This window comes from Bos indicus, chromosome 7 (assembly GCF_029378745.1).
Source record: "Bos indicus isolate NIAB-ARS_2022 breed Sahiwal x Tharparkar chromosome 7, NIAB-ARS_B.indTharparkar_mat_pri_1.0, whole genome shotgun sequence".
In the NCBI taxonomy this organism is placed as follows: domain Eukaryota; kingdom Metazoa; phylum Chordata; class Mammalia; order Artiodactyla; family Bovidae; genus Bos; species Bos indicus.
In genome coordinates this window covers 95,453,129-95,597,307 of record NC_091766.1, presented here as the reverse complement: position 1 = coordinate 95,597,307, position 144,179 = coordinate 95,453,129, and the positions used below count along the sequence as shown (strand labels likewise).

The 144,179-nt window shown below is 41.0% G+C and overlaps 1 protein-coding gene across 1 annotated transcript; it reads left to right on the top strand.

Moving 5' to 3' along the window:
- Nucleotides 1–50,043: 50,043 nt before the first annotated feature.
- Nucleotides 50,044–96,161, top strand: PCSK1 (proprotein convertase subtilisin/kexin type 1). The gene is made up of 14 exons (XM_019965438.2): nt 50,044–50,463; nt 53,596–53,700; nt 57,133–57,243; nt 59,363–59,509; nt 61,520–61,596; nt 67,735–67,823; nt 70,742–70,914; nt 71,937–72,149; nt 74,626–74,726; nt 84,008–84,241; nt 87,295–87,452; nt 88,784–88,917; nt 90,686–90,847; nt 93,158–96,161. The coding sequence occupies exons 1-14, from the start codon at nt 50,284–50,286 to the stop codon at nt 93,533–93,535; spliced, it is 2,262 nt and encodes a 753-aa protein (XP_019820997.2). The 5' UTR covers nt 50,044–50,283; the 3' UTR covers nt 93,536–96,161.
- Nucleotides 96,162–144,179: the final 48,018 nt, after the last annotated feature.

Below are 144,179 nucleotides of genomic sequence, written 5' to 3'. Positions count from 1 at the left end.
GCTCGCAGAGTCGGTCATGACTTGGCGGCTGAACAACAGTTGCCACAACACAAGAAGCTCAGCTTTAATTCCTACCATATCTGCTCCTGTGCTTTCTTGCAGAAAATTCTCATGCATTTCTTTCCTCTCAAAGAAATGCTCCCTATTCCTGACTGCCACCATGGAGACACGTGCTACTGATCAAAGAAGTTTGAGGATTTCTGGAAATTATCAGTGATCAAGAGACAACCCTCCCTTTTGATATAAAAAGCAACCCATCCCTTCTACTTGGAGAGCTGGCATTTTTTGCCCCCACCTTCTTCCTTATGCACAAGCTCTTTTAATAAAAAAGCTTTGCTTGCTAAGAGTCTTGTGGCAGCTGTATTCATTTCTATAATATTGTTATTCAAGAATCTGGAAAGGTCCTGGTAACAGATCAAGGTGAGGTATGGCTTGACCTTTCTGGTAAATATTCTGGCAAGCATTCTATTCTCGGTCAGCTGATATCTGTGGAATATGACTCTGGGAGTTACTGATTCAGTGTTCAGAATTACGGAACTGCACAAACTTGACCTGTCTTCAATCTGGCTTGTGACCTCAGTCAAGTCACTTATAACTTCTGTAACCCTCAGGTCCTAACACAATTACAAAGACCACCACATCTGTCTAATCTGGCTGCAGAGTTATTGGGAGGAATGTCCTCTCCCCATAGCCTCAAAGCCTTTTCAATTTTGTAATGTGTTTTTGTGCTAAGAGGCCCTGAGGTCAGCTTCACCAGTGACAACGGAGCACTGAATTTCATTAAGCTCTTAACAGTGTGAAAATCTCAGGCCAAATGACATGTGACATCTGCATACACTAATTTCTGGGTGCTTTAAAAAATATGTACTTTCCTTTTGGCCACATAACCAATGAGTCTTAAAATAAGCTCCAAGGCTGTAAGTGAATTACTAGCATCAAACACACATTCCTTCTCAGTTCTCACGTGCAAGGGATACACAAAACCATAGACTTTTATTTTCACATAGGACTTAAGGCTGTTGATGGCTAAATTAATGGGTGAGCTATTAGAGTTATTTAAATTTTATATTTGCAAGATAAATTAGCACATTAACTGGGCATATCGAGGACGTAAATTCAGTATTCTACTCTGAAGACCATGCTGTTATCAAATGTGGCAGAGTTTGAATATTTCATGCATATACATAATTTAATTCTAGTATTGCTGCAGCGCCAGTGTTGGCTTAAAATAGATGCCATTTCAAGATGCTGTTCTTTTTTGCCTTTCCATTCTAATTTATCATTATTTTAGCTCCGCGATTATGTTTATTTACTGTGGTAGCTTGGTTAATGCTACAGTGCATGGTGACACATATACGCATAAACTGTATTTTTGGCCTATGGCCCATGATTTCTATAATGACTAGATTTTATGCATCTGTGTTCTGTGGTTCTGGTACAAATCATCCGTTCTACCATTTCTAAAATCAGAATGCCTTCTCTTTCTCTGTTTTTCTCTCCCAGTATGTGTTTGCTTATATAGTGAGACTTCCTTCTCTTCACCTCATTCTTTCTCCCTTTGCGAAGTGGGCCATGGGTGGGGTGGTTGGGTTGGCAAGGGATCTTGGGTCCTGCCAAAGAAGGCCACATTGTAACAGATGGGTGCGATGTAACAGAACAAGGTAGAGATAACAGATTTATGAAAAGCTGATACTCAAGCTTTACATTTGTATTCACATCATCTTTTTAACAATTTTAACGTTTTCAGAAACTTTCTACAAACACAAAATACACATCTATTTGCCCCTTTCTCCCCTTCTATTTGTGAGGGATGCTTCTTTACAGAGATACAATTTTTTCAAAAGACTGCAAATCATCATCAAACTAGAAGACAGTGTCTGATATAAATCATATGGATACATGTATATACATAGTGTATATTATTTGTATAGGACCTTGACGGTTATTTCCAATGCATTCTATTGTCTCCATTAGAATGAGACAAAAGGTGGTTTGATCTCAACTTGTATTTGATTCCTCAAAGTCACCTAGCTGAGGAATCACCCAATTGGAATAAAATGACCAAGTTTTCTAAATATGCAAAGTTGGTTTCTAATCTTTGGAAATTCCTAAATAAAAGAAAAAAAATTAACCTTGGCAGCTGAATTTTTTTTGGAAGGAGGTCACTTCAGATTTTACTCTTTAGTCCAGAGCCTGACCGGCATACACCATCTCTCCACAGAAAACATAATCATGTTCAACGTATTGTGACGGGTGTTTTTGAACATCTAGACTCTCAGGTTAGAGTCTACAGGCTACATGACGATACTAAGAACACTTGCCCCTGTGGGAGTGCATTTAATCACGCTGATGTACTTTACCACCTATTCAGAAATTTGAAATCACTCGGTGGTTGAGCTGCCACAAAAATTACTTTTAGACACAATACTCGTGAATGAATCATAGCTGAGGTCTCCCTTTCACCTCCTGCCTGGCTCAGTAGTGGAGTAAGAGACATAGAGACATAATTCTTTTGTAAGGGGTTCTGAAGAGTAAGTGTGCTTTTAGCATCAATCTATTAATCAAAGTCAAAAGCAGGGGAGACATGTTCTGGCATAAAATTTAAATTTGTGTATAAGTCAAGCACATATTATTTTTAGTTTAAGTGAAGTGAAAGTCGCTCAGTCGTGCCTGACTCTCTATGACCCCGTGGACTATACAGTCCATGGAATTCTCCTGGCCAGAATACTGGAGTGGGTAGCCTTCCCCTTTCCCAGGGGATCTTCCCAACCCAGGGATTGATCCCAGGTCTCCTGCACTGGAGGCGGATTTTTAGCTTAACTGGAATTAAAAATAAAAAATCTGTTCTAGGCAAGATCCCCTTTATCGTCTGCTTTGTCTAGTTAGTTTTGGAATGCCAAAGAACAATGCATTTTCTGTCTTTCTCTTCCATTTGATGTATTCTCCTCCATTTGACATATTTGACATATTTCCTCCATTCGATACATTTTGGTGTAGGCAATGTACTAATGTACCCAAAAGTTACTAAACACACAAACAACAGCTCCCTTTACACCCTCATTCCTAATGTTCTTTGTAATCTGTCTCAAAAATTACCTGTTTCAAATAAACTCTAATTGCACTTTCATCGCAATGGCACTTCAATTTTAATTGCATTTTAGCTTTTAAATCTTTAGTATTTTATCACGTATTGGTCTGTAACTGATGTAAAATAGTTTTATGAATATAGTAATTTATGATCCTAGCTGGTTTGTTTTTGCATATTTGTAGTCATTACCATGGGATGGATGAGATAGGCATTCCCCTTAGGCTCATGCTTCTTGGGGTTTGGCTTCAAAATAACACATGGGTCTGAGTACAATGCAGGTTCCTGAATCACACCAGACCCACTCAGCTAGAATATCTGAAGGACGGGGCCAGGGAATCTGCCTTGTAGCCAGCATGCCAGGAGAGGTTCATGAACACTAGTATTTGAGAAACACTGCTCTAGACAGTGCTTCATCTAGATACACTGAGCTGACAGACAGTAGCTATTTAATAAGAAGGAAATTAGCACTTATTAGGAAAAGGCAATGGCACCCCACTCAGTACTTTTGCCTAGAAAATCCCATGGACGGAGGAGCCTGGTGGGCTGCAGTCCATGGGGTCGCTAGAGTTGGACACGACTGAGCGACTTCACTTTCACTTTTCACTTTCACGCATTGGAGAAGGCAGTGGCAACCCACTCCAGTGTTCTTGCCTGGAGAATCCCAGTGATGGGGAAGTCTGGTGGGCTGCCGTCTACGGGGTCGCACAGAGTCGGACACGACTGAAGCGACTTAGCAGCAGCAGCAGCAGCACTTATTAAGTGGCCAGTGTAGTGTATAGGTTACATCATTTAAGCTTCATACCAGTATTTTGAGACAGAGATTATCAACAATTTACTCAAGAGAACACAGAGTCTCAGATATTAATGCTCTTTTCTGTCCTAGGATCCAATCCAGGGTACCACATTGCTTTTAGAAAGATAGGCTTCTAAATAAATAGTGCTGAAAAAACTGAGTAGCCATTTGGAAAAATATAAAACTAGGTCCACACACAAGAATGAACTTCAAGAAGATTAGGGACAAATACTAAAAATAGTATTATACATACAGACAAAAATAAAACGATATAAATATTAGAAGAAAAACATGAGTGAATTTCTCTTTAATCTCACTGTAGGAAAAGTTTTTCTAACTACACTTTAAAATACAGATGGAATAAAAGAAATGACTAATAATTCTGATGACAACAATAAGCACTTGTACACGGCAAAACACACACACCATAATCAAAGGAGAACTGATAATTACAGGAGAACTGAACTCACAGAAAATATTTTCAACCTATATCACAGACCAAGGACTAACATCCCTAATGTAAAAAGAATTCTTAAAATTTAAGGAACAAAAATGAAAAGCAAATAGGAAAATGGGAGAAAGACACGAAAGACAGTTAACAGAAAAAATAATATAAAATAGCCCTTCAGCATCTGAAAAGATGCTCAAAATTACTAATAATTAGATAAATAAAAATTAAAACATTAAGATAACATTTTTCATTTATACAATCAATAGTTATTAAAATGTATGGCAATGCACTCTTTTGGCAAGGCTATAAGGAACACTGCTGAAGCAAACTTTAACTGGCACAACCATTCTAGAATGTGGCAATTTCTAATAAATCTATGTATGCATTTACCTGTTGACCAAGTGACTTTTAGGAACTTACATTCCCAACAATACAAAAATATATGCATATGAGGTTATATTGTTGTACTGTTTGTACTGCAAAATATTGGAGGTACTGTAAACTTCTTATAGAGTAGCTGAATAAATTATGGAGTACTATGCAGCAGTAATGGAGAAGGCAATGGCACCCCACTCCAGTACTCTTGCCTGGAAAATCCCATGGACAGAGGAGCCTGGTAGGCTGCAGTCCATGGGGTCTCGAAGAGTCAGACACGACTGAATGACTTCACTTTCATTTTTCACTTTCATGCATTGGAGAAGGAAATGGCAACCCACTCCAGTGTTCTTGCCTGGAGAATCCCAGGGACAGGGGAGCCTGGTGGGCTACTGTCTGTGGGGTCACACAGAGTCGGACACAACTGAAGTGACTTAGCAGCATGCAGCAGTAATCACAAAGATGATGAAGAGATTTATGAACTAATATGGGATGATTTCCAGGATAAATATAAAAAAGCAAAATTTGAGTACCTATGGTAAGATTTCTTGTAAGGGAAACTGGATGTGAGATTAAATGTACTTATTTGCTCATTTGTGCAAACAAATACAGAAAGGACAAAAGATAAAATAATGAGATAGGTTATCTACAAAGGGTGAGTGGGAATGGGTTGGAAAGAATGGGAGAATAAAACAGAAAAGAGGAATGATCTGAGCGACACTGCTCTGAATGTACCCTTTCATACAGTTCTGGCTTTTAGAACCATGGTAATATTTCACATTCTTGCCTGGAGAATCCCATGGAGAATCCCATGGATGGAGGAGCCTGGTCCATGGGGTCACAAAGAGTCGGACGCGACTGAGTGAGCAACTTAACTTGGGTTTCCCTGGTGGCTCAGAGATTAAAGCGTCTGCCTGCAATGTGGGAGACCTGGGTTCGAGCCCTGGGTCGGGAAAATCCCCTGGAGAAGGAAATGGCAACCCACTCCAGTATTCTTGCCTGGAGAATCCCATGGATGGAGGAGCCTGGTGGGCTACAGTCCGCAGGGTCGCAAAGAGTTGGACACGACTGAGCGAGCGACTTAACTTAATGTTTCACAACCATTAATTTAATCTTAGTTTGTGTCAAAAATTTTAAATTAAGTGACGCATGAAAGCAACTCCAAACAGAATGAAAAGAGTAACCAAAGGCACCTAACTATAAAACAAGTAAACAACAACAATAAAATCACATTGAAGAGGGTAGGGGAAAAAGAAGAGGAATCTAAGCAATTCTTTAAACAGTATTTTCACAGTAATTCCAAGGCTAAGGACAAAAGGAACTATACACAAATATAGTACTCTAATCAGTACATTTGTTTTTGCTTTTTTTTTTTTTTTAAAGAGTTGTGGGTTAGAAAATCTAAAATTACTTTATGTTCTAGGTTTGAAAAAATAAGTATATTCTGGGTAATGAGATCCAGGTTTTTCCTGAAGGAAAAATTACAAATAAGGCAAGGAGAAAGGCTAGAATGAACCATGTGTACAGATTGGAATTGGATTTATCGATTATGAACTCAAAGGTACACAAGCACACACATACACACTCCTTCTCACACACACACACACACACTCTCTCACACACACAGATGGATATATATATGTATATATATTCATATATACATGTGAGTGTATTTACCCATACCTGTATTTCCCAGCTCTTTTCACTAAAATGGTCTAGAAGCAATGAGACTCCAGTTAACAGTGAACACCTTCACACCTAGATCTTAAGAAAATTCAGTATCCATCATGATTTAAATATCAAATCCCATATCAAGTGAAGGGTAAAAAAACCAAAATTCCTTATTGGACAAAGATTATCTATAAACACCTATCACATACATTATGTTTAATGATAAGAATACTGTAAGTCTCTCTCTCAAGATAAGAATAACGCTTGCATTTCATATGGTACTGGAAGTCCTAGTTGGTATTGTAAGGTAAGAAAACAAAATGTATAAGGATTAAAAATGAAGAGCAAAAATTATTATTTATAGATGAATGGTTTTATACATTAAAAATCTAAAGGAATCTATAGCTGTGCAAGCAGCAGGATAAAAAAATCAAATACACAAAAATCTATTTTCTTTCTAAATGACAAAATATAAAAGAGAGAGATAAATAGAGATGGTATTTACAGTATTATAAAATATCAAATGTCTAGGGGAAAATTTTATCACTGTCCAAGATTTCTGTACATAAAATTATAAAATTTTGACATAATTTTTGTAAGATCAAATACTTTGAAATAAATCTTCCAAAACATATGCCAGACTTCTATAGAGATCATTGTAAAATTACAGGAAAAAGACTTAAATAAATAATAAATATACTCTGTTCTCCATATCAATCTATAAATCCAATGCAGTTCTAATGAAAGCTCCAGCAGGATTTTTGTTAGAACTTGAAAAGCTATTTCTAAAATGTAAATAGAACAACAAATTATGAAGAAGGAAGCCACCCCAGAAGGACAAGATGGGGGGACTTGCTCTGTTATATGTTATCTTAGTCCATTTGGGCAGCTGTTTAACAAAATACGTCAGGAGAGCTTATAAAAAAGAGAATGACTTTCCTCCGTTCTGGAAGCTGGAAGTCTGAGATCAGGGTTCCAGCATGGCCAGGTGAGGGTCCCCTTGCATGGCAGAAGGGGAGGACCGTTAATCCATTCACGAGGGCTCCACTCTCATGATCTAATGGCCCTCCCAAAGCCCCTCCGACGAACACCATCATCTTTGGGGCTAGAGTATGAATCTGGGAGGGAGACACAAACATTCAGACCAGAGCAGATGTCCAGATTCCTGTAAAGCTAGAGTTGGCAATGTTCTACTTCTTGACCTGTGTCATGCATGACCATACAAGTATTTACAATATACATTAAAGTATATATTTAGGTTTACTCACTTTATTATGGAATAGATTTCTATTGTGCTATGTTTCATAATAAAAGGGTTGACAAAGAAATATGTTTTTTTTTAAGGTTTTTTCTCTTTCTGTCATTACAATCAACATTAATTAGTGGGTATTAAGTATTTGGACTGCAAATGGCTCAAAGCAATATAATATGTGACTTGCTCAATGCTATTTTGATTATATGCTCTTTGACCTACATGGAATCAGCTATGGAAATCTCAAGTATACTGACATTAATATGTAATAAATGACTATGTAAAACCTAGGACTTTTATCAAAAGACACACACACAAGGTATGGGACCTGATGTCTGACTCTTTGCGACTCTATGGACTGTAGTCTGCCAAGTTCCTCTGTCCTTGGGATTCTCCAGGCAAGAATACTGGAGTGGGTCTTCATTTCCTCCTCCAGGGGATCTTCCCAACGCAGGGATTGAACCTGTGTCTCTTATGTCTCCTGCATTGGCAAGTGGGTTCTGGGAAGCCTGGTACTTGAATTCAATTACATAACGACTCCTTACATGAAACCCTACAAATACATCAGAGACAGTATGTATGCACTCATACGTACTGTACGAAAATGTACTCATTTTCGGCTGAGCAAAAAGAGTTCCCAAGGAACAAGGGGAGAGAAATAACCCAGGAAAATACTTTGCTTACAGTTGTCTATTTCAAAGAGGAAGTGAGCTTATTAAAAAGTCAGATAGCATGTTTCTGCAGTTCTTTTGCAATGTTGGGAAAAGTGTGCTGTGTCTAGCCTGGGTACTTTTTCTTTAAACACTCTAGTCTTGCCTTCCCAGAAAATGTATCACATTTTTATATGATAGCACATTATCAAATGTTTCTCTAAGTACTGAGTAGCTTGTCCTTTCACTTGATGCTCCCCAAGCACAGTTATCTTTGCTTCTAGATCCTCCTCCAGATTCTTCTTCTCATTCTACTTTTTCCTCCCTTTTCTCACTATCATTTTCTGAGTCCTCATGTTAAAATAGAATGGTTAAAGGGTCAAAAGGTTTGAAAAGAATAAGAGACAGAGGTGAAACAAAGTCAAGTGATCGTAGAAGGTTAAATAAAGAAAAATAAAAGAGAAGTAGATGGGAAGTTCAGATTTGGACAAGGGAGGTGAAAGAGGAAGGAGAAACCCAAACACTCCGGGAGTGAAATCTGCCTGTGAGGCTCAACTGAGGCACTATTATCTATGTTCCACTAATGTGTTTATGACTGATGAAGCCATATGGATGCCCCTTTAACATAAATCAGTATCAGTATGAATGAACAGAATCAGAGTAACAGCTTTTCTCTAAGTGGAGGTTTGTTATTTTCCAGAAAATACTTCCAGAAGAACAGGAATTAATACTGGATTTCTCTCTTGGGTAAGATCAGGGACTCACAGAAAGGACTGGCATTCGTCCTACCCCCAAGGAGCAATGTGTTCTGAAAGTCACTTTGGGACTTTGATAAAATCAATGATAATAACCTTTCCTAAATCAAAAAGCGACCAACCCACAGGATTTTGATTTCACCAAAAAGGACACTTGACATTTTCTTAAACTTTTCTCAGCTCATTCAAGTATTTCACTGTGTATCATTAACATACAAGAGGAAAATAAAGCTGAGTTTCAAATCACAAATGAATTTAGAGAAAAGTATCAGTTGTCAAATGGAATTTTGTCTCCATGAATGAAACTGGGTGCTTTCACTGTTATCAAGCTCTTACATACATGTTCAACCATGCCATCCTCCCCAGAAATGAAATATTCAGAATCACAATGGGTAGCGGTTATCATGTTAACAAACATACTATCAGAATATTGGCACTGGGAAGCATGTTCTGGAGATGCTCGTTCAGACTTCTTAAATTTTTATTAAGAAATTGATATCTCAGAGAGAGGGTAGTTTCTCAAAGAGTTAAACATACAGTTACATGATCAAATAATTCCACTTCTATATACCCAAGATAACTGAAAATGTATATCCACACAAAAGCTTGCACAAGGATGTCAAAAGTAGTACTATTCATAATAGCCAAAAAAATGGAAACAATCCATACATCAATCAACTGATGAACAGAGAAATAAAATATGAGATATTCATTGCTAGAATATTATTTAGGCCCAAAGTAATGGCTTATGCTACAACATGGAGGAATCTTGAAAACATCATAATGGGTCAAAGAAGCTAGACACAAAAGGTTACATATTGTATGATTCCATCTCTATGAAATATCTACAACAGGCAAATCCACAGAGACAGAAATCAGGTTAGTGGCTGAAGAGGTTGGGGGCAGAAATGGAGAGTGACTCCTACTGGCATGGGATCTGGGGGGATGAGGGATGAAATGTTCTAAAATTAGGTAGTGGTGAGAGTTGTACAGCTCTGAGAATATATGAAAAAGCCCCACTGAACCGTATACTTTCAAAGGATAAATTTTACAGTATGAATTATACCTCTATAAAACTTTTATCTCAGAAATTATGTCTAACAACATACAGTTTCTACAAAAGTCCTGAAAATAGCTTATATTTTTATATATTTCTGCCCACAAAAGAAAGTATAAAATTGAGGAAAATGTGAGATAATTCAAGCCTAAAAATACTTTTTACCATGAATATGCAGCTACTTTTTGCAAGCATGACTTTTTCCATCCCATTGCCTTTTTTCTCCACTTCATTTCCATTCATTGGCATAAACAAGGCAACTGGACACCACTTTTCATTCTGCTCTGGCTCTTTGGACCTGAGTTTTATTTCTCCTCTGATCATGTCCTTCTTGCAGTTCTACCATCTCTGTGTTCTCCATGTCCTCAAGCAACTCTTCCCCTTCTTCTGTGACTCTCAGAACATCCTTCTTCTGAGCTAGGTCATGAGAATGCTTGTCAGAGTGTAGCTAAAGTGCACGATATTGAAACTCCAAACACTTGAAACATGTCCTCCCACTGGATCAGAGAGCCTCTTCCACTTGTCTAATATCCGGGCCATTGTCAGCACTTTCAATGTTTAACCGTTGTTGTGTATTTTCCACCTCTTTTGCTTGGATAGGTCTGGAATTGTTAACCAAACAAAAGGAGGCTGGTTGCTAAGTCTGGAGAGACCAAAGCAGTTCACGGACAGCTTCCTGTTTGCTCTGCATGATGTGGGCAGAGGGTAGCACACGGCCTCCTTATGCTTACGTTGTGTGTACAGAAGATGAGGAAAGCTTTTTGTGCCTTGCTTACTCAGATACACTCACTCAGAGCTGCTTCCAGGACTCCTCTGTGGTCAAATCTGAAAATGTGCTATGCACAATTACACAAGCAAACATAATGTCCCAAGACAAATATGCCCTATTAGTAAGCGGGCCAGAATGGAAGTAAAAACAGGTGTTTCTTATATTGGGTCTGATTGCCTACATGTGTGGCCACTCTGAAATTATTTCTTAATTACGTCGAAGGGTTAGCTCCAGCAGAGAGGGAGAGAGAAAGCTCCGCGGGAGTCTGAGGGCTCTTTGGTCCTCTGCCGAATTAAAGCTTAAGCAGCTGAATCCTGTAATTAGCTCATTTTTTTTTTTTTTAAAGAGCCATAATGGCCCATTTTTCCCTAGCCAGCAATTATATATTTCAACTACTGTATTAATTTTCCTCTCAATAATCATTGGCTTTATTAACTCAGTTACCCATTTTGATAGGAACCTCAATTTGTGCCATCAATATGGGTCGATATGCAATGTCCCTTAACTTGTGATCTATATTATAGCATCTGATCATTCAGTTTCAGTTCAGTCACTCAGTCATGTCCAACTTTTTGCAACCCCATGGACTGCAGCATGCCAGGCCTCCCTGTCCATTACCAACTCCCGGAACTTCCTCAAACTCACGTCCATCAAGTTGGTGATGCCACCCAACCAACTCATCCTGTCGTCCCCTCCTCCTCCTGCCTTCAATCTTTCCCAGCATCGGGGTCTTTTCAAAGGAGTCAGTTCTTCACATCAGGTGGCCAAAGTATTAGAGCTTCAGCATCAGTCCTTCCAATGAATATTCAGGATTGATTTCCTTTAGGATGGACTGGTTGGATCTCCTTGCAGTCCAAGGGACTCTCAAGAGTCTTCTCCAACACCACAGTTCAAAAGCATCAATTCTTTGGAGCTCAGCTTTCTTTATTGTCCAGTTCTCACATTCATACATGGCTACTGAAAAAACCATAGCTTTGACTATATGGACCTTTGTCAGAAAAGTAATGTATCTGCTTTTTAATATGCTATCTAGGTTGGTCATAGCTTTTCCTCCAAGGAGCAAGTGTCTTGTAATTTCTTGGCTACAGTCACCATCTGCAGTGATTTTGGAGCCCAAGAAAATAAAGTCTGTCACTGTTTCTGTTGTTTCCCAATATATATGCTGTGAAGTGATGGCACTGGATGCCACAATCTTAGTTTTTTGAATGTTGAGTTTTAAGCCAGCTTTTTTACTCTCCTTTTTCACTTTCATCAAGAGGCTCTTTAGTTCTCTTCTCTTTCTGCCATAAATGTAGTGCCATCTGCATATCTGAGGTTATTCATAATTCTCCCTGCAATCTTGATTCCAGCTTGTTCCTCATCCAGTCTGGCATTTTGTATGATGTACTCTGTATATAAGTTAAATACGCAGGGTGACGATATACAGCCTTGACGAATCCTGTCCCAATTTGGAACCTGTCCGTTGTTCCATGTTCCATGTCCAGTTCAAACTGTAGCTTCTTGACCTGCATACAGATTTCTCAGGAGGCAGGTTAGGTGGTCTGATATTTCCATCTCTTTAAGAATCTTCCACAGTTTGTTGTGATCCACACAGGCAAAGGCTTTGGCATAGTCAATAAAGTGAAAGTACATGTTTTTCTGGACTTCTCCTCCTTTTTCGATGATCCAATAGAGGTTGGCAATTTGATCTCTGGTTTCACTGCCTTTTCTAAATCCAGCTTGAACATCTGGAACTGCTCAGTTATCTGACCATAGGAGAAATGAATTACATAAAAAGAAATAAAAGGAGGTATTCTGCCATGTTTGTGTTGCCAACACTGGATCATGCTGAGCAGCCCTGGAGAGCAGTCATTTATTTCTAGCAAGTAGAAAAGACTTATGATTGCACTTGTTTCTCAACCTCAGTATTCTCTTTGGATAATGCAGAAGAGACGTTGAGAGCCAGGAGTCTGCTGCATCAAGGGGACTAACTGTACATGGTATAGGAGCACTAACTGTATTTTTGGTATCATATTAGGCACCAAAATGGTGCAAAAGTGACAAATTGTGGTCTCCGCCTTTGAGGATATTAAGACTAATTTGGTACTGGAATGTACAAATACAGGCGATGAAAAATAAATCCCAAAACACGGGATATATCCCCATGCTATGGGCATGCTCAGTATGGTGAGGATGTGAGCTGGGTGAAAACAACATGATGACCTAGAAACCTTTCATTTTATTGAGATAACACTAAAAAGATTAAGTCTTGAAATTTTTATGACATCCTTTAAATTAAGGAAATTAAAGATTAAAAGGGCTAAGTAATGAGACCTATTTTCCACAGATATAGGAAACTGGACCTTGGACTCAAAGGAAACTGGACCTTGGACTCAAGCCAGTTAGGTTTAATTCTAATGCCCCATGCTCTGAAATGCACAATATTATCTTTATTCTATGAGTATGTTCATTCTCATTTCTTCATGCTATAATACACTTTCTTTTGTTAGGTTCTGGTGATGAAAGCAACATTTGCTTGTCTTCACTTGGTAAGAAACTAAATGTTGGCAAGCCCTGCGCTTGTTTCCTCTCCCCTCCTATTCTTTAATTTTACTGACCCAGGAAATCCCAAAGTCTAGTAATTATTTCTCTAGATTTAAACATCTGCAAATAGTAGATATTTTAGGTTTTGTAGGCCATATGGTATCTTTGCAATTCAGTTCAGTTGCTCAGTCGTGTCCGACTCTTTGTGACCCCATGGGCTGCAGCACGCCAGGCCTCCCTGTCCATCACCAACTCCCGGAGTTGGCTCAAACTCACATCCATTGAGTCGGTGATGCCATCCAACCAGCTTATCCTCTGTTGCCCCCTTCTCCTTCCTCCTTCAATCTTTCCCAGCATCAGGGTCTTTTCAAATGAGTCAGTTCGTCACATCAGGTGGCCAAAGTATTGGAGTTTCAGCTTCAGCATCAGTCCTTCCAATGAATATTCAGGACTGATTTCCTTTAGGATGGACTGGTTGGATTTCCTTGCAGTCTTTTGCAATTACTCAACTCTGTTACTATAGTGTAAAGGCAGTCCCAGACAATGCCTAATCAAGTAAGTGTAGCTGCTTGTTAATGAACACAAATATGAATTTCATAAACTTTTCATGTGCCACAAAGTACTATTATTCTTTTGATGTTTCAACTATTTAAAAATGCAATGACCATCCTTAGCTGTCAGACTGTATACGAATAGGTGACTGGGCAGATTTGGCCCTTGGTCCGTAATTCTGTGATAGGAGACTGGACAAGCTGTTAGTTCATGAAAACAGGGAACGTGACTTATCTTGACAATCTCCTTTCATGTAAACATATATATATATGATTTAAAATCTATTTTCCAGAGCAAAGTCAGCAATATAAGAAAGAGGAAGAGCATAAAGTTTTAAAGCCCACCTGAAAGCTGCACGAAGGAGATATAAACCCAGCCACAGAAGCCTGGCTTCCTGCCGAGGCAGCCTTCGTCAGGTGCACATCCCGGCAGAAGACCTTGCTGGGCGGGGGGGCTTCCAGATGGAGGACAGTAACTGATCCACCCTGAGTTCCGGGGGACGAGGAAGCTTCTGGTCCCATAAAGGAAACGTGAAAGATAGGAGAGTCAGGAATTCTAAGGGACTCACTTGTACAAAGTTGTGCAGGTAGGAACACATGTTGAGTTCGAAAGACAATGCATAAGTCATAGGCTGGGATTTGGGCTCAGGAAGAATTAAATATACATTTGCAAGCATGGCTAGAGGAGAGCTTAAGGAGGGCTAGAAATATGTATGTTACTATGGAGAGCAGAGGTTAAAAGGAATTGTCAGGAGCTATACCTAATATATGGATGTTTTATTTAGTCTCTATAGCATTTTATCAATTCGAGGCAATCTTTCAAAGTCCAGTTTCTCTTGAAAAATTAAAAGATCTGCCAATACTAGCCCAACATTCCTATGATCTTATAAGAATATGAATAACCCAGACTCCCACAGTTCCAATTCCTACTGACTCATTTCTGTCTCATTTCATTCATTTTTCAATACAACCCTATAGTAACTTCTCTCAGATCTTTGAAGCTATCATGAAGCTATCATGCTCTCATTTTACACACACACACACACACACACACACACTCATCATCCCTCTACAGCCCAACATCTCTTAGTTGTCCTTCAGAGCTAACATTAAATATGGCCTCTTCCAAGAAGCTTTCCATGATGTGCCAAGTCCGGGTGAGATATTTCTAGAGCATTCTGTATCTTTCTGTATCTTCATCCATTCACATTTACTGAGACCCTGCAGTGTCAAATACTGTTCTGGGTAAGGGCAATATAAAAGTTTACAAAATTAACTCTCAGTTCTCTTGGAGTTTAAATTCTAGTAAAGGAGACAGGTACTAAGCTAATAAACAAGTACATAAGTAGGAAGATAGTGACAAATGTTATGGGAAAAAATAATGTAGGATAAGGGGCCTGAGTACTCCTCCTGTGAAGTGTTCAGGGCAGGCCTCACTGACAAAGTGACATCTGAGCAAAAACCAGAAGAAAGATGAGGGAACAACTCATGTGGACGTCCGGGAGAAGACTGTGCCAGGTGGACAGGATACGATCAAAAGCCCTGAGGCCCACATGGCAAGTAATAGGTCCATAATCATCATCACAACTTGCTTTCAAGGAGGGATATGGAATGTTTTTGTGTTAAACTATACTCACTAGTTGGAGAAGGCGATGGCACCCCACTCCAGCACTCTTGCCTGGAAAACCCCATGGACAGAGGAGCCTGGTGGGCTGCAGTCCATGGGGTCGCTAAGAATCTGACACGACTGAGCGGCTTCACTTTCACTTTCATGCATTGGAGGAGGAAATGGCAACCCACTCCAGTCATCTCGCCTAGAGAATCCCAGGGACGGCGGAGCCTGGTGGGCTGCCGTCTATGGGGTCGCACAGAGTCGGACACGACTGAAGTGACTTAGCAACAGCAGCAGCATACTCACTAGTGGGAGTTAATGTTACCTTTCTTGGTGGAGGTGGATTTATATTTTAATAGTAAACAAAACCTTTAATTGATAGAATAAATGATCTGTGGCACACTGAAATGAATCAGCAGAGCTCATGAAGACTGGAACGTGAAGACCTCATTACTTCTGAAAGGATGTACTTGGGTAAAACAGATTCGACCTTGGACAATCTGTCTGCAATGCAGGAGACTTGGGTTTGATCCCTGGGTCAGGAAGATCTTTGTAGAAGGGCATGGCAACCCACTCCAGTATTCTTGCCTGGAGAATCCCATGGACAGTGTAGCCTGATGGGCTACAGTCCACGGTGTGACAAAGAGTTGGACACGACTGAGCGCCTAACACTTTCACTTTTCACCTTGGGAAATCACTTGGGACAGGCTTAAATTCAAGCTGTAAAAAAATGAATGAGCTTCAAAATATGATTAGGCTGTACTTATTAATGTTTATACCAGCACCTTACTTATTCAGCAGTTATTTATCTGGAAACTCCAACTAGACTGATCACAATAGGGAAAGAAGAAAAGAAAATGGTTCTCAGCAGCTAAAACAAATGTCACAAAGCCCACACATTAAGTTCATGCCACACTTTACTAATCATGTCATGAAAAAGCTTCCCCTTGCTTCTCCAGAGCACTGCAGTCCAACCAGAAGAAATATGTATGTATGTATGTGTGCATATGTGTGTGCTCATATACATATTGTTGTTGTTCAGTCACTAAGTTATGTCTGACTCTCTGTGACCCCGTGGATTGCAGCACACTAGGCTTCCCTGCCTTCACCATCTTCCGGAGCTTGCTCAAACTCATGTCCACTGAGTCAGTGATGCCAAACAACCATCTCATCCTCTGTCGTCCCCTTCTCCTCCCACCTTCAATCTTTCCCAGCATCAGGGTCTTTTCAAATGAGTCAGTTCTTCTCATTAGGTGGCTGAAGTACTGGAGTTTCAGCTTTAGCATTAGTCCTTCCAATGAATATTCAGGACTGATTTCCTTTAGGATGGACTGGTTGGATCTCCTTGCAGTCCAAGGGACCCTCAAGAGTCTTCTCCAACACAAAAGTTCAAAAGTCTTAGGTGCTTAGCCTTTTCATGGTCCAACTCTCACATCAGTACAAGACTACTGGAAAAACCATAGTTTTGACTATATGGACCTTTCTTGGCCAAAGGATTTCTCTGCTTTTTAATATGCTGTCTAGGTTTGTTATGGGCTTCCCTCATAGCTCAGTTGGTAAAGAATCCGCCTGCAATGAGGGAGACCTGGGTTTGATCCCTGGATTGGGAGGATGCCCTGGAGAAGGGAAAGGCTACCCACTCCAGTATTCTGGTCTGGAGAATTCCATGGACTATACAGTCCATGGGGTCGCAAAGAGTTGGACACGACTGAGCAACTTTCACTTTCACTTTAAGGTTTGTTACAGCTTTCTTTCCAAGGAGCAAGTGTCTTTTTTAATTTCATGGCTGTGGTCATTGTTTTATTTATTTATATTGAATAATTACATATCCCAGATTTCTAACAAGCTTAGTTATCTAGAAGCAGCCATTCTAGAAGTTTTAAAGAAGGCTGCTGAAGTCAGGTACTTCGGCAGTGAAAAATAATGATACCTATCAGTCTTATAATAATGATAGAGAAAGAAAAATATTAATAGGCTGTGGCAAGAGTCTGGAGGGTTTATCAACATTGGCTGTTTGGTGAGGGAACCAGCTCCATGAGGCTCCCAGCACCGGAGGAGGCCAGTGTGTGTGTTGCTAGGCCTTACTTATTCAGTTCTCCTAGTGACAACCCTGACACATGGACGTGACATCATGTCCCGCTATGGAGAGTCTACTTTAGAGATTGGGGAAGAGTGCAAAACATTTTAGGACAATTTCTTCCTGGAATGACTGTAGAAAATCAGGAGCTTTAGTGGCAGGCTGCATTGATTCAATCAGCACATATTCAGGAGCGTTTACCACATGTTCTAGTGGCAAAGAGACGGCGTCTCACCCTGATGGAGCTCACACAGGAGCAGCAGCACGGAGAAGGTGTTCAAAGCCAGATGACGGGATCAGATCACCAAGTGCGGATCTAGGATGTTTGCTTTACATGGCGTGTACGTTCTCAGCTAATGCTGGGTAGGAGGGCCATCGTTAACTTCCCCATATTTGCATCCTCAGGAGAGACTTTGTACAGGAAGCAAGACGCTCTTTAGTTGTGACACATGCTCAGTTGCTTAGTTGTGTGCGTGCTCAATTGCTCAGTCGTGTCTGACTCTTTGCAACCCCGTGAACAGTAGCCCGCCAGACTCCTCTGTCCGTGGAATTTTCCAGGCAAGAATACTGGAGTGGATAGCTATTTCCTGCTCCAGGGGATCTTCCCAACTTAAGGATCAAACCTGTGTCTCCTGCACTGGCAGGCTGCCTCTCATGACAACATGTATTACCTTCATATTCTGGTTTCATCCCTTCAGATGAAGCTCTTAATTAGTAGAACTTTGAAGTCAAGGTTCATTATCTGTTATCTTTTTATAAACAACTTCATCTCATTTCCAGAGGTTATTTATAGTTTACCTAGAACAAAAGTCACCGATTGGTCACTCTATTTATGACAGCACCTAATTATTGCGAGCAAGGCTTACATGATTTTTTTTTAATGCACAATTTCTCTCCTGTAATAAAGAACTTCCTACTTGTTTATCTTTGTAGAAGAAGTTGAGGACATCTTCTCCCTGCAACTGAGCTGGAGCAGAGTCTAATTCAGGACCTGCTGCAGGATGGACTGTCTGAGACCCTGCCTATTCTCTTCATGTTGTATTTTAGTCACTCAGGTTCTGGGTTGGCTATTTTGCCATATAACTGTACTATTTTTTAACATGTATTATCGCCATGTGTCTGTATGATTATTTTGTGAAATATCATTACTTCAGTTGACTCACTTTTTAGTCTAAATTCATTTAGAAAGGACAATTTATATCACTGTCACAGCATCAACTGTCATAAATGGAAGCTACTAATAAAATAAATGCTCTGTTGCTTGCCAAAGCCTCTGAATCAAATGCCTGCTTTCACTTTATTGGCAAAAGAGATTAGCAGGAGTTTTAAAAAGCACACTACCATCAAGCTGAGCCATTCTTCTTCATGGTCCCTGGAAAGATAGAAAAGGGAATACATCTCTCTTTGAGATTCAATATTGTTTAATTCAGCAGTCAGTGGCCCAGCTAAAATCATTTCACCTGTCACTGGTGAAATGCTTGGGAAACGAGGGAATTTTTCCAAGAAACAATGTCTGTTTAGCTTACCAAGGAAGAGGGCTGGGCGTTTCAGTGTTCTGTCTGTCCCACCAGGCTCAACACACAGGGAGTGGGTCATAAACCCCATAACTGCCAACTTGACCACCACAGCTGTATCCCTGCCTCTGCCAGATATCCACAACATTGCATCTTTTGGTTGTAAAAATTTGGACACAGTAAAATGGCTGATCTCCTGGATAATAAAATCACAGTGCTGCGTCTGTTGACAGTGAACCAATAACCAACACCTCTTTTGTATTATAATGACATGAATGTAGCAGTATAGCATTTCAAAGGGGATTAACTCTGGGCCCACGTTCCAATATTTACTTAGCAACTCACTCGTTTCATGACCTTGACCAGGTTATTTAATCTCTCTGGCTTGGCTTTCCTTGTCTGTAATATGGGTCTGATAAAATCTTTCTCTTAGAGATGTTATCAGGACTAATGAGGTATACATATATGATGGTTGTCACATAGTAGGGTTGCAACAATATGGAGCTATTTTTAGGATACCAGATGGATAGGCTTCAAAGGCTCCAAGGCCCTTTATAATAGCTGAGCAAGAAAAAAATTATATCTGAAGAATTAGACAAAGTCAAAAAAGCATTTCTATGGATACAAATTAGAGATAAATCTTGAAGAAATTATGTAGGCATTTCAGATAAGAAATCCCGCTCAGCAGAACCTAAGGCAAGCCAGTTTGCATTTTTTTGTTTGTTTTTTACCGTCTTGCTTCGCCTTGCTGACTTCCTGAGTTGTCCCTTGGGCAGCAGGGACACAGTTCTGGTGTGGATCACCAGATGCAGTGCTCTGCCCATTTGTGTTTCAGGGATGTTTTTGCATACTTAAGAATTATTTTTATATTTAAGGCTTTTACTTGCTGACAAAGTCTTTCTTCTGATTAAATCAATATACCACTTTTGATTGTGTCTAGTTAGCTGAAAGGTCAATGAATCACACTCCGTGTACATTCTGGAAACAATTACACATTCAGACCTCAGCTCACACTGTCATAAAGTGAAGTTGATCAGTCGTGTCGGACTCTTTGCAACCCCATGGACTGTAGCCTACCAGGCTCCTCCATCCATGGGATTTTCCAGGCAAGGGTACTGGAGTGGGGTGCCATTGCCTTCTCCAGGGGATCTTCCCGACCCAGGGATAGAACCCAGGTCTCCTGTATCGCAGGCAGACGCTTTACTCTCTGAACCACTAGGGAAGCCTGTCAAAGTCAGCAGAAAACTCACACTTGGATCTCCCTCAACAGTGCTTTATGGTGATGCCCAAAATACCTCCTGTAGCCACACTGACACAGCACTGTGATAGAGCCAGGAGAGGTGTTTCCCTTCTCACACTGTTCCATCCTTGATTTCATAAAGCAATTCTATTCCCTCAAATAAAATTAAAATTCGCAGTTTACTTACAGTCCTCTCTAGAGGAGCTCTGTTAAGGTTTACCACACATAGGTAACGGCAAAATAAAGTGACTCTGGAAAATCATTTTGTAGACTAATTATAAACCTTACTGTTTATATATTCTCCTCAAATATAATCAATATCTCTGCCTGAATCAATGCCAAATAGGATTAAAATTGGATTTATGTATACACATGGTGGGGAAAAATAACATAATAATCAACTGGCATTTAACATTGTTTTAATTGAAATATAGTTGATTTACAGTGTGATATTAGTTTCAGGTGTATAGCACAGTGATTCAAAATTTTTACAGATTATATTCCATTTACAGTTATTATAAAACAATAACTATACTTCCCTATGCTGCATAATATAATCTGTTGCTTATTTATTTTATATATGGTAGTTATTTATTTTATATATAGCAATTGTATCTCTTAATTCCATACCCTTATCTTGACCCTCATGCCTTCCCTCTCCTCTCTGGTAACCAGTGGTTTGTTCTCTATATCTGTGACTCTGTTTATATTTTATCATATATATTCATTTGTGCTATTTTTTTTTAGATCTGACATAAGTGATAACCTAGAGTATTTGTCCTTATCTGCCTAAACTTATTTCACTAGGCATATTTCACATGGACCTCCAGGTCCATCCGTGTTGTTATAAATTACAGAATTTCATTCTCTTTTATGGTTGAATGGCACCCCACTCCAGTACTTTTGCCTAGAAAATCCCATGGACGGAGGAGCCTGGTAGGCTGCGGTCCATGGGGTCGCTAGAGTCAGACACAACTGAGTGACTTCACTTTCACTTTTCACTTTCATGCATTGGAGAAGGAAATGGCAACCCACTCCAGTGTTCTTGCCTGGGGAATCCCAGGGATGGGAAGCCTGGTGGACTGCCGTCTATGGGGTCGCACAGAGTCGGACACGACTGAAGCAACGCAGCAGCAGCAGCAGCAGCAGCAGTATTCCATTGTGTATATATACCACATCTTCTTTATCCATGCATCTGTTGATGGATACTTGGGTTGCTTTCATATCTTGACATGCTGCTTTGAATATTGGGGTACCTATGTCTTTTCAAATTAAATGATTTTAGTTTTTATTTTTTTGTCTGTAAACCCAGAAGTTGGATTATTGAATCATATGGTAGTTCTATGTTGTTTTTTCGAGGAATCCCTATAATGCTTTCCATTGTGGCTGTACCAATTTACATTCCCACCAACAATGTACAAAGGTTCCCTTTTCTCCACATTCTTTCCAACATTTGTTATTTGTAGACTTCCTGATGTTTGGCAGATGTGAGGTGATATCTCATTGTGGTTTTGATTTGTGTTTCTCTAATAAGGAAGAGGAACTAAAAAGCCTGTTGATGAAAGTGAAAGAGGAGAGTGAAAAAGTTGGCTTAAAGCTCAACATTCAGAAAACTAAGATCATGGCATCCGGTCCATCACTTCATGGCAAATAGATGGGGAAACAGTGGAACCAGGGCTGACTTTATTTTTGTGGGCTCCAAAATCACTGCAGATGGTGATTGCAGCCATGAAATTAAAAGACGCTTACTCCTTGGAAGGAAAGTTATGACCAACCTAGATAGCATATTAAAAAGCAGAGACATTACTTTGCAAACAAAGGTCCGTCGAGTCAAGGCTATGGTTTTTCCAGTGGTCATGTATGTATGTGAGAGTTGGACTGTGAAGAAGGCTGAGCGCTGAAGAATTGATGCTTTTGAACTGTGGTGTTGGAGAAGACTCTTGAGAGTCCCTTGGACTGCAAGGAGATCCAACCGGTCCATCCTAAAGGAGATGGAACACCCAGTCCTGGGTGTTCATTGGAAGGACTGATGCTGAGGCTGAAACTCCAATACTTTGGCCACCTCATGCAAAGAGTTGACTCATTGGAAAAGACCCTGATGCTCAGAGGGATTGGAGGCAGGAGGAGAAGGGGACGACAGAGGAAGAGATGGCTGGATGGCATCACCGATTCGATGCACATGAGTTTGGGTAAACTCCGGGAGTTGGTGATAGACAGGGAGGCCTGGCGTGCTGCAATTCATGGGGTTGCAAAGAGTCGGACACAACTGAGCAACTGAACTGAACTGAACTGAACTGAATGATCAACAATACTGAGCATCCTTTCACGTGCCTGTTAGCCATTTGAATGCCCTCATTGGAAAAATATCTGTTTGGGTCCTCTGCTCATTTTTCATTTGAGTTTTTTTTTTTTAAATATTGAGTTGTATAAACATATATATATATATATTGGATATTAATCCCTTAGTGGTCATATCATTTGCAAATATTTTCTTTCATTCAGTAACTTGTCCTTCCAAACTGCTTTAATTACTGTGGCTTTGTTGCTGCTGCTGCTAAGTCTCTTCAGTCAAGTCTGACTCTGTGCGACCCCATAGATGGCAGCCCACCAGGCTCCCCCATCCCTGGGATTCTCCAGGCAAGAATACTGGAGTGGGTTGCCATTTCCTCCTCCAAGGCATGAAAGTGAAAAGTGAAAATGAAGTCGCTCAGTCACGTCCGACTCCTAGCGACCCCATGGACTGCAGCCCACCAGGCTCCTCTGTCCATGGGATTTTCCAGGCAAGAGTACTGGAGTGGGGTGCCATTGCCTTCTCCAACTGTGGCTTTGTAGTTTAGTCTAAAGTCAGGGAGCAGGTTACCTCCAGCTACGTTCCTTTTCCTCAAGACTGCTTCAGCTATTCAGGGTTTTCTGTGATTCTATGTAAATTTTAGGATTATTTATTCTAGTTCTGTGAAAAATGTAATGGGTATTTTGATAGAGATGGAATTTAATCTATAGATTGTTTTGGGTAGTATGGATATTTTAACAATAGTTATTCTTCCAATCCAGGATCATGAGATATCTTTTCACTTATTTGTATCATCTTCAATTTTCTTCATCAGTGTTTTATAGTTTTCACAGTACAGGTCTTTCACCTTCTCAGTTAAGTGTTCAACTGGCTTTTTAAAATAGCTGTTTCTGCTGTGTTTTGAGACTCAGAAACAATAACTTTGAGGCCTTATCCTTCATCATATTTAACAGGCCTATTTTTCTTCATTCTTTCTCGACTGAAATTAAAGTTTTTTTTTTTAACCTATAGTTGTTGGGGGTCATGGTTGTTCACTGGCTGAAGTTATTCCTTAGCTACCTGGAATTTCTGTGACCTGATTTATAAAAATACATCATTTCCTCACTTTCTTTCATTTATGTATTCATTCAACAGACATTTATTAAGAACTAGGCAGTGGTAAGCACTGAGTCAATTTTTTGAGGCAATGTGTGGGCAGTAAGTGGTACACAAAGATATATGACTAGGTCCCTGCCTTTCAAGAGTTTGCAATCTAAGCTTATATAGATTTCATATAAGCACTAAAATATATACCACATAAGTAAATAATAGATGTATTGAAGTATTGTGGGGAAAGAGTAGAAGAATCAGAAGAGAGGACACAGCTCAGATTTTAGAGGAAAGGCAGAATGTCAGAATGTAAAAAATATTATACAGAAGTATAGAAGGAGGGCATCCCAGCAGGAGAGAATTTTCTTAATATGAACTCCTTCAGTTTTGTCTGACTGAACCGTCATTTGCAGAGCAACTGCTAAGGATAAGATACTTGGGACTCTGAGAGATAAAAACATGAATGAAAAATAATACCAGAGCATAAAAATGACCAATCCAGGAGATCTAGCATCCAAATAATAGATAGATAGAAGTCCTATAAAGAGAGAACCAGGAATATTGATGGGAAGGAAATGAGTTTCCAGATTGTCCTTCAGATTTCCTGATGGACATGAGTTTTCAGATTGAAAGATATATGTAATGCCCAGTATAATGGACACCAAGGTTCTTCACTGTGAAATTTCAGAATACTGGGGATAATTTTCTAAAGAAAATGTAATACCTCCAGAAAGAAAAAAGAGCAAACAACAGGAATCATAAATAACTTTGAACTTCTGGACAAAACTTTTGCCAGTAATATGACGTTAGAGAAATGTTTACAGTTTTCCAAGGAAAATTATTTTTTCCAATGTGAAATTATATATCCAATTAAATTCTTACTGAAATGTGAGGGTAGATCTGAGGTATTTTTAGATATATGCCCCTTTTCAGGACTACATTTTAAACAGTATTCTATAAACAAAAGGGAAAATAACAAGAAGAGAGAAGAGATAGAATCCAGGAAATTGGCTCCAACTTAAAAGGATGGTGAAGAGAACTTCTGATGATGAAGAAGGTATCCCAGATGCATCAGGTACAAAGAAAGTCTTGTCCCAACAGGACAGACCAGGAGGGCTCTGGAAGAACATCCCTAGGAAGATGAGACAGACAGATACATTGATACATTTGAACATAAGAAGAGGGGAGGAGATTTAGATAAATCAGGGAGAATTTTGAGATGAACTGGTGAGAAACACATAGAAAACTAAGGAAAGAACTCACAGGACAGAGTGCAGAAGAAGGGGAAATCAATCATAGTAGAGAATATGCCTCAGAGGCGAAAAGACTTTTCATAATCTAATCATGTAAACCCTGAATAGGTGTTTAAGTAGGGTTGTCATATAACCTGTATAAAGAGACAGAAATTACTGTGCATGGCTGGAGTGCAATGATGGTTGAAGAAAATTAGATGCTTTTAGGCTAGATAATGCATAAAATGAAAAATCAACAAAAAATGGAAAATAAGGTAATTTAAAGATATGGAAATAAAATGAAGCTGAAATACTGAAAGATAAGAAGGTGGAGAAGCTGGAGATGGGAGAGACTCCTCATTTCATAATGAGCCCAGCAGAAAACAGGCAATCTAACTATGTGTATAACTTGATACAAATAAAGTGCCAGATATTTTTAAAGGTACTATTTTTCATCACAATTTACTCAGGAATCTAGGTCTAGAGCATGGCTGCATTTTTAAATGGCATTTGATCCAATGAATCAGCAAAGAGAAATGCTTTTGAGGGTCTCTGCTGGCCTACCTGTTTTGATCAGTGATATAATCCTTGTGTCCCTGTGTCTTTAGACCAGAATCCTTCTTTATGTGAACATGACAACCTGGACAAGCTCTAGATATTCTGAGTTTCTGGGTTTCTCTTTCCAAAAGGCACTAACTGCACTAAGAGCTTCAAGAATTTAAACACTGTTAGAAGCACATCTGCTTTTTGCCTTTTCATACTGTGCACGGGGTTCTTGCAGCAAGGATTCTGGTACGGTTTGCCATTCCCTCCTCCAGTGGACCACGTTTTGTCAGAACTCTCCACTATGACCCATCATTCTTGGGTGGCCCTGCAAAGCATGGCTCATAGCTTCACTGATTTACACAAGCCTCTTCGCATGCATCGCTGATTCAGTGGACATGAATTTAAGCAAACTCCGGGAGACAGAGGAGGACAGAGAAGCCTGGCATGTTGCAGCCCATGGGATCACACAGAGTCGGACATGACTTAGCAACCGAACAACAGAAACATATCCAAACATTCCCAGCTTGTTCTGATCTTGAAAAGGCAAAAGCATTTATAGTCCCAAGGATTCGTGTAAGGATGTCATGGTCAAGAGGGAGCAGGGAAACTGTTTCTAAGCACTATGCCTGGTACTTGGTGAAAGCATAATAAACATATGTTGCATGAGTGAATGAGTACACCAATACATGAATGAGTGAAATATAGCAAGCTCTTCTGAGAGAGCAGACAGGATGGTCTACATATGCCAGGGTAAAACTTTCACTTCTCCTTTAAATCCAGCAAGGGAAGGACTCAAGTGAAATTTTAAGCCCAAGGGACATAACTAGAAACATTCTCTGCACAAATTTTGCATTCCATTTGGAATTAAACCTAGGCCTTGAAGATTGATAGCACCCCCACCCATTAATACACTCTCTGTAACATATCCAGCGGCACAAATAGAGCAATGGTTTTCAAAATGGTGTTCTTTACAGAGGCACCTTTATTCCATGAAAATACTCCAGACAGATGCCCCCAAGCTGCTTCCTGGTCCCTCCTCTCTGCTTAGTCAGGGTGACCCGGCTTTTACCATTTTTTACATATGAGAGTTCCATCCCACAGGACATCTCTACCACTTCCAATGTCTGAAACCACCGATGCAGAAATGTGCTGCTCTAGCAGAGCGGCGTCCTACTTCTTGTGCATTTTCTAGAGAGGCTGGGACAGAAATGCAGTGTCACCACACAGTGGACAGCATGGGAGCAGATTTAATTAGAACCTCAAAGAGATGTCGGCCCTTCAGCTGACACCTGGGTTTTATAAATAAGTGCATAAGTACCAGCGCACATGCACACCTGATTAGGTACCCAGTGGGTAAAGTGCTTCCTTATTTATCAGTGAATAAATGTAATGTTTATCACAAATCCACATTGCTGTCTAAATGCACAAAACCTGATCAAATACAAGTACTTTGTACTTGTTCCCAAGAACATAGTAAAACTATTGCTCAGCTATTTTAAGTCCAAACTTGGGCAATGATAAGACTCTGCCTTACTCTATTTTCTCCCCTGAATGACACGGAAATTCCAAAGAGGGCTTGACAGGGTGTGCATGTGTCTGGTCAATAGGCATTCTCTATTCTCTGCTGGCATCAGCTATTTAAATTGTCTTTCCTACCCTTTAGAAATTGGATGTTATGCCCACGACTTCTGCTACTGCCTGAGATCCTAACATGGGTTCAAGCTTCTTAGAGTTCATCGGTGCTCTCAGCCACTTCCAAGCCCCCTTGGGGCTGCATACTTTCAGCTGTCACCACGTGACTGGAAGCCTGAGAGAAACTCAAAGAGGTATCTAATGCCTTCTCATGTTCAGCTCATTTATTTCACTTTTCTCTTGCCACTGTATGGTGAAACACATATACAAGTCTTCTGCCACCGTGAATTCTAAAATGGAAATCTGGCATCACTGCATTCTGTCCAAGTCTGTTATTTAGCCACCACACACCAGAATGATCAGTTGCTCTGATTGGCTGTCTTTTCTAATTGGCCAATCTTTGTGCTATTCTGGTTGTTAAAAACCCAGAATGATGACTTTACTCTCAAATCTCTGAAATGACAGAAAGCTCCGTCACCTCTTTTCTCTCCTAGATGTTGGGACTGGAGCTGAAGTCTCATGTCCATATTCTGCTGTTGCTTTTTCTTCAAGGTAACTATTTCCCCTAGCCTCAGTTCAGTGCAGTTGCTCAGTCATGTCCGACTCTTTGCGACCCCATGGACTGCAGCACGCCAGGCCTCCCTGTCCATCACCAACTCCCAGAGTTTACTCAAACTCATGTCCATTGAGTGGGTGATGCCATCCAACCATCTCATCTTTTGTCATCCCCTTCTCCTCCCATCTTCAATCTTTCCCAGCATCAGGGTCTTTTCAAATGAGTCAGCTCTTCACATCAGGTGGCCAAAGTATTGGATTTTCAGCTTCAGTATCAGTCCTTCCAATGAATACCCAGGACTGATCCCTGAGCCTAGATAACCTTTATCTAGTCCCTAGGATAGGGCACTGTAACTCGTCCCCAATTTCTTTCCATTCTATTGTTTACAGCACAAACTTTATGTCCAAACTCCTTTGGGGCTTGGCCTTTTGCAGCTCAAAGGAAACTTGAATATTAATATCCTTGTCTTTACAGATTACTCTCTTTGCAGTGAGGTTGAGGTTTTATTTTTAGAGATTCAAAACTAAGCATTGACTGCTTACTCTCTTTTTATGTTCTTGGTATAAAACCCCACATCTTCTCTGAAGCAATGCTTGCTGCTGACTGGACAGGACAGGAAGTGACCAGTAGTAGTTAGCTGCTCAGCTGTGTCTGACTCTTTGTGACCCCATGGACTGTAGCCCTCCAGTCTCCTCTGTCCATGGAATTCTCCAGACAAGAATACTAGAGTGGGTAGTCATTCCCTTCTCCAGGGGATTTCCCCAACTCAAGGCTCGAATCTAGGTCTCCTGCACTGCAGGCAGATTCTTTACTGTCTGAGCCACCAGGGAAGCCCCAGTGAGGAGGTTGGACCCTGGCTAATATCTCAAAATTTGATCCTGCCACACCAGTAAAAGTGATGGGCCTATCCAGTCCTTTCTTTTTTCAAATACAGAAGAAGGCCAAGAAATCAGAGAGAAGCAACTGGCCATGGTACCCTTCGAAGTAATGTTAACAGTAGAGAAGTTTATAATGTAACTCAGGGTCATGAGTAAATGGTTCCCGCACCATAGTAAAGAGTCAAGTTAACAACAGAAGGATGGCTTTCTTATACAGACTCAATGAGGGTTCTGGCAGGGAGGGAATCGGATGCTTTTTCAGCACAAAATTATTTTGCAATTCCAAATGGAATCCCAGCCCCCTGACATTGTACCCTGATACCACACACAATAATGAGACCTGGGTTCAGTTTTTCTCAGAACCTAGCATGTTTCTTTTCACTTTATGGAAACTGACTCATATACTACACATTCTGCTTATTAATTTATAAAACAGGCTGTGACTAGACCTAGCTATGGAGAACCACGAAATACAATGTAGGTGGAAGACTCACCCAGTGAAGGTATAGAATCGAGAAGATCACAAAAGTGTGCCATTAGAGGCATCTCTGGACCTAGAACCTGGACATAGCCAGGTGGTAAGATTGCTAAACATTACCTTACACAGTAGAAGAGGCAGTGAAATGACCTGGAAGCATAAAAGGAAGCAAGCCTGACCACTCTTTGCCCTGGGCCTCTCAGACGTGTCAGATTTCTCACCTGCTCAAGCTGCTGACTACTGCCTTGTCCCTGGGGGAAGAAGAGGCACACTTCTTGGTCAGAGGGATCCTAGTCAACACTGTCCTCATACCCTTTTGATGCTGGATACAGTTGTAAATAGAACTCATTGTTGCCTCTGACTTCTCTGTCATTTTTGTTAAAAAAAAAAAACAAAACAAAAAACAAGGTGTATAATTGCTTTGCAATGTTGTGTTAGTTTCTGTGGTACAACAGTGTGAGTTGGCTCTATGTATAACATATGTCCCCTCCCTCTAGGTCTCCCTTCCACCCTCTGCATGGAGCTGAGCTCCTTGTGCTATATAGCAGCTTCCCACTAGCGATCTAGTGGGGCTTCCCTCATAGTTCAGTCGGTAAAGAATCCGCCTGAATGCAAGAGACCCGGGTTGAAATCCTGCGTCCAGAAGATCCCCGGGAGAAGGAAATGGCAACCCACTCCAGTATTCTTGCCTGGAGAATCCCATGGACAGAGGGGCCTGGCGGGCTACAGCCCATGGGGTCGCAAAGAGTCAGACACAACTGAGCAACTAAACCACCACCACCAATGTATATACATGAATGCTTCTCTCAGTGTGGCCCACCCTCTCCTTTTCCTACTGTGTCTGGGTGTATTTCTGTCATTTTTGAAGCCAGTCACAGTCATCCCAAATCTGGGACAAAGACCCTGTGATTTTTGGCGGATTGCTTCATTTCTCCAAGCCTCTATTTCATCTATAAAATGGATAATAAAGATAACTTCCCTATAAATTTTGGGAACTTAGCAAAGGGTGAGGCCAGAGAAAGTTCTTTGTTAGGTACTATTATTAATACTATTAACCTGTCATTTCCCACATGGAATTTTGTAGGTTACTATGTCCATAACTATTCATTGGCATAATCCTTTAATGATTATGAATAGCCTTCCATTTTATGAGAGTTCCCCTTGGACAGAGGGGCCTGGTGGGCTACAGTTCATCAGGTTGCAAAGAGGCGACCACAACTAAAGTGACTGAGCATGCACATGTGCATGGTTTATTTAACTAGTCAAATATTAGGGGTCAGTTAGACTGTGTTCATTTGTCTATTATCCTTTTAGGTAAAGTTAGCTGATTAAATATATATATCTATATGCACTCCCTCCCCAAACCTCTCAAAAACTACAGGGAAGGGATTTTTTTAAAGGCATAAACTCATTGGAATGAGAACAGGCGTGGAAGCACTAGCAATAGAATTATGGAAGCAGAAAAACAAATAATTTAGCACACCCAAGAAAATGGAGTCTTCAGTCAGCAGAAGGGAAAGCTAAGAACTAAGCCTTTCTACATTTCAGAATTCCCCTACGGCTTGGGAATTGGTGGCACCAAATAGCTCTGGAAGCTGAGATGAAAAGACACGCAAAAATAAAATGGATTACTCGAAAGTCTGTTTCAGAAGCAACCATACTCCCAGATCCCTTCATCACTCTCAGAAAACCACTTATTTGCTACCTCTTGCTACCTCGGCCAAAGACTAGAGGATTCTTCCCTAGAGAGAGTAAAACAGGGATTCACCAGGACACAGGCACAACTAAAGGTGGGGTTTTCATATGGAACTGAGCGAGGCAAATGGATGCTAAGGTTCCCAGGATTCTTTTCCCTCTGCAGCCAGCCCCGCTCCCTCCAGACTGAAGGTTGGAGGTTAGAATCTTCTCTGCGGCACCTGAACAACCCAAGAGGAGAGACTTAAAGACCCGGAATCAGAGCTTTCTCACCTCAACTATCTGCTAGGCCATCCGACAGCAAAGGTCATGGTCGCCAGTTCCCTCCACAAGGACCACAGCTTCCAACCACCCTTTCCTTGACTCACACTTAAACAAGGTCTGGCAATCAAGGATTGCCAGAGATCTGAAGAATGCCTTTGCTCTGACAGAGCAGAAACAGAAAACAACAACTTGGTGGGCTGCACGGGGGAAGGAAACATCTTGAAAGCAAAAAACTGGCATGAATATTCTCAAAGGCATGAGGACATTTTGCAGTGATGAGAGAACAAGGACAAATAAAAAGGAACATTCATAAAACAAAGAGGATCTCTTGGAAATTAACAACATGATGGCAAAAACGAAAATGAAGAACTCAGTGGAAGAGCTAGAATATAAGAAAAATTTCCAGAACTAGCAGCAAAAAAAAAAGATTGTAAATGAGACAGGATTTTTTTTTTTAATTTATTACAGAAAATTGTTTGGTGGAAATATTTGAAAGAAAGATTTTAAACTATATAAGCCAACAGATTTTGTAGTATTGGATAAAATCAGAAAAGAATTCAATTCCTAAAAGATTTTGAACCTTTAAAACACAGAAAACAGGAAAAGTTTATTCTCAAGTGCCAGAACATCTAGGTAGATAGCAAGTACTGGAACTCAATTAGCAATCTTTCTAAATTAAGTAAATTTAATGCCTAACACCTGCAAAGTTAAAAATCTTTTACATGAGGCACATTGGCAAATCATGATTTAAATGCACCTATTTTCAATGAGAGCTTAAAAGGCCTAAGCCAAAAATGAAGGCAAGGGCAAAGAACAGCCTCTTTATGTAAATCTTTCCAGCTAATCTTCACAAGCTCCAGAAAGGGTGAGGTGAGGAATAAATGAACTCTCAACTCCTGTGGCTGCTTCTAGGACTACTCAGATTCAGCCATGAGAAATTATTGACCAGCAGATGTAACTTGCCTTTTACCTTTATTCTTTGTATTGCTAAGATTCACATGGAATGTCCTTGCGGTTCCACATACTGTTAGGTGCTCAGAGTATGTTGACAAGATCAAGTATACCCTAGCAAAATGAAACAGAAAATTGTGGCAATTAAGAAGAAATCCTAGACCAAGTATTTCACTTTCCCTAAAATATACAGGAATTGAGGGTAAAATGTTCTTAAAATTCTCTGCTTTAGTTTATTTCTAATCTTAATCTGTGCCTCAGCCTTGCAGAAGGAGGCAGAAAGCTGCAATGGTCAAGTAAATCTGACACAGGTATATTAATAACTACCCCTTGGTGCTCAGGAGAATTCCCAGTGAAATTGCTAGGTGGTATTTGGGGGCATTCCAAGGAACTCTGGTTTTTTTGGTTATATTTCAGTGCAGAAAGAATTCAGCAAGAGGCAAAGTGATAGATAAGAAGTGATTTACTAGATAGAATAGGATCCTTGTGGGGTTTACAAGCAGACATATGAGAAGGTCCCTTGCCCTGAGAACTTAGGGGGCTACAGTTTTATAATCAAAGGAAAAATGCGGAGGGAAAAGGCCATGTTCTTCCTCATTTTTGAGTAGACATCATGCTTCCATCATCAGTTCCTCTTCCACGTTGGACAGGGGGGTCTTCTTGTCTTACATGGTCAAGTCGGGACTGTCATGGCACAATGGAAATGAGCCAAAAAGCCATAACACATGCTATAAATGGTAAATCATCTCAGGTTTTGGTATACTGTCACCTTTTGCTTATATTTTTGTTTTTAGTGCACACAGAGGAGCATGTCCTAGGAATCATTAATTTACCGAGCTCACCGGATAGGATGTGGGTCTCACACCAGCATTGTTCCATTGTTCAGGGATATTTCTTGTTTCCATTAAACCGTTTTGTAGCTAAGTAAGCCTGCTTGGTTTTGCAGTTAGGCAAACCTGCTTTTTTTTTTGAGTAATCATTAACTTACAGGGGTTTCCTATATATATATATATTTATTTATTTTTACTGACAATCCCCTAGTGAGATTAACTATTTAGCCACTTACTTTGTCCCTTTACTCTGTCCCTATCACTGGCTTCCCCTTCACAGACCACAGCCTTGTCATGGCAAAGAGGCTTGCATAATTCAATGAAGCTATGAGCCATGCCATGCTCATAGGATCATGGCATCCAGTCCCATCACTTCATGGCAAATCAAAGGGGAAAAAGTGGAAGCAATGACAGATTTTATTTTCTTGGGCTCCAACATCACTGCAGACAGTGACTATAGCCATGAAATTCAAAGACACTTGCTCCTTGGAAGGAAAGCTATGACAAACCTAGACAGCATATTATAAAGCAGAGACATCACTGTGTCAGCAAAGATCCATATAGTCAAAGGTATGGTTTTTCCAATAGTCATGTATGAATGTAAGAGCTGGACTATAAAGAAGGCTGAGCACCAAAGAACTGGTGTTTTCAAATTGTAGTGCTGGAGAACACTCTTCAGAGTCCCTTGGACTGCAAGGAGATCAAACCAGGCAATCCTAAAGGAAATCAACTGTGAAAATTCACTGAAAGGACTGATGCTGAAGCTGAAAGTCCAATACTCTGCCACCTGATTCGAAGAGCTGGCTCATTGGAAAAGACTCTGATGCTGGGGAAGATTGAAGGCAAAAGGAGAAGGGGGCAGCAGAGGATGAGATGGTTAGATGATAGTATCACGGAGTCAATGAACATGAATTTGAGCAAACTCTGGGAGATAGCAGAGGACAGAGGAGCCTGGTAGGCTTCAGTCCATGAGGTCTCAGAGAGTTAGACACGACTTAGCAACTGAACACCAGCAGCATCAGTAGCATGCTCTGTGACACACTAATTCAATCACAATCTCTAGGTGTAAGGCCACGGCATTGATATTGTCTAAAAGCTACTTAAATGACCCTAATGGACAGAAAGAACGGAAAACCACTGATAATCACATCTATAATTTGGGCTAAAAACACTTTGAAACTCATGCTTTGGATCAGCTATTTATATTTCTTTCAAAGCTGGTAATTGCTAAATATCTACTTACTCTGAAGTTATCTAGATATAGTGTCCAAATAGGTGACCATACTTTGTTAAAGTGGTTTCATAGCTAGCACCTGGCTCTATTCTCTAGTTTCTCAGCAATAAGGTACAATAAGCTGAGGGTTGGAATGAGGAGACAGGAACCCAGAATATCTTTTTGGGGATGCCTGAATGATTTGAAGCAAAATAGCAATATAAGTAAGATTTCTATTGGATTGTCTAGATAACAATCCTATACCTGTGTGGGTGTGCTTAGTCGCATCTTAATGGGAAAGACTTTAAAATTTACTCTCAGGGCATTAAATTGGGCTCTAACATTGATAAGCTCAGGAAACAAACATGGGCTATTTTACTCTTTGTGAGAGGGCCAGAGTCTTACAATGATGTGAGGGCAAAATGATCACTTCGACTTAATGACTGTCTTCCTAATTGGATCCAGGGAAGTTATATATATATATTTTTTCCTTTGAGTAATTACTCTGTATTTTTCCCCCAGGTTCAGTGGCATTTTCTCTAGAGAGATAATAATAGAGTTAGTGTAACAGTGGAAAATAACCTCAGGCAGTCTATTTGAAAGGGTGGGGGGAGAAGAAGCAAGCAATGAGAAGAGAGAGAAGATAAGGTGATGAAGAGGACAATGGTCATGATGGCAAAAACAAAAAAGAGGAACAGAAGGAAAAGGAGTAGGAGAAGCAACAGCAGGATAGGAGCCAACACTAGCTGAGGGTCTTTCCAAGTTTCCTATGTCCTCCAAGGGTATTGGTTAAAGATTGCAGATTCCTAGGCCCCATGTTATACAAGAATCAGAATGGGAAGAGGGACACCTAGCAATTTGCATTTTAGACAAGCACCCGAGATGAGCTTTACGCAAAATAAACTTTGAAAATTACTGGCCTCAAGATATGCCTAGTACCAACGGTCAGGGATGCTGTTCAATTTAATCAATTTATTTTTTGAGCTCCCAGTCTTTCCAGAGCAACAAAGGGTAATCATTTTTTCAGGTAATATAAACTCAGGAACATGGTGTTTCTAGGATTAATCTCAAACCATGGGCAGTTCTCTTTGCTGCAACACCAAGAAAATGACCAGAGAAGACAAAGAGGGAATCATAACAGTTAGCCTTTACTGAGCACTTAGCATGTGGCAAGCCCTGTTCTAAAAGATTTACATGACTGAGTCACCTCCAGTTCTTATGAAGAGTCGCCAGTTTTATTTCCCCTAGTGCACAGATAAGGAAGCTGAAGTTTCAGGTTAAAACAACAGTGCTAGTAAGGGGCAGAGGGGACTCATACCCTCAACTGCTCAAACTACTAAACGTCAAAATAGTCCATGCGAATGAAGATAGAAGTACTGCAAGCCTGAGTTCTCCTTTTAGCTCTGTCAGATCAATTAGGCAAACTCTGGCGGACTCAGCCTATGACTGAGGTTACGTGTCTGTAAAATGAAATTGGTGGTACCAGTGTAGTGAGAAGCTAGTAAATGTTAAGTCCTTATGAAGAGCATACAGTACTGTATAAGTGCCAGTTATCATTATATTCCTATAATCATGGGGCACATGGGCCAGATCTAAACCTTCCAGATGAAGTAAAGAAATAGAAATGAAGTGACTGTGTTACTGTTCAATCACACAGATAGAATCATAGGCAGGTTCTAACAGCAGGAGGGCAAAATGGAGGGGTGAAGTCAAGTTTTCTAAAAGATGCTCCTTTGATGGCTATCTATGTGTGCCTCAAGGTCTGACTGCCACTCTTGATACTGACTGCAGGATCCACTGGGCTCGAGCTTTCACAATACATTTCCATCATATTTCACACATCAACTCAATATAGTACCTAATTTTTTTAAAGTGCCATTTTTAGAGACTGTGTTTGGAGGAGCAACTTTCTAGTCTTTCTAGTTCTTCCCATTAGCCTAAACTCAATGACTATTTTCCACCATGAAATCAAATGCCAAGAGTTCAAAGAGGAAGGAGCTGGTACCCTGGTCACACCAGCTGCATGAGCCACAGGTGACTCACTTCACTCTTCTGCATTTCAGTGCACTGGAGTCCATCAAATCTGTCTTGCTTCTCTCAGCAGGATTACAGCAAAAATCTACTCAGAATATGCAAGACTATGATCGAAAGAAATAAAAGAGGAAGGGGAGCATACTGGAGTAGAAGAAGAGAAGAGAATGATGTGTGAATTGGGTACCAAAGCCAGGCAGGCTTAAGCTTGGAAATCAAGCAACCAATGTGCCTCCAAAACCGTGCCACATCCTCCCCACTGGAAAAACGCTTTGACAGCGAACTGTGTGCTAACTAAGGTGCTACTTTCTTAATAAAAGTAACTCATTAACTTGCACTAGGTATATCATATAACTGCATCAGGTGAGTTCCCACTACAGCCCTTTTTACATATGAAGAAATGAAAGCACGCAAGCGTCAAAACCATGACCAAACTTCCCGAGGGAATAAAAGTAGCAGAACCGGGATCCTACCCCGGACAGTCTGGCCCCAGAGCCCGCTCTTGCCTCTGCACTTACTGCTTCTCAAAAGAGTGTCCATGTCGAGTTTGGGATCTGTTTGTCAAATGCTGTCAGTTTTCCAATCAACTCTCAATTCACCTTGCAAATAAAATTAAAGGCACTGCTTCTGCTTTTTCTAGTGATAAAGCACCAGAAAAGAATAAACCGGATCACCAGCCACCGCCCTCTACAAACCACTTTCTCAAAGCTGTTTTTCCCAAGCTTTCCCAGTGACAAAGCCCCATATTTCCCCAAGTGTAGGTGTGGCCCCAGAGTCCTGATTAACCTGGACTGAAGAGTCAGAAGAACATGAATAGCCTAAATTGACTCCTTCACCTTGCTAACATCTGTTCCATCTCCCCTACCACCACACACACACACACACAAGTCCATCTCTTTCCCAAATTTGTGGGCTGGGAAGGAACTCTTGGCCACAATTATTTTTGCACCAAAATATACTTTCTCAAATAGTAATTTTGTAGTGGAGAATAATCTGGACAATGCCACTTAAGTGATCAGAGATAGCATCTCTAGTAATTTAGACATGTGGATATCTGTACCTCCTGACACCAGCAGTGAAAATGACATAACATTACTTCCTGGGATATAAATTTCTTCCTGGGATGTAACAAGCCAGACCTGGCCAATACACGTTTGCTTAAGATATTAGGCCTGTTGTCCTCTTCCTTGCTGTGAGTAAAGAGCTATGGCTGCAGTGTGACTGGGTTTGGACAACGCAGGAAAGAGTCTGCAGGAGGCTTCAGGGAAAAGAGTACAGACACAAATGCTCAGAGGAGACAGCAGATACCACAACTGATTGTGTAAGTCAAGCTTAAGACAAAGTTTTCTTTAAATCTCTGACTCTTGCTATGCTTTGTTTTCCTACTTTTGATAGAGTGAAGGATACCTGAACTTTATCATAAGAAAAAAAAAGCAGAGGTAAACAAAATTGCAGAAATTTACCCTTTGTCTCAGTGTCTGATAATGGTGGGAATTCACCATTATCAGACACTGATAATGTATTTCTTAGTTTTCTTCTTTTTTAATGTCTTTTTTAAGAAGTCAGAAAACCAGATTTGCACTAGACAACTGTCAAGTTTAAGCGTCAGAAATCAGCTCAGAATTTTAAGGTGATGCGCAGTGGACCGATTCTACTTTCTCAGACTTGTTTGCTCTTTGCAGTGAGTTAGTGGTGCTCAAAGAGGCCTGCGAAGGCAGCTGAGGACTGAGACCTCTGCGCTAGGGTGGAAAGCAATCTAAGACTCCCCAGCGTCAGTTGTAGGATTGGTCATCTTCAGGTTCTATTTCTAGCAGGACCACTGAGGGATAAACAACAGTAATAGATTGAACCTAACTTTTCCTTTGCTTCTCATCTCCTTCCAGTGAACGCTGGGATTAATCTGCCTGTTGTTTAAATAAACGTAATCCTTGAAGGACTGCACTGAAGCTGTTGTAAATAGGCAAGGAAAAGCAGGCCTCAAACAATTGTTTCTAACTGTGGTTCTAAGAGTGGACCAACCCTGATCCCAGATATGACAAGTAAGAAATACACTCAGTAAGACTGAAAAGCCATCTCTTGGCTTGTGGAATAATAAATAACGAGGATCACAAGGTACAAGGGCCTGTGGAAGTGAAATTATTTTCATTTTATCAAATTGGATATTATTAATATACTTTGGTTCTTTTCATCACGACTTCAACAATTATTTTTGCACTGAAATATTCTTTCTCAAACAGTAATTTTGTAGTGGAGAATAACCTGGACAATGCCAATTTATTCAAGTGGTCAGAAACAGGATCTCTAGTAATTTAGACATGTGGATATCTGTACCTCCTGACACCAGCAGTGAAAATGACATAACATCACTTCCTACTAAAAAAAAACAAAAAAAAGCATAATTCTAACCTAATCATGAGAAATTTGAAGAAGCTCTTTAGAATAGCTAATAGTAGTATACCAATGGTAATGTCTTGGTTTAGCTAACTAGTACTATAGTTACATAATATGGGAAAGCTGAGTGAAAGATAAATGAGCCCTATATACTGTCTTTACAACTGTTTGTAAATCTAAAATTACTTCATGATGAAAAGCTAGAAAAGATCTTGTTTTTATAACCTCACCCCTAAGTCTTTTTTAAACAATTTAAAAGGATTTAAATCTACTACTTGCTATATTTATGTTGTCTAAATTAACTAATTCAACATCAGTATTTGCTTTTAAATGTTGAACAATGCTTAAATGCATGAACCACAGGAGACAGAATACCACAGAATGGGAAAATATGGATTGTCAATGACTATTTTTTACTTGCTTTCTGTCTGCTGAAGGGCATGGTGATTGTTTATGTTTCTAGACTTTTTTCTTTTTTTATTATGGGAACTTCCTTTTGTTTCTAAACACTTTTGCTTTCTTTATTATACAAACCTCCACTTCACCCTTTCTTTGGGGAATTGCTCTTTCCTTACTGAAAACACTGAACTGATGATGTACCTACAAGTCATACTAAAGCTAATACCCTCCTTAAACTTTCAAATACAGTGTCGGTCACACGGTCTACATCCAGCCAATCAAAACACACTGACCCAGGGTGAAGGTATCCGTATCAGTGAAGCCTAGCACGCATAGTTTTGCTCTGGGACTTTCACACTGAGGACTGAAAGGAAATCCTCTTTCCCCCCTTATATTATGAACTCAAAAGCTGTGATCTCAGAAGTGGCAATGGTCACATATGTCACCCTGTGGAAAACCCGGGAAATGAGAACTATGAAGATGTAGAAGCTGAGAAATGAGAGCGGGGATGAGGAGGGCACTTGATAAAAGCTATTTAAGTCTCTGATTCCAGTCTCTTGGGCCAGTTCTATATTTCATTTTTCATGCTTTAATAACATAACCCAATATATTTCCCTTCTTGTGCTTAAGCTGGTTTTAGTTAGGACACAGCTCTTTGTCTAAACCAAAATAAGTTTGATTCATCCAAGATGACTTTTGTTGTATACCAATACTACCTGCGACTAATTCAAGGGGAGGGGACAGATAATATGGGTAAATGTCAATGAAGAATAAATCCATTATAAAAGGGAGACACCTGAACCAGCGTCAAAGATCACTGAGGAATACTAGAAGGCAGAATAAAGATCAGTGCTGAAAGATGAGCTGGTCAAAAATTCTCAGTTCCAAGAATGAAAAGAAAGTAAGTTTTATGAACTAGATCAATGGGCAATCATCAATTCCAGATCAAAGTATTAAAGTTTTGGTTTGAATTACTCACAAAATAAATTTTGATCACTGACACCCAGCATGACATGGAGAGAGTCAATCCTATAGAAACTGTATATCTAGACTTCTACATAACATGTAACAAGGTCTTCTCCTACTCTTTTGAACAGTCACTGGTGAGGGAGAGTTGAAACTGCTTCTAAAGCATACTATTATTAAATTAACTTGTAAGGAAGTTTCTAGTAGTTCTGTCTTTTCTCTTTCAATAAATTAACTAACTTAAATCTTTTTATTAATAACCTGAACGAAGCTACTAATAGAAAGCTGACTTCATTTGTATACACCATAAAGCTCAGAGCAAATCAATGGATGATAAAATCAAGATTCCAAACCTCCTGCATCCATATACACAGATAACAAGAACACAAAAACTGCAAATCAGGGTGGAAATGTGGCTTAATAGCACGTGACTATAAATAGAGATTATTGTAAATTACTTGTTCGACAAGGAAAAAGTAAACCTAACTCAGTTTTATGCTATCGTGGCAGACGGATAGTTTCTAGAAAGAGGTGAAATTCTTGTTCTAATCAACACAGGTTTGGCTGACTATATTACATTTAATTTTGGGTGCCATATTTTTAAAAGTATGTTTGAAAGATCCTGTTCAGACAAGAGTAACCAGAATGCTAAATCATTAAAACAGATTGAGAATGTTTAACCTAAAGTAAGAAAACTTAGACAAGACATAATAAATCTGTCTTCCAAATCAGAAAAGCTGTCACACACACAAAAAAGCTTAATGCCTACCAGTGTGGTGCAGTAGGGAAAAATTAGCATGACTGGAGGAAAACATTGAGCAAAGATTTATGTCATTATAAGGAAAGGTTTTGTAACCATTTGAGCTAACCCAAACCAAAGAATAGGCTGTTTGGGGAGAGACCCTGAATTACCTATTTGATAGAAATATTCCTTTTTAAAAATTTCTAATTTTATTGGCATATAGTTGATTTACAATGTTGTGTTAGTTTCAGGTGTACAGCGAAGTGACTCAGTTATATATGCACATTTGTTTATTTTTTTAGATTCTTTTCTAACATAGGTTATCACAGAGTATTGAGTAGAGTGCCCTGTGCTACACAGTAGGTCCTGGCTGCTTCATCTCAAGCTCCTGATTTACCCCCTCCATTTCCACTCTGGTAACCGTAAGTTTGTTCTTGCTATCTGTAAGTCTGCTTCTGTTTTGTAAATAAGTTCATTTTTATCTTTATTTGTTTATTAGAGTCCACACATGAGTGATATCACTTGCATGTCTTTTTCTGAGTTGCTTCACTTATTATGATAATCTCTAGACTCATGGTGTTATTTTATTTTTATAGGTAAATAATATTTCATTGTTTATTTGCACCATGTATTTTTTATCCACTCAAGTCTGTAAAATTTGAAGTTACAGCTGACACTACAGAAATTAAAAGAATCATGAGACTACTACAAATAACTACATGCCAAAAGATGGGCAACCTGAAAGAAATAGACAAATTCTTAAAAAAGATAAAGCCTTCCAGGACTGAACCAGGAAGAAATAGAAAATATGAACAGATCAATCCCAAGTACTGAAATTGAAACAGTGATTTTAAAACTTCCAACAAACAGAAGTCCAGGATAAGATAGTTTCACAGGTGAATTCTATTAAACATTTAGAGAAAAGTTAACACCTACCCTTCTGAAACTCTTCCAAAAATCACAGAGGAAGGAACACTCAAATTCATTCTATGAGGCCACCATTACCTTGATACCAAAACCAAAGATAACACACAAAGAATAAAATTATAGGCCAATATCACTGATGAACATAGATGCAAAAATACTCAACAAAACTGAATCCAACAATACACTAAAAGGATCATATACCCACAATCGAGTGGGATCTATCTCAGGGATGCAAGAATTCTTTAATATCCACAAATCAATCAATGTGAAACACCATATTAACAAAGTGAAGAATGAAAACCATATGATCATCTCAACAGATGCACAAAAAGCTTTTGACAAAATTCAATACTGATTCATGATAAAAAAGCTCTCCGGAAAGTGAGAATAGAGGAAACTTATCCTAACACAAAAAAGGTCATGTATGACAAACCCATAGTTAATGTCATTCTCAATGGTGAAAAGGAATATTCCTTAGGAGTTTCATATATTTAAGAACGTGTTAACTAGATCAATGCTTCTCAAACTTTAATTGTATATGAATCAACATGGACTCATTAGAAAAGCCAGTTCTGATTCAGTAGTGTTGGGGTGGGGGGTGATAGACCAAATGAATTTCTAAAAAGCTCCAAAGTGATGCCTATCATGTAGTATGTGAACCACACTCTGAGAAGCAAGGAACCAGATAACTGTTAAGGTTACTTTTTGATACTGACAGTCTATAATTTTCACTAAAAAAAAAAAAAAAAAAAATACACTTCAGGAACAGCAAAAGCAATTATATTCTGTGTTTTCCATACAAAAATGGTAGTGTTTGAGAGCACAGAGGAAGCAGGAGCATTGCCTAGAATTCAAAACTTTCTCAGTAAATGCAAATTTTTAAGGACCCCATTCTAAAGTAAAAAAAGAAATATTAATAAATATTTGCATATGACTACATTTAATTACCTACTTTCACTGGAAGTGACAAGTCATGTTCAATAATTGGAATTAATAACACTCATTTCTTCAATTTTAATAATTCAACTTTGTATTAAATTCAATACTTTGTCCAGTTCACTCAATAAGTCCTTTATAATTACTTATCCACTCTGGAGCCTTTCAGTGTACAGACTTTGCTTTATTATCCTCTTACCTTCATTCCTGTAGATAGAACTTCCTAGCCTGTAGGATTATAGATGTGCCTCAAGATATTTGGTCTTTTCATCCTTTGGGAGGGCCATGCAAGCAGCCTGATCCTGGGCTCCTGGGGAGAAGATTCAACCAGGTCGGCAATTAGTCAATCATGATTAGTGACACCTAGCACTCATTGGCCTGGCCTCAAGAGAGTGAGCTCAACCAAGCTGGGTGTCTGTCTTGCTATCACCTTTGTGCTGCAAGTACGCCAGTTTTTATCTTAGGAGAAGGAACTATGGATCTGTTGGAGAAGTTCATGTCCTAAGTGGTTAATTAGCATACCATCCCCACCAAAATTTGGCCATGGGAGGTTAGACGATGAGAAAGAAGCTTTTGGCAGGTATATCTTTAGGCAATGGCACCAATGTCAGTCTTCCCATGCATTAAATACCTTTATCCATTTGTGGCAAAGTAGGTTCATTGTAACATTTCTAAAAGGCACATGTATTTTTCAATATAGAAAAATGATTTTGTAATGCTTTATAAAATTTAGGTGAATTCTAAATTTACAGCAACCTCTTATGAAATTCCTAAGGTAAATTTAGCAAGGAGCTAAAAGGAAGAATTGCTATATTTAAGATCAAATGTTGCAAATTTTTAATGATTGTAAAAGTTGTTTCAAAATTTTATTCTCTTCTACAAAATTGTTTTTTCATTGACAGTAGCCATAAACAATTAAAAAAGACTGACACTGGAATGTTTTGATTAGAAATGATATAGGCTTTCAAGCATAAAATCTGAGATTAAATGGTTACATTGGTGGAAGTATATTTATAGTTCTTAATTTAATGTTATCTATATTCAATTTTTGGAGAAGGCAGTGGCACCCCACTCCAGTACTTTTGCCTAGAAAATCCCATGGACAGAGGAGCCTGGTAGGCTGCAGTCCATGGGGTCGCTAGAGTCAGACACGACTGAGCGACTTCCCTTTCACTTTTCACTTTCATGCATTGGAGAAGGAAATGGCAACCTACTCCAGTGTTCTTGCCTGGAGAATCCCAGGGATAGGAAGCCTGGTGAGCTGCCGTCTACGGGGTCACACAGAGTCGGACACTACTGAAGCAACTTAGCAGCAGCAGCATATTCAATTTTAGTATATTGCTCCAAATATTATATTGTATTTTCTTGTCAAAACTGTATCACATTTTTAAAAATGCAAAAAATAGCTTTAGTAAGTGCTATACAGATATTCCCAAATGTCTTCCAGCTTACCCCATGTGTCATGCAAATATTATAATTTTCTACTTGGGAAAAAAATACTGCTATGGGTATATTTCCCTCTATAATATGTTCTATTACCAAATATCTCTAGTATAAGTACAGACTAATTAATCACATACTTGTCTTAGTATATAGCTACTATTTTTTTATTTTTCTTTTTTTAAATATAAATTCATTTATTTTAATTGGAAGCTAATTACTTTACAATATTGTATTGGTTTTGCCATACATTGACATGAATCAGCCATGGGTGTACCCCATGGCTGAACCCATCCTGAACCCCCCTCCCATCTCCCTCCCCATCCCATCCCTCTGGGTCATCCCAGTGCACCAGCCCCAAGTATCCTGTATCATGCATCAAACCTGGACTGGCGATTCATTTCACATATGATAATATACATGTTTCAATGCCATTCTCCCAAATCATCCCACCCTCTCCCTCTCCCACAGACTCCAACCGACTGTTCTATACATCTGTGTCTCTTTTGCCATCTTTCTAAATTCCATATATATGTGTTAGTATACTGTATTGGTGTTTTCCTTTCTGGCTTACTTCACCCTGTATAATAGGCTCCAGTTTCATCCACCTCATTAGAACTGATTCAAATGTATTCTTTTTAATGGCTGAGTAATACTCCATTGTGTATATGTACCACAGCTTTCTTATCCATTCATCTGCTGATGGACATCTAGGTTGCTTCCATGCCCTGGCTATTATAAACAGTGCTGTGATGAACATTGGGGTACACGTGTCTCTTTCAATTCTGGTTTCCTTGGTGTATATGCCCAGCAGTGGGACTGCTGGGTCATACGGCAGAAGAACCCCAGGGTTAGTAGAAGGAAAGAAATCTTAAAAATTAGGGCAGAAATAAATGCAAAAGAAACAAAAGAGACCATAGCAAAAATTAACAAAGCCAAAAGCAGGTTCTTTGAGAAGATAAATAAAATTGGCAAACCATTAGCCAGACTCATCAAGAAACAAAGGGAGAAAAATCAAATCAATAAAATTAGAAATGAAAATGGAGAGATCACAACAGACAACATAGAAATGCAAAGGATCATAAGAGACTACCATCAGCAATTATATGCCAATAAAATAGACAACTTGGAAGAAATGGACAAATTCTTAGAAAAGTACAACTTTCCAAAACTGAACCAGGAAGAAATAGAAAACCTTAACAGACCCATCACAAGCATGGAAATTGAAATTGTAATCAGAAATCTTCCAGCAAACAAAAGCCCAGGTCCAGATGGCTTCATAGCTGAATTCTACCAAAAATTTAGAGAAGAGCTAACACCTATCCTGCTCAAACTCTTCCAGAAAATTGCAGAGGAAGGTAAACTTCCAAACTCATTCTATGAGGCCACCATCACCCTAATACCAAAACCTGACAAAGATCCCATAAAAAAAGAAAACTATAGGCCAATATCACTGATGAACATAGATGCAAAAATCCTTAACAAAATTCTAGCAATCAGAATCCAACAACATATTAAAAAGATCATACATCACGACCAAATGGGCTTTACCCCAGGGATGCAAAGATTCTTCAATATCCGCAAATCAATCAATGTAATACACCACATTAACATATTGAAAAATAAAAACCATATGATTATCTCAATAGATGCAGAGAAAGCCTTTGACAAAATTCAACATCCATTTATGATATAAAAAACCCTCCAGAAAGCAGGAATAGAAAGAACATACCTCAACATAATAACAGCTATATATGACAAACCCACAGCAAACATTATCTTCAATGGTGAAAAATTGAAAGCATTTCCCCTAAAGTCAGGAACAAGATAAGGGTGCCCACTCTCACCACTACTATTCAACATAGTTTTGGAAGTTTTGGCCACAGCAATCAGAGCAGAAAAAGAAATAAAAGGAATCCAAATTGGAAAAGAAGAAGTAAAACTCTCACTGTTTGCAGATGACATGATCCTCTACATAGAAAACCCTAAAGACTCCACCAGAAAATTACTAGAGCTAATCAATGAATATAGTAAAATTGAAGGATATGAAATCAACACAAAGAAATCCCTTGCATTCCTATACACTAACAATGAGAAAACAGGAAGAGAAATTAAGGAAACAATTCCATTCAACATTGCAATTAAAAGAATAAAATACTTAGGAATATATCTACCTAAAGAAACAAAAGACCTAGATATAGAAAACTATAAAACATTGAAGAAAGAAATCAAAGAGGACACAAATAGGTGGAGAAATATACCGTGTTCATGGATCGGAAGAATCAATATAGTGAAAATGAGTATACTACCCAAAGGAATCTATAGATTCAATGAAATCCCTATCAAGCTACCAATGGTATTTTTCACAGAGCTAGAACAAATAATTTCACAATTTGTATGGAAATACAAAAAACCTCGAATAGCCAAAGCAATCTTGAGAAAGAAGAATGGAACTGGAGGAATCAACCTGCCTGACTTCAGGCTCTACTACAAAGCCACAGTCATCAAGACAATATGGTACTGGCACAAAGACAGAAATATAGATCAATGGAACAAAATAGAAAGCCCAGACATAAACCCATGCACCTATGGATACCTTATCTTTGACAAAGGAGGCAAGAATATACAATGGAGAAAAGATAATATCTTTAACAAGTGGTGCTGGAAAAACTGGTCAACCACTTGTAAAAGAATGAAACTAGAACACTTTCTAACACCATACACAACAATAAACTCAAAATGGATTAAAGATCTAAACATAAGACCAGAAACTATAAAACTCCTAGAGGAAAACATAGGCAAAACACTCTCCTACATAAATCACAGCAGGATCCTCTATGACCCACCTCCCAGAATATTGGAAATAAAAACAAAAATAAACAAATGGGACCTAATTAAAATTAAAAGCTTCTGCACAACAAAGGAAACTATAAGCAAGGTGAAAAGACAGTCTTCAGAATGGGAGAAAATAATAGCAAATGAAGCAACTGGCAAACAACTAATCTCAAAAATATACAAGCAACTCCTGCAGCTCAATTCCAGAAAAATAAATGACCCAGTCAAAAAATGGGCCAAAGAACTAAACAGACATTTCTCCAAAGAAGACATACAGATGGCTAACAAACACATGAAAAGATGCTCAACATCACTCATTATCAGAGAAATGCAAATCAAAACCACAATGAGGTACCATTTCACGCCAGTCAGAATGGCTGCAATCCAAAAGTCTACAAGCAATAAATGCTGGAAAGGGTGTGGAGAAAAGGGAACCCTCTTACACCGTTGGTGGGAATGCAAACTAGTACAGCCACTATGGAGAACAGTGTGGTGATTCCTTAAAAAACTGGAAATTTACCCAAAGAAAACATGTAAGTCTATATAACAGTTGGGAAATGTTAGATCTAAGTTATTTCCTCACTTCTTCCCTTATGCTTCTTGAAGAAAAAAAAAACTGAAAAATTACTCTGAAGGGCTGGCAATACTCTTTTTCTTGACCTGAATGGTTATATGGTGTTCACTTTGTGATAAATCATTGGGTACATGGTTTTATACACTCTAGTATATCTACTTTATTTCACTGTAACAAAAGGTTTGAAGTTTTTATTTTCTAATACTAAAGAGATATGGTGATCTACAGATCTCTGAACATCTTTTACCTCCTGTTTATAATACCTCACTACCCTCCAAGAAAACCTAATAAATGATTAACTGTATCACTGTGCAGCTGGGAGCAGTCATGAAAGGCATGAGACTTGATAATTCATAATAGAAACAGTCCTTTGCAGTTTCTGAATTATCCTGTTTCCTGCATAAATTAATCAGATGAATCAAATGCTATTAAAACCAACTTAAGGGTGATAATTGGGACTTCTAATTTATGATATAAAATATGACAGTGATGGGCTTGGAGGTTATTACTATGATCTTCATAGCAGGACAGGGTTAGCCCTTGATATGACAAATTTAAGATGACTCCTACTTCTATATTTGCACCCTTAGCCTTGGCAAACATTCATCCTTTCTGCATCCCAGAAACTGTGGCAATTAAGGTCCATCAGATAAAATTCAGAGAATTTCAAAATAAATTACTATATATATATATATATATTTGGATGGGGATACTATGTTTCTATTGTGAGAATTTAGTTTGTACTTTTAAGTATATCAACTGAATGTTTATTCCAGGTGCGTTGGGTGCTCCGTTTAAGATAAATGATTCATTAATGAGACACCGGCTTCCTTAATTATTTACTTGAACTGCCAACTGATTTGCTTGAAGAATAATAAGGGCAAACATGTTCCTGCTCTAACCATTCCTACCATTATTAAACATTTGCAACAAATGTCTCTTGTTTTGCTAGCACACAGTTAACATCTGTCTGCTGTAAGAATGAAATACCTTAGAGAGCTTGAGTCCACAACTCAGCTGAGATACGAAAAGACAGCTCACCTAGCCATCAATACTCACACATGTGAATTTACAGTGCCAACAGAAAAACTATCAATCTGAGTCCATTCTACAGCAGCTCATGTGAGAGTTACATTATTGTAATAGACTTAACTGCATCACATGGTTTATTAACATTGGCATTTGTTCTCATTAAGAAGCTTTATATTTAAAGAAATTATTGATCTCCTCCACATTTATGAAAACATGGAGGCAAATGAAAAATCCGTACTAGCCTTATCCTCCATCAAGCCTCCATTTCATTTGCTTTCTGTCAAGAGTTATCTCTTGCTTCCTTTCTCCACAAGCGCATATGCTTTCTCCCACTCTTAACCCTTTTCTCTTTTCTCTAGAATAGGCTGCGCCCCCCAGCGGTTGGGAGCTTTAAAAAGAAAAACAAGAAAGAAAAAACCTTTCTCGGGTGACTTTGAATCCCCTGCAATTTTATTTTGGGGCTGAGTGCATTGTGTTCCCGAGAATTCCAATGCAATTAGTCACGATTATGACCTAACCATACTTCTCCCTTGTGGTCAAGTTCCTGTTTTTCCTTTTTAAAGAGGGGGGTGGTACCAGTCAAAAGGAAATAGTTTGATTCTTGCGGGGACGGCGATTCTTGGAACTCAGAAGCGGAGCTCCCGCAGGCAACCCGTGCTGGTGGCGCTGTCCACTCCTTGGTGCTGAATGCAGAGAGACCCTGGCATTTACCACCAGGCTCAGCTTCTCAGGATCAGAAAAGGTTCATCCACAGTACACTGTACTCACTTCCCTTTTCTGGGATAGAGGACCATTTAGACATCTTCTTATTCTCTTTCCATAAGAAAACACTCTTCCACCAAAAGAAACAGCCTCTTACGGGAAAGTAATGGCACAGTTTCAGTTCAACACCAAAGTGAAAAGGTCTCCTGAAGGAAGAATGGAAATTTCAGAGTTAATGAAACCTACTCTTCCTCTCTCTGAATCAACACAATACTACTTGGGTACACTTCCTTGTTAATAAATAAAGGAAACTTTTAAAAAATTGTATGATAAAAATAAATAAAATTTTAAAATAATGTGATTAATCATTTTTTCTGATAAAGACTGTAAAGTGGGTGGTAGTGGGTGCTGCAATATCTGAGACAGAATTTTAGATATTGTTTTACTGAGGTTAAGAAACAGAGGAGAGAAGGATGTAAACTTGTTAACTAAGGTGGTTTGAATGGCTAAAAATATGTTCTTTAAAATGTTGCTTTAACATTGTCTTCCCAGAGGTGCTCATTCTCCTGGGCAAATCAGATCAGAAGCTTCCCTTCTGGTCTCTGCCTTCCCAGCCTCTGTCCCATTTGAAAGACTGAAAGGCCCTGTTCTTCATAGCAGGTGCTGATATCCACAGGGTCGTCATAAAAATCCTCCTCTCTCCCTCCCCCAACACAGGAGATAATTAAGCATAGATCAAGAAAATGGACAAAAGGACAAAAGGGAAGGAAAGTGTTCTGCGCTCCAGGTCTTTGATTCTTGGTAGTTATATTCAAATGGGGGGCACTTCTCAAAGAGAAGTGAAGGTGTTTCTCGCGGCTGCAAAATTTACAGTCAGAAAGGGAGCCGACTTAACCAATACCAGCCAATGTTTCTTCCTTTTCTTAATCCCTCGCTGCTTATTTTAGCAGCTTCTCCACCCCGCCGGGAATACCATCCAGATCTCAGTCCAGGTAGATCTGACGTCAAGAGATGGCTTTCGTAGATTTGACGTGTAAACACTCATTTCCATTCCTCCTCGGAAGGGCTGGGGCTCCACTCGGCAGGGAGACCGAAACGCTGCACTGAGCGCTCGCCACCGCCCAGCGTCTCCGGCGCGTCTCTTATCTCATCGCAGAGCAAGCCGGGGCGAAAGTGGTCCCGAGCCTCGCAGTGGAAGGGGTGATCGTTTCTGGCTTCTCTGGCTTGCGTCTCGCTCCCCTCCCTCCCCACTTGGGTGCGAACCGGTGTGAGAGCCATGGGGCGAAGAGCCTGGACTCTGCAGTGTACTGCTTTCTCTCTGTTTTGCGCTTGGTGTGCAATGAACAGTGTAAAAGCGAAGAGGCAGTTTGTGAATGAATGGGCGGCGGAGATCCCCGGGGGACCTGAGGCAGCCTCGGCGATAGCCCAGGAGCTAGGCTATGACCTTTTGGGTCAGGTAAGAGTTTGCACTTTCAAGAAACTTTCTGGGGCCCGAAGGGACTGGAGGGACTGGAGCGCTATCTCTCAAGTGGTAGTCCCAGATTGCACTCTCCTGAGCCCAGTGGCAAAGAGCAGGAGCTTTTCCGGCTCTCGCCCCTGGCGCGCTTGCAGAAGCCTTGCATTATTTATTGCTTGGGCTGGGCGCAGCCAGGCAGAACCCAGCCGCCGCAGCTGGGTACAGCTTAGTCTTGGCTGTTGTCCTTCCTGGAACTGAAATCCGTTTCCCGCGCGGTTTGGAAGAAAAATCCCTCAACTGTCGTTCACGCAACTTGAGATGCATGCAGGCTTGTACCAACCAGCGCCAGGGCAGGGAGAGGCAGTGCGCTCTGTCCCCCTGGGTCTCAGCAGGTCTGCGTCAGGAGCCGGCTGTTTCCTTCTTTTCAATATGGCAGCATCAGATCCAAGTCCTGCTGCAAGGGGCCAAGTAGGCTTGGAGATGTTCGCTGCAGCCTTCTCAGATACGCCCACGGCTCATCTCTCTCTGGAGAGTGCCAGTGGCCTCGACTCACAACCTGGGGCTGGGGGGTTCGGAGTGGTAGATGAGGTGGGTGAGAGGCATGGGACCAACTCTCCAGCCCTCTACTGCAAGCACCGGACTCTCACTGGAAACTTGCAAAGTCCGAGCCTCATAACTTTGCCCGGTCAGTTCCCCTGAAGGGTCAGGCTCCTGAAGTGACGGTAGGGAAAGGATTTCTTTCTTGTTCCTCAGCCAAATGTGTTTTAGCTTCCCAGGGGTTTCCATTTGGGGGGATGCGGGGGGTGGGGAAGGAACTGTTGCCTGCTCAAGTGAGGACTGGGTTAATAAATATCTGGGGGGTATGGGCATTGAGCCATTGTGTAGGGGGCTGTGAGTTCTCATGGAAGCTTTCACTTCCCTTGGCTCAGAATCAAGCCCTTATTTCTTGCCTTGTAAGTTGTTCACTGAAATGAGGGAGAAGGGAGTTGTAAAACATTTTGGCGCGTTTTTTCTAGAGGTGGTGGTAGAGATGTAGTTGAAGTCAGGGATGAGTAATCGGTGTGGGCGTTGCGATTCCATAGATTCAAATCCTCTGGAGAATGTGCCTTTCCTTGCCAGAGGCTTCATGCTCCAACTTTATGAGCCAAACTGCCTGAAATGCCCAGCACGAAAGTCAATGCCCATATTGACTTCTCTTCTCTGTGTACCAGTAGCAGACCAATAGTTTTGCTTTTGCCAAGTCCTTATTCTGTGCTAGGCTCCGCGTTGGGGGCTAAGGAATAATAGGAGGAAAAGAAACCTTCAGGAAACCAAGAGTCTAGAGACTGATTAAAAATAAATGATTGCAATTGCAAGTAATTGGTATAGCAACAGAAACTGTTCCTGGAGTCTTGATTGAAAGACTGAAGATGGAAGGGAATTGGGAAGAGGGGAAAGAAGACAATCCAAGGAGGAAACATTTGCACAGGGTTTAAGAAGAAGAGTCAAAGGTGGGAACACGATGAGATTGGGGAAGGCACCCAAGGCATAGAAAACGGCTTGTGGGAAACCAGGGAGATACAAAGAAAGTGACTTATTTAGAAGTCAGGAAACTGCAAGGAATTCTTGGAGTCTAAAAAGAGAGTGAGTAGTGGGTAGAACTATACTGGTGGGTACTGTGGGCACCATGGACATCTTGTGTGTCCTATGAAGGGAAAAAAAACCCTGGGAACTTAATCCTTTGGACTAAAGCTAAATAGCATTGGTAACTGTGTGGAAGGAGACTGGAGGAGAGAGCAAAAAATAACTCCCTCTTCCTTTTCTCACCTATTAGCCTCAGACATTCATCCAAACCCAGACCATTCATTGTGGGAACTGCTTTTTAAAATCACAAGTCCCAGTAAACAAACAAATAACAGTAAATCAGTACTGTTGGTAGGATCTTCAAGGAAAGGGTGGCATAGTAACAAGAAACTTTAGAAAAGAGTGGGAAAACCTACCTAGAGTTGCATACACATATTTCCAGTTAAATGACATTACTAATAAATGTTTTTAAAATAATAATTCCTTATAAAAGACTGATGGTGCTTTCCTGGTTCTGTTTATTTCTTCCTTTGTTTACACTTAGATGTATCACCATCTTGAACTTCTTAAGGCCTCAAAATAAAGCTAGGATAGGTAGGAGGTGACAAAAGGCAAAACCAATTGATAGCAGAAACAGAGCTAAGCACTGGTGATCTTTTCTTAAGGCTACTATTCTCTCCCCCCAACTCCACGTAAAGCTTATAGCAGATTTACTTCCAGAAATTCAGGCTTGGAGCAGGACCTAAGCATCTCTATGAAAAAAGTCTTTAGGTGATGAGAAACATCAATTTAAAGAAAGTAATTCTTATGAAATAACCCGTTGTCAATTGCTTGTCTCAATTTTAAAAAAATGCAGGGCATCTACAGAATTTAGTAGGTTCAAATTAAGTACTATTTGGAATAAAGGGAAATTATCTTAAAAGAATAATGAACTTAGCTCTAAATTGGACCATTTGTATTGATACCAAATGTATTGATAGTCATCTAGAGAAATTTACACACTCTAAAGTGGAATACCTGTGCTAAATGTAGCATGCTGACTTCTTGCTCAAAGCTTTGAACTACTGGAAAATCAAGTAGTCATTACTAGTAGCTTATAACAATCATCACTATGGATTCAATCACTGTGTTTTATAACAACAAATTGTTCTAGCTGAGTGCAGCACTACACATATATAGTACCGAAGAGTTCTCCTGCTTTCTACACAGTATCGTTCTCTGACAGGATACATTTTGTAAAGTGAATATACTTTTTAGAAATGTCTATCTACATAACATCACCTAGAAAAGAAAATGTGGTTTCTCTGAAATATAAAAGACAGAAGCATCATCAGCCCTTAAGAATGCTGTGACCCCAAATGATAATATTGGGAAGCTCATCTCACTGAACAGACTAAGAAGAAAGGGAAGGCTTCTAACAGTGTCTTCCTCATCAAGAAAAAGGTTACCTTCAAATACAAGAAATGGACTTAATAAAAATTGCCTGTTTGCAAGTTAGCTGGGTTTTAATCTGACCTATACACACTTATTTTGGAAAGAGGATTTTTATTTTAATTTTTCCTTTTATAGATTGGATCACTTGAAAATCACTACTTATTCAAACACAGAAACCATCCTCGGAGGTCTCGAAGGAGTGCCCTTCACATCACTAAGAGATTGTCTGATGATGATCGTGTAAGTATTGTGCATTTGTCTTCAAGCCAGTAACCTGACTTATCTGCTTTCTTTGTGCTTGCTAACAAGAACAAAAGTGAATATTATTCTTTTTCCTTGTTTTCACAATTATTTATCTGTAGTGTTTCTTATCATTTCCATAGGGTTATAAATGCACATAATAATAACTGAATCTAATTGGTTGACTACAGTATATGTGTGTATATACATACACACACACACACACATATGAACTATATAATATCAGTTCACAAATTCAGTCTAAGAGCATGAAAATGAATCCTGAGAATCAAGTGGCAGCACTAATGAACTGTTTGACAATACAATCAATGAACAGCCTTTTATTATATGGCTATCTATGTACCAAGCATTTTGATATTCAATGTGATGATGCCAAACAAATATAATGCAGAAACTCCATTCTTAGTAACATTTCAGTGTTATCTGAAAATGCATTCTGCTGTTTCTATCTGATTTGGTTATATAGGGAACTAGTGTTTTTGAGAGAGTTTTAAATCCATGTCTTCAGGAGGCAAATGTTTCCATAAGTATTATATTATCTGACCCAGAGTATTTGATCTCCTTTTATTCTGGTTTGTATACATATTCAACGATTAGGTACCAGCAGGAAAAGTCTAGAATGAACACAGGTAAAGTGTGGGGCCAATTTCATGTATATCTAATGTACCTTTTGATTTTTTAAATTAATTTATTTATTTTAATTGGAGGCTAATTACAGCATTGTAGTGGTTTTTGCCATACATTGACATGAATCAGCCACGGGTGTACATGTGGTCCCCATCGTGAACCCCCACCCACCTCCCTCCCCATCCCATCCCTCAGGGTCTTTTTGAAGTCGTTTTCAAGGTCATAAACATCAACAGAAATGCTGATATGAAATAAAAATTTGAAGTAAAATTTGAGAAAAATTTGCCTTTTCTCAAGAATATGCCGTACTGATGAAAATTTATCCTGGGAAGCCTGATATCTGGATACATGATTTCTGTTGTCTAGAACATTCTCAAGAATTATGAAGGCTTTGTGAGAGATGAAACATACATGTTCAACTTCCCATGAAGAAAAGTACAAGTGACAGAACAGGGCTAAAATTGTTGAAAGTTCATGGAACTCACAATCACTGTAAAATAGTTTGCTACTTTGTTATGCACCTGATAGAATTTTTAAAAGAAGAGGGAAAAGAAGACAAATTATGAGAGTAGGAAATGACTGGGCCTGGGTTACCAGTGTTCCAACATGAAAGCAGCAACCTAACCCAGACCAAGAACGTTGTATCAGGACCATGGACGGCAACCCGCAGCTCATAAACAACCGTTGCTGGCTTTTACTCAAGTAAACGGCTTAGAAGTGACAGACCTAAGCAGAGGCCCTTAACATCATTTTAAAAGTTTTTTGTCCAATAAAATCTTCCTTTTACTGTCCCAAGGCAGATGGCTAATTGTATATCGGCTCTGAAAGTAGGACAACTACCAGTACTCTAGCTAGGCTTAGTCTTTGGGCAAAAACCCAAGAAAACTATTTCCTTGTCTGCCTAAATGCATGCCTGACATTAAGTAATGTACAAGGAAGTCAAACCGACCTCCCTTCTCATCTTCACAGGAGAAAACTGGATAGAGTGAAGCAGTTATTATTCAAAGTATCTCACTAAAATGAACAGATGGCCCAGTTCTATTCTTTAGATAATTGATTTGTAATTCCTTAGTAATTGACTTGGGGGAGAAATCACAAAACATAGTGAAGAAGAGCCAAGAATTTACTCTCTAGCATAACTTCATTAGAAGGGAGTCTATATAATCCTATGAAAGTTATCCCCAGATTAATTTAATTTCAGGAAAAATTCTAGAACCCATTGAAGCTTGAAGTGGAAGGTTGGACTAGATGCTTTTTAATGCCCTTTGCAAAGGGCATTAAATCCCAAAAGGATTATTTACCATTAAGTACATGATACTTACTATATATACAATAGAAGGATGCTACCAATTTGCTCTGTTCCATTTGGTCTGCTCTTACAGACACTAATATGGGATTTGGAGTTAATGACATTAATCACAACTCTGTTTCCACCAATTGGTTGTTTACCTGATCAGATGGCAGAGTGCCTCTTCTTTTATTCCACTTTTAAAAAAATGCTCTTGATTTTCATTTTATTGCTCTTTTTTTTTTTGGATAGGGATACTATTCTTTCAAATTAGCACTCTGAAGTGCACCAATATGCTATCTGCAAGTCTGTTAATGAAATCTCTAACTGTAAGTGACTCTCTCCCTCAAAGATTAGTACTTGTTCCCTAGCAGCCAGCTTCCAAAGACCAACTCAGATGGCAGGCAGTATATTCCAAGCATTGAGGTATTTTAAGCCAAAACAATTAAGCTTGAAAATACAGGCACTTTAAAAATAAATTATAATGACTAATTTCCAACCCTCAAGTCCCTCCCAATGTTTATAATAGGTTTGCAGTATGTTTTCTAATTGGAAATTTAGGATGGTGTTACTGGATGGCTTTATCCTTTAGCTGCAAATTACTTTTCAGTTTTTATTTTTGGATCTGACTCATTAGTATTCTCACATTAGCAATATCCTATCACACACTGGACTATCATCGTGTGTACGAAAGAGAGGATATGTTTTGGGTAGGAAACAGTCATGTTGCTCAGCAGAATCAGAGCACGGTAGCATCTCATAATGAATATAACCACAAGGCAGCCCCTCACCTCTTGGGGCCTCAAGTATAATAGGATTATGCTATAAATGTTGGAAAGGTAATTTTTGTATTGTCAGATCTCCTTGCATAATACATGAAACAAAATTAATGATAAGTGTGCATGGCCAGTAAGGCTCATCCATCATCCCAGATCTGTTTCTCATATTAAATATTCTTAAGCAGAAGGCTGAAGCACAGGGGAGCCAGAATTTTGAATCAGCAAAGACACAGCACCTTTCCTGTCTTTTGTCACATCTGCAATTTCTATTTTTGTGAATAAAGAAAGGGACATTAAGCTGTAAGAGCAACATAACAGCAGTCTCTGAGATCTCTTAGCTTGTTGACTCATTCCGTGCAAATGGACAAATTTTCAGCTATGGAACCCTGGAACCTCAATATAAAAATGGGTATTATGGTCCATTTGCTGATGAAAGCAGGCTGAACTTTTACTTCCACTGGAATCACAGTGTCAATAATTTGAGGGAACCATCACTTCACTGAGTACTTCTCCTCCTCGTAAAGGCACACTTTACCATAATAGAGGAAATGGTCATCTCCCCAGAGGGCAAGCCCTTATTCTCACTGAGCTGCCAGTGTGATCTGTAGTCAGGTGGAAACACTGATGGAGAGAATACTAGAGCTAGTTAGAGGGAAGATGATTACACCAGAGGTGGCTGTTTAACTGTTGATTTTCTTGCTATAAAACTCCTGGTAGGTGATATGGGCGGAACAACAGTATGAAAAAGAAAGAAGTAAACGTTCAGTTCTAAGAGACTCAGCACTAGATCTCTTCAATGATCCGATGTGGAATCAGCAGTGGTACTTGGTAAGTACCTGCATGAGGACTGCATAGGCCCCGGGTTACTTGTTATCTCTGAACATTAGATATTTTTAAGTAACAGATAACTCAGTACAGGGCTGTGTTACCCAGAGATCAGGGTGAATGGGACCTTCCATGATCTGGATCTTCTGTTTGGCTGTGTGAGAACATCTGAAAACACAGATCTTTAGCTTCTACAAGAGGAAGTCTCCTTACATTTATCTGGAATAAGTACAGAAGAATTGGGTCTTGCAAGGTAGGGTTGCAAAACAGTATTCATGGCAAAAATCAGACCTGCTCAAGGTTACTCCTGAGAACCCTTTAAATTATCCAAAGAGGACAGTGAACGTGATTCAGGATATATAGCCCTGAATGACAATTCTTACATGCTCCCAGGTGAGAATCTCTGAACTAGGCTAAAGGAAGGAACATGAGGAAAGACAAAAGGCATCTATCTGTGAATGTCTAGACTTGCAAACCAGTTCTACCTTTAAAGGGCTTCCCTGGTGGCTCAGATGGTAAAGAATCTGCCTGCAATGCAGATGTGTTTGATCCCTGGGTCGGGAAGATCCCCTGGAGAAGGAAATGGCATCCCACTCCAGTATTCTTGCCCGGAGAATTTCATGGACAGAGAAGCCTCGCAAAGCTACAGTCCATGGGGTCGCAGAGAGTCGAACACGACTGAGCAACTAACACACACTTAGTCCACCTTTAAGACAGTTACTAAATCCTTACAGGAATGTGGGCAGTGAGTGGAGAAACTGTACATGCTCCTGCCTGCCTGCCTGCAGAGTGCTCTCCCTTCTGTTTTCACATTAAGCCTCTACTGTAGTAACACATGGAATAGATGTGCTTATTGTTGAGAATACTGTAAAAGATAAAATTTCATGAGAACCATAAGCTGAGGTCTAGACATCCTTGTTGCAGAAAGGATGGGAAAGGAGATCAATTCCTCTTGAAACTCTCCTAACCCAAGTGATACTTGCTTGCTGCAGAAGACACTCGTTAACACCTGTGCATCTACCATGTGCCAAATATTAATACTATCCTGTTTGACATGAATTAACTCATCTAGTTCTCACGCAACATTTTGTTGTTCATATAATAAATATTCCCTTTTAACAGATGAAGAAACAGAGACATTGGCAAGTTGAATAACTTGCCAAAAATCACATGATTCTTGTGGTGGGACCATAGTTCATAGTTCCAGAGGCCATACTCTTAACAGCCACAGTCTCCGATTGTTCCTCCCACTGACAGAGAGTCCTTCTCTGGCTTTGGCCAACAATCTGTGTGCAGTTCCAGCCTCCTGGGATTCAGCTTCATGTTGGCCTAGAAAATTCTGGTTTTGCTCCTCCTCTTTCTGATGGGCATCGGCCAGGGGGCAATGCGTTCATTGATACTTTTGATTGCTGTCATTTGTAAGTTTCCTGTTGATCCCTTCACTAAAAACCTGGCTTTCTTCTAATGCATCTCTCTTGAATGCTTGGAGATGTGCTCATATCTGTATTCCTTTGCTGTCCAATCTCTCTTCCCTACAGCCCCACATACTGTAACTCTCAGAAAAGTTACCTGAAAAAAAAATCCTAAATCACCTCTCACAGATACTGACTCCCTAAATAACTTATAATTGGAAACAGGCAGTTCAATTCCAAGTCCTGGTAAGACTACAGCTTCGTGGGCATTCCAGGTTCTGTAAATCCACGAGTAACTGTGAACCAGACAAAATAAAGTATGTTCAGTGTGGCAGTGGAGGTTTAGGATTTGGGGGAGATGGAAACTTGGGGCAGCAAATAAAGCTTCAGTAGATGAAAAGCTTGAGCATGTTATTATAAATGAAAGCAACTTAGGGATAAACTTCTTCAAAGCCACACAGCTCAAAGACAAGGGGCACAGGGTGATTCATCTTTTCGAGTGATTTTCCATTGGAACAACTGGAAAAAGAGCAGAACTATGATGATTCACTTGGTCCTCCCCTTAACTTTGTCTTTTATTTCACCTAATTTCCTGCTTCTAAAGAATAGAACGACCCCCAGAAAAAGAAAGATGGGTCTCAAGACTGGAGCTTCAGTTCTCATTGTGCAGCAAATGATTTTACCAACGCTTCTTTGTTCTTTTTCACCAGCAAGATACAAGGATGACTGCAACCCTGCCCAAGCTGGATCTCCATGTGATACCTGTTTGGCAAAAAGGCATCACAGGCAAAGGTGTTGTTATCACTGTATTGGATGATGGCTTGGAGTGGAATCACACAGACATCTATGCCAACTATGTGAGTCTAAGCCCTTCTATTGCTGCAGCTTAGGGAGCTGTCTACACAGACATACAGTTAAGGCTTCACTTCCCTCAAGCAGGAGGTGCTCTGAGTGAGCCCTGGGGTTGATGAGCCAAGCTTTGGCTATTTCCCTCACCCCTCTGCCAGTGCACATAAATTTCTTTCTTTCTTTCTTTCTTCTTCTTCTTTTTTTTTTTTTTGTATCACTAGACTTTGAAAGAATTCACTGAAGCCAAGGACTGTACAAAAGTTATGTGTGTTGGGGTTGGAGGAGGCACTTATACCGGCTAGATTATTAAAAAGCCATTCAAATTCTATGCCACTCAGTACTGGGGAACATGAAAGCAATCAGATCAAGCCTCACGTCTGAGATCATTTTCACAGTCATCCTCCTCACATTCCCTGTGGGTCAATAGCTCTCACATTGTGAAGTTATATGAACGTGACTCCATCCATGCAAATCAAAGCATGTACTTCATACTGCAAAAATGACAAGCTGAGAAAAGTTTACCAAAAATGGGAAGTAAATTATTTACTTGTTTATGAAGTTCTCCATAATATTTTAGGTCTGTAGGGGACTTCCTTGATGGTCCAGTGGATAAGACTCCATGTGCCCAAAGCAGGGGTCTTTAGTTGGATCCCTGGTCAAGGAACTATTAATAGATCCCATATGCCACAACTAAGAGCTCACACCCTGCAAATGAATATTCCACAGGCCACAGTTAAAAGATCTTACATGCCGAAACAGAGATCAAAGACCCAATGAGCCACACCTGAGACCCAGCACAGGCAAACTAATGAATTAAAAATATTTCAGGTCTTGACTTAAAGATCTGTGTTTTATCTTGAATACTACCCCCTGTCTTTATGCCAGCCTTTCCACTCAACCAACGTTCTAAAGCTAAAGAGCAAAGGAAATGGGGTGGAAAAGAGACAAAAAAGATTAGCAATTATTAAGACAGAGAAACATAAAGAACAGCCTGAGTGGTGACACAATTATTAAAAGGTGATTGGATCTCCTTGCAGTCCAAGGGACTCTTAAGAGTCTTCTCCAGCACCACAATTCAAGAGCTTCAGTTCTCTGGTACTCAGCCTTCTTTATTGGAGGAGGGCATGGCAACCCACTCCAGTATTCTTGCCTGGAGAATCCCACGGACAGAGGAGCCTGGCAGGCTACAGTCCATGAGGTCACAAAGAGTCGGACAGGACTGACTAAGCAGAAGCAGTAGAGAAATACAGAGAATAGCAGTCTGTTTTAAGTCTATTTAGTGTAACTGGGGTGGCTGAAGGAGCTCACTGTAGACCTGAGCCCCACCCCACAGCCAGCTCTTTACACCTGTATCCTTAGGAAAGATGAGTGTCAAAGTGTTACTAACTAGCTCTGGAGCCAGTTGAACCATTTCACTTCTCTGGACCTCAATTTTCTCATTTGGAAAATGACATGATTGAACTAAGTAAACTCTGACTCCTCCTGTTCTAATAGCCTATGAGATTCTATAGGTTTGGAAACATTCACTGAGAATTGTTGGCTCACTTCTCTGTGCACGTCATCTCTGCCTGGTTTCTGGCTATGATGAATGATAAAAAACGGGGCCAGAAACTCTAAACTGCAGACTCTCAAGCCATCAGCCAGGATGGGAATAGGACAGGGGTAGATTGAAAGGACTGATGTTGAAGCTGAAACTCCAGTTCTTTGGCCACCTCATGAGAAGAGCTGACTCATTTGAAAAGACCCTGATGCTGGGAGGGATTGAGGGCAGGAGGAGAAGGTGATGACAGAGGATGAGGTGGTTAGATGGCATCACCTACTCAATAGACATGAGTCTGGGTGGACTCTGGGAGTTGGTGATGGACAAGGAGGCCTGGCGTGCTGTAATTCATGGGGTCGCAAAGAGTCAGAGACAACTGAGCGACTGAGCTGACCTGAACTGAAGAAGACTTGGAAAACACTGCTTTTTTTTTTTTTTTTTTTTTGATGCTACAGTGTAATTTTTGCTTTCTCTTTAGGATCCGGAGGCCAGCTATGATTTTAACGATAATGACCATGATCCATTTCCCCGATATGATCCCACAAATGAGAACAAGTAAGTAAATGTGGATTTGGGGGTGGGGTAAGTGCTTTAAAATGCTTTCATCTTATTTGAGAAAATTACACTATAACTATGATCCATATTTTTGCTCTCAGAAAATGCTCATGTACACCATCCATACTACAACATTTTGTTGCTTTTAAAACAGGAAACAGAAGCTTTTATTTTTATATTCCTTTTGGCTAATAGGACTATATTTCAATTAAACTTTCTTCTTATACTGTGAAATGTTCCCCTCAAAATGTTACTGAATATCTATGGCTTTAGAAGAAATATTTGGGACATTTATTCTTGTTCAGTCACTAAGTCATGTTTGACTCTTTGAGATCCCATGGACTGCAGCACACCAGGCTTCCCTGTCTTTCACTATCTCCCAGAGCCTGCTCAGACTCACATCCACTGAGTTGATGATGCTATCTAACCATCTCATGCTCTGCTGTCCCTTTCTCCTTTTGCCTTCAGTCTTTATCAGCATCAGGGTCTTTTCCAACGAGTCAGCCGTCCAACAGGTAGCAAAGTATTTATTAGAGCCTCAGCTTCAGCAACAGTTCTTTCAATGAATACTCAGGGCTGATTTCCTTTAAGATTCATTGGTTTGATTTGCTTGCAGTCCAAAGCATTAAAGAATAAAAATCTTCACTCCATTACCATTGCACCTACTTCCTCTATGGATTTTTTACTATTACCAACATGCTTGTTGCTAGCCATGAAGAGAAATACAGATGGCCAAAATAACAAATCCCTACGACTTCTTATGGTAGCCACAACCATGCTTACTAGGCCCCTCAGAAGAGTGCGGAAAGACACCAGACAAGAGAAATATACCATAAGGCTTGGCCCTCAAATCCAACACAGTCTCCAGGGCATTGGGCTAATTAGTCTGTTCCAGAGTTTCTTCTGGGTATTTTAAAGCTAAAAGGAAGAGGCAAAGGACATCTTCTGACCCCTAAACTAACTCTCCAGAGTATCCACTGGGTAATGAGTGAGGCTAAGAGCCAGACTTGGCAAAGCAACAAGGCAAATGAAGACCCAAAGGCAGGAGACATTTTGGCCTTTTTTCTTAGCTCCAAAGGAACTTCACCCTCTAGGCACACAGCCCCATGTCCATGCCCATGGGAAAACTCATCTTTGTGCATAAAGACATCTTTCACAGACTTGAAGGAGACATTTCACTCTTTCATTTGCTTCACCCAAAAGAAACTCATACCAAAAGAGAAAAAAGTCAAGGCAAAATGAGTACTGGTACAAGGTGGGGGGGGTAGATGGGGTGGAAAGAGCAAGCAGGGAAAAGCTCTTTGTGTCTGTCATGTAATATACTTCCCTTTCCTTTCTTCCTCCCTCTTGGATTAGTATCCAACTTGGGTCAATCAGTTCTCTCTCTCTCTCTCTCTCTTTCACTTTCCCTCTCAGTTTCTCCCTGATTGTCTCAGAATTCCCACGTGGCTGGTGTGGTATTGTTGACTGAAAGCTGTTACATTGGATTGTCCTCCTCCAGAAGGCTCACAAACCCCAGGAAGGGAGTCTGGAGCTCAAGGACTTGGCTTCAACTTCTGGGTGGTTATTTCTTCCCTCGGGGGGAAGGGGAGGTTTGGGGAGGCACCATTTACTTTCCTTCAGTACCACTTATTTCTTCTAGCATTTATCTTTTAAAGGGGTCAACCGCAAGCAGCCCTACAGGTTAGAATATTCCATTAACAACATAATAGGAACCATGAGGGAGGCCCCCTTGGAGGAAAGTGGGATGTCTCAGAAGCTTAGAGTAGGACTCCCCAGACAAATGTTCAGCCATATTTCTGAGTGAGGGCAGTGTGGGAGCAGGAGGAATTTCTATCCTTTTACAGCAGGACCTTACAATGTTAGCCTGGCTGGTAGTGAGAGCTTTGCCAATCACCAGAAAGGAGGATGGCTTTGAGGAAGTCACTCACCTCACTCTGCCTCTATTTTTTTTTTTTTTTTAATTTTGTCTCAAAACAAGGTGACAAGGTCCCTGTTTACCTACTCTCCTAAAAGAAACTACCTTAGGAAATGGGCAATAAGTGCTGAGAAGAAAAGGGCACTCTTCCTAGAATGAACTAGAAGTGACAACTCTCATTCCTTTCCCTTGGTCAAGACTAAGAGGGAAATCCGCTCCCACCCACATGGGTTCAGCTGAGGACACTGTTAGCTGGAGGTGTTAGCCCAGCCTCTTGCTTAGGCAGTGCCTTGGGTCTGGTCCAGGATCCAACATGGGTGATGATTTGTGTGGCAGACGCCTGATAGGTGAATACCTGGTGAAATGATATTCTTGGAGTTTTGTACTTGTGAAAAGGGGAACTCAGGTGTCCTTCTTTCCCACTGCCAAACAAAAGGGACTTGCAACTCATGGTACTGATGATAGCCAATTCACAGGTTTTCAAAGGCCCCAAGATAGCAGCCTATACAATTTTATTTAATTTGTGCCTGAAAACTGTGAGCTTCTAGAGCACAGCAGACCATGGACCATGCACATAGCATAGGGTTAGGGCAGCAGAGCCAAACACTTAAGAGCACAGACTTTACAGTTAGATTTAGTTCAAATCTTAGATCTTTCACTTAATAGCTGAGTGACCATGAGCAAATTATTTAACTTTGTGACCAGTTTTATCATCTACTGTGATAGACTTTTGTTTTCTTGGGCTCCAAAATCACTGCAGATGGTGACTTCAGCCATGATATTAAAAGACACTTCCTCCCTGGAAGAAAAGTTATGACCAACCTACACAGCATATTAAAAGGCAGGGAGACTACTTTGCTGACAAAGGTCTGTATAGTCAAAGCTATGGTTTTTCCAGTAATCCTGTATGGATGTGAGAGTTGGATCATAAAGAAAGCTGAGCACCAAAGAATTGATGCTTTTGAACTGTGATGTTGGAGAAGACTCTTGAGAGTCCCTTGGACTGCAAGGAGATCAAACCACTCAATCCTAAAGGAAATCAATGCTTAATATTCACTAGAAGGACTGATACTGAAGCTCCAATACTTTTGGCCACCTGATGCAAAGAGCTGACACATTAGAAAAGACCTGGTGCTGGGAAAGACTGAAGGCAGGAGAAGGGGATGACACAGGACGAGATGGTTGGATGGCATCACCGACTCAATGGACTTGAGTTTGAGCAAACTCCTGCAGATGGTAAAGGACAGGGGAGCCTGATATGCTGCAGTCCATGGGGGTCTCAAAGAGTCAGACACCACTGAGCGACTGAACAACAACCAAAGAGATAATGATGGTACCTATTTCATTGGGGATTTGTGGGGATTAAATAGGTTTATATATATAATTGACTTGGATAGTGTCTGGTACATAGAACAAGTTAAACATGTACTATGATAATGATGATTAAGGCTTCTCATTTAGCAACTAAGGTAGAACTCCTTTCAGTGAGGAAAAAAGCATGACAAGAATAATATCTGATAATAGCAGAAGCAGAGACAAGTCAATTTTCTGAGCCAATTCGGAATCTGCTATTTGAAAATTACACAAAAAGCAACTATCTCTCAGGGTCCTCTTGATTATCAACCAAAAAGCTAACATCTCCATCATTTATCAAAAGGCACAATAAAAAAATAGAGTTAGTTACCCTTCCAGCATAGTGTCAGAAATAAATCCCTTAGGTTTAGAAAATGAATTGCCCCATTTTGTTTTGGCCTTCACAGCAGTTAGAGACCTATTATCTCCCAGTTCCAAGGGCTTTATCTCTCCAAACGATCTGTGTTGCTGCTGTTCTTTATTACTATGTAAATGAAGTTAATAAAAGCTGCGTTTGAATTCTCCTCTGGAAATCAAGAGAGGCATCACTAAATAACAAAATCTTAAAAGTACAGGTAACCCTTACTAGTAATCTAGCATGAATTTGTAATCAATATTTCAACAAAAATTTCAGATTATTTTTCTAGCTATATAACATATATGGCAAGGATATTTTAACAAGTGCCGTGGTAGTCTTTAAATTACCTTCTGAAATAATTTTTCAAACATAAATTTGTTTAAATGCCAGTTACAACCATTGTTCTAAGATAATAGAGGTTGCTTTTACCCCAGAGGCTGATTTAAGGGAAGAAAGCCATAGGTCTAAAAAGAATGACATGGAAGCACTTTGATAAAGTCTTCTTTTTCTCAAGGAACAGAGGTGAGAAGTGAGGATAAGAGGAGGAAAAGATATCAATCCCTATTTGTACATGATCCTACATTTTTTAAAGAAAATAGTCCTTAGTATGTAAAGAGAGATAATAGGTAGTGTCATGCCGCATCATTTTTAGGACATAGGTATAATGCTGCAGATGTCTGCTCACAGGCTGCTTCTGTAAGTTCTATCTATCCACCTGGAGACTTTGCTATCTTGGGTCCTGTCTTCCATTTTGTATGAACAGAAATTCAGGTGACGGTGACTTCTGGGAGCATATTTCTCAGAGGATGGCAACTGAATTTTCCCTTCTACAAAGGTAGAGAGGGCTAAGCCCCCAAAGAAGCATAAGATGCCTTCTTCATGTTCAATATGCATGCATTTTGCAGAGAATGGATGTATATTGGTCAGGACAGCTTCAGTTGCAAGTGAGAGAATCCTAACTTGAAAATTAAGTAAAATGGAGGTTTAAAAATATTTTTTACCCAAGAGATGATCAGCTGTAGGCATGGCAAGATCCAGAAACTCAAATAATATGCCTTGAGGACACCAATTACTCTAGCTCCATCTCCTGGCGCTGCTCACCTCCCCTTAGCTTCATTTTCAACAGAGAATGCCTCATAGCAAGATCCACAAGGCTCACAAGGCACTTAAGCATCAGTTCTTGAAAGATGTCTGGGAGGACAAGTCTCATGATAGAGACTCACAAGGAATGGCTGAGGGTTACTTCCCCAGATGGGACAATGCTGGAAGACCAAAAACAAGTTGGTGCCTGCTACATCAGGGAAGACTGTGAACTGCATTGTTCTGACTTAGGACTCCTATCCAGTATTAACATAAAGGAGGCCATCATTCAGTGGAAGGAGACCAGGAAATCATCTTTGGTATTTTAGGTAAAAAAAGAAAAGTGAAACTGGTTTATTTTAAAAGACCAGTCAATTCAGAAATTTTCTATTTCATTCTGGCCTAAATAGATGTCCAGTAGAGTAGTAATCAGAAGGAGCTGGCTGACATTTGCTCAGACCTAACCCTTGCTCTTTTTCCCTCTGTGTCAGCATATGTGGTCAGCGGCTCCTCCAAAGGTGTCCACAGCCTTCGTGCTGCTCCTGGGAGCTTTCACAATGCAATAAAATCATGAAGCAACCAACTTCACCTTAAAGTTCCCTCAACTTATTTACCTTCCTCAAGTCAGGAAGGTGACAGGAAAAGATAATCACTATGTCTAGAATTTCAGAAATGATACTTTTATACTTTGGTCTGTTTAAGATGGATTTTCTTTTTCCCCAAATGTTCTGAAATCATAAATTACCTTCATCATCTGGTTGCAAAACTAGTCTTTTTCAGGCTTCTGGTCCCAATTAGAGTTGCAGGAGCACCCTGGCATCCCAAATAGCCTGGAGTGCCTTGTTAAAAATTTCGAAATCCCCTTGGGACCAGGAAACCTTCAGATGTTTTAGTCTGGTGTATGGTTAGAAGAGGAGAGGAAGCCTTGAAAGGGGGCTCTATTCTACATATCCCCTTAAGACTGGTCCAGATTAACCTAATCCAAGGAAGTCACTAGTGGGGGAGGGGGAGGGAAGGGGTCACTTCAACACCAAAAAGCATGGGACCGAAACCATTTCTTTCACGTGGCTTCTCGAAGTGTCAGAGCTGCTCATAGTAAGTATTAATAGCTAACACTTCCTGGTTCTTTCTGTATACCAGCCACTGTTCTAAGTGTTCTGAATACTTAGTGTTTCATGGGATGCCACATCTTTTGGAGGACCAGTCACTTTCCCAAGGTCATATACCTAGCAGAAGCTAGAATTTAAACTCATTTACTTGGGCTCCGGTACTTGTTCCCTTCACCTATCTACACGTCATCTAACACTGATGGGATAAAAACCAGCAACAGGCTGACAAAAAGTTAGTATATCCATGGACCATCGATTTGTATGCAAAACCAATGTTTGCCCTCATTTACATTTTATAAATTCTATTTTCTCATCCTCAGACATGGAACCAGATGTGCAGGAGAAATTGCGATGCAAGCAAATAATCACAAGTGTGGGGTCGGAGTTGCATACAATTCCAAAGTTGGAGGTAAAGCAGAGGGTCGTTCCCGTAGATTCGCGCTTTGAGTCTTGTGTTAACTGGTGTAAATGGGGTGGGCAGAGGGGACTTTTCAACAACCAGAGGGAGAAGTGAACCCCATGCAAAATTTACTACAGAGCTTGAGTGTGATTTGAAATCTGCAAATCAGTGGATCTGGGTTCTCAAAAAATGATACCTGAATAAAGCCCATACCTCTCTTCTGGGGGAGGAGAGGGCGGGATGGAAATGTTGAATAGCTTTCGAAGCAAATCTGATTTTCTCTGTGTTCTGATTTAGAAGGGCTTGTTATTGAGTTCTGGCTAAGAGAACAGAAGGAAAAGGTAAATTTAGGCAAAGACTTTCCCTGCCTCTCGGTTCTGTAGTCCTTCAGTTCACAATGAACAGTCAAAAATTAAATAAAAAGAATGCATATGTATCACAGAAAGAAGACAAAGGTTATCTGTAGTAGCAAGAATTTAGAATCTCTGGTTGTTTCAATGTCTTTATGGGTAAGCATACGGTAAGTTCCATCAGCACAATTTGATAAAGGAACTATTTACAAGAGTCCAAGGGAACAAGTGGCTGTTGCAAGCAGATGTTACCACCTTCAGACCTAGCGGAGCCGGGGGAGGAAGTAGTCATGGAACCTGGGAAGAGAAAGCTGTGGCCACATGAGACAGCCACAGGACAAGAGCTGGGGCCCGGAGTACAACAGCAGAGCTGCTTCGAGGCAGGGAGGATCCTGAAAGGAGCACTTCATTCTCCCCTCACCCCCCAACCTCCTGCCGCCGTGTCAGTTGGCTGACACCGACGTGAAGACAAGAGAGCCCACTGCTGCCATCCAGGTTCCTCTGGATCTGCAGGGGATCAGAGAGAATAAAGCACTTGCCTCTCCTCTTCACACTAGCCTTTCCTCTGGAGCTCATGGAGACATTATTGGTTTTGCACTTAATTTGCTTTCTAAAATCACAACAAAAAAGATTCATTGTAGAACATGGCTATGATGGTGAGACTCTTTCAAGCTCTACATGAGCATACCTTGAATGTGGTTTTGTAATCCTTTTCAGAAATCAAATAAATATACATCCTAGCTTACAGAATGCATCTCTCACTAACGCAGCACATACTCCTAGGTTTTAGGTGTCATTCCTGATTCCTTTGATGCCAGTGTTGTCAAAGTGACACGTTAATCTACAGAAAATGAAGGCAGGAGCACAAATTACATTATCACCTAGAAAAAGAAAGCCCTTTCTAAGGAGTGATGAACAAAGTAGCTATAGTCTGTGAGAGAATCATCTCACCCTTTCATTTTACAGAGGAGGAATCAGAAGCAAGATCCTCAAGGAAACTAAAACACACCTACTGTGTGTCCATCATTTAACTCCCAAGACAGGATCTACATCCTGGAAGTTAACAGGATGGATCTGAGCACCAGATTTCTGGGCTTCAAGTCCCAGTTGCAAGCCATGTGGCCTTGGACAAGTCCCCGTCCCTCTCTGACCTCAGTCTCTCTCCCTGGGAAAAATTACAGCATCCACCTCAAATGGTTCTCATATGGATAGATGAGTTCACACATTTAAGGCCTGTGTAATGGTAACTGCATACAATATATCCTCAATGCTCATGAGCTGTGATCAAACCCATTTTACAGTTGAAGAAACTGAGGCACAAAGAAGTGGCTTGCCCAAGATCATAGAGCTAGCAAATAGTAAAGCTGGGATTTTTTTTTCCCCCCAAATGCATTTTAAACAATTTTCTTAAAAAAATAAATGTGACTTCTACTAGTCATGTCAGCTCCACGTTCCTTTACCCATGCTCCATCGTAAACAGTCATGTGAAAACCTGAGGCCGTGCACTCCGTCACATCATTAGCCTGAAGCCAGCACTAACCAGGTAGCTGCCGATATCTGTCTAAACTGCTTTTGCCTTCCTGGCTCTTGCGTCCGTGAGTCTGATGATGGGCGACAGCCTGTTGGAAAGCACAATGAGCCACTGCATCTGCCTTCTCTGGATGAAAAACGATTCCCCCTCAGGAGTGAAATCCATGGCAATGATTTCATCCTTGAAATTATTTAGGAGAAAAGGAAGCATGTTCCTTTGCAAATGTTTCTTAGCAAACACATAAAAGAATGGCCTCTGGGTTATTTTCAATCAGTGCTTAGAAACAGGAGTTCTTTCCCTACTTGTTAGTCTTCTTTTGTAGGTAGGTCTTCTCAAGCTGCACAGGTTCCCGTACAGAGCCCTTTGTAAAGCGCTGGCTGGGCCACAGCCGTTGATGGGATAGTCATAAGCAGGCATGTTGACAGAGGGTTGTTTGATGCCTCTTTCTGAAAACTGTCCCATCATTTTCAGCTTATTAGGTCAGCAGGGGGAGGGGAGACATTTTTTTCCAGTGGAAAAATAAGCCTTTATTCTTACTGATTATACTTTAGCTTTTTTAAAAACATTTCATTTTGTATTGGGGTAGAGCCAATTCACAAACAATGTTGTGATCATTTCAGATGAACAGCAAAGGGACTCAGCCATACATATACATGTATCCACTCTCCCCCAAACTCCCCTCCCACCCAGACTGCCATATAGCACTGTTCCCTGTGCTACACAGTAGGTCCTTGTCAGTTACCCAATTTAAGTACAGCAGTGTCTACATGCCCATGACATTTTATAATCGACAACAACCATGCCCACTGCATAGCACAAATAGTTACCTCTAAAGGGCAGATAAAGAAAGCTTCTGGAGGCAGTGGCTTGTATCTCCCCATGGTGCTGTTAGCAGCTGGGTCACAGGCATTTGGGACATACAATGGTTACCCTGTTTTTGACTCTTTGGATAGTCCTTTGAAGAATAAAATATTAAGAGCCTTGTGCCATCCTGCATGCACACACTGACATCAACATATTTTGTATTTGTCTGTTTTGCTGTTCAGGCATAAGAATGCTAGATGGCATTGTGACCGATGCTATTGAAGCCAGCTCAATTGGATTTAATCCTGGGCATGTGGATATTTACAGTGCAAGCTGGGGCCCTAACGATGATGGGAAAACCGTGGAGGGGCCTGGTCGACTGGCCCAGAAGGCTTTTGAATATGGTGTCAAACAGGTGAGATGCTTAACACAGACCCAGTTGAAATGAAAGCTGACCACTGGAAAAGGAAGAGAAGGGAAGAACACTTAGCTTACGTGCAAAGAAATGGTTGTGAATTTCTTGCTGCTGTTAATGATTTGAACTGCATTTAGAGACCCAAATCATTCTTCAGAGAGATGGAAGTTAATGTTTTCCCCATTTGGGCCTGACATTCAACAGATATTCATTCCTCTTAGAATATTTACTTAAAAAAAAAAAAGTACTCTGGATAGGTCCTTTCTCATTTTCCTGCTGCTTCTGAATGTCTACCCTAGGTAAACTACTCCCCAGACTTCTTTCGGACACTCTGAAAAGGCGCCTTCAATGCAGGAGCGTGCCGCCTCCCTCTCTACACGTGCCTGGTGGACACTTCTGCCTTTGTGTCGCTCTAAAACTGGGGCTGAGGGCATCCTTGCCAAGATTCTAAGGCCTAGTTCTGCACAGGATGGAACAAAAGTAGAAACTTTGGAAAGCACAAATTGAAAAACCATAGAAAGAGTAGCCTTGACGAGTTCCATTCAATTGAAGAGTCCCTTTTAACGCAGCTGCAAAGCAGATCTGAATAATGCCTGATTTTGTCACGCTATCAGTCAGCCAGAAGATTCATCCAGAAATGAAGAGAGGAAGTTCAAAGACTCAAATGGAGTGACATAAGCCAAGGGAACGGCCAAAATACTAGTAATAATAATGAGTGAGTGCTAAAGGCCAGATTATGAATCCACATAATAAGGAAAAAAAAGAAAAGAAAAGTCCTCACTCCACACCATCCCAGAGAGGAGGATGGAGGAGGACCAGCATGCCAGAGCCCACCAGGGGCTTGTAACACACAGTCTTGGGAGAGTCCTCCTGCTGGAGGACCTGGAGACAAAACTGATCACAAATTCCTGTCTCTGAGAACTTCATGCATGCATTTATATACTTCTTGGGGATTTTATTGGGCGATGACAGCAATCTCAGCAGATGATAACAGACATGGTAAATTTTGGCTTTTCCTTTAGGGCAGACAAGGAAAGGGCTCTATCTTCGTCTGGGCCTCCGGGAACGGGGGGCGTCAGGGAGACAACTGTGACTGCGACGGGTACACGGACAGCATCTATACCATCTCCATCAGCAGTGCCTCGCAGCAAGGCCTATCCCCCTGGTACGCAGAGAAGTGCTCCTCCACGCTGGCCACCTCCTACAGCAGTGGGGACTACACTGACCAGCGAATCGTAAGCTGCTTTTGTCTGCCTCTCTCTGCTTAGGTAGGAGAGCACAGTTCGCCTTCCAAAGGATCCTTGGGTCAGATGGATTTGCTTAAGCTTCCTGTCTCAGTTAGGGAGACTCGCACGTTACTCACCTGAAGGGTGGGTATGTATTGGGAAGTCTTCTCTCTCAGGGATAATGATACATCTGCTAAGATGTTGTTGCCCCTCAGTCATGTCTAAACTCAGCCCTGAGAAGCCACCAACTTGTCATTCAACGACCAAGACTCTAAATGGCTCTTCAGCTTGTGTGATGCCTCCCTGAAAACAGCCTTAAAGGAGATTTTAGGGTTGTGGGGGCTTATCATCCTTGTACTTGTTGATCCTCTAATAGCAGGGAGAATGTCTGACTTGCCCTTTAGTGGACGATAAAAGTATGGAGCATGCACCAGCTATGTCTCCTAAGAACGGATGACCTACAGGAAAATAACAGCCTAAGTTTCCCCTGAGGTGAACTTCTCAGCATCTGAATAAGCAGCTTAGGAAGGTTATATGCTCAGAGAGCATCTCCAGCCCACGCTTGGCTGTGCCTTCTCTTCCATGAGTCAGACTGCCAAGGGCAATTATTGGATTTCCCTTCAAGGGCATGATGATGAAGGGCCATTCGGGGGCTTTGAGAACAAAGAGAGGCACTTTTAATGTAAAAATGGAAAGCCTCAAACTTAACTCCTGACACAGAGAAGAACCAACTAGCTAAAGCATGTAGACCTTAATAAAATAATAGGTCAAGATCCAATTAGATTGTGGGTCAACCCCCTAATAATTAGCCTTTGGAATGTGTGTAAAATTCATATTAATGACATCTCAACACAATTGTCAGAACTAAGATCTTCATGCAGGATCACTCTTCTAGAACTCTGTCTCTGCAACCTACTCTAGTTAAGACAGTAAAACTGGGGTCTCAACTTGGAAGCCCTGGCCTGCCTCTCATTCTGGTATTTTCAATTACTCAAAGAGACGGTGACATTCCACCCAGGGCCTCTTGACAGCAGAGATAACTTAGAGCCTTTGAAAGGAGCCTGTGAGACGTGTGTCCTGCCTGCATGCACAGCCTCCAGCTCTTAATGATCCCAGGGGTGTCCAGAGTAGCTTTTCAAAAAAAATGGCCTGTTGTCCATCACGGAGTCACCATTTCATAGACAGACCCTCATCTGAGCCACTCTGCTCCGAAGCAGGAGGAAGAATTTGCATCTTTGTAAAGATCCCTCTTTAGGTACACCAGCCATAGAAGAGACAGCTGGTGGTGTCTATTTGAGACAGTTGCAGTAACACAGCCTTTGTCTTACGCAAACCTCTTCCTCAGCAGAGTCATCTCTGGGGGCTTACTCGCGTCAACAGGTAAAAGGGCAAACTTGCTTCCGCAGCCCTCGGAGGAGCACAGCCACTGTCACCTGAGATATTCAGCGACTCCAAGTGGGAAGCCAAAGGAGGTGATAATGGAACAGATTATTTTTTTACACTTCCCTCCCACACATTGAAATCTCTAGCTGAAAATCACAGTGCAAGAGCCTGGGTGGGTGTCTTGCTAGCAGTCCTTTGGCCCAACTTCTGGTTCAACCAACAACACAGTGGTCCTTAAGGAAGACTAATTGGAAGTCTTTTTGGTTTCTTCCCTTCATTTCAGCAACCTCTTCAGTAAGCTAAAATTAGCCCAGGTAATTCCTTACGTGCAATGGCATCGTGTGAAAATTTGCTTTCACAGACAGGATCTCATTTCAGCTTCAGAATATGAGTCAAGAAGTGTCAACCTCACTTGACAGACAGGGACAACCAAGTGACTTGCCCATGGGACACATCTACCGAGTGGCAAGTTTAGAATTTGAGCCCAGATCTGTGTCTAGCACACTTTCATTTGAAAAACTCACCATTTTCAAAGTGAAAATATGATGCTAACTCCTGGCCATCAGAAGACATCAACAGTGAGTGCAAGCGAAACACACTCAACACGTTTTGCACAAGTAGTTCAAGTGGCCAAAATCAGCACAACTTCCTTTTGCTGAAGAGGCAGGCAAATGTCAATCTGAAGGCAATGGGGAGCTGGGAATGAGGCAAAATTTCTAAATATGCCAGGCCAAACACAATGGACCTGATGATTAATGGGCCAGCATGATTCACAGTGATTCTGAAACAGTCCCTTTTTTACAGACAGCGTTTCATTTGGGAATCTCAGTAGAGGAAAAAAAAAAATTCACAGTGGGAGGACTTCATCCCCAGAAAAGGCATTCTGATGCCAGAATTATAGACAAGTTGCATATAGAGGAGAGGGAGATAAAATATCAGCAGATGGCAAACATCCGCCTGTGGTTCAGAAGAGGAAGTAGGGAATCGCATCAGCTGGGCTTCCTGATCAGAGCAGATGCAGCCCTTGGTAGGGTTAACCCCCAGGGCCAGGATCACACGCCTCACATGTTCTCCCACGTTTCTCTCTCCTGATACCCCCCAGACGAGCGCTGACCTGCACAACGACTGCACGGAGACCCATACGGGCACCTCAGCCTCTGCACCCCTGGCCGCTGGCATCTTCGCTCTAGCCCTGGAAGCAAAGTAAGGCCCAGAAAGCTTCTAATCACCTGTAAGAAGCTGCTTCTCCTTCTTTTTAAATAGCATATATTCTTTTCTGAATATACAGTTATAGTAGAAAACTACCAAAAATAGTAAGTTCTCTTCCAGTTAACATCTCGAGGTAGGTTTCTTGCACACACTTGTCTTACAAAATTGGGATCTTAATTCACACACTATTCTGTAAATTTTTTCATCCGTCTGTATCCAAATCAATCTTCCCTGACCTTTAGAAACGCATGCCCTCCTCCCACTCAGCTCTAAGGCCTTCTCACTTCTGGTTATTCCCACCGAGACTACCCACAGATAGTCTCCTGTGGGTAGTATTAGGAATACCATGTTTTTAAAACTATCCCTTTTCTTTTTAGGTTAGGGTTAGCCCAGTCGTAAAGCTGACAAAACACATCAGGGGACATAAGAATTAAAAACAGGACTTTTATCTTTTCATTACCTTCTCCAGAGGATCTTCCTGACCCAGGGATCAAACTCGGGTCTCCCATATTGTAGGCAGATGCTTTATCGTCTGAGCCACAAGGGGAGTCATTATGTAAATGCAAATCTTACTAAAGCCATTTGTGCTTAAACACCCTTGTCCATTGATAGCAGTTACTGTTTCTGATAATTTCCTGAAGATAAACATTTACAACTGAAATTTTGGCGTCAAAGGGAATGCCTACTTTAATGATCCTGATACATATTGTCAAGTTAGTCTAGAAAGACTGTACCATTTTATATTCCCATCAGCAATATATGTGTGAAAGTGCCAGTTTCCTAAAGCCTTATCAAACCTATATTTATCTTTTAAATGTTTGCTACTTTGATAGTTGAAAATGGCATCTCATCTTTATATGCTTTATTTCATTACTAATGAAGCTCAATATTTTATATTCTTTTGCCATTTATCATCTGTGATTGCTGTTTATGACCTTGATTTTGTTTTATGGTCTTAGTTAGAAAAGCTACTAATGCTCGGTTAGTTGACATTTATCTTTTAATTTTATTTACATGTAATTTTTAATTTAATGAAGTTACTATGTATACAGTTACCTTTATCAGTCTCTAAGTTCTTTTTTTCCCTTTTTTTTTATGCTCAGGAAAATCCTTGCAACCCCAAATTATATAAATATACATTTATGTGTCTTTTATTAGATATTTATTTTCTAAATCCCCCTGGAATTTATCTTAGTGTATGCTACCAAAAAGGGATTTAGCAACATTTCCCCTTCAAAATAGTTATTCAATAGTCTAATACTTAATACAGAGGAAAAAAAGTCTGTCTCACACTATATGGCCACACCTTTTTATTCATCCTTATTTCTGCTTTCTGATGTTGTGCGGTGAGAAATCTTTAAATGTTAAGTCAGGTGCTATGGTTGAGTGATAGAGGAAATGTTTAAACTTACAGATTACTATTATCCTTCCTAATAAGCAGGTTACCCTAGAATATCATCCATATTCTCTACAGAGAAGACAAAGCAGTCCCCTCATTCATGTTCAGTAGATGAGGTTCACGGTAGCAGAAGAACAGAGTGCCTTGGCCTGGGCCATAGCTGGAAAAGATGTGCAGTTGCTAGAGAGCCCAGCATCACTCCAGGAGCCCTGGGACCACCTGTGGAGTTGCGGTTTAGTCTCTGGTATCTCAGTTATGATGGCCACGGCAGCTAAGCAAGACAGGCTGAGTGAGGCCGACCTACTTGGAGGAGCTGGAAAGATATCTGATTAGGGAAGAGCAAATCCAGATGCTCAATCAGAAACAAGCAAATCTGAAGCTCTTGGGTCCAGCAGAAAAGCTGTGCTCAGAATCTGAGCTCAGTTTCAACAGGTAGAGGATGGACAGAGAGCAAAGTCTATAGGCACAAGCTAAGACTAGCATCGGCAGCCCCAAACCAAATTTAAGGAAAGATCATCTAAGCAGTGAAAAGGGCAGGGAACACCTGGCTTCAAGTCCCAGGCATACCACTAGCTATGTGACCTTAGGCAAAGTAATCTCCAGTTGAGTGCTCAATTAATCATCTATAAAATAGAGGGGTCAGATCAGATCATTTTTTTTCTAGCCTTTTCCTTTTAAAAGGATCCTCCAATTTGAAATTGAAGGTGTCAGCTTATACAGATCATCTAACATGAATTGCTGAGATTGGTGGGAAGAGGTCCAGAGCGGAAGAAGTAAGGTCTTATGAAGGCAAGCAGTTACACAGGTGGGAAAAAAGATCATGTTATTTATGATTTTAGGATATAAGTTTTAGCTCCAGGGAGCTTTTAGAAGAAAACTATCCTTAAAGATCTTGTCTTCCCTATCCAACACCTATCAGATGTGTACAAATATAACCAGCCAGACCTAACCATCTTGTCTAGTGACCAGAATAGTAGAAACATTCATCTAGCTGAACAGATGTAATGTTATTTTGACTAAGAACTGAAATTTTAAAATTGTCATATCTGGTTTCTAAAATTTCAAAGCTCCTCTTTTGGTATACAGAGAAAATTATCTAAGGATGATCTAGCCCATTAATCTCAGCTGATTCCTAATGGATTACTTTATAAAGCAGGGGCCCCACGGATTGTTACAAAACATACGGGGCCCAAGAACTTCTTTGCGACTAGATGCAGACATGTTTAGGAGTGTGTGTCTGGCATTTTGGGGAGAATGGTTTGCAGTTCCATCAGATTCTTACGCTGCTCACGATTTGAGAGACATTAAGAGTCTATGATCTCCCTAGTGCACGTCATAAGAATTTAATTCCTTTCATTTTGATTCAGTCATCAGTAAGATGGACATAATCTATCTCAACATTTATAAACTTCCTGCCAAAGTACATACAAATTATTGAGATGTCTGTTCTCAGATGGACAGTTTTCTTTGCTCTATTCAGTTGTCTATACCAGATGATTATTTCAGAAAATCGGAATACCAGAATTTCTAGAAGAGTCCGTAGACAAACACGATTGGGAGAATCATTTAACCATGTGTTCTTCCTTAAGTAACACCTATGGAGAATGAAGAACAACTCTGGGCTAAATTTATCATGAATAACAGCATTCAGCATTTATCAGGCTACTACCATGGGCCATAACCCGTGCTAATCTCTTTCTATACAATGCTAACTCTAATTCTTACAACATCCTTGTGACATATAAATTATTAATTGCATTTTATTAAGGATGAAACTGAGGCTTCGAGAGGTTGGGAAATGTAACCAAGAAATCTTTAACTAAAATCTTTAACATCCAGGCTTTCCTAGTTGTGATTAGAGGCTAAACCAGGTAGCCTCTAAGACTTTTTCATTTTAGAATTTTGTCTCCAGAATACTTTACCTACATTCTCCTAATTAGAAGCAATGCTTAATTCCAATGTTTAATTCCAAAGCCCTTATTTTCTGTAAACATATCCTTGATTAGCAACCCAATGCAGATTTTAAAAAATTTAATTATTGTGGATGCCATCAAGGAGCGAGATGCTAATTAACAGAGGAAGGCTGTCAGGAATGAGATGCACTGCTGTTAGAAGGTCCCTTTCACTTTATGAAATGCAATCACTCAAATGAAAAATAACTCTGTTAGAGAAATAGCCTTAATTTTCCTAACTGCCTGACAATGAAGCCTCTTTGGATATTTTGCAAAGAATAGGTAAAAGAAGATAATCAAAAATAAAACAAAACCTGCAAGTGAATAAAAACCAATGCTCTAACTATAGAAATCTGCTTCGTGTTTGATTAGCATGATTATCAAGACCATGACTTTTACTTCCTTGGTACCTATCCTCATCCCAACACACACACACACACACGTGCACACACACACACACACACCCGTGCACACACACACACACGAGAGTCCAAGAGGTAAACTGGCATGTGGCCCACAGCCTAGCTCAGTGAGACCACCTTTGGTAAGAGGCTTTGACCTAAAACTCCTTTTAAAAGACTAGAAGGAAGCACGAATTTCAATAACACGCTATATAGGCCAGAATTAGTTTCCACATGGAGAAAACAGCCATTTCTGCTCAGCTAGTTAATTATTCATCAACGTGGGATGGCCAGTGTGGATACGAGATCTACAATGAAGGAGAATATATATGATCCTGGGCAGATTGGAGGTCAGACTGTCATACTCGACCTCTCATCCAAGAGGTGAGTCCACTCAGGCCCAGGGAGACGAAGTGGCTTGCTTAAGGTCACACAGGTCCTTGGTAATAGAATATAATTTAATGTGCTTTTTACTACTCCCTATTCTGACGCCATGATTCTGACCCCAGTGACTTCTAATTACCTTAATTAGATAGATACTTGTATTCTTTCTTTCAACTCCTATTATTGTAGCTGTAACACAAAACTGGCTGGATAGCTTTTTCAAATATAAAATCCCTCCCTACCCTCAAGTATTTTGGCTCAGTCGGTTCAGGGTGGGACTCAAGAATTTTCATTATTTGCAAGTGTACCGGGTGATTATGATGTAAGCAGCCTTGAACCTTGGAGAATCACTGAACTAGAGTCTTTCCAAGGGCTCTATCAGTCACTCCCTGGGTTGAAGCCTGACATTTGCCAGGAGCTCAGCTGAGCAGAGAGAAAGCATATTAAGCTTCTAGGAGTCAGAGCAGCTTTAAAGTAACACACCAAAAATGAAAGAGTTAAGCCTTCAATGACTTACCATGACGGTGTAAGCCAGAGTCTAAAACCAGAGAAAACACCAACTTTCCCTGATCCATCCCCCCCACCCCCACCATGGAAAGGTGCACCAGTTGAAGGTCAGGTTAAAAGTATGGACATGGGGGCTTGTTGTCTCACTGTTGAGGGAGCCAACGCAAGCCTCTGGGATAGGGTGGGGGTGATGGGTAAGGCTGGGAGTGGAGAAGTCCTGGGCACTGAGTCAGAGTGGGGAGAGGTGTTTTCAAGGTTTCCCCCTCTTGCCCCCATCAGGAGGCCTTGGCCGAGCTGCCCAAGACCTCAGATAAGAAGGCCCAGGAATGTAAATATGTGAAGAGCTTGCTGGGAGAGGAGGACTGGAGTCCTTGACTACTACAGCTCCCTTAAGAGAGGGCGATACGTGGGCTTGGCACCCAGGCTGGCATGCAGAGGGCAGCGTGCCCACGAGGCCACCAGATACAGACTTTGTAAAGCTTCTTATGAGGACTGGGATTGTAACCAGGAGCAGACTCCTCCATGTTTAGGAGTGTGCACCACCCCCTGTTGTCACTGAGGGATTGTTAAATCCGCCCATGATCAGCTCTGGGGAGACAACAGCAAACTGAGCCAGACTCCCCTGTTGGCTGTTTCACAACCTGGTGATAAGACAGAAGCCTGGAGGATGCAACTTAGGCATTTCTTTATCTAAATAAGGCTTGACTGGCCTGATAGAAACAATGCAGGTCTCAAAGCTAAGGAAAGGCCTGGGATCATGAAAGACTTCTAATGACTAATGGCAGTAAGTTTTAAAATTGTATTTAAGGCTAGTAGGCTGCAGTCCTTCAGGTATGACCTAAATCAAATCCCTTATGATTATACAGTGGAAGTGAGAAATAGATTTAAGGGCCTAGATCTGAGAGATAGAGTGCCTGATGAACAATGGAATGAGGTTCGTGACATTGTACAGGAGACAGGGATCAAGACCATTCCCATAGAAAAGAAATGCAAAAAAGGAAAATGGCTGTCTGGGGAGGCCTTACAAATAGCTGTGAAAAGAAGAGAAGCGAAAAGCAAAGGAGAAAAGGAAAGATATAAACATCTGAATCCAGAGTTCCAAAGAATAGCAAGAAGAGATAAGAAAGCCTTCTTCAGTGATCAATGCAAAGAAATAGAGGAAAACAACAGAATGGGAAAGACTAGGAATCTCTTCAAGAAAATCAGAAATACCAAAGGAACATTTCATGCAAAGGTGAGCTCGATAAAGGACAGAAATGGTATGGACCTAATAGAAGCAGAAGATATTAAGAAGAGATGGCAAGAATACACAGAAGAACTGTACAAAAAAGATCTTCATGACCCAGATAATCATGATGGTGTGATCACTGACCTAGAGCCAGACATTCTGGAATGTGAAGTCAAGTGGGCCTTAGAAAGCATCACTACAAACAAAGCTAGTGGAGGTGATGGAATTCCAGTTGAGCTATTCCAAATCCTGAAAGATGATGCTGTGAAAGTGCTGCACTCAATATGCCAGCGAATTTGGAAAACTCAGAAGTGGCCACAGGACTGGAAAAGGTCAGTTTTCATTCCAATCCCAAAGAATGCTCAAACTACCACAAATTCCACTCATCTGACATGCTAGTAAAGTAATGCTCAAAATTCTCAAGCCAGGCTTCAGCAATATGTGAACCGTGAACTTCCTGATGTTCAAGCTGGTTTTAGAAAAGGCAGAGGAACCAGAGATCAAATTGCCAACATCTGCTGGATCATCAAAAAAGCAAGAGAGTTCCAGAAAAACATCTATTTCTGCTTTATTGACTATGCCAAAGTCTTTGACTGTGTGGATCATAATCAACTGTGGAAAATTCTGAAAGAGATGGGAATACCAGACCACCTGATCTGCCTCTTGAGAAATTTGTATGCAGGTCAGGAAGCAACAGTTAGAACTGGACATGGAACAACAGACTGGTTCCAAATAGGAAAAGGAGTTCGTCAAGGCTGTATATTGCCACCCTGTTTATTTAACTTATATGCAGAGTACAAAATGAGAAACGCTGGACTGGAAGAAACACAGCTGGAATCAAGATTGCCGGGAGAAATATCAATAACCTCAGATATGCAGATGACACCACCCTTATGGCAAAAAGTTAAGAGGAACTCAAAAGCCTCTTGATGAAAGTGAAAGTGGAGAGTGAAAAAGTTGGCTGAAAGCTCAACATTCAGAAAACAAAGATCATGGCATCTGGTCCCACCACTTCATGGGAAATAGATGGGGAAACAGTGGAAACAGTGTCAGACTTTATTTTTCTGGGCTCCAAAATCACTGCAGATGGTGACTGCAGCCATGAAATTAAAAGACGCTTACTCCTTGGAAGGAAAGCTATGACCAACCTAGATAGCATATTCAAAAGCAGAGACATTACTTTGCCAACAAAGGTTCGTCTAGTCAAGGCTATGGTTTTTCCTGTGGTCATGTATGGATGTGAGAGTTGGACTGTGAAGAAGGCTGAGCACCAAAGAATTGATGCTTTTGAACTGTGGTGTTGGAGAAGACTCTTGAGAGTCCCTTGGACTGCAAGGAGATTCAACCAGTCCATTCTGAAGGAGATCAGCCCTGGGATTTCTTTGGAAGGAATGATGCTGAAGCTGAAACTCCAGTACTTTGGCCACCTCATGTGAAGAGTTGACTCATTGGAAAAGACCCTGATGCTGGGAGGGATTGGGGGCAGGAGGAGAAGGGGACGACAGAGGATGAGATGGCTGGATGGCATCACTGACTCGATGGACGTGAGTCTGAGTGAACTCTGGGAGTTGGTGATGGACAGGGAGGCCTTGGCGTGCTGCGATTCATGGGGTTGCAAAGAGTCAGACACGACTGAGCGACTGATCTGAGGCTGCAGTCCATGGGGTCTCAAAGAGTCAGACATGACTGAGCGACTTAATGTTTAGTTTTCACTTTCATTCATGGAGAAGGAAATGGCAACCCACTCCAGTGTTCTTGCCTGGAGAATCCCAGGGACGGGGGAGCCTTGTAGGTTGCCGTCTATGGGGTCACACAGAGTCAGACATGACTGAAGCGACTTAGTAGCAGCAGCAGCAGCAGCAGCAACAACACTTAGACACGTTCAACCATCCAACCAGCTAATATTTACCCAGCATATACCCTGTGCCTAGCATTCTTTTGAGTGGTTGGTGCACATCAGAGAACAAGAAGGATAAAAATCTCAGCCCTTTTCATTGCTGATTCTAGGAGGTGAGACAGATGCTAATAACACACAAAAGAAATGAGTTGCTCAGTATGTTACTAGATGATAAGCAGTATAAAAGAATAAAAACAAAGTACAGCAAGATAAGAGAGCACAGGAGTATTTGGGGGGAGTTGAAATCTTAAATAAGGGAAGGCTTTGTCTTCATTATTAAGAGACCCAACACACCCATGCACCTCTGATTTATCCTTATGTTGCTATTAAATTAATTTTACCAAGACTTCTGATTATACCATTTCATTGCTCAAAAATCCTCGATGGTGCCCCCTTGCCCAAAGGATAAAGTATAAGCTCCTTTTCCTGGCATTCAAGGTCCTCACCACCTGGCTCAGTATTCCTCCTCACCTCTTCCCTGCTCCAATAAACCAGACTGTTACCATACTCTGGGCATATCCTATATTTCCCCTGCTCAGAGGTTTTGCTCCATTGCCTCATCTCTCATTCTCTCTCTCCACTTCTTAATGTTCTACCCATCCTTTAAAGTTCATCTCAAAATATTTCCTCCTAGAAGAGCCTTCCTAGAACCCTTCCATTCCCAAAGAATTATTTCTTTTTTTAAGTAATTTGATTACATGCTATATTACTGGCCAAACAAGTATTAATCTGAATATTTTGCCTTTTTATCATTTTTTTATTATTATTATTTTTACTTTACAATATTGTATTGGTTTTGCCATACATCAATATGAATCCACCACGGGTGTAAGTCCAACAGTACATTATGCTATGAATACAGGATTCAATAGATACAGTTTTTAAAAAGACTAGTTCTTTTACTGGATTTGAAGCCTCATGTGCTGCAGTCCATGGGGTTTCAAAGAGTCGGACATGACTGAGCAACTGAACTGACTGAAGCTTCTTAAAGACATGAACTACTTTCTTGCATATTCCCACTCTGTTCAGCATGGTGCTTGTAAGAATGAGCTCAAGTCGCTAAGAGCTTCTTGACACTTTTGCCATATAAAAAAAGAGACAAAAAAACATTTAGGAGTGGGTAACCAGTCTGTGTCTAAATCTAAGTCAAGACCTCAACTGTGGGTTCACAATGTTGAAAATTCTAAGGCTGATAAGGGACAGCATAAGGATGGAGGACACAAAGGAAGTGTCATCATTTTTAATCTTTGCTCCAGTCAAGTGTAAGTCATTAGATCTTGGTCCTACATTTCTACAGCACTGAAAACCAAAATTTAATAATTTATAAGACTGAATTTTTAATTCTGAATGAAAGATATACCAATAGTGATGCACATTAAAATTACAGAGGCACAGTTGCAAAAAGACACCTCACCATCTCTGAATGGAGATGCTTGTTTTTAACACTTGCTTTTGCAAGGAAACTCCTTTTTGCCCCTGAACATTCTTTCGGTCACTTCCTGTCCAGTCCCAATCTCACCTGGCGAGATATGCAGCACTTGGTTGTATGGACCTCTGAGTATGACCCACTGGCCAATAACCCTGGATGGAAAAAGAACGGAGCAGGCTTGATGGTGAACAGTCGATTTGGATTCGGGCTGCTAAATGCCAAAGCTCTGGTGGATTTGGCTGATCCCAGCACCTGGAGCAGTGTGCCTGAGAAGAAGGAATGTGTTGTCAAGGACAATGACTTTGAGCCCAGGTAAGTGTCTCCAGGAATTTTAAACAATTGTGTGCCATGGCACTATTTGAGAATGATGCTTGTCACTCTGCCTAATTTTTCTCCCCTGCCCTTCTGAAGTAGATGGGGATGGCATTTGCCAGTGTTCCCTGTGGCTCCATGAGAGGTCACAGAGACTGAAGATTTGCAAATCATGTTAACAACACACTTGTAGTTTCCTTTCATAGCCCATCTCCAACAATATAGCAGTAAGCTAATGTGCACCAACTCGGTGGATATGAGTTTGAGCAAGCTCCAGGAGTTGGTGATGGATAGGGAAGCCTGGCATGCTGCAGTTCATGGGGTCGCCAAGAGTCGGACATGACTGAGTGACTGAACTGAATGTGCTCCACTGTTCTATAGACCACTAAGAAAAATCACGGCCAATTAAACTATTACAAATCATCTTATTAAAATTCATCCCAAATTCAAAGATGTTAAATTTTTTTTAATGCATCTTAGAATTGATGAGATGCAGTACTTGCCAACCAGTGTTACCCAAAACCGACTTCCAAAAGAACCCCGCTTTATGCCCCAAGGCTTTCATTTCGAATATACTTGTCCATCTACATTCTGGGTGCAGAAGCAGAATCTGGTATCAAGACAACCACAACTATACTGAAGGCACACTCACACAAAATACCCAAGGGTGGGAGGCTTGGAGGGCATGCGTTAGGGAGATAAAATCATTTCTGAAAAAGGTATGTTTCAGTAATGGACCATTTTTGGATTAATATAAGAGAAACCTGTTTGAATTTGATGCCATAACAAATAGTTTATTGCATTCAAATATCTGTGTTTATGTTCCTTACCATTTACTTTTCTCCCCTTATGTTCAGAACTCAACATGAGATCTACCCCCTTAAGTTGTTAAGTGTACAATACATAACTGTTAACTATTGGTACAATGTATAGCTGATCTTTAGAACTTACTCATCTTGCTTAACTGAAACTTGATGCCCACTGATTAGTAACTCTCCATCCCCCCACCCCAACAAGCCCAAGGCAACCAACATTCCACTGTCTGAGTCTATGAATTTGACTATTTTAGACATCTTGTATGAATAGAATTATGCAATATTTATCTACCTGTGGCTGGTTCATTCGCCCAGCATAATATCCTCATGTTGTATCCATACTGTCACATATAGCAGAATTTCCTTCTTTTTTAAAGTTAATGTTCCATTGTATATAAATATCATATTTTCCTTATCCATTCATCTATTGAGGAATATTGAGGTTGTTCCCACAGCTTGGCTATTAAGAATAATACTGCAATGAACATGGGGATGCTAGTAACTCTTTGAGACCCTGAGTTCAATTCTTTTGAATAAATATCCAGAAGTGAGATTGCTGGCTCATCAGATCAGATCAGATCAGATCAGTCACTCAGTTGTGTCTGACTCTTTGCGACCCCATGAATCGCAGCACGCCAGGCCTCCCTGTCCATCACCAACTCCCAGAGTTCACCCAGACTCACGTCCATCGAGTCAGTGATGCCATCCAGCCATCTCATCCTCTGTCATCCCCTTTTCCTCCTGCCCCAATCCCTCCCAGCATCAGGGTCTTTTCCAATGAATCAACTCTTTCCATGAGGTGGCCAAAGTACTGGAGTTTCAGCTTTAGCATCATTCCCTCCAAAGAAATCCCAGGGCTGATCTCCTTCAGAATGGACTAGTTGGATCTCCTTGCAGTCCAAGGGACTCTCAAGAGTCTTCTCCAACACCACAGTTCAAAAGCATCGATTCTTCGGCGCTCAGCCTTCTTCACAGTCCAACTGTCACATCCATACATGACCACAGGAAAAACCATAGCCTGGACTAAACGAACCTTTGTTGGCAAAGTAATGTCTCTGCTTTTGAATATGCTATCTAGGTTGGTCATAACTTTCCTTCCAAGGAGTAAGTGTCTTTTAATTTCATGGCTGCAGTCACCATCTGCAGTGATTTTGGAGCCCAGAAAAATAAAGTCTGACACTGTTTCCACCGTTTCCCCATCTATTTCCCATGAAGTGGTGGGACCGGATGCCATGATCTTCGTTTTCTGAATGTTGAACTTTAAGCCAACTTTTTCACTCTCCACTTTCACTTTCATCAAGAGGCTTTTGAGTTCCTCTTCACTTTGGTAGTTTTATTTTTTAAGGAAGTTTCATATTGTTTTACATACTGGCTGTGCCATTTTGCATTCCCACCAATTGTGCAAGAGCTCCAATTTCTCCACATCCTCACCAACACTTGTCTTTTCTTATCTTTTTTATTTATTTTTTTTTAAGTAATAGTCATCCTGATCTTGATAGGTATCTTGATTTGGGTCTTGATTTGAATTTCCCTGATGATTAATTACTGTGAACTTTGTCCCCCGTCCCCCACATATCTATTTGCCATTTGTATGTCTTCTTTGGAGAAATGTCTATTCAGGTCCTCAGCTCATTGTTTGAATCAGATTGTTAGGATTTTTGCTATTAAGTTATAGGAGTTCTTGTGTATTTTAGAGATTAGCCGTTTATCACGTATTGTCTACTGTTCTTAGGCTGCCTTTTCAGTCTGTTTCCTTTGCTGTGCAGAGGCTTTTTGATGTGGTCCTACTTGTTTATTTTTATTTATCTTTTGCTGCCTGTGTTCTTATTGTCATATCCATTAAATCACTGCCAAGACCAAGATCGTGAAACTTTGTCCCTATGTTTTCTTCTAGAAGTTTTACAGTTTCAGGTCTAATGGGTGGGTTTATTTCTGGGTTTCTACTCTGCTCTGTTTATCTGTATGTATGCGTGCTGGCATGCTCAGTCCTGACTCTTTGAGACCCTATGGACTATAGCTTGCCAGGCTCCTCTGTCCTTGGATTTTCCAGGCAAGATTACTGGAATGGCTTGCCATTTCCTCCTCCAGAGATTTGCCGGTCTGTCTTCATGGGGTTCTACTCATAACAGAGATAACACGCCTAGCCGAGTATCTACTTAAGAGTGCTGTGTACACATTTCCATAAAATGTAAGGAAGAGATGCAACTTTGTTCACTGATGATTCTTTAATGTATTTAGAGCCCTGAAAGCTAATGGAGAAGTCATCATAGAAATTCCAACAAGAGCTTGTGAAGGTCAAGAAAATGCTATCAAGTCACTGGAACATGTGCAATTTGAAGCAACAATTGAATATTCCCGCAGAGGAGACCTTCATGTCACCCTCACTTCGGCCGCTGGTAAGTTTAAAAAAAAAAAATTTCAAAAAAAAAAAAAAATTTCAATTTATTCTAAACTATGTGTTTAAATTTTTAAGCATAAATTAAATGATTTCAAATCGATGATTGATTTTTGCTTATATATAGGCCTAAGTCTTTCAATAGATACTTTTACGACTTAAAAAATATGCTTTATTTTTTTTTGGCATCAGAACTCTATCTACCCTGTTTATTTCACCTGATCCTTAGATAAGCGAAGAATGACATTTACTCAGATAATACCAATTAATAAACCCTCTGAGTTATGCATTTTGAAACTGTGTTCATTTTCCCACGTCACTGATCCATATCATTCATTTCTCTCATTAGTGAAAGTCTAATAATTAAACTGACAGATACATCAGACACATCCAAGGAATTAATTAAAAAACTGAGAATTCTGATCTATGAGAGTTAGGAAGATTAAAGAAATTTTCCACAATTACATGATTAAGGGTATATGATATGATATATTATTTGTCCTTTCCTGAAAAGTTACTAAATCAAACAAGATCATGGGTGGTAGTTTGTGAAATATAAGCTACAGTCCAACTAGGAGAAGCTGTCCCAATCCTTTTTTATACTTTAATAGGATTCAAGTGACTAAATTCAATTCCTATAAGTGATGTATGAAAAAGATGAGCTATCTCTATAACATCCTTCTAGAATATGAACTTACTAGAGGTTTGGAGCTGGCTTTGTTAATTTTGGAAATGTGCTTTCTTAACATCTGGGAACTGGCCCCAAATACTGGTAGAATGCTTTTTTACTGACATTTTCTCTTGAAAATATTATTTACTGATCTATAGAGAACTTGGATGTGAAAATTTACAATAACTCTTACTAGGAATTTTTATATCAAAAGATATTAGTAAATTATACATGGTTTTAGTATGTCTATGCTACATTATAGACCCAGGAACCTATTAAATTTAAAAATTTTTCTCTTAAATTTCAAAATGATAGTTCCATTAATATGTATGTTAGGTCTCTGACCCTCTTCTTCAATGTAGTTCATAAGCATAGTTCTCTGAGTTCTCCTTATTCAAATAAACCTTATTCAATATATCCAGCCATTATGTATTTTTCTAGGATATTTACTGAGAACATATTATATGCCAGGCAATGCACTACGTACTGGGAATAAACCTTCTTTTCCCTTGGGCATGTTGTCATCCTGGCATTATATTCAAAGGGAAATTAAGAAGGCTTATGTCTCCCCGCTTTCTTTTTCAGTTATCAAACGCTGGAGTGCGTCCTGCTATCGGTTCTGTCAGGACACACATTAACTTGTGTTTCTTGCATGAAAACAGGAACCAGCACCGTACTGTTGGCTGAAAGAGAGCGGGACACCTCTCCCAATGGCTTTAAGAACTGGGACTTCATGTCTGTTCACACGTGGGGAGAGAACCCAATAGGCACTTGGACTTTGCGAATTGCAGACATGGTAAGTATGAATGAAAGGCTACTGACCCACAAGCTCACTTTTAAACACTCAGAAGCACTTTTAAAGTTAGCCCATCAGTAAGGACCCAAAGGAACTTTGATCACTCCTTAGAGAGGCCAAGGAGAAGGTATATATGTTTTAAGCTCTGCCCACTTGGCTAAAAAAATAATAATAATAATAAAAAAATTAGGCACCAGCCATGTAAGAAGGAAGAAAAAACATTTTGATACACATCGTGACAGACTGTGGGACAAATGTTTCCATGTCAGAACACAGCCAGCCACGTGAGCTACTCAGACACCAGAATCAGCTGTATTTACAAGCATGGCTGTAAATGCTACACCAGCTTTACTATGACACTCTGCTGAGGTCAAGGCTCCCCAGGTGGTGCTAGTGGTAAAGAATCTGCCTATCAATGCAGGAGATGCAAGAGATGGGGGTTCCTTTCCTGGGTCAGGAGCATCCCCTGGAGTAGGAAGTGGCAACCCACTCCAGTATTCTTGCCTGGAAAATTTCATGGACAGAGGAGCCTGGGAAGCTACAGGTCATGAGGTTGCAAAGAGGTTGCAAAGAGTTATGACTGAGCGACTAACATCTGCTGGGGTCATATAAAGAAACTCTTAACAATATTACCACAGTGGTTATTTAGAAGTAGTTTACTTGTTAGACAAGATATTTTATTTAATATGATTTTTTTGTTTTATTTCAGTTATGAAACAAGTAAAAGTATTTCTCAGTTTTCTTTGTTTGCTAACACTCTGATATTCTTCTATAATTGTGACACAGTCCCTAAATATAGTGTCGGAGCAAAATTCAAATTCAGTTGAGTCATTTATTTTTATATCATTTCTCCAGCATTTTCTATAGGTGAGCATATAAATGAATGGTGTTTCGGGTTCAAGTTCTCCAGAGCTAGCAGTGTTATAAGTATCAGTAGCACCAGATTTAATGTCTAGATAACTTTTCAAAAATAAATGATTTTAAATCCTTGAAGAGTCAATTAAATTAATAGAAATTCTACAGTCATTGTTACTTTTTTCTCCAAGAATAGCTTTCACCTAAAGACTGTTAAAATTGTGATTTAGCCATGGAAGTAGTAAAAATTTCTGCTCTCATACAGGGCAGAAGAAAACGTTTTTAGTTGATGGTTCTGTTCCTGAAGTTGGCCTCCATTCTTTAACTCAATGTCACCACAAGGAAACTAAGAAAATCTGTTAACCAAGATGGGACTGTTTTATATCAAGTTTGCAAAATCTGGCTATAGTTTTAGAGTTTGTTTGTTTTTTTTTTAGATATTTTAGATTTTAGCACATTATTTTTAACATAATTGTCGAGCCTGTAAAAATTACTATTCCCACAAATATACAGTTCTTAAGGACTGCTCAGTGTTGAAGGCTATTTATAATACTCTAGACTTTCATTCCAATGGAATGTTTCTACAAGTTGATAATTGGTAAATATAATTCCAATTATATATGGTACTCTCAACTTTTCAAGAACACACCCAATATAGAAAAGAAGGTTCACACAGAGAGTTCTCCTTTATAAATTAAAAACAACCAGTTTGTAAATCTCTGAACCTGTCAACTACTCGTTTTCATCGCAAGAGTGAGTCTAGTGGTTTATGTCTTTATACACAGAGCTCTACACACGGAATGCACAGAATTTGAAAGTTAGGTTTTCACTATAAAATCTCTCAGCTGTCTTGAAGCCGTGTGTTTTATACTGCTCAGAACACACACTAACATTATGTATGCTTATTCGTTAGTCTGGAAGAATACAAAACGAGGGAAGAATCGTGACCTGGAAGCTGATCCTGCACGGGACCTCTTCCCAGCCAGAGCACATGAAACAGCCCCGGGTGTACACGTCTTACAACACTGTGCAGAACGACAGAAGAGGCGTGGAGAAGGTGGTGGACTCCGGGGAGGTCCGTGCCTCTCTGTTCTTCCTGGCATGCTCTTCTCTGAACTGGGCTTCCCAGGTGGCGCTAGTGGTAAAGGACCTGCCTGCCAATGCGGGAGACATAAGAGATGTGGTTTCAATCCCCCGGTCAGGAAGATCCCCTGGAGGAGGGCAGGGCAACCCACTCTAGGATTCTTGCCTGGAGAATCCCATGGACAGAGGAGCCTGGTGGGCTATGGTCCATAGGGTCACAAAGACCTGGACATGACTGAAGCGGCTTAGCATGCACACGCAATCAACAATGTAGTGGGTGAACCTGCCCCTTTTAGGCAGGAAGTGAGTTAAAAAATGGGTTGGGAGGAAAGGGAGTAGAAGTGAACTTTATTTTTGATAGAAAATTGTCTCACTTGTTCTTTTATCCAAAATTTAGAAATTAAAATGAACGAATTCAATATTATTCAATTCTTGAACATGAATTTTCTCCATTTAGAACAGTATCAAATTTTAAAGAAAGCTATCTTTTTGTAGGCTCACATATACCTAATGTTGGTATTGCACCTAGTTTTAAAGGATTTTCCACACTGTCTCATTTAACTTATAATGCTTATAACCTAAAAAGGATAGATCTCAGTATGTTCATTTTACAGAAAGAAGACCAAGGGTCAAGTGACCAAATCATGCACGCTTCTCTTTACTAATTCCTTAACTGATGCTTCTTGGTAACTCCAAGGGGAGCTACAGAATCCCGGTTTTTCTCAGAAACTTGCTGAGGAAAGCTGAAGTCAGTCAGTTACATTCCCAGGTCTCAGCCAGAAGCCACTGGCTTCTCCCTTATCAGACGGTGGGCAGAAAACACATTTTCTTTATCTGTGTGTCCCCCCAGGCCTCTGGCACTGTGCCTCAGATCGTAGCAGGTAGGTTATCAGAGTTTCCAGGACGACCTTCCCTGAACAGCCCTGGCTCTGTGACGGGTGTTTTGGAAGATACAAAGACATTCTTTATTCAAGAAAGGTATAAACTAGCTGTGTGAAGGCCTCAGCTCATATTCTAGCCCCATTTACATTCTGCAAAATAGCTTCCGCTGGGGCCCTATCCCAGAGGCCTCCTCATCACAGTCCTGGAGGCAGGGGGCGCCCTGCAGGAAATTTTCCTCCAAGATTCCCTAAGGGGTATTAACAGAGCCCTTTGATTGTTAAGGACTTCCCTGGTGGCTCAGATGGTAAAATGTCGGCCTACAATGCAGGAGACCTGGGTTCAATCCCTGGGTTGGGAAGATCTGGAGAAGGAAATGCCAACCCACTCCGGTACTCTTGCCTGGAAAATCCCATGGACGGAGGAGCCTGGTGGGCTATAGTCTATGGGATCACAAAGAGCTGGACACGACTGAGCAACTTCACTTTCACTTTTCTTTTGATTGTTAAAATAGTGAAATAGTTCCACAACAGGTGACCAAGAAACGCTTCTCTGATCTCTCCAGTGCCCCCCTTTCCTAGACCACTGCCCAAGGCTCTTCCCAGACCCTTTCTGACAATTCAACAGCTGAAAGGGCAGCTCCTAACAGAGCAAGAGGCCTCCAGAGAGCTGCCACACAACAGCATTACTGGTGCCTCTGCAGGAGTTCCTGCCTGTCTTAGCAGCAGCTCCTTCCCAAAACATGGATGGGAGGAAAGGGATTGCCACACTGTTGATTTTCCATATGATAAGGCCATACTATCTTTTACAATTAACTTTTCCATCCAGAACTTAAGACTTTAAAGTAAAATAAAATTAAAAAAAAAATAAAAAAAATTATATATATGATAAAAAAAAAAAGACATTAAAGTGAATGAATTCAGTGTTATTAAATAACATGCATTCTACTATAGCAGGCCGAAAAGCAAAGGAAACCAACAGGTACGCGCACTCACCTACATCATCCCATTCAGACTTCAAAACCCACAAGAAACGGAGGAATTCTTCCTGCCATATGACAGGGGAAGTTCAGGGAGAACTTCCTCTGAACTTCCCCACTTAAAAAGGTGCCAAAGCCCCTAGAGAAGGGCAAGGCTACTCATTCCACTATGCTGGCCTGGAGAATTCCATAGACTGGATAGTCCATGGGGTCACAAAGAGTCAGACATGACTGAGTGACTCTTATTTCACTTCGCTTCAAAGATGAATTAGTGAATGGGAAAATGCAGACTGAAACCCCAGTTAGTATGAGTCCAAGCTTTGCACTCTCTCTGCTCCCCAGACAGCCTCGTGAGGGACAGGCAGTGGGTGTGTGTTGTAGCTGCCTTGCTGGCTCCTAAATAACGAGCTTTCTCCCCTTGGCCGGTGGCTTTCTGTGTTTCAGGAGCAGCCTACACAAGAGGGCCTGGATGAGAACGCTCAGGCATCCCAAAGCCCCAGTGGCAGTGGAGTCGGGGGCAGAAGGGATGAGCTGGCAGAGGGCGCCCCTTCTGAAGCCATGCTGAGACTCCTGCAGAGCGCTTTCAGCAAAAACTCACCCTCAAAGCAATCACCAAAGAAGCCCCCAAGTGCGAAGCCCAACATCCCTTATGAAAACTTCTATGAAGCCCTGGAAAGGCTGAACAAACCCTCCCAGCTTAAAGACGCTGAGGACAGTCTGTATAACGACTATGTCGATGGCTTCTACAACACGAAACCTTACAAGCACAGGGACGACCGGCTGCTCCAAGCTCTGGTGGACCTTCTGAGGGAGGAAAACTAAAATGCGTGCTGGTCCGAAGCCGGAGATAGTCACGCTTCTTCCTTCCCCCTTAGATTTTGCCTGTGTCTGAAGTGGGTGTTTTGTCATTGATTCTTCTGCTTCTAATATCCTTTGTGGTACTTTTTCTTTTTCTCCCTAAACTGGATATTTGAAAGCTAGGAGCTCAAGCAGTAAATCCAACTTCCTGAATTGATTGCACAAAGCACGTCTTCCCTGCTTGCACAAGTCAAATGTTTTGTTCTTTCTGGGGCCACAGTTCACACCTGGTCCTCATACCACACGAGAACGCCTACTTGGGCCTCCCATTTCATGTCTCAAAATAAAAGGTACACAGGGCAACAGATTACTTTGAAAAAGCAGCCTGCAAAAAAAAATGAGAGGAAGGAAGACAGTTTCTAATAGCTTGTCCCCTGTCTTTGCCATACGATTCTTCAAATTTTGATGCCAAAGAAGGGCTTGGAAAGTCTCTAATGAAGGAGCTCTTAATTAGATTCATATCCCAGGCTTTTCTGCTCCAAAATGCTGCTCATTCAGGAAGAGGCCGTTAGGTCACTTTGGGGAAAGGCTGGGTTATTCAGATCTGGAAACAGGCCTCAAACCCTGCATTGGCTGGTGTGAGCAGTTTCAGAATATTCTTTGCTTGGTGTACCATGGAGAGGCCTCCATGGATCTGAAGGTGACTGCGACTCAGGCTGTGAGTGCTGGCCTTCCTCTCTTCCCCGTCGCATTCTCCTTTCTCAGCCACAAACTAAATACTGAGAGAGCTATTGATACCACTTTCTTAGAACAAGCTTGTATTAGGGACTTGGCCAATTCCTAGTCATAATTTTTGTTTTAAATGGTCATAACAGGAAATCACCACTCATAACATGGAAAAGCAATGTAATAACAGGAACATGTTCATCATAGGGAGAGCCAATGGAAGGTTTTGTTGTGTTTTAAACTACATTCATTAGAGCAGGTTTTTCTGGATCTTTGAGTTTATGTTCTTTGACACCGAAGGCGCTTCTCCAGTCTTATGGATGATAGTCTCCAAATTCTCAAATTGTTTCCAAGCTCCAACTCAGAGGACACAGGCTGGCCGCCCACAGGCAGCATCTGACCCTCAGCTAGATTTTGTTTGGCACGTTAAATGTTTTAAAAATGGGAATGATTATTGGAACTGTAAGATTTCACATAAAACCTGACTGTCAGATGTATCTTCCCTCGCAGCAGCAGCTGACCGGAGCTGAGTAGCAGGGGCAGAGCAGTTACAGACTTGGACACACGTCCCCACGGTACCTCTCCACCCATGCTGCTTATCACGGCCGCCTGACCGGCACGCGTTCAGTAGGCATTTGATTTTGCCTATTCCTGCACTAAACGAACATGCACAGTGTAAAGGCATTAGGGAAAAAACATCCCCAACTTCTTTCAGGTAGGAGCTGTATGATAATCAATAATTACAAGAATTTGTCACGATCTAATTTATTGGCCAAAAAAGAAAAGGTATTTTAGACCTTTGAAAATACCCCTGAAATCTTGTTTTACTTACGTGTTTTATCTCACCTCACCCAGATGCTCACATATTCTAATTCATGAATTGGCCAAGGCCCTAGTTTCTTGCTCTCATAAAGGCTCCAGTCACTGACAGTACTGGCATTCTCCCACTCAGTCGGCTGTTTGCGATCCTTCCATGAAGTCTGAACTTCATTAGGCTGCTGGACCAGGAAGAGAACGCCACTGAACTAGATCAGGGGAACCCTAGGGTCTGTCACTTGCTTTAAAGTGAATTTGGTAAGACAGACTTTCACCCCCGATTGTGCAGAATGAGGGTATTTCTAGAGCAATACGCACCATGTATTGAGGATGTCCCCCTGAAGGAATAGCAGTATCTCTCTATCATGGAGGTATCACATGTTGTATGATTCACAGTGTTAAATAGAATTTTGGGAAATTGCAGCACATCAAAAAGTATTACATAAAGCTGAAAAGTACCAGACAGTTACCATGAAAAAAAAAATAACTAAGTTTTCAATGAGTTAAAAATAAATCAATGAAAAAATAAAGCTAAGGCCCAGAGAGGCCAATAAAAAATAACAGATGAAAACACCTCCTGACCCCATTCCCAAACTAGTGCTAATTTGTATGAAGCTTTCTTTTTCATCCTTCTAACAGTATCTTTTTCTGGTTAAAACCCCAACCAACCATTGGACCATAGCCAAAGGTTCAATCAAGAGAAGCTTTAATAGTTAAATAAAGTCATGTTTGAATGTTTCCAACATGGAGCATATTGTTCAGACTTGAAATATTTTTGTCAGTCTTTCTTAGTACCTGTGTGGATTTTTGTGAAAATGTAAAAAGAGGAAACTTATATAATATTTCCCTCAGAATTTTAAACTATATTTTCTTTACAGGTATTTGTAATGCTTTACCAAATGCTTTTATCAAACAGAATTTTAAAAGGCATAATAAATTATATTAAAAACCAAAATTTTCCTGAGAGTAAAAACATTTCATCCAATAAAATATTTTTGAAAGGCATGTTCCTCTGTCGGTGAGAAAAAAAAAAGTGTAATATGTATATGTTGTGGTATTAAAAGTGACATTTGTCTCATAACCTAATATAATGTGTAGCTGAGTTTAACATGTGTGATCTTAGCATTTTTAAAGGAACTCCCACATTATACGCTTGATGTATTAACCAGAATATGTACAATATGCTTATAAATCTGAAGAATAAATGGTTCCTCACTAAGGCAAAAAGAAAAAAGAAGCTTATGTTTCCAACAAAAACAGGATCTCCTTCTCTTATTATATTTCCTAAATGAACTGTAAAAACTAAAAGGCGAAGGTTTCCATTAAGTTCACTGGGCTTTCTTAAAGGCAATTTAAGAATCTACTTTAACAGGTATATTTCTCCTTGCTTTAGAGGCCAGTCTTCCATTTTCTTTTTTTTTTTGACAACACACAAAGTTGTGTGACAGCATTAACTGAGGTGCTGAGGAAAAAAATAATAACTACAGGGACAGCATGTGAGAGCAGTCACTTGCAACAGTTTACTAATTGTGACTTTGTTTACCAGCCGGATTACAGCAACTCAGCATTAAATTCTTCTCAGGGGCCCCTCGTCAGAAGCCCGCTAGTTTCTAATTCTGATCTCCTATTCTCAGCCCATTTTCTCTCCTGCTCCAAACCCTTATTCCAGGATTTTGCACCCACCATTTCAGAATCTGACGCCTTCCTACGCAGAGGTTGGTTCCCCCCCAGACTGCATTCCCCCTTCCTAAGTCATAAATACTCAGTAAAACCAAAATGATTTCTCAAGAATTCCAGAAGGACTATTCAACTTGTTTTTGTTCTCCACATCTAGCCATCTTCAAAGTCTTCCCACCAGGGGGATTAAAGATAGTTTGATTTCTTTGAAATGTCTACTTAGTAAGTCCTGGATTAACCATGCGCAGGCTGCAAGTAAAAACACAAATACACACACATGTCTCAAGGACAGACAATTCCTAAATATAAATTTAAACCCAGAAGAAGGAAGCGCATTTCCTAACTGCCTGATAATTTTGCAAGGCTATAACACTAATACACATGATGGTGATTATTATTCATGCTACTCTCTCTGCCCTGGTGGACAGTGTACCTTCGTGGCCTATGGATGCTAAGCTTGATCTGCTTTGGTCAGTGAAATACTAGCAGACAGAAGGCAATCAAGGATCTTAAACCTGTTTGGCTTGTATCTTGCTTTTCAGTGCATCAGTGCTATGAGAAGAGCATGTTTCTGGGAGCTACAGCCCCTTCAGCCTGTTTCCAGAACAAATGTATACAAGGCAGACTCACATTCTGGAGCTAAATCCAGGCAACTCACAGTCTGAAGCAGAGCTGTCCAGATGAGTGCAGCCTAAATAAACTGAACTTGTCACCTTGACAACAGTCTTTGAGTAGTTGGTTACACAGCCTTACTGTATCACAAAATAATGAAAGAAAAAGTTCCACATGTTCATTCCACTACTGATACTATCCCTTTCAAACTGTGCCTTTCTGAGCCTGCTGCTGCTGCTGAGTCACTTCAGTCATGTCCGACTCTGTGCAACCCCATAGACGGCAGCCCACCAGGCTCCCCTGTCCCTGGGATTCTCCAGGCAAGAACACTGGAGTGGGTTGCTGTTTCCTTCTCCAATGCATGAAAGTGAAAAGTGAAAGTGAAGTCGCTCAGTCGTGTCTGACTCTTCGCGACCCCCTGGACTGCAGCTCACCAGGCTCCTCCGTCCATGGGATTTTTCCAGGCAAGAGTACTGGAGTGGGGTGCCATTGCCTTCTCCATTCCTGAGCTTAGAGTACAAAAAAGAGCCAGTATTAAGCCATAAACTTCTTAATACTGATCCCAAGGATAAACAAAGACCCTACCCAAGCTCTGAAATTTTCATCTTTAAAGATCTTAGTTCAGCTCCTCCTAAAAGCAGAGCCTCAGACAATGAATGACTGGGTTCAGGTAGTTTATTTAGGAGGTAAACAAAAGCAGAGAGAAAAACTGACTCTCACAAACCTACAAGGAGTAACACAATGGAGCCACACTGATCATCAGCACAAGACTTCCCAAAGACTAGAATGGACGTTTCAGCTGACAATGGCTTCAGAAGAAGGTAGCTCAGAGCAGACATCTATGCTCCCCTCTCTCCCTCATCCAAAACTGTCACAGTCCACTGGCCTCTCTCAGAAGCTAGATGAAACCCCAGAGTGAGGGAAGAAAACGTGATTGGCTGAGATCAAGTTCATACCACTAATTAGAAAAGCAACTTTTAACAGAAATCAAGTTCTGTCACAAAATAATGAAGAAGCTTTGGCTCACTTCGGTTTTAGCCTGCAATTTGTACATTTGTATAATTTGTATTGCTTGTATATTGCTGCTGCTGCTGCCAAGTCACTTCAGTCGTGGCCGACTCTGTGCGACCCCATAGACGGCAGCCCACCAGGCTCCCCCGTCCCTGGGATTCTCCAGGCAAGAACACTGGAGTGGGTTGCCATTTCCTTCTCCAATGCAGGAAAGTGAAAAGTGAAAGTGAAGTCGCTCAGTCGTGTCTGACTCTTCGCAATCCCATGGACTGCAGCCTACCAGGCCCCTCTGTCCATGGGATTTTCCAGGTAAGAGTACTGGAGTGGGTCGCCATTGCCTTCTCCTAAGTGAGCACTATTCTTGGCTTTCTAGGGACTCTGATGGTAAAGAACCTGTCTGCAATGCAGGATACCTGGGTTTGATCCCTGGATCAAGAAGATCCCCTGGAGCAGGAAATGGCAATCCACTCCAGTATTCCTGCCTGGGAAATCCCATGGACAGAGGAGCCTGGCAGTCTACAGTCCATGGGATCACAAAGAGTCAGATGCAACTGAGTGACTAACACACGCACCCTTATCATCAGTGCATGACAAAGAGGTGACTATGGCCATTATGTGTCCACCATTCCCAGGGCATGTGCAAAGGAGGCAAAAATCACTTCCTGGTTTCTAAAACCGGCCTCCATTGTATTCCAAACAGTTTGCCCGGAACTCCACAAAGCACTCTCATCCACAGCCACACACCCTCTACCTCCATAGAGCCCATGTTGTAGGTATCTTCATTGAACATTTACCTACCTGGGGAAGGGCCCACAGGCTCAAAAAGGGTTCTTGTTCATAGGAAAAGGTAGGGGGAAACAATCTCAGATCTGTTCCTCCAAGGCTATTGTGACTGTTTTCTTCTACCGTTAGCTCTATCGCTGTCTCTTGCAGCCCCAGCATCAGATGACTTATCTGTTTTGATCATCAATCTAGATGACGTTCTGATGTGAGGAGAGTAGCCTCTATGTCTGGTTCTGCCTTATATCCTTGACACTTACTTCTTGCATCATTATTCAGTTCAGTTCAGTTGCTCAGACGTGTCCAACTCTGCGACCCCATGAATCGCAGCATGCCAGGCCTCCCTGTCCATCACCAGCTCTCGGAGCCGACCCAAACTCATGTCCATCGAGTCAGTGATGCCATCCAGCCATCTCATCTTCTGTTGTCCCCTTCTCCTTCTGCCCCCAATCCCTCCTAGCATCAGAGTCTTTTCCAATGAGTCAACTCTTCACATGAGGTGGCCAAAGTACTGGAGTTTCAGCTTTAGCATCATGCCTTCCGAAGAAATCCCAGGGCTGATCTCCTTTAGAATGGACTGTTTGGATCTCCTTGCAGTCCAAGGGACTCTCAAGAGTCTCCTCCAATACCACAGTTTAAAAGCATCAATTCTTCGGCACCCAGCTTTCTTCACAGTCCAACTCTCACATCCATACATGACTACTGGAAAAGCCATAGCTTTGACTACATGGATATTTGTCAGCAAAGTAATGTCTCTGCTTTTGAATATGCTATCTAGGTTGGTCATAACTTTCCTTCCAAGGAGTAAGCGTCTTTTAATATCATGGCTGCAGTCACCATCTGCAGTGATTTTGGAGCCCAGAAAAATAAAGTCTGACACTGTTTCCACTGTTTCCCCATCTATTTCCCATGAAGTGATGGGACCGGATGCCATGATCTTCATGTTCTGAATGTTGAGCTTTAAGCCAACTTTTTCACTCTCCTCTTTCACTTTCATCAAGAGGCTTTTACAAAGGGCAAGTCTGAAAATGCAACAGCAACACAAAGTGGCTAAAGGTGTAGGCTCTTCCATCAGCCACAAGTGAATGTGAATTCTGACTCTACCGTATTCTAGCTGTGTGCTCTTGAGAAGGTTACTTCACCTTTCTGAGTTCTGCTTCTTCATTTATGACAATGAAGTCTACTGCTCATAAAATTAAATAAGATAATGCAGATAAGTTATTTAGTATGGTTCCTATGCCTAATAAATTTTCAATAAATGTTAGTTTTTATTATTAGTGAAACTACTGCTCGTATTATTATCATGGTGCTGTGAAAAGAGAGTCAAGTAGATGTGAATTTGTAGTTCTTGTCTACAAATTTAAGAAAGGAAAAAAAATTAGAATCGATAAAGAAGATGGAAATACCATAAATTATTGCTGGTCAAAGTGATGGTGCCTTGAGAATTGTCATTCCAATGGGAAATTTCTCCTAGGGTCACATTGGAAACCATTTAATTGTAGCCAATGCAGACTGGACCACAATGAGAAGAGAATGTCAAAGAACAGCTACTCAAGGCCAAAGAAAGCTAGAGGTGACAACTGAAGAGAAAGGAGATGAAGAAAAAAGGAAATCGTGGGCTAAATTTGTCTCATGGCCAATCATTTTTTGTGTGTGAAATGAGTTGGGAATTTTCAAATGCAAGCATTTTATAAAATATTGAGAAATGTTGATGTTAAAAACAACAAGTCCTTTATTGTATCAGCAGCACAGTGCATTGCTCAGCTGAAGGCACCCAGGAATTGCAAAAGAAATAGGAGATAAATAATACATGTCCCTATTTTTAGATTAGAGAATTGAGGCAGAGAGAGGTGCTGTGATTTGCTCAAGGTCACATAGATAACAAGCAGCAGAAATGAGGTTTTTAACCTGGCAGAAATTTCAGGCTATTGCCTTACATTAGCAAGACAAAAAGAGGACATACATCTTAGAAAATATTTATAGCATGGGATCAAATGGATACTGTGTGTCCTATACTATCAGTTATTTTCTGCCATTAGAATGAATAGAAATAGCTTTTTATTAAGTGAACATTTACTGCATATTAAGCATATGGGTTCTATATTTTGTCAATAATGAGATAATTCATGAGAACAGAGGTATTATTTCTAATGCTTGCATTATGCTACAAGGGAAATGTTTTTACAGATACTGAAAATGAGATTCAGAGAGGTGAGGTCACTGGCCCAAGATCACAGAGCCAAGCCAGAATTTTAAAACTAGTCTATCTGACCCTGACTCTTCACTATGTCATCCTCTTTGACTTTTCAGTTGTAGCTCCAAATTTTTCAAACTGATACCTTAATAGACAATCTTACAGTTCCAGGAACAACTAGATAGTTTTATGCTGCTTCTTTACTCAAAATTTCAAATCTCAATATATTGAAAAATGAGAGAGGCAGTTGTCCTTCTCAATAATCACTTTGACCTATTTTGAAATGAACCAAAGCCCTTTTCTTAAAGGACCAAGAGACCAACCCACTAGCTCAGGCATCCTTTGGATCAAGAATCAGCTCCACATAAATTTATGTGTAGTCCAGCCCAAGGGCTACCAAAACATATTGAAAACCAGGATGTCGCTAGTCTGGGCATAAACTCTAGGCGTTTTCTACTATGGTGGGCCATTTTACTTTTCTCCCCACTCCTTGCCCTTCCTGTCTTGATGTTAATGTATCTTTTTATCCCCCAAAGTATATTCTTAATCTGTGGTGTGTGTGTGTGTGTGTGGGTAGGTATCTTAAAAAGGGACTCCCTGGTCAAGTGCAGCAGTGAAAAAGTGAATGAACAGTGAGTTTTTTTTATTCCTTTACTGTATAGGAGTTCTCAGAAGTCCTCTCAAAACAATGCTTTGGATCCTCACTCTTCCAGAGGGGTATTCATTTCTCCAGACATAACCCCTGTTTCCTGGACCATCTTCCAGGATTAGTATTCTCTCAGCTCATGTGGGGAGACGTGATCTTCCAGCAAACCATCTCCAGTTAATACTTTCCCAGCATGATTCTGGGTTCTACCACAAGTAAGGCTTACAACCACCACATGCCTGATTATTTCTGAGCGTGTACAGCTCGTGCCTCCTCCTTGCCTCAGTACAAAATGCTGCAGCACACATTAGCTGACAGAAAACAGGTGCCAACCGTTACCAACGAGGGGATGAGTCAGAGTCCACCCACAGTGATCCCAGGAAGAGCTGGAACTCATCTTCATGAGGGGTGACAACTGAGAAGAGAAAAGAAGGTACCCACCCAGTCACTCATGTCCATAATAGACAGACTGGTCATTGTCCCAGTTTGTTGAGTACCACTCAGTTTATCTCTGTTGTCCAAGCATACATTATTCTTTCAAAAGTATCTTGTTAAATAATTGTATTTTGCTACCGGAGCATGGGTGTGGATTGCCTTTTTGTCTCACAGATAACGCGCCTGCCTAAATTGTTTTCTACCCGCCACAGTCAGAGAGTCTTAAAATTGAAATGGATCATCTATTTTTCTATCCAACCTCCTACGCTTGAGAGAAATGCTGCAAAAGATTCTGGGGAAAGGGTTGTCCCTCAATAAAACGAGCTGCAGGAAAGGAAGCCCCTTCCCTTAATCTTCTCGACCTCATTGAGTTCTGCATGCAAGGTCTGTGGACCTCCCTTTTTATAGAAAATCAATTTCTGGAGGAGCTTCCCAGTTCCATAAGCTTCAGGTCCCACAAAATAGGATTGGCCTCCTGCTCATCTACCTGATCTATGTTACTGAGTCTATAAAGCCTATCCCACGGGTATAGCTTTCAAATCTACCCACTTTTCTCCACCTCCAGTTCATTATCCTGGTCTACACTGACATCTTTCAACAGCGTTCGCCTGTGAGTCCTTTCAGACTGTGATTTTTCTAGACTGTGTATCTTGTCACAACACACTTTTCTATAAATCCTACTGAAGTTAGGAGAAGATCAAAATGCTTAACCTGGTTCTGAAGTGCTGGATAACCTGGCCCTATCCTGTCTCTACAGCTTCATGCATCTTACTGCCTTTCTCACCCCCGGCCTTCTTCCTTTTACAGCAGTGTCCCAAGTCCTTGTTGGGTACCTACTATTCTGCCAGAAAGGTTCTCAATTTATTGTCTAGTTAATTATTTTCTATTTACCCTTCAGAGCTCAATTTAAAAACCCCTTCACTGGGATAGACTTTCTGACCACTCAATCAGATTAAGTTAGAATTTCTGATAAACACATACAGAATTCATCACAAAGGCAAATCACATAATTAATTAATTAGTGGCTGTCCCCCTGGATGGGGTGTAAGTTTCACTAACATCTTTCATGTCAACTGATAGGTCCGCAAACATTAGTACAGTGTCCTATTCACAAACGTGAATACTCAGTAAATACTTAGGATATATTTTGTGGAACAGCTGGATTACCTGCAGGGTGATGACACTCTTTAGAAACTAGAAATTAAGGATCCCAATGCATACCTCTCAAGCACCATGATAGCCAGTGTTAGCATTGCCTTCCTAGAGATGCAGCATACCAACTCCAAGCTGAGTCAAGCTGAGGTGGTTTCAGTTCTGATTGTCACTTACTAGCTAGGTGATGGGAAAAGGCAATGGCACCCCACTCCAGTACTCTTGCCTGGAAAATCCTATGGACGGAGGAGCCTGGTAGGCTGCAGTCCATGGGGTCACGAAGAGTCGGACACAACTGAGAGACTTCACTTTCACTTTTCACTTTCACGCACTGGAGAAGGAAATGGCAACCCACTGCAGTGTTCTTGCCTGGGGAATCCCAGGGACAGGGGAGCCTGGTGGGCTGCCATCTCTGGGGTCGCACAGAGTCAGACACAACTGAAGCGACTTAGCATCAGCAGCAGCAACAGCTAGGTGACATGGAATAAATGAATCTTCCTACCTTTTAGCTTACCTGCAAAATGGTAAGAGTAATTATAGTTACCTCATAGGCTGATTATTTGATTTTGGCACACATTTTAAAAATATCTACTCTATGTCAGACAGCTGGATAGAGGCTAGGAATAAAATAATATGCTACCTGGACAAGGCATCTGCCCTTCTGGACACTGTTTTCATTCATCTTGTATCTCCTAACCCTAGCACAATGCCTGGTATATATTAATTTAACATGCATTCATTGAAGTATCTAATATAGCCCTTTTGCTTTTCCTACTCATTTAAAGTACAGTTGAGATAAAACCACCGATGAGGGCATGAGTCATGGCTGATATCCATGGAGGACTCACTGGTAGCAGGTAAGATGCTGAGCGTGGCACGTGGATTGTTTCACTTAATCTTCATTCAGTGATGTAGACTCAATTATTATCTCCATCCTAGAGAAAGGGAACTGGAACACGGACAGGCGAAGTCACTTGATCAAGGTCACAGAGCTAATAAGTGGCGAGGACACATTTGAGCACAGGTGACTTCACTGTACCGAGGGCACGCTTCAAGTTCTATCAAACTCTAGCTGAGAAGCCAGAGTCCCAGGGAGAGAGGAAATGAAGAGATATATTCAAAGCTCAGAAAAAGAAGTGCAGACATCAGAAAAGCAGCAGGAAAACATCTTTCTTTCCTTTCTCTGGCTATTTTCACCCAGCTGCTTTCCCTCTTCTGTTTTTATGCTCTATATCAGGTAATAATACACTTGACTATGTCGAACTGAATAGTTTTATTCAACTCTGTATTATATGCCATCAGCAGAAGCACTGAGTCCTAAGAATGTCATATAATGCTATGTATTTTTGATAAGGAAACCCACTTGAAACAGAACTGTAGTCTTCTGATTATTCCTCATACTAGTCTCAAAGCCCCCAGTGAAATGACATTATAAAAGGTAGACAGAGAAACAAGCCATATGTTGGAGGTATTAAACACAAGGAAAGCACACAGAAGACCAGTATCTGACATCAAAAAAGCATGTATGTGACATGGCAAAGCAAAGAGCTTCCCTAGAGACCAAGAGTTGCATTTACCATCTCATGTCAGTAACCAAGCTCATCGGTCTTTAGTGCGTGTGAACAAAGGGTCAGGCTTTTTAAAGCTTTGTTTTTCTTTTGGACTTAATTATTTATGTGACTGATACTGATTGTTATTCCCTGTTTCATATCCAAATTGGGAGGTCATCCTAATCTACTGCTGACTATATAACTTGCTTGGTATAGCCTCATAAAACTGAAATGCAAAATTCCCCAAGAATGATTTATTCAGGTAGCAATTAAAAATTTGTTTGGAACCAAATCTGTTTTACACTCAATATTACTAAGGACCTCAAAGAGCTTTTGTTAATGTGGGTTATATCCACTGAAACTTTTTTAAATTAAAAAATGTTTAAGCTATTAATTCCAGAATTACAATAATAAAGTGAATGTATACCAGCATAAATGACATATTTAAAAAAAATAATAACTATTTCCAAAACAAAAAGTTAGTGAGAATGCCATTGGTTTATACTTTTGCAAATCTCTTTACTGTCTTAATAGAAGGTTGGATTCTGTTACCTACTTCAGCATTCTGCCTGCTACAAAATTATGTTTTGGTTGAAGTATATAAAGAAAATGTAGTCTCTCAAAAATATACATGCAAATGGAAGAAAGGAAGCAGTATACTCATGGATATTCTTCTTTGATGCTACATCAAAACTCAACCAGCAGCTTCTCAAAGAGTAGAAGCAAGTAGACTCTGAAACGGAATCAAACCTTTTGCACTCTCTAAGACTAAAATCCATTGGTCTATCTTAAACTTTAAATAGAATTTTCACCCACACATAATTTTCTAAGACCATGCACTGTTAGTTGGAAAATATTGATTCAATGAGTCATATACACATTTCAACTGTTGACACATTTTTATCATACAATATTTTTTAAAAGCACATTTGCTATTATGATTACAATCTCATAAAAGTCTTTAAGTATTAAGAAGTTGTCAAGCTCATGATGGTAGATACAAATTTTCCAAAATTTTAGTTTCACCAGAAAGCTAAAATTGTATCATTTGCCATAAATACTGCCAGTGGTGTCTGCCATGAAGTAGCAGGCTCACTTTATTCATTATCAATAAATTTCTGCCAAATATCCAATTCAGAATAACTAGCTTGTCTTCCAGCCACTCTTTTTTAAGTAAAGATGATATGTCAAAAAACAAAACAAAACAGCTCATTCAACGTGCAACTCAAACTTCACGAATGCTCTTCCTCAAGACAACCATGATTATTAGGTACACAGCAAAGTGCTCCACCAAGGGTAGTCTTAAGTGTCATGGGATTCAGGGGGTTTTCTTACCCATGAGTTCATGATGGTGAAGAATATAATGACTAGTGATGTCGCTGGTGCCACTGCTGATCATTAGTATTCATGCTACTCTCTCTGCCCCAGTGGACAGTGTACTTTCATGGCCTATGGATGCTAAGCTTGATCTGCTTTGGTCTATCAGTGGACATGATACAATCAAGGTCTTAAATCTGTTCCCACAGTTTGGCTTGGCTCTTGCTTTTCAGTGTGTCAGTGCTATGAGAAGAGTATGCTCCTGGGAGCTACAGCCCCTTCAGCCTGTTTCCAAAACAAATGTATATGGAGCAGATTCACATTCTGGAACCAAATCCAGTCAACCCACAGTTTGAAGCAGGGCTGTCCAGATGAGTGTAGCCTAAATAAGCTGAATTATTTAGCAATAATAAGCAATTATTATTCATTGCTTTTACACCATTAGTGCAAATGTTAAAGGAAAAAAGGCAAATGATGTCAGGATTATTACAAAAATAGTTTTGTCTTTGCAGACACCCTTATAGGGTTTCAAGGGTTTGGGAGCCTCCAAAGGTCTGTGGACTATACTTTAAAAAGACCTCTATGCCTTCCAGCACTATGGCAAATAGGCACAATGAAAGTGAGAACCCAACCTTAGAGGAAAAGCTTCCAACCTTTCACCACTAAGTATCATGTTAGATGTGGACTTGTCATATACAGTCTTTATGACATTGAAGTACATTGCCCACTACACCAAATTTGTTGAGAGCTTTTATCATGATAGGATGTTGATTTTATCAAATGCTTTTTCTGCATCTATTGAGATGATCATATAATTTTGATCTTTGATTTTCCATCTATTAATGTGATGCTTCATATATTTATTGACTTGCATATGTTTAACCAGCCTTGCATCCCCAGGAATGAATTCCACTTGATCATAGTGTATGATCATATTAATGCACTGTGGGATTTGGCTTGCTAGTATTTTACTGAAATTCTAGCAGTATCACACTTCCTGAGTTCAAACTATACTACAAAACTGGCAGTATCAGACTTTCTGATTTCAAACGATATGCAAAGCTATAATAAACAAAACAGTATGATACTGGCACCAAAACATTTACATAGACCAACAGAACAAAACTGAGAGCTCAGAAATAAACCCACACATATACAGTCAGCTAATATTTGACAAGAGGACCAATAATACTCCATGCAAAAAAGACTGCCTCTTCAAAAAATGATGTTGGGAAAGGAGTGTTCACACGCAACAGAGAGAAACTGGACTCCTATCGTATACCACTCACAAACATTAAAACAAAATGGACTAAAGACTTAAAATGTGAGACTTGAAGCTAAAAAATTCCCAAGAAAACACAGGGGGAACATCTCCTTGCTATTGGTCTTGGCAATAAATTTTTGGATATGACACCAAAAACATAAGCAACAAAAGATTTAAAAAAATTGTCCAATGAGACTATGTCAAACTAAAAAGCTTCTGCATGGTAAAAGAAATGATCAACTAAAGGAAAAGGCAAACTATGGAATGGGAGAAAATATTTACAAATCCTATACCTGATAAGAGGTTCATATCCAATATACATAAGAAATCACACAACTCAATAGAAAAACCAAACAAAAAATAATCCAGTTAAGAAATAGACAAAGAAACTGAATAGACATTTTCCCAAAGATATACAAATGGCCAACAGGTCCATGATAAGGTGCTCAACATCACTAATCTCAGGGAATTGCAAATCAACGCCACTGTTAGATATCACCTCATTCCTATTAAAATGGCAGTGGTCATTACCAGAAAGACAAACAATAACAAGTGCTGTTGATGATGTGGAGAAAAGGAAATACCTGTGCATTGTTGCTGCAAATGTAAATTGGTATAGGCACTATGGAAAACGGTATGGAGGTTCCTAAACAAATTAAAGAATAGAACTATAATATAATCTAGTATTTCTACTTCTGGGTGTATATCTGAAGGAAATGAAAACACTATTTCAAAAAGGTATCTGTATCCTCACTTTCACTGCAGGATTATTTATAATAACCAAGAAGAAGTTAGCTGAGTGTCCACTGACAGATGAATAGAAAAAAGGTGAGACAGATAGACAATATAGATGAAAGAATATTATTCACCCATAAAAAAGGAAAGTCTGCCATCTGTGACAATATGAATGAACTTTGAGAGCACTATGTTAACTGAAATAAGGTAGAGGCAGGGGCGGCAGCAGGGAATGGATAAAAGCGGTTAAATAGTACAAATTTCCAACTACAAGATGAATAAGTTCTGAGGATCTAATATACAACATGGCAACTACAATTAGCAATACTGTATTTTTACATGTGAAAGTTGCTAAGATAGTAGATCTTAAAAGTTCTCACTGTACAAACACACACACACACACAAGATACCTATGAAGTGATGGATATGTTAAGATAACTATGAAGTGATGAATATGTTAACTAACTGTATTGTGGGAATCATTTCACAATATATACATGTATCAGATCATGGTTATTCACTTTAAACTTAAACAACATTGTAAGTCAGCTATATCTCAATAAACCTGTAGCATAAAAAAAAAAGTTAATGACAAATTATCCCAAATGATGAATTTAGATAATTTTTATTTCCTTCATACTATTTTACAAGCCCTTGAAAATACTCAAGATCTTTTTCTGTAATGCCTTTCCTTGTACAGCTATGGGAAAAGTTAAAGGGGAAAAATCTCATATTTAATTAAGAAAAGAACCTTCAAATTTGAAGGCAGATGAAATCTATCTGCCTAGGTTTTTTATTTTTCTCATCATTTTTTTTCAATATAAATTTATTTATTTTAATTGGAGGCTAATTCCTTTACAATATTGTCTTGGTTTTGGCATACATTGACATGAAACACATGAAAGGTGTACATGTGTTCCCCTTCCTGAACTCCCCTCCCACCTCCCTATGCTATGGACAACTTTGACTCTTCCTTTTCCGAAGCACTTCTAATCTATTTCTGCTGAAGTGAAATGACTTCTCTGTTACCATGTTTTGTGTCCAGAATCTCAAGGAGAAGCAGATAAGTAGACTTACAGGGAGAATCAGTGAGTCATCAAGTGCCTGAGAACAATCCCCATCCCCCCACGGGGAAGCGTCCTAATGAAAATGCCACTGCTGCCACCCCCAGTGCCCAACCCTGAGCATACCTGGGCCTGGGCGTCAGACAAGCAAGACCCCGCCTGCCGCCAAGCGCACCAGGAGACGAGTCCATGTGGGAACACATCCCAGCCCTGTTCCTTCCTCAGCTGACCTTGGTGCAGGTGTGTCCAAATGAGGAAATCTAGGTTATGAGCTCTTTTCATACCTTAAGCAGCAAGGGATTCTGGTGCAGACTTCTGCATCATATCCCAACAGGTAGAACAAAAAAAATGGGGACATGGTCAAGACAAACAAGGTGGATGAAACTGGAGCCTATTATACAGAGTGAAGTAAGCCAGAAGGAAAAACACCAATACAGTATACTAACGCATATATATGGAATTTAGAAAGATGGTAACAATAACCCTGTGTACAAGACAGCAAAAGAGACACTGATGTATAGAACAGGCTTATGGACTCTGTGGGAGAGGGAGAGGGTGGGAAGATTTGGGAGAATGGCATTGAAACATGTAAAATATCATGTATGAAACGAGATGCCAGTCCAGGTTCAATGCACGATACTGGATGCTTGGGGCTAGTGCACTGGGAGGATCCAGAGGGATGGTATGGGGAGGGAGGAGGGAGGAGGGCTCAGGATGGGGAACACATGTATACCTGTGGCGGATTCATTTTGATATTTGTCAAAACTAATACAATTATGTAAAGTTTAAAAATAAAATAAAATTTAAAAAAAGAAATAATAATAATAATAAAAAAAGTCCTGGAAAAAAAAAAAAAACAACACGTTAAACAGCCATAGGTGCCCACTGTACCCAAAGACACATAATTATTCAGATTGAAGTTGATAATATGCTGAGCCACAAAGAAGGCTCAGGATGGTATTCTCATTGTCTAGCATTCCCATCTCTTTCAACCTGAGCCTGGAGAATGGAAATCAAATTATTTCTGTCCACATTGCTTTCTATTACACCTTCTCTATGTCCAAAGTGTTTAATCTATTCTGAAACTTACTATGGGCATAGAGCGGATTTTTTCTGGAATGTCCTTTTCTAAAGGACTGACCTGTTTTCTGGAAATGGATCTGTGTTATGTGGTCCTAAACATTTCCTGCTGTCTTTTAATTTGTCATAATAGCAGAACTCCAATAAAGAATGAGAAGATTCTGAATTTTAAAAAAAAAAAAAACCTTGTATTTGTATTGGAAAACATATGGTTCAGGCAGACATTGTTTCAATGCCATGGAAACAGCTGTTCTCCACCAAGTATATCTAAATAGCCGGCAATTATCCAATTTTCAGTGGTGCAAAAGAGGTTCTCTACACAAGGTACCCAATCTTAATGTTTTTACACATGTTTTATATCAACTTCATACGCTAAATGAACAACTGCAAGTCCTACTGCCCACATTCATAATAGGCAAAATGTCAACTCTTTTCAGCAAAAACAATCAGTTTAAGATAGCATACAAGGCTATCCCCTGTCCATGGGATTCTCCACGCAAGAACACTGGAGTGGGTTACCATGCCCCCACCCCAGGGGATCTTCCCAACCCAGGGATCGAACCCTGGTCTCCTGCATTGCAGGCAGATTCTTTACTATCTGAGCCACCAAGGAAGCCCAAAGATTTTTGGAATCCTGGTAGACTGAGAAATCTCAATCAGGTTTCTTCCCACCACTCAAATAGGTCAATAATTAGTCAAGGTGCTTCTGCCGGTGACTCAAATGACAAGACTTTCCATTGCTCCAACAACTCAGGTTCTACCAACAGGAAATCACATGCTCCATATCCAGAAAAACCAGCCTCATCAATGACAAAGCTGCTCATGCTGTGCCTTTGAACACTACAGTTCCACTCTTAGATGTGAAGCTATTCACAAGTCTTCAAAGCAGTCGCTGCTTTTATTCCCTAGGGAAGCTTCTACAGGGCTGTAAATCTTCTGGGATAATAAGCAATTTTCTGAAAGCCCTACACCTTAGTAAGAGAGGAAAACTTGGTGTTCCTGGCTGGGGGGTCGGGGAGGGGGAAGTGGCTACACTCTCTGTAGAATATTTTGGCAAAATAGAGAAGATTAAGTTGATCTACCAGCATCTGAGAGTTCAGGTGCATTATTTATCTACCTATTTTAGCAGGGAAAAAAAACCTCACTGTTACAGAAGCTACCTTACCCCGAGAAGCTATTACTCATCATGAAGAGTCCCTTGGTGATCCCTGCCATCTCATTCCCAGCTCACAGGTAGAAATGATCCTGAAGCCTTAATTGCTTTCCATAGGTCATCATCACTGTCATCCAATGCTCTTTAAGGAACAAAATTTTAAAAGGCGTCTAATATTATCAGCTGTCAGAGTGTTCAGCTCTGCCTTAAGACAGTCCTGCCTGTCAAATGAAGAGCAAGTATCACAGTGGAAAGATAGGCCTGCCTGCATTCAAGCAGATGCTACGGATGCTCTCATAGGAAGAAAGCAAAGAAAATGGAGGACCGACTCAAAAGAGAGGGGCTGTATGTCCTTATTCGCAAACAACGTCTGCACTAAAGAAATTCCAAAGCCCCTGAGAAAAGAACTGCTGCAGTTCAGCTTGGGAGCCTGACCAGGAAGAACAAAGAGAGGACAGGCTGAAAGCAAGGTGTCAGTGATGTGAGGAACAGAAAGCAACCCTGCCTTTCAGAAATGGTGGTGCGGCTCCATGCCTGTTCCAAACGCTGGGCAGAGAGGCTGTCAGGAAGTCAGCGAAGCTCTGTTTTTTTGGGCTAGAGTATAAATTGATGAAAAGACATCTAGGAGCTAATCTTCTAAGACAACGAAGGTGCTCTCTTCAGTGTGCACTGACGGGGTCCAGGGAAGGCATCCATGAAGAAAGGAAGAAAGACCACAGAAGAGAGAAGAAATGAGAGAGTGGCTCCCAAGAACAGCCCAAGGAAAGGCAGAGAGATGGCAGACTTCAGCCAGGATGGCATGAAGGAACCCCCAGCAGGGTATGTTGCTTTTGTAGAGACAAGAGCAACATTTAAATCTGGAAATAGGACCTCCCAGTTTACCCTTCACCTTGGCATCTGACTGGTTCATCTTCTACCCAAGTCCATGATATCCACCTTTGTGACCAATGCCACGCTCCCTGGTGTGTCTTTGAGCAAGTGGAGTTAATCTTCCCTAAGTGCTAGTTTCTCATGGCTTCTGAAGGCAGCTACCACAGTACTCACTGGCTAGAAGAGCCAACTCTACCCCAGGTCGGGTCAAATTCTAAAGGTCATGGGTGCAACTTCAGGGTCATCAAATTCATGAGCCAAAGAAACAAATGCAAGACTGAAGAACAAAGCTCTCAGGAAATTCTATTCTACGTAGAATTCAAGAGGATGAGGTATATCTAGGGAGCACTAAAGGGGCCTTCTGATGTTTAATAGACAGTGAGATATAGCAGTCAAGCAAGCCTGGGTTCAAATCTTAGCCATTCTATTTATGAGCCTCAATTTCTTTATCTCAAAAATAGTGATAGAATCGGCTTCCTGTAATTTACAGGACAAAACAAAGATACATCCTGGCAGAGTATCTGTAATTAATAAATATAAATTTCAAGAAAAGAATCTTAATCAAAGTCAATTTATTAGAAGGAAAACCAGAAAGTGAGCTAGGGAATTTCTATCAGTGATAACAAAAGCGGCCAGATAACAAATTACTTCCTAAATATTAGATTTTCAAGTGCCATTTACCTCTATATTGGTTACAAATCCTGTTGTGTTTAGAGGTTTTTCCTGCTTGTCTTTATTTTTTATTCCATTTTCAGCCCATGGCTATATGTCTAGTGTGCTATTTAAAGACTTCCGTAGGTTGGCCATCTAGGCTCACGGCCCAGATTCCTCCCAGTGTTCGTACACAGTTGATCCATGCTTCCGGCCAGTGGGCATTATTGAGCACCTACTATGTTAGACGCTACGGCAGGCAATGAGGATCCGATACTCAGAATGGTTCCTTCCTTTCTGGAAAGTATATTTCAACAGGTAAAAGAGACACAGAGATTCCTATTGTAAGATAAGTGAAGAAAAGTGCTGTTTCACCCCTTGAGAGTCCATTCACCTTATAAAACACTTCATTCCCATATCACTGGCAAGAATGTTCCTGAAAGAAGGAAGGGAAAAGGAAGGGAGAGAGAGGAGGAAGTGCGCCATCGAAAAATAACATAGACATGGATATGCTAAGCTTCCGGCCCATACGTCATTGACATTTGACAGCAATCCAAGCGGACTTCCCCGCCCACCCCCAACTGGCTGCCATGGGATCAGTGAAGAACCTCCAGGTGGCAGGGAGGTTATTGAATAGCCTTGTTAATGATGACCTTCCTGGAAACTCTGCCAGCATCTCTGAGCAGATTTTTCCCCCCCTCTGAAGCAATCATGCTTTATCAGTTTTTCTACTTAACAACCTATGGAAATAAGCCAGTCATGGCAATATGACTCGATTTACTTAGCTCTGAGCTACAAATGGCCTGGCGAACAAGGTGAGCTAATGGAAAACTAACACACGCTGGCCCAGGTCAACAGCTGTTTCCATTGTAACTGTGGCCCGCGACACACAGGTGTACTCGGTAGGCCCTGATGCAGACTGCCATCTGCTCACTGAATGTCTTTCATTTCCTTTCAACATGCACACAGATACCAAGAACTGGAAGTGTGATGGACATCAACCTTGCTTCTTTCAGGCCCAGATGGTTGGAGAGCCCTCCTACTTGATTTAAGTCATGAACAGGGGAATCTTTAACTCAGCACCTCAAGATTTCTCATTGATCTTCTCTGGGAGAAATAGGAATGATATGTACTTTATTCTGTCATTTTGCTTAAACATTTAGGATTCATATACACTCATAATTTCACCACATTAAATCTCTCTGGAGTCATAATTGCACCAAGTTGTAGAAGCATTCAGGCTAGGCACTCCTTACCATATCCCCAGTCTGAATACAGAGACAGTACAGATAAAGCCACAGTGCTTTGGATTCTGAGAACTATACCGTGATCCGGGGCTGTCCCCCTGTCTTCTGCATTCTGAGTGTCCAGGCTGGTTGCGGCTGTCAGGGTGAGAGCTGAAGGACCAGTTTGGCCCTGGAGGGGCATGTGACAGCTCCACATTGCTCTCCTTAGTTTGAGGGCTCACATGGCCCATTGCTTGGGGCTGAAACCGCAAGATACTGAGAACAATTCCAGTCAATATCCTCGTATGCTTGTGTGCTTGGCATTTGCGTCTCTCACTCCCAGAAACACCCAGCAGAGACCATGTCTGCTTCAGTCGGTAGTGTGCCCCCAGAGCCTCCAACGGTGCCTGGTACATATAAGATTCTGGTCTTGGTTCCACGCTGCCTAATACACCCTGGTCTTGAGCAAGTCATTTAACTTTTCTGGGCTTGAGTTTCCTCACTTACTATTTATTAATTACTTTCATACAATATACTATATGAAAGATATTCAATATATCCTATAATCACTTCCCAATCACTAAGAACTCTTAGCCATGAGGATGCTCTTTAATTTCATTTGAACTATATGAAGTTGCATTTTGAAGGTCAAAAATAGCTGAATAGCAGAAATTTTAAATGATTTAACCTATCTCATTACATGAATTTTCATTGAGCACCTCCTACATACATTTTGTTGTCAGATATTGGGTATTCGGTAATGAACAAAAAGAGGCACTGGCCTTACATTCTACTTGGAGAAGACAAAGAATAAACAAACAAATGAATATATCATGAGTCATGCAGTGAAGGGCACCAGAAGGAAAATAAAACAGGATAAAGAGGCAGAGAATTACTTAAGAGCATGGGTACATACTGAGACTAGAGAGACTGAGAGAAATTTACCTACTGAATGTGGAGACCCTCAGCATCTTTCCTTACGCTGCTCCAGATTTCTGGCAGGAAGGTGACAGACGTTAGAAAAGCAACTATTAGAATACTGTTCTCTGAGGAATATTATTATCCCAAGAGAAAAGATCTAAAGACACTAATGTTAGATGTTAATATTTGTTATCAAAGTGGCTAATGTTTGTTAACAAAGTGGCTCGCCCAAATCACGTTAGAGTGACAGCCAGTGCACAGCTTCCAGAAGAGTTTTTTGGTGTCTAATACTTATATAAGTGAAAGTGTAGTTGCTCAGTCGTGTCCGACTCTTAGCGACCCCGTGGACTGCAGCCCACCAGGCTCCTCCGTCCGTGGGATTTTCCAGGCAAGAGTACTGGAGTGGGTTGCCATTGCCTTCTCAGAGACTTGGGTCCTCTGAATGTTATCAGTGTTCCTAAACACATATGAGGGTTTGAAAAATAAAATCCAAGCATCTTTAACTCTGTATGAACCAAAGCATAATGGACTCCTAAACTACAAGGAACATTTTGCTGGGCTATTACATTTAACCAAAACAACACATGGTTTTATAAAAAAAAAAAAAAGTAAGCTGGGAGTTACTAGGTCCAATATCCCACAAGTTCAGATATGTATCATTCCTGCTGTCCAAGTACCACACACACTACGTTCCCATGTCTGTTAAGCAGATCAGTTTAGCTCAGCGATGATGGATGAATATTTACAAGCGTCTTATTTACAGTACTTCTTTCTGCAGATTGCAGGCCAATATTGTTTTCTTCCACTCCCAGTCAATCCGAGTTTGGTTTTCTCAGTGAGAAGGGGTAAATGTGAAAATGGTTGCTCAGCTGCTTTACCACTCGTACTCCATAGTGGATGTGGGCCAGAGTGAAAGCAGCCATCAAGGCAAACAGGAGAGTGCTCTCAACGTAAGGGGTTACTCCTACATTCACCACCGTGACAATCACAAAAAGAGGAAGCAGCAACCAATTCAAAGTTGGGCACCCAGCTGACATGTGCTGTTGGCAAAGGCTGTTCCAACCATTAAGGACAACACTCTAGGGTGTAACTCTAAAATAGCTGAAGGTGACAGGAGGATCCATGCTGTAGGCAAAATGAATAGCAAACATGGAGAAAAGAATGGAACCACAGCTTCATAGACTGAACTGTGTTTCAACGTGTTATTTTTATAGCGTCTGAAAAAATTGAACAAACTCATTGGAAGAGTCACACACAGTGCACAACCAATGATCATGGCAGTGAATAGGTCTCTATGTAAGAAATTAAACAGGAAAGGTTCATACCAGGCCTCAGCTCCCACGGCCGCAGTCACTATGTAGGCAAAAGCAATAGTCACCGGGCCAATGTTATGTCCCCATGGCAGGAAAAGAATCCCTGTGTTATACTTTCCCCAGTGAGACAGGATGAAAGAGAACAAAACTACCCATAGCAGGAGATAAAGAACAAAAACACTGGAACCAGATGATCCTCATCCAAAAATGGAATACACGGTGACAACAAAGTAAACACATGACCAACTCTCCAGGCCTGGTCAAAAAGCTCCCCCAGGATGCCCACTACAATCCAGACCCAGTTGGGTACATGCTTGTGACCTGGTGCTGAAGCATAAAAGTCAGGATCAGAGTATGCCATAAGTAGGAAATTGAACACGGCCAGCAGAAGGCCAGAGAAGCTTATCAGATCTGGAGCCAGCCAAGTAGGAAGTACCTGTACTACAGTGTTCCAAAATGGGTGCATGACATACAGAGAGAGTGGACTGGTATCCGCAGCACTGTACTTGTACTTATCAAAGCCAGCCAGCTGCTCCGGGCTCACGTATCTGGAACTTGTCCTGACAACCCGAACACGAGCGCCCAGTCAGCAGCAACTCTCCACGATGAGATAGGAAAATAGGAGCACTACATCGGCTGGGCAGCCAGATCATGGGGTTCTCACAGCAAGAATACTGGGGTGGTTGGCCATTCCCTCCTCCAGTGAATCATGTTTTGTCAGAACTCTCCACTATGAACCAACCATTTTCGGTGGCCCGACATGGCTCATAGCTTCATTGAGTCATGCAAGCCCCTTCACTATGACAAGGCAGTGATCCATGAAGGGTGAAGTCAAGTGGGCCTTAGGAAACACTGCTGTCAATAAAGCTGGTGGATGCAACGGAATTCCAGTAGAGGTATTCAAAACCCTAATAGATAATGCTATCCAAGTGTTGCACTCAATACGTCAGCAAATCTGGAAGACCCAGCAGTGTCCACAGGACTGGAAAAGGTCAATCCTCAACCCTTCGCCAGAAGGATAATGTTAATAATGTTCAAACTACAGGACAATTGCACTCATTTCCCATGCTAGTAAGGTAATGCTTAAAATCGTGCATGCTAGGCTTCAGCATTAAGTGAACTAAGAACTGCCAGACATCCATGCTGGGTTTAAAACAGGTAGAGGAAACAGAGATCAAATTGCTGACATTCTCTAGATCATAGAGAAAGCAAGGGAATTCCAGAAAAACATCTATTCCTGTTTGACTACACTAAAGCCTTTGGCTGTGTGGATCATAAGAAACTATGGAAAGCTCTTAAAGGGATGGGAACACCAGACTATCTTACCTGTCTCCTGAGAAACCTGTATGTGGGTCAAGAAGCAACAGTTAGAACCCTGTATGGAACAACTGATTTGTGTAGGACTGAGAAAGGAGTATGACAGGTCTGTCTGTTGTCACTCTGTTTATTTAACCTATACACTGAACACATCATCAGAAATGCTGGAGTGGATAAGTTACAAGCTGGAATCAAGATAGATGGGAGAAATATCAACAATCTCAGACATGCAGATACCACTTTAATGGCAGAAAGTGAAGAGGAACTAAAGAATCTCTTGATGAGGGTGAAGGAGAGTGAAAAAGCTGGCTTAAAACTAAATACTGAAAAAACTAAGATCATGACATCCAGTCCCATTATTTCATGGCAAACAGAAGGGGGAAATGTGGAAGTAGTGAAAATGTGGAAGAAGTTTCCTCTTCTTGAGCTCTAAAATCACTGCAGATAGTGACTACAGCCATGAAATCAGAAGACGATTGCTTCTTGGCAGGAAAGTATGACAAAGCTAGACAGTGTGTTGAAAAGCAGAGACATTACTCTGCTGACAAAGGTGCATATAGTCAAGACTATGGTCTTCCCAGTGGTCACATATGGTTTGGATAGCTGGACCGTAAAGAAGGCAGAGCACCAAAGAATTGATGCATTTGAACTGTGGTGCTGGAGAAGACTCCTGAGAGTTCCTTGGACAGCAAGGAGATAAAACCAGTAAATCTTAAAGGAAATCAACCTTGAATACTCATTGGAAGGACTGATGCTACAGCTGAAACTCCAGTATTTTGGTCACCTGATGTGAACAGAACAGCTGAATCACTGGAAAAGACCCTGATGCTGGGGAAGATTGAGGGCAGAAGGAGAAGGGGACAACAGAGGGTGAAATGGCTGGATGGCATCACTGATGCAAAAGATATGAACTCGGGCAAACTTTGGGAGATGGTGAGGGGCAGGGAAGTCTGGCATGCTGCAGTACACAGGGTTGCAAACAGTCAAACACGACTGGGTGACCAAACAACAACTCTTAAATATAAACAGGCATCCGGGACTGACAGGTGTTTGAGGATAGCTGCTCATCTTAAGGTCAGGAGACAACACCAACGAACAGTAACTTAGAAGAAACAAAACTTCACAAAAAGAAAAGGTCAAAGTTCTTTGATGTCTTCAGAGAGAGGAGAGAAGAAATGGATACTTAACTGTTTAAAGAAAAATTTGGAAAATAAAATAATTCTAAGAAATAAACAAATCTATACTGGAGATGAAGGAAAAAAAACTCAGTGAGGTGGTTGCAAATCTCCTAGAAAATAACTAAAAATTATAGAAAATAGAGGAATGTAGACAAAGGTGAAAAATAAAAATAGAAAAAAAATATATAGGTTAAAAAAGACAACCATCCACAAGGTCAATATTCAAATAATGAAAGTTTTTAAATAGAGAGAAGAGAATATTGGGGAGGAGGGAATGAAATTTTCAGTTAAATAATTCGATAAGTTACCAAAATCATTATGAAGTTTCAGAACCCTGGGCACAAAGAAAGGAGCATTTTCAGAAAGGGGAGAAGACAGGTTTCACACAACGATCCTGGACTATACTGGGGGAAATGAAGCAATACTTTATCCAGACTGGGAGAAATTCTTTCTAGCTTGAAATTTCGTACCCAGGCAATTAAACGCAGGAGTAGAATAAAATTATTTTTAGACATGCAAGGTTTCAAAACATTACTTTAAAACTTACTCAGAAAAGTAATACAATAGATGTTCCATACAAAGGAGCAAAACAAGAAAGATTACAAAATCCAAGGAACAGGAGCCTGTTGACATAGGGAACAAGAATACCAGAGAGATGGTGAAAAGAAATGCCAAGCTCACAACTCTGCAACCTGGCTAGAGAACTCAGAAGACTCTAGGATGAAGACCTGAGTGCCTAAAATTTATACACAGGAGAGTGAGCTTGAGCATAATTACACAGAAATATAAGTAAATATAATAGCTCAGTTGGTAAAGAATCCGCCTGAAATGCAGGAGACCCCATTGTGATTGCTCGGGTGGGAAAATCCCATAGAGAAGGGATAGGCAACCCACTCCAGTCTTCAGCTTCCCTTGTGGCTCAGCTGGTAAAGAATCTGCCTGTAATGCGGGAGACCTGGGTTCGATCCCTGGGTTAGGAAGATCCCCTGCAGAAAGGAAAAGCTACCCACTCCAGTATTCTGGCCTGGAGAATTCCATGGGCTATGGGGTCGCAAAGAGTCGGACATGACTGAGTGACTTTAAAAAATTAAATAAATAACTGAAAGTTTTAAAAAGATGATTAAAAACTCCAGTGGCAAACAGAAAGGAATGGGGAGGAAAAGACAAGATAATTAAAGAGTATTATATGATCCAGCTATGAAAATGTTTATATAGCCATACTATGAAGATATGGGATAATCAAATGATGTCTTACTGTGGATGAGGGATACGACAGTAGGGGAGAGGCTATAAAAGCATAATAGACCTTCACCTTCCATAGTGCGGAGAGGGTATAAAGCATAATAGACCTTCACCTTCCATAGTGGGAAGTCAGTGCTTAATGGCTAAACCCAAGAATTAGGAATATAGATAATCATGCTGCTGCTGCTCAGTCTTTCAGTCATGTCTGACACTTTGTAACCCCATGGACTGTAGCCCACCAGGCTCCTCTGACCATGGAATTTTCCAGGTAAGAATACTGGAGTGGGTAGCCATTCTCTTCCAGGGGATCTTCCCTACCTAGGGATCAAACCTGAGCCTCTTGCGTCTCCTGCATTGGCAGGGGGATTTTTTACCACTAGCACCACCTGGGGAGAAGGCAATGGCACCCCACTCCAGTACTCTTGCCTGGAAAATCCCATGGATGGAGAAGCCTGGTAGGCTGCAGTCCATGGGGTCGCTAGAGTCGGACATGACTGAGCAACTTCACTTTCACTTTTCACTTTCATGCATTGGAGAAGGAAATGGCAACCCACTCCAGTGTTCTTGCCTGGAGAATCCCAGGGATGGGGGAGCCTGGTGGGCTGCCGTCTATGGGGTCACACAGAGTCAGACACGACTGAAGCAACTTAGCTGCAGCAGCAGCAGCACCACCTGGAAGCCATATATATATATATATATATATATATAATATATATATTTATATGGGGCTTCCGTAATTGCTCAGTTGGTAAAGAATCCAACTGCAATGCAGCAGACCCCAGTTCAATTCCTGAGTTGGGAAGATCTGCTGGAGAAAGGATAGGCTACCCACTCCTGTATTCTTGGGCTTCCCTTATGGCTCAGCTGGTAAAGAATCTGCCTGCAATACAGGAGACCTGGGTTCGATGCCTGGGTTGGGAAGATCCTTGAAGAAGGAAAAAGGCTACCCACTCCAGTATTCTGGCCTGGAGAATTCCATGAACTGTATAGTCCATGGGGTCTCAAAGAGTTGGACATAACTGAGCAATTTTAGAAGAAATAAAATATATTTATATATCCCCAAATTATTCAAAGAAATGAAAGTACCATATTTCTTCAATTCTGAGACAACTTTTTTGCATTTCAACATGTCCATAATGAGGCTATGTCTCAACCCATGGTGTGACACAGTGTAACTGGCAGCCTTTATAGCATCATATAATCACAGGCATTAGTGACTGAATGAAATGCGGCCAATATTAAAATCAGACAAAGGCTGGCTGCCTGCCTCTGGGAAGCAGTAATTGGGAGGGCGGGTGAAAGGGACTACTGTTTAAGTAACAAACTTTTGAAACTGACTCTTTAAATTATGTCCAGGTATACATTATTTTCTCTGATGGCTCCAATGGTAAAGAATCTGCCTGCAGTGCAGGAGGCAACAGTTCAATTCCTGTGTCAAGAGATTCCCTGGAGGAGGAAATGGCAACCCACTCCAGGATTTTTGCCTGGAGAATCCCTTGGACAGAGGAGCCTGGCAGGCCACAGTCCACGGGGTCACAAAGAGTCAGATAGGACTGAGGGGGAAAACACTTTCACTTTTTTCATACATTATTTTTAAAAATATATGTTAAAAAAAATTCCTTCAACCGCCTTGTGGAGAAATGTCCCTAAGAGGACAAGACTGGGAAGGAGGAGATGAGTAGGAGCTTGTTCATAGACCAGAAGGGGACTGGTGATGGCTTGGACTAGACTGAGAACAATGGAGGTGGTGATAAGTGGCCAGATACAGGATATATATTTTTTAAAAAGCTGCTCAAATCTTCCCATGGATTTAGCATGAAAGAAAAAGGAGAGTCAAACGTAACTCCAAAGTGTTCGGCCTGAGCAGCCAGAAAATGAAGTTTCCGTTTCCGGCAATGGAAAGTCTGCAGGGAAAGCAGGTTAAAGGAGGAAAACATCAGGAGTGCAGGCGAGACACGGACGGACGTCAGGATCCCATTAGATGCCCAAGTGGGCGTGGCTGGCAGGCAGACTGCCTAAACCTGGAGCTCTGTTCTAGCTACACCAAAGGTCAAGTGTGGCTTTGTTTCTTCATGTTCCTATCTCCCCCCTTTAACAGTAGGGTAATTTTTCACTTGCTTCTATAGATAGTAATAAAGTAAGCCTTTTTTTTTTGTTTGCACACATACTCAAACAAAAGTAAAATTTTATTTTCTGTCAACTGGTTCAGTTCAGTTCAGTCACTCAGTTGTGTCTGACTCTTTGTGACCACATGAACCGCAGCAGGCCAGGCCTCCCTGTTCATCACCATCTCCTGGAGTTCACTCAGACTCACATTCATCGAGTCAGTGATGCCATCCAGCCATCTCATCCTCTGTCGTCCCCTTTTCCTCCTGCCCTCAATCTTTCCCAGCATCAGGGTATTTTCAAATGAGTCAGCTCTTTGCATCAGGTGGCCAAAGTACTGGAGTTTCAGCTTTAGCTTTATTCCTTCCAAAGGACTTCTCTGGTGGCTCAGAGGTTAAAGCGTCTGCCTGGAACTCGGGAGACCCAGGTTCGATCCCTGGGTCAGGAAGATCCCCTGGAGAAGGAAATGGAAACCCACTCCAGTACTCTTTCCTGGAGAATCCTATGGAGGGAGGAGCATGGTAGGCTACAGTCCATGGGGTCGCAAAGAGTCGGACACGACTGAGCAACTTCACTTTCACTTTTCACTTCCAAAGAACACCCAGGGCTGATCTCCTTTAGAATGGACTGGTTGGATCTCTTTGCAGTCCAAGGGACTCTCAAGAGTCTTCTCCAATACCACAGTTCAAAGGCATCAATTCTTTGGCGTTCAGCTTTCTTTATAGTCCAACACTCACATCCATACACAACCACTGGAAAAACCATAGCCTTGACTAGATGGACCTTTGTTGACAAAGTAATGTCTCTGCTTTTTTATATGCTGTCTATGTTGGTCATAACTTTCCTTCCAAGGAGTAAGTGTCTTTTAATTTCATGGCTGCAGTCACCATCTGTAGTGATTTTGGAGCCCAGAAAAATAAAGTCAGCCACTATTTCCACTGTTTCCCATCTATTTGCCACGAAGTGATGGGACCAGATACCATGATCTTAGTTTTCTGAATGTTGAGCTTCAAGCCAACTTTTTCACTCTCCTCTTTCCCTTTCATCAAGAGGCTCTTTAATTCTTCTTCACTTTCTGCCATAAGGGTGGTGTCATCTGCATATCTGAGGTTATTGATATTTCTCCCAGCAATCTTGATTCCAGCTTGTGCTTCTTCCAGCCCAGCGTTTCTCATGATGTAATCTGCATATAAGTTAAATAAGCAGGGTGACAATATACAGCCTTGACTTACTCCTTTTCCTATTTGGAACCAGTCTGGTGTTCCATGTGCAGTTCTAACTGTTGCTTCCTGACCTGCATACAGATTTCTCAAGAGGCAAGTCAGGTGGTCTGGTATGCCCATCTCTTTCAGAGTTTTCCACAGTTTATTGTGATCCACACAGTCAGAGGCTTTGGCATAGTCAATAAAGCAGAAATAGATGTTTTTCTGGAACTCTTGTGCTTTTTCCATGATCCAGCTGATGTTGGCAATTTGATCTCTGGTTCCTCTGCCTTTCCTAAAACCAGTTTGAACATCTGAAAGTTCACGGTTCACATATTGCTGAAGCCTGGCTTGGAGAATTTTGAGCGTTACTTTACTAGCGTGTGAGATGAGCGCAATTGTGCGGTAGTTTGAACATTCTTTGGCATTGCCTTTCTTTGGGATTGGAATGAAACCTGACCTTTTCCAGTCCTGTGGCCACTGCTGAGTTTCCCAAATTTGCTGGCATATTGAGTGCAGCACTTTCACAGCATCATCTTTCAGGATTTGAAATAGCTCAACTGGAATTCTATCATCTCCACTAGCTTTGTTCATAGTGATGATTTCTAAGGCCCACTTGACTTTTTGTACAGTTCTTCTGTGTATTCTTGCCACCTCTTCTTAACATCTTCTGCTTCTGTTAGGTCCCTAACATTTCTGTCTTTTATTGAGCCCATCTTTGCATGAAATGTTCCCTTGGTATCTCTAATTTTCTTGAAGAGATCTCTAGCCTTTCCCATTCTGTTGTTTCCCTCTATTTCTTTGCATTGATCACTGAGGGAGGCTTTCTTATCTCTTCTTGCTATTCTTTGGAACTCTGCATTCAGATGCTTATATCTTTTCTTTTCTCCTTTGCTTTTCACTTCTCTTTTCACAGATATTTGTAAGGCCTCCTCAGACAGCCATTTTGCTTTTATGCATTTCTTTTTCTTGGGGATGGTCTTGATCCCTGTCTCCCGAACAATGTCACAAACCTCAGTCCATAGTTCATCAGGCACTCTATCTATCAGATCTAGTCCCTTAAATCTATTTCTCACTTCCACTGTATAATCATAAGGGATTTGATTTAGGTCACACCTGAATGATCTAGTGGTTTTCCCTACTTTCTTCAATTTAAGTCTGAATTTGGCAATAAGGAGTTCATGATCCAAGTCACTGTCAGCTCCCAGTCTTGTTTTTGCTGACTGTATAGAGCTTCTCCATCTTTGGCTGCATAGAATATAATCAATCTGATTTCGGTGTTGACCATCTGGTGATGTCCATGTGTGGAGCCTTCTCTTGTGTTGTTGGAAGAAGGTGTTTGCTATAACCAGTGCATTCTCTCTGCAGAACTCTATTAGCCTTTGCCCTGCTTCATTCTGTACTCCAAGGCCAAATTTGCCTGTTACCCCAGGTGTTTCTTGACTTCCTACTTTTGCATTCCAGTCCCCTATAATGAGAAGGACGTCTTTTTGGGGTGTTAGTTCTAGAAGGTCTTGTAGATTTTCGTAGAACTGTTCAACTTCAGCATTACTGATCGGGGCATAGACTTGTATTACTGTGACATTGAATGGCTTGCCTTGGAAACAAACAGAGATCATTCTGTCATTTTCGAGATTGCATCCAAGTACTGCATTTTGGACTCTTTTTTTAACTGTGATGGCTACTCCATTTCTTCTAAGGGATTCCTGCCCACCGTAGTAGATATAATGGTCATCTGTGTTAAATTCACCCATTCCAGTCTAACTTAGTTTGTTGATTTCTAGAATGTCAATGTTCACTCTTGCCATCTCCTGTTTGACCACTTCCAATTTGCCTTGATTCATGGACCTGACATTCCAGGTTCCTATGCAATATTGCTCTTTACAGCATCAAACCTTACTTCTATCACCAGTCCCATCCACAAGTGGGTGTTGTTTTTGCTTTGGCTCCATCCCATCATTCTCTCTGGAGTTATTTCTCCACTGATCACCAGTAGCACATTGGGCACCTACTGACCTGGAGGGTTCCTCTTTCAGTGTCCTATTTGCCTTTTCATACTGTTCATGGGGTTCTCAAGGCAACAATACTGAATTGATTCGCCATTCCCTTCTCCAGTGGACCGTATTCTGTCAGACCTCTCCACCATGACCCATCCATCTTGGGTGGCCCCACATGGCATGACTTAGTTTCATTGAGTTAGACAAGGCTGTGGTCCATGTGATTAGATTGGCTAGTTGTCTGTGATTGTGGTTTCAGTGTGTCTGCCCTCTGATGCCCTCTCTCAGTGCCTACCATCTTACTTGGTTTCCCTTACCTTGGAGGTGGGGTATCTCTTCATGGCTGCTCCTGACCTTGGGCATGGGGTTGCTCCTCTCGGCAATGCTTGTATGCTGCCACTGCTGCCATCACACTTCTGTGCCACTGCCGCCACAGCAGCCAGGCATTGTCAGCAAATGCACATTACAGCAAAGTAAGACAGCATACCCCTCCAGTAAATCTAAGCAGGTTTCACTTAGACTTTGGTTCTTTTATGCAGAATTATTCTACTCTAAGTATTGTGTTTAAAGGGATGCTATAAACCCTGTTTGTGAAAGTGGATACATCCTGCTTGGAGAAAAATCTAAAACCAGGGCTCCTTTCTGCATTGAATGATGGATGCCACATCTCTTAAGTAACCTGCTGGAAGCCCCTGCAAACAGCTGACTGGTCAATAACATCATGTCTAATTTCTCGGCACTCCCTCCACACACACACACACATACACACCCTGCAAAGCAATTAAAGATAACTACATTCAAGTCAGATGAAGCAACTCAAGCTTACATTCTTCAAAGATCACTATAGTCAGGTCCTGCTTTTATCTTTTCAGACTTTTTTTGAGCTGTAATTGACATGTGCAACATGTTGATTTGATACATTCATATATGATTATAGTCAACGATACCATACCATAAACTTAACAGTTGCTAAGAGATTATACCTTAACTGTTCTCCATATTTTATTTTGTTTACCACACACACACACACACACACACATACTACATGATATGACAGAGATGTTAGCTGATGCTATGGTGGTGAGTGAAAGTCGCTCAGTCATGTCCAACTCTTCGTGACCCCATGGGTATAGTCCATGGAATTCTCTAGGCTAGAATACTGGAGTGGGTAGCCTATCCCTTCACCAGTGGATCTTCCCAACCCAGGAATCGAACCAGGGTCTCATGCGTTGCAGGCAAATTCTTTACCAACTGAGCGATCAGGAAAGCCCTGCTATGGTGGTAATCATACTGCAATACATAAATGCATCTCATCTGACTTTTCAATTCACATTTCACTCTGAGAAACACTCTAAGAGACATAAAGAAATCCTTTTGAACCAAGAAAACATATTGACCTGATAAGGTCTTAAGCAATTACAGAAAGGCTCTTTGAAGACTTTTCTTGAGTTCTGACTAGTTTTTGGCTGTCGTACTTGACCTACCTCATGTGTCGGGGCAGATCTGATAGATCCCTTCAATATTCCAAGCATTGGAATGATCCTCTAAGATGAGCCAAGCAGAGTGGGTTGACCTTCACAGGCTAATTCTAGATGAGGAGTCAGAAAAACACCCAGCCAACAGGTTTTTTTTGGCTCTCTGCGGTTACAGACATTTCTATTAGTTCACACTTCTTTGATCCTTTTAGAAAATCCGGAGAACTTTCCATTTTTTGTACATTCATTATTTTCAAGTTCCAACTCCTCCACCTCTTTCTCTACCCCTAAGCACTTGAAACAAAATATTTGATCATTTTTATAGCAGTATATAGTTAAACATGAAAGAACAAGTAGGTTATTTTCACCAATTTCTAGTGACAATTTAAAGACTATTTTCTACCAAATTTTCTTGTTACACCCACACTGCCTTTCCCCCCAATGTTTTTTCTTATAAAAATGACTCCATATATATAATAGTGGTGTACAGTAGAAATATACACCTTTTATCAGTTAAGATAGGTTGACTATGTTGTGGTAACAAACAGCTCCAAATCCCAGTGGCTTAACGCAATAAAGGTTTCTCTCTCGAGCATAATACATTTCCTTTACGTGCTAGCTCCATGTCACTGCGTCCTCACCCAAAGATCCAGCTGGAGACGCTACAACTATCAGTTGCCAAGGCAGAAGAGAAGGGCAGCCCTGAAAAAAATGCACTGGTTCTTAAACATCCATCTGGAAAGGACATGCGCATTACTGCCATCACATTTCTTCAAACAAAGCAAGTCATGTGACCAAACCTCATTTCAAAGGGTCGGGTAAGCATTAACGTTTTTGCAAAAGGGGCATTGAATATGAGTGAAGAGTTATACACCCTATTATTCACACTCTACACCCAAGTTACAGTGCATCTGATCTTAAATCACAATCCCTAGTAATAGAGGACATTTCTGTTCATTTTTGCCTAGATGTTTTTCAGAAAAACATCTAAATTGTGAGTTCCAAATCATTGTCTCAACCTCACTCTGTGTGTTTGGCTAATGGTGTCACATTCTGTAGATAAATAAAGGTCATCATCTCATTAAATGAGTATGTTTCAGACCACAGGAAAATGTGTGACACGTTTACCAAGGTTCTTCACTTATAATGAAGGTCTGAAATGTCAGCAGGGGAGGCCAGGAGCCAATTTCTGGCTGGCAGAATCAGTTCCAATTGCAATTGTGCAACAGTAATTATGCGACTGTTTTCCCTCCCTTCTCCCTAATGTTATTGGTGTCAGGAAACGTGCTGTTCTTTCTGACAGAGTCTACATGGCTCAGGGAGATATTTGGGTGCATGTGGAGAAGGATTTAATTGAAGTAGGAGCAGTGAAGTTCAGGAATCATGACCTTTCTAGTATAATTGGACAAATCAGGCAGTTCACCCAGTTGCCAATCACGTGTAGGTTGTACATCCGCAGCTTACTCCATCCCCATCTGTGATATTGTGATACAGTAAGAAATATTTTGCTCTTGTCTCCAGTTCCTGGCACAGCACTCCTAAAACTCTTGAAATTTCTTAAGTGGCAGGGGTAAGAGGAGCAGCTTTTGTTATTCATGAGAGGCCCCTTTCAACCATACTTGTTTTGATGCTAATGTGGTGACTCCTGGATGGTTGGGCTGGGCGCAAGAAGGCTCAACGTTGAGAGGGTTGAAATTTTCAGTCTTTCCCCTTGACCTAGTTGGAGGTTGAGTTAATCACCAATGACCAATGATCTGATCAATCGTGCCAATGTAATACAGCCTGCGTGAAAATCCTAACAACCAAAGGGGCTCAGAGAACTTCTTGGCTGGTGAATGCATGGAAGTACTTGGAAGGCAGTGCCCCTGGAGAGGACATGGAAGCTCCCCTCCCTTTCCCCATGCCTTGCCTTGTGCCTTCTTGCATCTGAGTTGTATCCTTTGATAATAAAATGATATAGTAAATATATAGTATACAAATATATAAATAACAATTAATAATTAATACTAATTAATTATTAATTATTATATATAAATATATAGTAAATAAATAGTATATATAGTATATAGTAGATACACATATAGATATATAGTAAATAAATTGTTGTTTCTGAGTCCTGTCCCATGAGCTGTTCTAGCAAATTGTCAAACTGAAGGGAAGCGGGGGGTCACAGAAACCTTTGATTCATAGCTGGTCAGCCAGAACACAGATGACAGCATGGAGCTGTGACTGATGTCTGACGCTCTGGGGAGGGCAGCCTTTGGGGACTGAGTTCTTAACTTGTGGGGTCTAAGCTGACTCCAGACAGTGTTATAACTGAATTGTATGGCACCTATTTAATCGGTGTCCAAGAAGTTGGAAAATTAGTTGGTGTGGGGAAAAAAAAATAGACACTTGGTGTCAGAAATGTTTAAAGTAGAGGAGAAACAGAAAAGAGTTTTGTTCTTTTACCATCTTTGTATGGTATCTTCCTAGGTGGCACTGGTGGTAAAAAAAAAAAAGCTTGCCTGCCAACCATCTTCGTATAGTGGTCATTTGTACAGACTCGATTCGATATTTCTTCCCTAGACTATGTCACTTTTCTTTTGCCTCTAGTCTCACTGCCTTTTGCTTTTCACTCCAACTTCCACAAAGCAGCCAAGAGTTATCCTACTGAAGTTCAGTTCTGATGGTGAAAGTCACCATCAGCAAGGAGTTTAGTGGCACCTTATTGCTTAAAGAATGCAACACAGAGTTACTTACAGAGACCCTAAGCACAACATTCTGTCAACAATTCCAATCCAACCTACTTTTCATTCTTTATTTTCCAAAACACTCAGGTTTTGTGCAGTATGAAACTGACAACAGTGAACACTTCTCAGCTGCAAACATGCCCTGGTTTTGAAAGATAAAGGTATAGCTGCTCTTCTCCATAAACTTGTATGTCTCTCTGGATCCAATCCAGGGTTGAGAAGATCCCCTGAAGAAGGAAAGGCAACACACTCCCGTATTCTTGCCTGGAGAACTCCATGGACAGAGGAACCTGGCAGGCTGCAGCCCAGTGGGTCACAAAGAGCGGGACTCAACAGAGTGACTTTCACTTTTCACTGACCCAAATGGTCTTTGAAAGACTCATTGATAACAGGCCTCCAGATAGAAACGGAATATCTGCAGCCAGTTTTTGATGAACAGTTATATATGTTGCATTTAAAAATAAAAAGTAGATCACTTAAAAATTATCTTAAAACAGTCATATCAGAGTGAAGTCAAGAATAGAAAGAAGAAATGATTATATTTAGTTATCATCACAGCAAAAACGGTGTATTTTAATACCCAAACATGAATGTAGCCTTAAAACCAATAGCTTAGTTTGGACCTGAGCAACTAATAAACTTCAGTTCCTGGTAAGATTTATTTTAATTCAATTTTTCAAATCATCCCAATTGGCTACACTGGCTAAGAAAGTTTATACTGTTGAGTAGAAAACAATAGTGTTTTCACTGGTTAAAAGACACATTTAGAGTATTTTTGTTTGTTAGCTTATTTGTATAATGTTCTGTTTTCTTCTCCCTGACCTTGGGTATTAGTGGGTCAGTTGTGTCTGACTCTTTGTGACCTCATGGACTTAGCCCACTAGGCTCTTCTGTCCATGGGATTTTGTAGGCAATAATACTGGAGTGGGTTGATATTTCCTTCTCCAGGGGATCTTTCTGACCCAGGGATAGAACCCAGGTCTCCTGCATTGCAGGGAGACTCTTTACCTTCTGAGCCACCAGGAAGCCCTCTCCCTGACCTTATACGCGCTCTAATCTTTGCTCCCTTTGGGTTTTCCCTCTAGAAGGCCCAGCTCTACTACAAACAACTCCACAACCTCAAACTTTGCACTTTTCTACTTCCTGCTCATAACTAAACCCAACTTCCTCTAACCTAACCTCTAATCTTCCTCTAACTAAACCTAATACCACTTCCCTTCTAGTAAAAGTTGCTTATTTTCTAGTTTCCCAAGAACCTCAGGGTTGGCAGCATGTCCACGCTTCAGACACATATTGTCTATTCTCTGCCAACCCTGGACCTGCTGAACTGACCCTGCTGAGCTGCGTGTTACCTGGTAAGACCACTCTCTAATTGTCATTGCTGAAGTCATCTGTCCACCTTCTGCACAATAGCTGAGCTTCCTTTTAGACACTGTCCACCAACCTCACACCTCCTACTTCTTCTGACCCTGAGACTCTTCTCAAATGGCCTTAACTCCTACTCAAGGAAAATAAGCCATCAGGTTTAAATTATATAATTTCAGCTTCTCACACCAAAGCCCTAAACTCTCCCATCCTCTTCCCTCCTGTTTCAAAGCAGAGGTTGCCTATTCCCATCAAAATCAATCCCTCCATCCAGGCTTAAACTCTTCTAGATTTTTCTTCTCCAAAATTGTGTACAAAAGAATCTCAGTTTGCCTCTCTCTCTCCCCCCACCCCAAAATTCCCCTCTCCCTCTATGTCTCCTAGCTCCTTCCCACTAACATTTAGCCATGCTCATGTCTCTGCAAACTTTTTTCTTTAAAAATCAAATACAGAATAAAACCCTAGATAACCCCATAGTCTTTCCATCCACCATCCTATTTCCTTCCTTCTGGTGTTAATTTTTTTTTTTAATTTGACTTCATTTTCTTCTCTTCCCCTCTTCACTTTAAATCTGGTTCCTGGGCTCACTATCCCACTGACATTGCTCTCACCAAGGTCATCATTGTCGCTTGACACTACATCCATTGAAGGTATCTGAGATCTCAGCTAACTTAATGACTTAGCACCTGCCGATTCAATAGAATGATCCTTTTTTTCTACCTGAGCATCGTCTCTTATGCAACTTTGTTCCTGTCTCATTCGTTGGCAATCTCTTCTCCTTAACCATTGACTACTGGGGTCATGTTGGGAGGGCTTTATCTGAAATCTTTGCTCTTCTCTCTCTACACTCTCTTCACATCATCCACCCCTATCACTTTGTAGTAGACATCAAGGGGGGTCTGCTGGTCCCCTCAAATCACTTTTACCGGTCTGTGGACCTCTCCCTTGGTTTTGGGTCTTTTTTCTTTCAGTGGCACCTCCAGTTTCCTTCAAGCTTTGGAGTTGGTTCTAACGCATTTCTGAGATGACTCTTAGGACGTAAGTGTCAAAGACACTGCTTCATGTTAAATGAGGTGAAGATACCAGGACAGTCTCATTAGAGTTCCAAGGAGAAGATCTAAAGGCTCCAAGATGTGGGCATTTTGGAACGGCCCTGTTATATAATACCCGAGAACCCCATCTGGTGATGGAGGAAGAAAGTAGCTAGGTCTGGTTCATAGGTGGGTCAGCTTGGTACACTGGTACAAACTAAACACAGACTGCTGCTAGTCTCTCACACCCTGCATAACCCAGACATTGCTGTCCTGAAACAGGCTGGAATAGCATGAAGGGACAACTAAGGTTACAGCCTGGAGATGACACCCAGTGAGGTCAGGGTGTTGCTTTCAGGATGTAACATGTTATGCCAATGTTCATTACGTGTTATTCTGTCTCCAGTATGTAGAACGGATGAATCCAGGAACCAGGGTAGAATTAGAGTCTACTCACCCCATTCCCAGTGGCCTCTTGTCTCTTGGGAAATTTGCACTTCCAGGGACCTAGACAGACTTTAATTACCATCCCCATGCTGACAAATGCAAGCTCTATCATCTGAATCAAGATTGCTGGGAGAAATATCAACAACCTCAAATATGGAGAGGATACCACTCTAATGATAGAAAGAAAAGAACCAAAGAGCCTCTAGATGAGAGTGAAAGAACAGAGTGAAAACATTGACTTAAAACTCAGCATTCAAAAACTAAGATTATGGCATCTGGTGCTATCATTTCATAGCAAATAGATGGGGAAACAGGGATATATTTTATTTTCTTGGGCTCCAATCACTGTGGATGGTGACTGCAGCTATGAAATTAAAAGACACTTTCTCCTTGGAAGAAAGCTATGACAAGCCTAGACAGCATATTAAAAAGCAGAGACATCATTTTGCTGATAAAGGTCCATATAGTCAAAGCTATGATCTTTCCAGTAGTCATGTATGGATGTGAGAGTTGGACCATAAAGAAGGCTGAGCACTGAAGAATTGATGCTTTCACACTGTGGTGTTGGAGAAGACTCTTGAGAGTCCCTTGGACTGCAAGGAGATCAAACCAGTCAATCCTAAAGGAAATAAACCCTGAATAGTCACTGGAAGGACTGATGCTAAAGCTGAAGCTCCAATATTTTGGCCACCTGATGTAAAGAGCGGACTCACTGAAAAAGACCCTGATGCTGGGAAAGATTGAGGGCAGGAGGAGAAGGGGGCAACAGAGGATGAGATGGTTGGATGGCATCACTGACTCAATGGACATGAGTCTGAGCAGACTCCAGGAGATACTGAAGGACAGGGAAGCCTGGCAGGTTGCAGTTCATGGGGCCGCAAAGAGTCGGACACGACTGAGTGACTGAACAACAATCATCTGACCCATAGTTTTCTTATGAGCTCCAAATCTGAATACAGAACCACCTGTCTGATTTTCAAATTAGATACTGCAGAGTCACCTGAAACCTAGTATGTCCAGAACTGAACTTATCTCTCCGTTCTTGCAGGATGTCACTGCAAGTGAACAGTGCTGGCATCAACTCAGGAGCTCAAGCCTGAAATCTGCAGTCTTTAAAATCTCTCATTTCTTTATCCACCATATCCAAAGCAATGATCAAGTTTTGCCAATTCTACCTCCTACCCTCCAAGGTCAAACTGCATCTTTCTGAGTCAGATCATTGGAACAGCCACATGGTGGCAGCCTCTATGACGACCCCCAGGGACTCCCACCCGCTGCTGTTCACACTGTGGTATGGCCCTCTCGCCCTCCACCTCTAATAGAACACAGTGAACATGATGGGATGCGACTGCTGAGAGGGTGACAAGATTACTCGAGCTTTTATTTCCTTCTCATTCTCTCACTTGCTTGTTCTGAAGGAATCCAGCTGCCGCTGTGCTGAGAGCCGCCCCGCAGAGACCTGCATGGCACAGAACCGAACAGAAGCCTCCAACAACAACTATCACACAAGGACCAGAAGTCCCCAGTCCCATAGTCCCAGAGGAGCTGATTCTGGTCAACAGCCACATGAGTGAGCATGGATGTGGCCCTCCCTCCTGTGGGCCTGAGACTTGGCATCATCCTGGCAGACACCTGGGCTGTAGCCCTGTGAAGCCTCAACCAGTGTCTCTAGGCAAGCTGGGCCAGGATCCCAACCCACGAACGATGAGGGTGTTTGCTGTAAGCTGCTAAGCTTTGGAGGGATTTGTGATATAGTAACAGTAACTCAGAGAAGGCAATGGCACCCCACTCCAGTACTCTTGCCTGGAAAATCCCATGGATGGAGGAGCCTGGTAGGTTGCAGACCATGGGGTCGCGAGGAGTCGGACACAACTGAGCGACTTCACTTTCACTTTTCCCTTTCATGCATTGGAGAAGGCAATGGCAACCCACTCCAGTGTTCTTGCCTGGAGAATCCCAGGGACGGGGGAGCCTGGTGGGCCGCCGTCTATGGGGTTGCACAGAGTCGGACACGACTGAAGCGACTTAGCAAGAGTAACTCAGTTGGTAAAGAATCCGCCTACAATGCAGGAGACCCTGGTTGGATTCCTCGGTTGGGAAGAGCCCCTGGAGAAGTGATAGGCTACCCACTCCTGTATTCTTGGGCTTCCCTTGTGGCTCAGCTGGTAAAGTATCCACCTGCAATGCAGGAGACCTGGGTTCGATGCCTGGGTTGGGAAGATCCCCTGGAGAAGGGAAAGGCTACCCACTCCAGTATTCTGGCCTGGAGAATTCCATGGACTGTATAGTCCATGGGGTTGCAAAGAGTCTGACACGACTGAGCGACTTTCACTTTCAACAGGTTGAACACAGTCACCTTACTGGTGTCTGCCTGTGCATTCATTCCTACCTTCTCTAATCAATCTCCCCACTGAAGCCAAAGTCTCCCTTTACAAGAGAAAACTACAGTTGTGTTGCTTTCTTTATTAACCCTCAAATTGCCTACTGCTGTTGGTATTAAGGCCAAAAATCTTTACTCTGCCCTTTGAGGCCCCCGTGATCTGGCTCTAGCTGGCTTTTTTCTTTTTTTGGTCTCATTTCACATCCCTTTTCCCATCCACTCACCCTGATCCAACCCCTCAGGCCTTCTTCCAGATTGTTGGGGTTGTTGTTGTTTTGTCTTTAACAAGCAATGTTTCTTCCTCCTTTCTGTACATTGTTCCCTCCGTCTGAAACATGCACCCCTGTTCTTTGCCTGCTCACTGCCACCCTGCTCTCAGATCGTCTCAGACGTGACCTCCCCCAGAAGGCTTTACTGATTCCATCTCAGGCTAAGTTGAGCATTGCCCGTGACACATTGCCATAATACATCACCCCAACATGACAAGGGATATTTGTCATTATTTGTTCTGTCTGCCTCTCCTGCCAAACTGCAAACGCCCTGAGGGCAGAGAAGATAACTCCGTTGTTCACGTCCTCATCACCAGGGTCTGGTACACGGCAACAACCTCATAAATTGATTATTCGTGAAGGGAAGCAATGGACCAACGAATTGAGAAAAATGTATCATCTTACAGCATGACAAAATATGGTCGATTATTTCAAACCACCTTAAACACGAGGAAGCACACCAAAAAGCATCCCATGCTTTATGTGCCAAATGTCTGAGATTGACTGCTCATGCGAAAGCCTTTACAACCTAGGATATGAAAGCAGTGCGAATCAATCAGACTTTAGACATTCAAGTGCATATGTTTGTCCAAGTGCTCTTTCTCTCCACAAACATTTATTGAATGTCTGCTTTCTGATGGGAAATTTTCTAAGCTGAGAACAGAGACAGTAATGAAGTTTCTTGCCTGAGTAACTGGATGAATGGAGGTGATGGTAACCAAGATGGGAAAAACTAGGGAGGGACAGGTTATGACAAAAGTAACAATTCTTTAATGAATTAAAAGCATTATAAAAGCTTCAGTTCCGTTCAGTCGCTCAGTCGTGTCTGACTGAACCCATGAATCGCAGCACGCCAGGCCTCCCTGTCAATCACAAACTCCCGGAGTTCACTCAAACTCATGTCCATCGAGTCAGTGATGCCATCCAGCCATCTCATCCTCTGTCATCCCCTTCTCCTCCTGCCCCCAATCCCTCCCAGAATCAGGGTCTTTTCCAATGAGTCAACTCTTTGCATGAGGTGGCCCAAAGTATTAGAGTTTCAGCTTCAGCATCAGTCCTTCCAATGAACACCCAGGACTGATCTCCTTTAGGATGGACTGGTTGGATCTCCTTGCAGTCCAAGGGACTCTCAAGAGTCTTCTCCAACACCACAGTTCAAAAGCATCAATTCTTTGGCACTCAGCCTTCTTCACAGTCCAACTCTCACATCCATACATGACCACAGGAAAAACCATAACCTTGACTAGATAGACCTTTGTTGGCAAAGTAATATTTCTGCTTTTGAATATGCTATCTAGGTTTGTCATAACTTTCCTTCCAAGGAGTAAGCGTCTTTTAATTTTGTGGCTGCAATCACCATCTGCAGTGATTTTGGAGCCCCCAAAAAATACAGTCTGACACTGTTTCCACTGTTTCCCCATCTATTTCCCATGAAGTGATGGGACCAGATGCCATGATCTTCGTTTTCTGAATGTTGAACTTTAAGCCAACTTTTTCACTCTCCTCTTTCATCAAGAGGCTTTTTAGTTCCTCTTCACTTTCTGCCATAAGGGTGGTGTCATATGCATGCTGCTGCTGCTGCTGTCACTTCAGTCGTGTCTGACTCTGTGTGACCCCATAGACTGCAGCCCATCAGGCTCCCCTGTCCCTGGGATTCTCCAGGCAAGAACACTGGAGTGGGTTGCCATTACCTTCTCCAATGCATGAAAGTGAAAAGTGAAAGTGAAGTCGAGCAGTCGTGTCCAACCCTCAGCGACCCCATGGACTACAGCCTTCCAGGCTCCTCCATCCATGGAATTTTCCAGGCAAGAGTACTAGAGTAGGGTGCCATTGCCTTCTCCATCATATGCATATGTGAGGTTATTGAGATTTCTCCCAGCAATCTTGATTCCAGCTTGTGCTTCTTCCAGCCCAGCGTTTCTCATGATGTACTCTGCATATAAGTTAAATAAGCAGGGTGACAATATACAGCCTTGACATACTCCTTTTCCTGTTTGGAACCAGTCTGTTGCTCCATGTCCAGTTCTAACTGTTGCTTTCACTTTCACTACATGACTATTCACTTGTCAAAATTAATAGAAATTTTCACCAAATGGGGTGAACTCTACTGCAATTTCTTTTTAAATTATGAGGAACATACAGCATGTCCCAAGACATACTGCAGCATGCACTTACACTGAGTTAGGAACGGCAGTGAAAGGGCAGATCCAAAAGCAATGACATCTGAGGAATAAGCCTGTCCAAAGAGACAAAGAGCTGCACTCTGAAAACTATTAGGACAATGATAAAAGAAACTGAAGATAACATAAAGAGATGGAAAGATACACCACATCCTTGGACTGGAAGAATCCATGTTGCTAAAATGACAATGCTACCCAAGGCAATCTATAGATTCAATGCAATGCCTATCAAATTATCAACACTATATTTCACATAACTAAAATTTGTATGCAACCACAGAAGACCTCAAATAGTCAAACAATCTTGAAAAAGAACAGAGCTAGAGGAGTCATACTCCATGACTTCATAACAGATTACAAAGTTTGACTTGATTACCATATAGTAATCAAACAGTATGGTCCTGGCACACACACACACAAAACCAGATACATAGACCAATGGAACAGGATAGACAGCCTAGAAATAAACCCACGGCCTTGTGGTCAACTGATCTACAACAAAGGAGGCAAGAATATAAAGAGAGAAGAAACCATCTTTTCAGTAAAGTGGTGTTGGGAAAACTGGACACCACATGTAAAAGAAAGAATTAGAACACTCTAAAACTATACACAAAAATAAACTCAAATTGGATCAAAGACCTAAATGTAAGACTGGATACTATAAAACTCCTGCTGCTGCTAAGTCGCTTCAGTCGTGTCCGACTCTGTGCGACCCCATAGATGGCAGCCCACCAGGCTCCCCCGTCCCTGGGATTCTCCAGGCAAGAACACTTGAGTGGGTTGCCATTGCCTTCTCCAATGCATGAAAGTGGAAAGTGAAAGGGAAGTCGCTCAGTCATGTCTGACTCTTAGCGACCCCATGGACTGCAGCCTACCAGGCTCCTCCGTCCATGGGATTTTCCAGGCAAGAGTACTGGAGTGGGGTGCCATTGTCTTCTCCAATAAAACTAGAGGAAAACATAGGCAAATACTCTTTAACGTAAATTGCAGCAATATTTTTTGAATACATCTCCTAGAGTAATGGAAATAAAAACAAATGGGATCTAATTAAACTTAAAAGCTTTTGCATAAAGGAAACCATAAACAAAATTAAAGACAATCCGTGGAAGTGGAGAAAATATTCACAAATGATGTGACCAAAATGGGATTATTTTCCAAAATATATAAACAGCTCATTCAGCTCAATATTAAAAAACAAACAACCCAGTCCAAAAAAAATGAACAAAAGACCTAAATAGACATTTCTCCAAGAAGACAGACAGATGCTCTTATATGTACATGAAAAGATGCTCAAATTGCTATTAAAGAAATGCAGATCAAAACTACAATGAGGTATCACTTCACCCCATCAGAATGGTCATCATCAAAAAGTCTACAAATAATAAATGTCAGAGAGGGTATGGAGAAAAGGTAACCCTCCTACACCATTGGTGGGAATGTAAATTGGTGCATCCATTGTGGACAACAGTCTGAAAGTTCTTTGAAAAACTAAAAATAGAGTTATCATATGATCCAGCAATCCCACTCCTGGGCGTATACCTAGAAAAAAAATGAAAACTCTGATTTGAAAAAATACATGCACCCTAACATTCATAGCAGCACTATTTATAAGAGCCAAGACAGGAAAGCTACCTAACTGTCCATCGACAGATGAATGGATAAAGATGTGGTGTGCACACACACATATATATATGTGAAAGGCACTCAGTCGTGTCTGACTCCTTGTGACCCCATGGACTGCAGCCTGCCAGGCTCCTCTGTCCATGGAATTCTCCAGGCCAGAATACTAGAGTGGGTAGCTGTTGCCTTCTCCAGGGGAACTTCCTGACCCAGGAATCAAACCAGTGTCTCCTGCATTGCAGGCGGATTCTTTACCAGCTGAGCTACCCGGGAAGCACACACACATGCACGCACATACGCACACACACACACACACTCACACACACAATGGAATAATGTGTCTGCTGCTGCTACTCAGTCACTAAGTTGTGTCAACTCTTTGCAACCTCTTCCTGCCAGGCTCCCCTGCTCATGGGATTTCCCAGGATTTCCTTAATACAAGAGTGGGTTGCATTTCCTCCTCCAGGGGATCTTCCTGACCAGGGATTGAACTCAAGTCTTCTGCTTTGAAAGGTGGATTCTTTACTAACAAGTTACCTGGGAAGTCCACAATGGAATATTACTCAGCCATAAAAAGAATGCACTAGCGCTATTTTGCAGCAACATGGATGGACCTAGAGATTATCATACTAAGTGAAGTAACTGGAACAAAGATAAATAGCATATGGTATCACCCATAAGAGGAATCTTAAAAAATGATACAAATGGGAGGAGGAGCTAAGATGGCAAAGGAGTAGGATGGGGAGAACACTTTCTCCCCCACAAATTCATCAAAAGAACATTTAAACGCCGAGCAAATTCCACAAAACAACTTCTGAATACCGGCAGAGAACATCAGGCACCCAGAAAAGCAGGCACCCAGAAAAGCAACCCAAGTCTTCGAAAGGAGGTAGGAAAAAATATAAAAGACAAAAAAAGAGACAAAAGAGGGAGGGACAGAGTTCAGTCCTGGGAAGGGAGTCTTAAAAAGAGAGAAGTTTCCAAACACCAGGAAACCTTCTCACTGCTGAATCTGTGCCAAGCCTTGGAAGCACAGAGGGCAACATAACAGGGAGGAAAAATAAATAAACAATTAAAACCCACAGATTGCAAGCCCTATGGTAACTCCCCCAGCGGAGAAGTGGCGCAGATGCCAGCACACGCCACTAGCAAGTGGGGGTTGGGTAGGGAGGTGCGGCACGGGCTGCATCGCTTAGAGTAAAGATCTGACCTGAATACCCTGAGCGCTTTCTGAGTGAAATAATTTGGGCTAGCAAACCAGACTGTGGGATATCTACCACGTGAAAAGCCAGCCCTAACCTAAGACACCGCCAGGCCCGCACACGGAACAAAGCACTGAACAGAGATAGCCGGCTGCAGACCATCCCCCTCTGGTGACAGGCAGCCAGAGCCGGAAGGGGGCAATTGCAGCCCCAGAGAGACATTATCTATAAAACTGTAAGCAGGCTTCTTTGCTAACTAAAACTTCTTGGGGGTCTGGACGGTCAACATCTGCCTGAGAAGGTGAGCCGGTTGTACACCTAGATAACTGAGCGGTGGGGAGGCGATAAGTCGCAGCAATCGTGCTCACCAAACACCTCATCACCTGAGCTGCTCAGACCTGGGAAGGGCACAAAACGCAAGCTCAACCGAGTCTGCGCCTCTGAGGACTACCCAAGTGCCTGAACCTAAGCGGCTTGGACCTGGGAGGTGCAGGCAGCCCAGGGCCGGCCACGGATGGTTCCCGTAGGAGCAACCTAAAACCTGAGCAGTGTGGGCAGGGAGGCTACACGTGCCGTGAGCGGGGGCAGACCCAGTGTGGCTGAGGCACTGAGAGCACACGCCAGTGTTATTTGCTTGCAGCATCCCTCCCTCCCTCCCTCCCCACAGTGCGACTGAACAAGTGAGCCTAAAAAAAAAAAAAAAAAAGTGTCCTCCACCGTCCCCTTTGTGTCAGGGTGGAAACCAGACACTGAAGAGACCAGCAAACAGAAGAAGCTATAACAGAGGGAACCGCCTTGGAAGCTACAGGCAATAGATTAAAACCCTGTGGTTAGTACCAACTACATCGGAAGGGGCCTATAGATCTTGAGAAATAAAAGTCGGACCAAGGAACTAGCCGAAAATGAACTGAACCCACAATACTCACAATAAAACCAGAGAAAGTCCTAGATATGTTTTTACTATTTTTACGATCATTCTTTTTCTGTTTTTTTTTAAATTTTTTAAAAAAATTTTAAGTCCTGTATTATTCCTTTAATTTTCACTTTTATAACCTATTACTTTGCGAAAAAAAAAGACCCTTTTTTTTAAAGCAAACTTCACATATATATTTTTTATAATTTTTTTGACCTTGTTTTTTTGTTTGTTTGTTTTTGTTTTTCCTCTTTTCTTTAACATTATATTTTTGAAATTCCAAACTCTACTCTAGATTTTTAACCTATAGTTTTTTTTTTTTTTTTACAATTTCTGTGACTTGTTTTTTTCTTTTTTTTTTTTCTTTTTCTCTGTTTCTTTCTCTTCTTCTTTTATATAACATTGTATTTCTGAAATTCCAAACTCTACTCTAGATTTTCAATTTATGCTTTTTGGTATTTGTTATCAATTTTGTACCTGTATTTTCTTTATAATTTTTGCAACTTTGTTTTTGTTTGTTTGTTTGTTTTTCTCTCTTTCTTTTTCTTCTTCTTTTTTTTAACATTGTATTTTTGAAATTCCAAACTCTACTCTAGATTTTTAACTTTTGCTTTTTGGTATTAGTTATCAATTTTGTACCTATATTTTCTTTATAATTTTCACGACCTTGTTTGTTTTTGTTTGTTCATTTTTTCTCTCTTTCTTTCCCTTCTTTTCTTTAACATCGTATTTTTGAAATTCCAAACTCTACTCTACATTTTTAATTTTTGCTTTTATGTATTTGTTACCAATTTTGTACCTTTAAGAACCCAATCTTCAGTACCCATTTTTCACTAGGGAGTGAGATTACTAGCTTGACTGCTCTCTCTCCCTTTGAACTCTCATTTTTCTCCACCAGGTCGCCTGTGTCTCCTCCCTAACCCCTCTCCACTCTACCCATCTCTGTGAATTTCTGTGTGTTCCAGACAGTGGAGAACACTTAGGGAACTGATTACTGACTGGATCTGTCTCCCTCTTTTTCATTCCCCCCTTTTATCCTTCTGGCCACCTCTGTCTCCTTCCTCCTTCTTCTCTTCTCTGTATAACTCCATGAACATCTCTGAGCGGTCCAGTTGTGGAGTGCACATAAGGAAGTGATTACTGGCTAGCCCACTCTCTCCTCTATTGATTCCACCTCATCTCATTCAGGTCACCTCTAACTCCCTCCTCCCTCTTCTCTTCATGTAACGCTGGGAACCTCTCTGGGTGACCCTCACGGTAGAGAAACTTTTCATCTTTAATGTAGATGTTTTGTCAATGGTGCTGTATAGAAGGAGAAGTTTTGAAACTACTGTTAAAAATAAGACCGATAACTGGAAGCAGGAAGCTTAAGTCCAAACCCTGACTCCAGGGAACTCCTCACTCCAAGGAACATTAATTGACAGGAGCTCATCAAATGCCTCCATACCTACACTGAAACCAAGCACCACACAAGGGCCAACAAGTTCCAGGGCAAGACATACCAAGAAAATTCTCCAGCAACAAAGGAACACAGCCGTGAGCTCCAAGATACAGGCTACCCAAAGTCACCCCAAAACCATAGACATCTCATAACTCATTACTGGACACTTCATTGCACTCCAGAGAAAAGAAATACAGCTCCACCCACCAGAACACTGACACAAGCTTCCCTAACCAAGAAACCTTGACAAGCCACCTGTACAAACCCACACACAGCGAGGAAACACCACAATAAAGAGAACTCCACAAACTGCCAGAATACAGAGAGGACACCCCAAACTCAGCAATTTAAACAAGATGAAGAGACAGAGGAATACCCAGCAGATAAAGGAACAGGATAAATGCCCACCAAACCAAACAAAAGAGGAAGAGATAGGGAATCTACCTGATAAAGAATTCCGAATAATGATAGTGAAATTGATCCAAAATCTTGAAATCAAAATGGAATCACAGATAAATAGCCTGGAGACAAGGATTGAGAAGATGCAAGAAAGGTTTAACAAGGACCTAGAAGAAATAAAAAAGAATCAATATATAATGAATAATGCAATAAATGAAATTAAAAACACTCTAGAGGCAACAAATAGTAGAATAACAGAGGCAGAAGAAAGGATTAGTGAATTAGAAGATAGAATGGTAGAAATAAATGAATCAGAGAGGATAAAAGAAAAACGAATTAAAAGAAATGAGGACAATCTCAGACACCTCCAGGACAATATTAAACGCTACAACATTCGAATCATAGGGGTCCCAGAAGAAGAAGACAAAAAGAAAGACCAAGAGAAAATACTTGAGGAGATAATAGTTGAAAACTTCCCTAAAATGGGGAAGGAAATAATCACCCAAGTCCAAGAAACCCAGAGTTCCAAACAGGATAAACCCAAGGTGAAACACCCCAAGACACATATTAGTCAAATTAACAAAGATCAAACACAAAGAACAATATTAAAAGCAGCAAGGGAAAAACAACAAATAACACACAAGGGAATTCCCATTAGGATAACAGCTGATCTTTCAATAGAAACTCTTCAAGCCAGGAGGGAATGGCAAGACATACTTAAAATGATGAAAGAAAATAACCTACAGCCCAGATTATTGTACCCAGCAAGGATCTCATTCAAATATGAAGGAGAAATCAAAAGCTTTTCAGACAAGCAAAAGCTTAGAGAATTCAGCACCACCAAACCAGCTCTCCAACAAATACTAAAGGATATTCTCTAGATAGGAAACACAAAAATGGTGTATAAATTCGAACCCAAAACAATAAAGTAAATGGCAACGGGATCATACTTATCAGTAATTACCTTAAACGTAAATGG

Coding starts and splice junctions, on each gene's coding strand:
- PCSK1 (XM_019965438.2), top strand. CDS start 50,284: ATGGGGCGAAGAGCCTGGACTCTGCAGTGTACTGCTTTCTCTCTGTTT. Junction 72,150..74,625: donor ACTACACTGACCAGCGAATC/GTAAGCTGCTTT, acceptor GATACCCCCCAG/ACGAGCGCTGACCTGCACAA. Junction 84,242..87,294: donor GACAATGACTTTGAGCCCAG/GTAAGTGTCTCC, acceptor TAATGTATTTAG/AGCCCTGAAAGCTAATGGAG.